At 38.8% G+C, this 109,786-nt stretch overlaps 1 protein-coding gene and 1 pseudogene across 20 annotated transcripts; one reads left to right on the top strand and one right to left on the bottom strand.

Moving 5' to 3' along the window:
• Window positions 1-16,149: 16,149 nt before the first annotated feature.
• KIF20B (kinesin family member 20B) lies at window positions 16,150-78,302 on the top strand. Of its 20 annotated transcripts, none has more exons than XM_014462528.2 (35): window positions 16,150-16,241; window positions 17,841-17,890; window positions 18,259-18,434; window positions 25,310-25,396; window positions 25,489-25,605; window positions 26,332-26,470; window positions 27,028-27,212; window positions 29,336-29,372; window positions 29,817-30,044; window positions 31,451-31,562; window positions 32,408-32,479; window positions 33,087-33,233; window positions 34,098-34,260; window positions 34,812-35,099; window positions 37,185-37,324; window positions 37,612-37,750; window positions 38,977-39,085; window positions 40,606-40,658; window positions 42,371-42,490; window positions 48,488-48,638; window positions 53,354-54,572; window positions 54,914-55,052; window positions 55,786-55,905; window positions 57,878-57,938; window positions 61,886-62,011; window positions 62,633-62,760; window positions 65,292-65,447; window positions 66,509-66,688; window positions 67,907-68,017; window positions 70,049-70,246; window positions 70,846-70,914; window positions 72,721-72,819; window positions 73,424-73,574; window positions 76,457-76,599; window positions 78,062-78,302. In XM_014462528.2, the coding sequence occupies exons 3-35, from the start codon at window positions 18,288-18,290 to the stop codon at window positions 78,137-78,139; spliced, it is 5,412 nt and encodes a 1,803-aa protein (XP_014318014.1). In that variant the 5' UTR covers window positions 16,150-16,241; window positions 17,841-17,890; window positions 18,259-18,287; the 3' UTR covers window positions 78,140-78,302. The 20 variants fall into 20 exon arrangements, with proteins under 20 accessions (XP_014318014.1, XP_014318011.1, XP_023616248.1 ...); XM_014462525.2 differs by having other exon boundaries at window positions 38,857-39,085; XM_023760480.1 differs by having other exon boundaries at window positions 16,150-16,337; window positions 38,857-39,085.
• Window positions 78,303-96,610: 18,308 nt separating this feature from the next.
• Window positions 96,611-97,131, bottom strand: LOC102432126 (annotated as a pseudogene).
• Window positions 97,132-109,786: the final 12,655 nt, after the last annotated feature.

Below are 109,786 nucleotides of genomic sequence, written 5' to 3'. Positions count from 1 at the left end.
AATCAATAAAAATATATTAAAAAACAAAAACCTTACATATGATCCAACCCTGTCTGCTTAATTGGCTTAAGTAGTGACAGGCAGCCCAGACCCATTAGTTGTCTGGTTTCAAGGTCATTATTCTAATTTCATTGTTATTATTAGTTCACCCTTCATTTCAAACAACCGGAGCAAACCATGCTCGCAGCCATATTCATTGTGTGGTGTATTGTGCGTGATGTTCTCCATTATTTGTACTTAACCCATGGAGGCGTCAGAGGCTTCCCTGCATTCAGCAGCAGCCAGATTGGCAATGCCTTCAGCAGAACCTTACCTAAGAAGCAGACATTTAGAACCCACTTGAGCGCTCAGGTCCTGTGGTAGGCAGTTAGACAGGAGCAGAGCAAGGATGACGGGCCAGGTATAGACGGTCACCAAGGTGGAAAGCCCTGGGTGCCTAGCAAAGGACGATTGTAAAGTGGGACCTCACCCCCAGGGTGACCTTTCCTCCCCTAGCAGTTTGGACCCCCTGACCTTTCCTTCCTAGAGATAACATCTAGGCCTCAGTTGTATTTCTGCTCCAGGCCCAGAAAAGCAAAACCAGCCACAGCTGACCTCAGGACCAACTGCTTTGAATAATGACCCCCTGCCCAGATGTCAGCCAGCCAGTCAGTGGAGACCACAACCCTGAAAGGACACACCTGGAAAAAGGATGAATATTCTATCTATTGTCACCTTCTGCTGGAATCTTCCCCAAAATCTCCACCTTTAAAACCTGTAGGACATGGACCATGTAAGCTCTCACTCCCGAGAGCAACCTGAACCTTTTCTGTCCTTGTCCCCTCTCCCCAGGCTCCTTACCATTAGCTTCCTCACTCCCTAGCTCCAAGGGCCCTCCCCTTAACTCTATAACTTGTTTCCTAAGCCTGTTCTAGGAATTACTTTTTCTACTTCTGTGATTTACCAAATAAATGTTTTATAGTTTGGGTCTTGGCTCTGAATTCTTTCCTAGCCGGAACTCAAGTACCGAGGTTGCTGAACCCAGGAATGGTCTGATCCCACTGGGCTACCACCCAATGCTGATCCAGCCTCCTACAACAGTCCACCCACTCTTTCTTTTCAGATAAGGAAACTGAGCCACAGAGAGATGGCTGAGGTTATTAAGAGCAAAGCTAGGGCTAAATCCTAAATCTTCTAATTATCTCTGCTTCCCTGACCTTATCATATTTGAAGACAGAAAAACACCTATGTTATCTTCTTATAGAGTAGTAAGAAGCTAGGAAAATCCAGAACCAGTGGAATGGGGAAACTAAAAAGCAGTTTGCAGCCACCTAGTAAATCCCATCTTCCCTAAAACAAGGACACGCGAGGAAATGGTTTGCACCTCTCCCCAACTAGAGGGTGAATAGCTTAAATCATCCTACTCCGGGAGACAGATAACAGCAATCCAATTAGTGCCATTTGCCCACCACACCCAAGGATGACAAATTAAGAGAATAAATCTCCTTAGGTACATCTGCATAGAGCTGATGAATATTCTGATACTCCCTAAATGCCCAGCCTTTAAAGCCCTGGAAGACAGAGGTCCCCACTCTCCCCTGAGCTCTAAGGGACCCCATAAGGCTTGCAACGGGGGGAGCCAGGGGCTGTGGCAGCTCCTCCCAGGCGAACCCCCTGAACTTTTCTCTGACTCTCCAGGGAGCCAAGGCAGCCTGAGCTCCCTCTACAAAGCAGCCTTTCAGTCCCTTGAATGATTATCTCTTTGCTGTTTCTATCGCTTGAAATTCTCTTCCCCCAGACCTCTTTGCCTACCGGATTCCAACTCAATCCTCGGATCTCCACTTCAGTCTCTTACATTTAGAGAGAACTTCCTGATCCTTAAAACTAGATTCCCTACTTCCTTCACTTTACCTTCCTGACTCTATCAGTTTTAACTCTACAATGGGAATAATAATATAACATTACTGAGTTGTTACAATGATGAAATGAATATATCTGAAAGGGGCCCAGCACATCATAAATACTATGAAAAAGTTAAATATTATTCTTTGATTCTAAGTTTCCTTAATGGTTCCTGTTCTTAATGACTCTTGTTCATCATTGTATCTCTAGGAAGCTCTTGGTAATTATTTGTGATTATTTGTGACTGAATAAATGACAGGTGATATTTCACCCAGGGTGTCTCACTTTCTACTGTAAGATTGCACACACACACACACACACACACACACACACACAAACAAACAAAAACAAACCTTCATTGCTACTCCTAAATATTCAAATATATAGTTTTCAAATTCCTACATAATTTAAGCTGAGTAGTTAAGGTAGCAGTTTACATCACAGATGGAAATAAAAGCTTTAGCAATGCAGAATCTCCAAGGACATAATCTGTCCAGTTTGATTCCCAGACCTGGGGAGGAAGGCCTGAGCCAGGTGGCTCAGCCCCAAGCAGGGCAGAAGTGCTGGTCCTGGGGACAGAACGTTCTCCACCTGCTTCCTTTCTCCTGCCCTTGTCAGGCTGGTGCCCTGGATCAGTTACACCCAACATGTGGTCGGGAGGAAGATGGGTGGCATCTCGCAGGTTTCAAAAGGGGGGAGGGTTTCAGAGGTGTAACTTTGAGGCATGAGCTGTCATGTGCTCCAGAAGGGGCAAGGAACAATAATGTCTGGGAGAGAGTGAGGGAAGAAGAAACCCACAAGCCACTTCTCTCCCTTTGTTCATTCATTCATTTATTTGCCAATTATTTATTAAGTGTATATACTATGCTGCAGACCCTAAAACAGATGCCTTCACTGCCCTCCAGGTCCTTACAATTCTTTGGGAGAGAGGTAAGTCAAGGGTTCTCCAGCATCAGTATACATAAGACTAAACCAGGGAGTTGTTCCTGGCTAACTTTTTGGTAAAAATAATATACACAGAGATATGTACACATATCCTAAGGGTAAAGCTCAATGAATTTTGCACAAATAAACACCCTGTGCAACCTGCACCTGATCAAGAAACAGAACATTACCAGTAACCTAGGAGATTTTTTTTAAAGCAGATTTGGGCTCAGCCAGTGTGGCTCAGTGGTTGAGCATCAACCTATGAACCAGGAGGTCATGGTTCAATTTCTGGTCAGGGCACATGCCTGGCTTGGGGGCTCCATCTCCAGTAGGGGAAGTGCAGAACACAGCCAATCAATGATTCTCTCTCATCACTGATGTTTCTCATTTTTTTCAGTCAACAGAGATGGAAAAATATAGCATCAGTAGCTGCCATTACTAGTAATAACTGTGTGTACATGAATGAACTTGCTTCATGTTCACAAGAACAAACTTCCTATCATTCACTAATACTTTTTGAGCACCTATCCTATATAATAAAAGGCTAATATGCAAATTGTCCCCTCGACAGGGAGTTCTATCAGGGGGCAGGGCTTGCCTACCAACTGCCCTCGGCCCCTCCCCCCCTGCCAGCCCCACCCCATCGGCCCCTATGGGGGTGGGCCAGCCGGACCTAACCTGCCCACAAAGTCTAGTTAATTATGCACCAGGCCTCTAGTTAATTATGACTTTGGGAAGAGGGATGGAGTGTGACTACCCAGATATTTGATAAGATATGATCAGAGTAAGTATTGGGCATAATTTCAGGAATGGAGCTGGGTTTAGCAAAATTATAAATCTTATTATCGAATATTTATTGAGTTGTCATATGCCATGCACTGTACTAAGCACACTCTGTTTTGTTTTGTTTTTTTAAATTGATTTCAGAGAAGAAGGGAGAGAGAGAGAGAGAGAGAGAGAGAGAGAGAGAGAGAGAAACATCAATGATGAGAGAGGTTCATTGATAGGCTGCCTCCTGCACACTTCCTACTGGGGATCGAGCCCACACCCTGGGCATGTGCCCTGACCGGGAATCAAACCATCCAACTGTGACCTCCTGGTTCATAGGTCGATGCTCAACCACTGAGCCATGCCGACTGGGCTCTAAGTGTCTTTTTAATCACAATAGTCATGTGAGTTGAGTACTGTTATTATTCTCATATTCCAAATGAGGCCACTGAAGCTTAGAGAGATTAACTGGCGGAAGTTCACACAGCAAAAAGCATATAATTCACATTTGAACTCACGTCTGTTTGGTTCTAGGACCTGCACAATTCATAACTCAACTGTAGTGCCTCCCTAAAGGTGGTGTTTTCCCCATTACCTGCAGATTTTGCACCATGGTCGCAATCACCTGATATAGTATTCCACTGCCTGCATAGCATTGCCTTTCATAACAATTATTGGGTCCCTTTATTTCTCACTAACTTTTTTTTGCAGTTCTAATATCTTAGATTCTTCCAAAAGAGCTTTTTTCCCCCTTTAAAAAATGTTCTAGGTATAACAATCTCTACTATAGCTATCTGTATTTTGTATATCTATTCAAATATTTTTAAATGATGTTACCATGTGCAAGCTACTATTTCAAGTACTAAGGTTACAGTGATGAGCAAGGCAAAAACATCTCTGCCGACATACACTCTTGGAGGGGTGGGCAGGGGATGACAGAAAATAAGTAAGTAGATGTAAATCAATACAGACTATGTTAAGTGACATGAAAAAATTAAAATGACATGAAAGAGAATAACTAGAAGGGAGGGGGCAGTTGAGGAAGCCACACTGATGCTGGTACTTGACGGTTGAGAAATTGACATGAAAACTGTCATGCAAAGAGATTTGAAAGATCCCTGGCCAGTGTGGCTCAGTTGGTTGGAGCATTATTTCATGCATTATTTCCTGGTCAGGGCACAAGCCTAGTTGTGGGGACTTTCAAAAACAATTCAAAAAATAAATAAAATAAAATGTTGTCTTTGTTTTATATTTCCTTTAATTCTTAACCTTTCTTTTGGTAATAGCTTAATGGAGATATAATTCATATACCATACAATTCACCCATTAAAAGGGTACAATTCAATGCTTTTAGTATATTCACAGATTTGTGCAACCATCACCCAAAAATCAATTTTAGAACGTATTCTTCACTTTTTTTCTATAGATTTGCCTATTCTAGACATTTCCTATAAATGAAATCATACAATATGTGGTCTTTTGTAACTGGCTTCTTTTACTTAACATAATGCTTTCAAGGTTCATCTATATTGTAGAATGCAGCAGTACTTCATTCCTTTTCATGGCTGAATAATATTCCACGGCATGGATATAGCAATTTACTTATCCATTCATCAGTCAATGGACATTTGGGATGTTTCCACTTTTTAACTATTATGACTAGTAGTGTTATGGACATTTGTGTACAAATTTTTGTGTGACTGTATGTTTTCATTTCTCTTGGGTATATATTAACTTTTAAAGTATGAAAGTGCAAAGGGAGCCCGGCAGGCGTGGCTCAGTGGTTGAGTATTGACCTATGAACCAGGTGGTCACAGTTCAATTCCCAGTCAGGGCAATATGCCCAGGTCGTGTGCTTGATCCCCAGTGGGGAGCATGCAGGGGGCAGCCAATCAATGATTCTCTCTGATCATTAATGTTTCTATCTCTCTCTCCCTCTCTGAAATCAATAAAAAATATATTAAAAATAAATAAATAAAAATAAAAAATCAATGGAAAAATATCCTCTGGTGAGGATTAACAAATAAAAGTTGCAAAGGGACCTGAGGGATACTATTGGGGGCAATGATAGATTATATCATGATTGCAGTAGTAGTTACATAGCTCTAAATGTTAGCCAAAACTCATTGAATTGTGCACTTACATTGATGAAATTAATTGTATTTAGGTTATATCTTAGTAAAGCTAACCCCCCAAAAATAAAGGATGGAATTGTAGGGAGATGAATTTGGAGACATATTAATACATATAATGTTTTAACATTATGCAATGCTTTTCTATATACCAATATTTTCGCATAGTCTCACTAAAACAGAGGAAAACTATGATCATTTCAATAAGCCAGCGAGATAAATAAGATACTGTGTCCATGTTAGATATGAGGAAAGGAGACCCGCAGAGGTTGCTTAAGCGATTTGCCCAATAGCATAGAACTGCTAAGTCGCCGAGGCAGAGTTTCTTCCACCTTTCACCTTTGTGATTTTCAAATACTTAAAGTTGCTTACAAAAATTGAAGGAGAAAAAAGCTACACCTGCAGAGATTTCATATTTGAACACGGAATAAAGAAGTTCCCCCACATGCTGGCTCTTCTATGACCTAGAATAAAAATGAAAAAAGTGATAAATCACAATGATGAAAACAGAAGCTCCAAAAAAGCAAGAGAAGTTTTAAAATAGCCCACCTTTGACTGCAATGCTCTTTTAAGTTGCTCTAACACTCGAGCTTTGACTTTATTGAGAATAGAATGTTCTACAGCTCCTCCTGTTTTTACCAGTTTCTGTGATTCCCATTCATATGTGCTCACATCTCCGGCCTGCTGTCCCCTTGCCGTGCTCAGAAGGCCAGAAGGCTGGCTTCTGCATGCTGTCTTTCTCAGGTTCCAGTGTCAGTTGTCTCCCTGCTGGCTTTAGTCCATGGGAGGCACTGGTGAGAGAATGGCAGGGTCTTCCTCTTCTGAGATATGTCTGCCTTGACTCTGTCTTTTACTGGGCGGTCTTATCTCCGGGGCTCCAATTACACCACCTTTTCCCTGTGCACAGTGGTGGCGGCTTCCTGCATTGCCCCACTGTCTTCTGATTACCTCTCTGCTTCTTCCTCTTTCCTGCACCACAGTCCCTCTTTTTGAGCATTCAGGGTGGTTTCTCACCTAGTTGGACCTTGAATGATAGATCAACTGTGATGTTGACTCAGGAACAGATCTAAGACCATCCCTAAAAACAACTTTAAGGCTTTAACCACTTCACTTTGCAACTCTCTCTCTCTTTTAAAATTCTCACCCAAGGTTATTTTTCCATTGATTTTTAGAGAGAGTAAGAGAGAGAAGGAAAGACAGAAATATCGATGTGAGAGAAACACATCAATTGGTTGCCTCCTGCACACGCCCCAACCAGGGCCTGGGCTGGGGAAGAGCCTGCAACCGAGGAATGTGCCCTTGACCGGAATTGAACCCAGGACCCTTCGGTCCACAGGCTGACACTCTATCCACTAAGCCAAACCGGCTAGGGCCACTTTGCATCTCTTTATGTCCCACCCCACAGGCACATTTAGATGTGACATCCATTATTCCATTATGGGTGGGTCAGAAATTTCATTATATTCGTGTCAGAAAAGCAACCCTTAGAAAATTAAAATTTATCAAATCGGCTAGTCTGTGATCATTCCACAGCAGAAATAATATATATTATTAGGTCTGGGATCTCTAAATAAACATTTAGCTACCCATGTTTCATATAACCTTCAGCATGTTAAATTAGTATAGTGGAGATTTAATCAGCATCATTAACACTAGTTTCTGTGATAAATAATTCTAAAAGCTGAGTGACTTAACACATGAAAAGTTTATTTGTGACTCACAAAGAGTTCCGTGTGGACAGCTGGGGCTTTCTGCTCTGTTCAGTCCCTCGGGAATCTAGTCTTGTCCTAGGTGTTGACATCCAGCTAACAAAAGAAAAGAGAGCATAGAGGGTTGTAAGGCATATTTTAGGTAATAAGCCTGGGAACAACATTTATCAACTTGATCTACATCTCATTGGCCAGAGCTCAATCCTGTGGCCCCACCTAACTGCAGGAGAGGCTGACAAATGTAGTTTAACTTAATGCCTAGAAGGAAAAAAGAAAGACCTTGGAAAACACATGGTCAGTCTCTGCCACTGTTTGCCCTTCGGTTGATAAATAAATTTGTTTCACTCTCCCTCCCATATACAAAATGAAGTTCTCCCTTCCCCTCTCTAAAAACGGAAGAGAAGTCCCAAAGAGTGGAACCCGGGGAAAATATGGACAAAATAATTCCTATCACAGAGGAGAAACACAGACCAATTAAGACATTTCCCAAAGCTTCCAGGTCAGGGAAATCTTACCTTTTGAGGATGGACCTGGAGAGTATTATGCTCATGAAATAAGCCGGTAAGAGTAAGACAAATACCATGTGATCTCACTTATATGTGAATGTAATGAACAAATAAACTAACAAACAAAATAGAAACAGACTCATAGGTACAGAGAACAGCCTGACAGCTGTCAGAGGGGAGGAATATTGAGGGGCTGGTGGGAAAGGGGAAGGAATCAAGCAAGAAAACCAACAAAACCAACTCATAGTCACACAACACTATGGTGATTATAAGAGGGAAGGAGGTTGGGGGGAGGTAGCCGAGAGGTAGCAAAGGGTAAAGGTTGGGGGGAATAAATGGTGAAGGAAAGAGACTTGACTTTGGGTGATGAATACACAATACAATATACAGAAGATGTACACTTAAAACATATAATTTTTTAAATTTATTAATTTTAGAGAGGGGAAGGAAGAGAGAGATAGAGATAGAGAGAAATTGAGAGAGAGAGAAAGAGCGAAATATCAATTTGTTGTTTCACTTATTTATGCACTCATTGGTTGATTCTTATATGTGCCCTAACCAGGGAACAAATCAAGACAACACTCTAACCAATGGAGAAAACTGGCCAGGACAAAACCTGCATAACTTTATTAACCAATGTCACCTCAATAAAAATGTTAAACAATCACATGACTCCTGAAATGCACTGAGGAGGCCACAATCTCACTTCCGTCTATTCTTGCCAAAAATGCATAACATAACTTCAATCATGAGGACATCAGACACACCCAACTTGAACATTCAATAAAATAACTGGCCAGTACTCTGCAAAAGTGTCAATGTCATAAAGGGCAAAAAAACATTGAAGAACTATCTTAGATTGAAGGAGACTAAAAAGTCATGAGAACTAAATGCAATGTGTGATCCTGAATTGGACCCAGGACCATAAAAAAACATTAGTGTGACTGTGAAATTTGAGTAAGATTTGTATACTAATTAATAGTATAATATCAAAGTCAATTTCCTGATTTTCATAATTGTAGTATCATTATATAAGTTGTGAACATTCGGGAAGCTGGGCGAAGGATATATGAGAACTGATTTGGGGGTTTTGGTGATTTTTAAAAAATATATTTTTATTGACTTCAGAGAGGAAGGGAGAGGGAGAGAGAGATAGAAATATCAATGATGAGAGAGAATCATTGCTCAGCTGCCATCTGCACGCTCCCCACTGGGGATGGAGCCCACACACAACCCACGCATGTGCCCTGACCGGGAATTGAACGGTGACCTCCTGGTTCATAAGGTCCACACTCAACCACTGAGCCACGCCCAAGGAGGCAGCACTCCTTTCTTATATATACAACCCGAAGATGTAAAACTAAGTATTACAAAAGACCATCACATAGTTCTACTAATGTAGGCTGCATCTATAATTCACAAATATGTCAACAAAATAATTTCTCTGCAACCACATTTCATTTAATTTAAAAAATCCTTTTCTTGCTTTATTTTAAAAATTCATGTACATTTGTAGTTCTATTTCATAATATGCATGGGTTGGGTTTATTTTAGAACAAATGTCCTCTTTCAATTTTGTGAAAAGTTGATGACTCTAAGAAGATATTTATCCTGTGAATATAGAAACACCTGTCACTTGGCCACATACACCAATGCCAGCGTGAGAGGCCAAGTATGGAACCCAGAGGACTGAATTTCCTGGAAAACGATCCCTCTGTGTCTAATAATAGGGAATAGTTAGGTGAATTATAATGTGGTCAAATTACACACTATTAGACATATGAAAATGGCTCATAAAGAGCATTTTAAAAAATGGTGAAAATGCTTATTTTATAATAATAAATAAAAAAGAAAAAAGGGAATGCAAAGGTAACTCTGACTATAAAAGAAACAGGCAATAGTAATAATAGTTGACATTTTAAACATGTATATGAACCCCGCCCCCACCCCCCCCACCCCCCCAAAAAAGAAAAAGATGAACATGTTAACATTTGGGTGGTGGATCATCAGGAGAGTTGTTTTTTTTTTTAAATATATTTTTATTGATTTCAGAGAGGAAGGGAGAGGGAAAGAGAGATAGAAACATCAATGATGAGAGGGAATCATGGATTGGCTGCCTCCTGCACACCCCCTACTGGGGATTGAGCCTGCAACCTGGGCATGTGCCCTTGACCGGAATCAAACCTGGGACCCTTTGGTCTGCAGGCCGACGCTCTATCCACTGAGCCAAACCAGCTAGGGCAGGAGAGTTTTTCTTTGTACTCTCAATTTTCTTGGACTTTTTTTCATAATGTATATGAATGTCTAAAATGGTTAGTAAGGAAAAAGTGAGCTGGGGTAAATACAGGTGGGTCCAAAGGTCTTACTTAAGAAGACCTAAATTGGTATAATCCCTTATTTAGGCTGTTCAGAGGACTCCATCCCTGTTTTTTTTGTTTTTTTTTTTTAATGTGTTTTTGTCATGTGTTTTTGTCAGCTGAGGAGGGGGATGTGCAGACCAGTTGTCTGAGAACAATAAAATCTTGCAATTGTCTTCCAGTCCAGCTTGCTTACAATGAGCTTGTGCTGCTGGCACAAAGGGCTTATTGAACCAATCCGAAAAGATTTCTCTTGTAATGGGCGCTTTCCTGTTTGTATAATAATGCACAGGTAAATTGCAAACACCTTTTAACCATCTTAGATATAGGCTTTTCCCAGTCACTGCCAATTTTATCTTGAGTGTGCCTGTGGCATTTGGACTGCCAAGAACCGTCAACCTTTGCTTTTTATCCTTGAAACCTGTTGGTACTTTCCCTCAGCCATTGTCAAACTCTTTCTAGGAATCTAGCAGCTGTACAGAGCTGTTTCATCAACATTGTAAATTTGTTTAGGGCAAGAACAAGTTGGAGATATTATCTTAGCAAACTTATCAATGTAATTTTCAGCGTTTTCAACAGCCTTTTCACCACAGATTTTAAGATACTTGATCCCATGATGCTTTTTAAATTTCTGCAGCCAGCCCCCTGAATATTCACACTTGCCTTCAATGTTCAGTTCTTCATGGCATAGTCTAGCTCAGTGATGACGAACCTATGACATGCGTGTCAGAGGTGACACGCGAACTCATTTTTTTGGTTGAATTTTCTTTGTTAAATAGCATTTAAACATATAAAATAAATATCAAAAAATAAGTCTTTGTTTTACTATGGTTGCAAATATCAAAAGATTTCTATATGTGACACAGCACCAGAGTTAAGTTAGGGTTTTTCAAAATGCTGACACGCCGAGCTCAAAAGGTTCGCCATCACTGGTCTAACTTGTTTCATGACCAACAAACCAGTCAGTGGAATATCTTTACTTCATTGTTGTTGAATCCATTCAATCAACATGGTCAAGATCATTTTTGGTCCTATGCAATGTTTTTCTATTTTTCATTAGTTCTTGGTTATCGCTGTCACTGTAAAATTTCAACAACTTGTCTTTCTGTTTCTTGAAGTCATACATGGTGGTAGCTCCCACACCATATTCTTCGGTAAGATATCTCAGACATTCCACCATCTAACTTCTGCAATAACTCCACTCTGGGTTATTGATAAAGACAGATGCTTATTTGTCTTATTCTCACTGTTACCCAGAGACATGTCTTTAACTCCTGTGGGTATTTTCACAGTGCAATTGTTAATCCCCAAGTCACAAAATGTCGGCAAGTAGCAAAAGGTGCATGACTTTTGCTCACAGATATGAGGACTGAGACATGTTTGTCCACAGCAGGTTTTGCTGCCAAATAGTCCTGGTACCAAACTTATAAAAAACACTTTTGGTTTCAGAGGGTTTTTGTTTATTTATTCATTTATTTTTATCTTATTTTGGAGTTGCGTAGTAGAGATTGTGGCTATTACTTGTGTTTTCTGCTTCAATTCAGTCTCCTAAAATTTACTTTACTAAACAAAGAAATTTAGGGGAGGGTATTGTCTGCCAAGATGATTTGAGTTGGAATATTTCTAGCAACAGAACCTGATACTCTTGGCTGTTTGACTGACACAGTCGGTAGCTGAGCCCCAGGCTGGATAACATGAAGATGCCTTGGCAAGAGGCTGGAGATGCTAAATTTATAGTCATTGAATATAGATGTTTCTTTTTGTACCAAATTATCTGTTTGGTACTAATCTGTCACGTATTGCCCCACAATGAGCAATCGGAAAAAAAAGAGAAAGAAAACAGTTTATTTCAAACATGTCACACACACTCCCACAAACTTCCCCAAAATATCCACTCATTTGAAAGGTTTTCTATTTGTTTTTATAGCTATTTGTTTTTATAGGTCACCATCACAAATTGCACATCACAACTGTGACTCAGAATTAAAATGTATTTCAGGAATCGTACTAAAATATTTCCTTCAACTTAGAAAGAATTCATTAGAATTTTGAATGACTTTTAAGCTTCTGTGGTTTGGGCCCTATTTTTGGAGAGCCAGCTTTTCCTTCTCATCCTCATCATCCCCATATTTTTCTCTTTTCTTTTCTTTTTAAAATATATTTTATTGATTTTTTTTTACAGAGAGGATGGGAGAGGGATAGAGAGTTAGAAACATCAATGAGAGAGAAACATCGATCAGCTGCCTCCTGCACACCCCCTACTGGGGATGTGCCCACAACCAAGGTACATGCCCTTGACGGGAATCGAACCTGGGACCCTTGAGTCCACAGGCTGACGCTCTATCCACTGAGCCAAATCGGTTAGGGCTTATATTATTTTTCTACATTGGACTCTCATGTTACATTGTAATAGTAACTAGCATTTATTGGGTATCATCTGTACCTAAGAAAAATGGGCACTTCAGAAGCATCAGGTTCAGAAAGGTCCATTGACCTTGCCCAATGTCCTAAACTTCTAAAGTGGCAGAGCCAGGAATCCACCCGTCCATTTGTCTACGTAGCCTTACTTATTCCCCCACCCCCATTACTTCAACATATGTTTTCCTTTGCCTTGAGCAAACATTCTGTGCTCCCACCTCTCCCTTCATTATAGTCCATTCGCTTACTTTCTAAAAGAAAGGCATACCCTCACTTATCTGGAATCTTCTATGGTGCATTGTCTCACGGAGTAAAATATGACTGACCGTCAAAGGGACAATTCAAATGATTGGTTTTGGGGAAGCCCCCTTGAATAATTAGTCAAAGCACATAAAAACCTGCCTACCACTTGTTTTTCTTATACATATTTCTATTAATGGCAAGGTGTTGCTTTAGAACCAGGGTATTTTGGCCAGTGTTGAGATATTCTGAATTAAATTTAGAATGGGCAGTGAGGGTGACCATACCTCTACCTCCGTTAGACAACTATCAAAAAATGCAATGCACTTAAAAAAATATTTTTTTATTGATTTCAGAGAGGAAAAGAGAGGAAAACATAGAAACATCAATGATTAGAGAGTTTTTGATTGGCTGCCTCCTGCACACTTCACACTGGGGGTCGTGCCTGAAACCCGGGCCTGTGCCCTGACTGGAATTGAACCGTGACCTCCTGGTTCATAGGTTGATGCTCAACCACTAGCAACACCGGCCGGGCAGTTATTTGTATTTTTTTTAACTTGATTACCTCTCCCATTAGAATATAAGCTCCTTGAGGGTAGTGTCTGTTTTTCTCACTCTCCTCCACTGTTTCCCTAACTCCTACCCTCGTGTTTTATAGGAGGTTTTCAATAAATATTTCAAATGATAAATAAATGCAGGATCTGGAGGGTTAGAGATCTGGGAATTAGTTAACAGCTAGTAAAAGCAATAAAGGCATTATATGAGGTATGAAAGGAAGTGTGGATTTAGGGTAGACTTGCCTGAGGAGCAATGGAGACTGATGTTGAGCCCACTGAAGACTTGAGTTCCAGCCTAAATAGGAAAAGGGCATCTGTGGAGTGAGGGGGGTCCCTCTGGCAGGTGGGGTCCTTTGGCCTGACCTGTGGGGATTGGGCTGAAACTGGCTCTCAGACATCCCCCGAGGGGTCCCGGAGTGCGAGAGGGCACTCTGCAAAGTTGCTGTCATACCGGGTGTGGAATGCAAATGCAAGTGTGCAGTAAACAAGATTCGGGCCAAGTTTTTCCTATTTCCTGCTTTCTTCCCTTTTACAGCTACTTTCTTTTGTTCATTTTTACTCCTGGCCCTGCATCCTCTTCTTTACTCCAAACTGGTTCAACTCAAATATAATTATTTTGTGGGGGAAGAAGGCAAACTGAGTGAGGAGACAATGGTAAGTTAGTGAGGGGAGGGAGAGGGAGATTATGGGAGATATAAATATCTATACAGGCAGTCCTTGGGTTATGTCAGACTCGACATACGTCATTTCGTGGTTACGTCACCATCTCCCATTTATTTATAAAAAAAGAGTTCCATCATTTTGACGTATGTACATATGTGCTTTATGTTTTTTTATTATTTATTTACCACAAGTAAAGGTCAGGAATTGTTATCTTTTTTTAACATTTTTTTTACTGTTTCATTTCATTACTGCTGTGTATGTGCTCCATGTGAGTGCCGTAGGTGCTTATGTAGGTGGGTTCCAACTTACAGCGAAAATCACGTTACATCACACCATAGGAACAGATTTCTGACCTAACCCAAGGACCTACTGCATATATAAAAGGCTAATATGCTAAGTGTCCCTCCCACCATCTATCTGATCAGTCACTATGACACACACTGACCACCAGGGGGCAGATGCTCAATGCAGGAGCTGCTGAGATGCAGTGACTTGGCAGCAGTGGTTCTCAGGTGACGCACCCTGAAACCAGAGAGGAGGGAGCCCGATTCCTTGCAGGGCCCCCGTGATTCCACCTTTGGCTGTGGGTTATGTTGTTGCTGGCCCGAATCTTGTTTACTGCACACTTGCATTTGCATTCCACACCCTGTATGACAGCAACTTTGCAGAGTGCCCTCTCTCACTTCGGGACCCCTCGGGGGATGTCGGAAAGCCAGTTTCAGCCCAATCCCCGCAGGCCAGGCCGAAGGACCCTACCTGCCAGAGGGACCCCACTCACTCCACAGATGCCCTTTGAGCCATGATGCCACCCCACGTGCGGCTGGCTGGGCCGGGGAGGGGTCCCGGGAGGTTGGCTTCAGGGCATGTCTGGTCTGTCTCGCCCACTCCTGCCCCGCCAGCCACCTTCTAATTAATTTCCTTTCAATGTGCACTAATCCATGCGCCAGGTCACTAGTAGAATGACAAGGAAAAGAAGACAGTAAGTTCATTAAGCTATTTATTCTACTAACCAAGTAAAATAGTTGAAAATAAGACCACATGTAGGAGAGTGGGTCTTAGAGTCAATCAGCTGAGTTTAAAGTCCAGCTCCACCCATAATACTCTTATACCTTTGAGCACATTACTTAACCAAAGGACCTCAGTTTCCTCTGAACCCGTCAGTACCTACCTCAAAGGGTTGTTCTCAGCATTAGTAAGACAATGCATTTTATAAGCCTAGCACCATGACTACAAGGTAAATGAATGTTCAGTTAACGTTAGCAGTTGTTTTTCTTTAAAATGAAGTACAGCAAGCAGGGGGAGACGACCTAAGTAGTAAATCCTTGTCATATGGCTGTAGTAACACCACACTCGAAAGAAGAGGATCCCTTTAAAGGAAGCAGAGAAGGATGTCCTGGCACTGAATTCTGGGCTCTGCAAGACCTTGCCTGTGCATTGAACTCAGATTGTCACCGTACAGCGCCTCACAGCGGTGGCTCTTTATATTTTAAAAAGAAAGTAAAGAGAAAATGCTTTTAGACATCTTTTCTGGGAAAATTTTATTTCGTTCATTAGGGCCGCTCTAGATGACAGGTAGGGTCCTGCACCGAGAGAAGTGACCCTCAGGGTGCGGGCGGCGCTCCTCATAAGCGCCTCTCGAGACGCGGGTCCAGTTCTGCTGCACTGGGACCCCGCCATTCCGGGACCCGTCCTAGGGGAGTCGCGGGGCTGTCCGGTGGCAGCGGCCTCACGTCCGGGCCCCGGCCAGGTCTTCAGTGTCTCCAGGACCGTATCCCAGACCGGCGCCCCCACAGCGCGCCCAGCCCCGCGGGAAGCTCCGCCCTCCGCTGGCCGGCCCCCACCAGCTCCTCCGCCCATTGGTCGCCCGGCGTTCGGAGGCCCGCCCCCAGATTTGAAAGCGTCTTCCGGGGGCGGGTGGAAGACTGCGGCGCGTCCCGGCGTCATTCTAAGAGCCCCGCCCACTCCCAGCATTCAGTGCGGCGCCCTGGCCGCCATCGTTTGAATTTGAAAACACATTTCGCCGTGGTGCTCGCAGGTCGAGGGGGCCAGGCCGCGCTTCCTCGCCGGTGAGGCGCTGGCCCAGGTGAGGGTGCGAAGAAGGAGGGGGTCGCCTGCGCACACGCCAGGCCCGAGGCGGAGGAACGGCTCTGGCGATCTGAGCACCCGCTTAGGAGGCTCGGTACGCCCCTGAGCGGACGCTCGGGAACTGGGTGCGCGATGGAGGGTTGCGCCTGAGTATCAGGGTTTAAATTTCTTCCCCCCCTCTTGTTAGCTGAATGACGCAGGGGAACGTATTTAATCTTTCTGGGCTTCTGTCTCCTTATTGTTAAGTGGGGGTAATAATAACAGTACCCACTCTTCAGGTTCTTGTGAAGGTAAAGTGACATAGGTGAAGTTGTTAGAAACAGGGCCGGTATACAGTAGGCACCAAGTGTTTGCAGGCATTAATATTTTCATTGTCGCCGCTGTTGTCGAGGCGTGGGCCTCTATTGCCAAACCCTTTTTCCTGGATCAGCGAGGTGAGCACTTTGCGTGGCATGGGACGTGCCCTCTTTGCCGGGAGGTGGGGGGGCCCTGTCGCGGTCCCCTCTGCACTTGTTTTCAGGCCATTGTGGGTGCCTGGGGCTTGTCCTTTCGGGCTTTGCGGTGCCGAGCGGAAGGGGGTGTGTGCGGCGAGTTGCAGTGATTGCTGCCTGTCATCCGCCAGGTTAGAAAGTTTCGGTTTCCCCCATCACATTCCACCTCCTGCCCCCGAGATTCCTGCCTGTCATAATTCTCTAATATTCCTTGCCGAAGGACTAGTTAACGGAGTTCCTGGCCTGAAGTTGTCCTTGCTTCAGGTGATCACATTCAGGTTTGTTTTTGTTTATAAAACAAGGCAGCGCCCCGGTGGTGTGGTTGAGCGTCGACCTGTGAGCCGGAGGTCGCAGTTCGATTCCGGGTCAGGGCACATGGGATGCGCAAAGCAGTTAGGCTCTCATGGCTAGAAATAAGCGTATGGAGCTATGTAAAAAGAAGATGGATGGGTAGAAGTTTTGAGGCTGGCACCTCATTGGGTTTTTGCACTAACGTGCCTGGCCTGCTATATGGATCAGTGGACAGGGACCATATTTGATTCATTGATATATCACCTCTGGGTGCCCAGGACTGTTTTCCTGAGCCGGAACCATAGTTTGGGAGTCCCTGACCTGGATATTTCATAATGTTGTCAAAAGAACAGCAGGGAGCTCTCTTTTTACTCTTGCACCCAGTAGATTCTCGGTAAATGCTTGAATGATAATATTTTTTTCAGTTAAGGTTATCCCTGATTTATAAGTTTAGTGACTTGATGTTTCATTTAGTTGTAATAGTTTACTGACACATGGAATGATGCATTGACTGATGTGTCCGGTACTCTTTTGAATATGTCCACATACTTTATTTCCATTTTCGTTTACATTATTTGGAAGAATTCAGTTGAAACGAATTGTCCAGGTAACTAAGTTGAACGCCTAAATGCCAAAACGTTACAAAGTCTGTAAGTAACGTTCTTTAGAAGACACTAAATAACTAAAATAACTCAAGGTTCTAATTTACGCCACCCTTACTCTTTGATTTCTGAGAGGATTTTAGGCAGAAATAGAAATGTTTTATATTGTCTGACCTTTACTAATGAAATCTCCTTGGATGAATTTATCCATAGGTGGATCATATGAATAATAGTTGAAGGCTGTTGTATTTGATTCAGAATCTGTAAGTAATTTGGTCTTTTGTCTTTTCCATGGGTCTTCATGTTATAGAGCAGGGGTGGGAAACCTTTTTCTGCCAAAGGCCATTTGGATATTTACAATATCATTGGAGGGCCATCCAAAATTATCAGCTTAAAAATAAGCCTGCTATATTTGGTCAAACACTTAATTAACTCACCCCTAGTACCTTGGCAGAGCCAGACCAAATGATTTCAGGGGCCTTATATGGCCTGCAGGCTGGACGATCCCCACCCCTGTTATAGATGAAGCAGTTTAATGTTTTCCTTCTCTGGAAATGTAGTTATATGGGGGAAGTATGGGCTGGACTCAGACTTTTTAAACTCCATAGTCTTAAATGGTGCTTTATTACAGATGCCTAAAGAAGTTGTTATTCTTGCAAAATGGAATCTAATGTAAATAAGGATGGGGTGCCTAGACCATCTTATGTTTTTAGTGCTGACCCAATTGCAAGGCCTTCGGAAATAAATGTTGAAAGCATTAAGCTGGATCTCTCTCGTGAATTTTCCTTAGTTGCTTCAAGCACTGAGGTAAGTACAAGAAAAATATTATGTTATCATAATTGAGTGGAAATATATGTGGTGCACACAAACTTGCAAACAGGTACGACTAGAGCAGACGTTGTGGTTTAGGGCAACCTTCTAACGAGGACCAAAGTTTTGCCATCTTAAGATGAGCCTTTTGGAATATTGATTTTAAGTTGGTTATTAAAAAACAATGACTCAGAAAGAATCTTGAACCTCCCCCTTTCTTGCCTAAGGTAATTTGGATGGAAAGCCTGCTTCAGGAGGGGAATCTTAGCCAGTTTACCTTAAGGATTTTCACCTTAGCCTAATTTGAATTAAGTATGGTGGATAGGAAAGATCCAAGCTAGACCCTTCCATGTTTCTGGGTTACTTGGCAGGTATTTGTTTGCTTGATTCCCCTTCAAAATCCCCGCCCCCCACCCCTTTCTTCTTTTTCCATGATGGCATATAAGCTTGAATTGCCCAGTGCCTCTTTGGGGTTTTCATATTATTATGGACCTTCAAATGTATATACGTATAATAGGCTTTGGACAGTTTCACCTGTCAGTCTGTCTCTGTTAATTTGATTTTTAGCCCAGCTAGCTGGGAAGAAAATTATTTTTTTCAGCCCTCACACTTCTTATCTCAGTAATTTTTTCACAATGCCTTAAATATAAAACAGTTACTTTTTTTAGTAATAGGTCCACTATGCCCCTAGGAATTGCAGGCCTTACTTTAAAAAAAAATTACAGGTTTTTAAAAGTTAAAATAATTCAGTAGTGTTTAAAAAATAAAAGTCCTACTTACTACCACTGTAATGTTTGGTTTGTGTCTTTATAGACTTTTTGAGTCAGTCCATTTATATTCTATTTGTTACCTTTCAGACTGTTAATTTTGATGCTTTAGAGAGATGTACTAACCCGTTCTGGGTGGTATGGGTATAGACTATCAAGAATGATGGAAGGGAAAGGGGCATATAGGAACATAGATAAATGAACAATGCTTATTTAATACTATCATATGTCAGGTTCTTTCACTTTGACTCATCCTATATAATAAAAGGCTAATGTGCAAATCGACCGAAGGACAGAATGACTGGTCGCTATGACTCACACTGACCACCAAGGGGCAGACGCTCAATGCAGGAGTTGCCCCCTGGTGGTCAGTGAGCTCCCACAGGGGGAGCCCCGCTCAGCCAGAAGGATGTCTGACTGCCAGCTTAGGCCCAACATCCCCTGAGGGCTCCCGGACTTGGAGAGGGCGCAGGCCAGGCTGACCCCCCCCCCCTGCCTGAATTTTGTGCACCGTGCCTCTAGTTTAATCATAAAGAAAGAAAGGAGAAAAGGTAAGAAGGGACATGTGTTTCTTGGTTTATAATGAAGTCATACATTATGTAGTCTTTTGTGTGGCCTTTTACTTAACACAAGGGTCAATAAATAATGGCCTTTTCTTGTGTGTGTATTGCCTGTATTTGTAGTACTCACAAGCTAAGGATGGTTTTTACACTTTTAAATGGTTGAAGAAAAATCACAAAAAGAATGTTTTCTGATGTGAAAATTATGTGAAATTTAAACTTCACTGTCTATAAATAAATAGCCATACTCATTTATTTATTTATTTTCTAGGTCTGTTTTGCACTATAGTAGCAGAGTCGAGTAGTTGTGGCCATCATAATAGGGCCTGTAGAGCCTAAAATATTAACTATCTGGCTCATTACAGAAAAAAATTTGCTGACCCCTCACTTAGCATGGTGTGTTTGGGACTCATTATGCATCATGTATCAGTAGCTTGTTAGTTTTTATTGCTAAGTAGTAGTCCATTGTGCAGATATGCCACATATCTTTCCATTTACAATTCGATGCACTTTGGATGGTTTCCAGTTGGGGCCCTTACAAATAATGCTGTTGTGAACATTCATGTGGAAGCCTTTCTGTGAACTTATGCTTTCTTTTCTTTTGGTTAAATACTTAGGAATATAAGTACATATTTAACTTCATAAGAAAGTGCTAAATTGTTTTCCAAAGTGGCTCTACCAGTAGCAGCAGTACAGGTTTCAGCTTCTCCAACTTCTTTGCCATCGCTTGGTAATTTAAAAAAAAAATACATTTTTATTGATTTCAGAGAGGGAGAGAGATATAAACATCAATAATGAGAACCATTGATTGGCTGCCTCCTGCAAGTCCCCTACTGGAGATGGAGCCTGCAACCTGGGCATGTGCCCCGATCAGGAATCGAACTGTGAACTCCTGGTTCATAGGTCGATGCTCAACCACTGAGCTGCACCAGCAGGGCAACGCTTGGTAATTTTGTGAGTGTGTAATAGTACTTTATTATGGTTCTATTTTGCATTTCCCTAATGAGCACTTTTCAAGTATTTGTTGGTCATCTCTGTACCTTCTTTTGCAAAATGTTTCTTCAAGTCATTTCCACATTTAAAAATTAGGTTGTTTGTCTTATATCTGAGAGAATTTTATATATATATTGTGTATACATATCCTTTGTCAGATTAATGGTGTCTTCATTAGCAGAGGTTTATTTTCATCTAATAATGGTTCTAAATTTTTTTTATTTTATTTTATTTTATTTTATTTTTTTTTATTGTTCAAATCTTTATTGTTCAGATTATTACATTTGTACATTTGTTCCTCTTTTTTCCCCCCATAACTCCCCTTCTTCCAGCTCCCACCCCACCCTCCGCCCTCACTCCCCACCCACTGTGTTCATCCATAGGTGCATGATTTTTGTCCAGTCTCTTCCCGCATCTCCCACACCCCTTTTCCCCTCAAGAGTAGTCAGTCCATTCCCTTTCTATGTCCCTGATTCTATTATAATCACCAGTTCATTCTGTACATCAGGTTATTTATTCACTTGATTCTTAGATTCATTTGTTGATAGATGCATATTTGTTGTTCATAATTTGTATCTTTACCTTTTTCTTCTTCTTCCTCTTCTTAAAGGATACCTTTCAGCATTTCATATAATACTGGTTTGGTGGTGATGAACTCCTTTAACTTTTCCTTATCTGTGAAGCTCTTTATCTGACCTTCAATTCTGAATGATAGCTTTGCTGGATAAAGTAATCTTGGTTGTAGGTTCTTGGTATTCAGCACTTTGAATATTTCTTGCCATTCCCTTCTGGCCTGCAAAGTTTCTGTTGAGAAATCAGCTGACAGTCGTATGGGTATTCCCTTGTAGGTAATTGAGTCTCTTTCTCTTGCTGCTTTTAAGATTTTCTCTTTGTCTTTTGCTCTTGGCATTTTAATGATGATGTGTCTTGGTGTGGTCCTCTTTGGATTCCTTTTGTTTGGGGTTCTCTGCGCTTCTTGGACCTGTAAGTCCATTTCTTTCACCAGGTGGGGGAAGTTTTCTGCCATTATTTCTTGAAATAGGTTTTCAATATCTTGCTGTCTCTCATCTTCTGGCACCCCAATAATTCTGATATTAGACCGCTTGAAGCTGTCCCAGAGGCTCCTTACACTATCTTCACACTTTCGGATTCTTTTTTCATTTTGCTTTTCCAGTTGGGTGTTTTTTGTCGAATCTTTGGTTTGATTCTTGTGCTCCTCTGGTCTGCTAATGGGTATAATATTCTTTATTTCAGTCCGTGTATGCTTACTTTCTAATTTCTTTATCGTAGCATCGAGGGTCTCATTAGTTTTCGTGAGGCTCTGCTCAAATTTATAGCAAGCCCTCAAAATTGCGATTCTTAGCTCCATATCCTCCATTTCTGTCATGTTTTTTTGTCTCCGCATCTTTTATGCTTTCTTGGTGCACCCCCTTGTGGTCTTTGTGTGCAGTCTTGTTCTAGCCAAGCCTTAATTGTTGTAGTTAACACTAGAGGGATTTGACCACCAGGCCGACTGGCTGTAGGAATCAGCTGTGTGGAAAACGTCTGTCTTCTGGGGAGGCGCTAATCCAGCCTTTGCCTGAGGCGATCGGCAAATGGCTCTGCGCAGGGCTTGGGCGGGGCGGGATCCACAGGGTGGGGGGAGGGAGCAGTTATGGCCGCTCTCAGTCCGTCCCCAGGGGCTCTGCCTCTCTGTCCCAGCAACCGCTGCAAACCTCGGAGGGGCCGTAGCCAGACAGTCCCGCTTCTCCCGTTTGAGTCTGGGTCCCTAGAGACTCGCCCGGATCTGTTGCCCAGAGTCTGGGACTCCCTCCTGATTGAAAACGACAACCGCGCCCTCAGCCACCAGCCCGCTTTGCGCGCGCACCACCGCACCACCGTACCTTTAAATTTTCCACACTGCACCTCCTCTGAGCCTGGGAATGCTGTTGTTTTTCCTTCTAGTTGAAGAGTCTCTCCTCAGCTAGCCTTCCTGTGGTTCTGGTTGATGTCCGTTCCGTCTTTTAGTTATATTTTTGAAGTGGTTGTTTACGGCGGCAGTCTCCGGTGTTTACCTATGCCGCCATCTTCGATTCTCTCTAAATTTTGTTTTAATTGTTATATTTTGTTATCTATCTAGTTTTTTTTTATGATAGCACTTTTTATTTTATTTTTGATTTTTTTGTTAATCCTCACCTGAGGACACCTTTCCATTGATATTTAGAGAGTGGAAAGGAGGATGGAGAGACAGAGAAAGAGAAAGAGAGAGAGACAGAGAGAGAGAGAAAGAGAAACATTGATGTGAGAGAGACACATAAATTGGTTGCCTCCTGCATGTGCCCCAACCAGGGATGGTGATCAAGCCTGCAACCGGGTTCTAGGCCCTTGCCTGGAATTGAATCCAGGACCCTTCAGTTTTCAGGCCTACACTCTATCCACTGAGCCAAACCAGCTAGGGCTTGAACTAGTTTTTGTGTATAGTTGATATAGAGGTTCAGGCTGGATTATTTATTTATTTTAACTTCCATTTATTTAATTATTTCAGCATTATTTTTTCCTGTTAATTGTTTTAAGTGCCTTTATTGACAATCAAATGACTATGTGTGGATCTATTTTTGGATTATTCTCTTCAATTGACCTATTTGTCTATCCTTACAGCTATACTTCACTATCTATTTTTGTAGTTTTATAATAATTCTTTTTTTTTAAATCCTTACCTGAGGAGTGAGGATATTTTTTTCCATTGATTTTTAGAGAGTGGAAGGGAGTGGATTGAGGGAGAGGGAGAGAGAGAGAGATAGGGGAGAGAGAGAGAAAAACATCAACTGGTTATGTTGGGATTGAACCTGCAACTGAGGTATGTGCCCTTGACCAGGAATTGAACCCACAACCCTATGGTCTATAAGCCGAGGCTCTAACCACTGAGCAACCCAGTGCAAGTGTGTGTGTGTGTGTGTGTGTGTGTGTGTGTGTGTGTGTGTTTTATTGATTTCAGAGAGAAAGGGAGAGGGAGAGAGAAATAGAAACATCAATGATGAGAGAGAATCACTGATCTGCTGCCTCCCTCATGACCCCCACTGGTGATGGAGCCTGCAACCAGGGCATGTGCCTCTGACCAGAATTGAACCAGGGACCTTTTAGTCCACAGGCTGAGGCTCTAACCATTGAGAAAAACCATCTAGGGCAGTGGTTCTCAACCTTCTGGCCCTTTAAATACAGTTCCTCATGTTGTGACCCAACCATAAAATTATTTTCGTTGCTACTTCATAACTGTAATGTTGCTACTGTTATGAATCGTAATGTAAATATCTGATATGCAGTATGGTCTTAGGCGACCCCTGTGAAAGGGTCGTTCGACCGCCAAAGGGGTCGCGACCCACAGGTTGAGAACCGCTGATCTAGGGCATTTTTTACATATGCATATATTCATAAGACCATCACTACAATCAAGTAGTGAATATTTCTATTACCCCTAAAAGTTTTCTTGCACTTCCTTCAAATTCCTTCCTCATACCACACATCCAAGTTACTACTGATTAGTGTTCTGTCTACATCAGCGATTCTCAACCTGTGGGTCACGACCCCTTGGGGGTCGAATGACCCTTTCACAGGGGTCGCCTAAGACCATCGGAAAACACATAAATAATTAATATTGTTTTTGTGATTAATCACTATGCTTTAATTATGTTCAATTTGTAACAATGAAAATACATCCTGCATATCAGATATTTACATTACGATTCATAACAGTAGCAAAATTACAGTTATGAAGTAGCAACGAAAATAATTTTATGGTTGGGGGTCACCACAACATGAGGAACTGTATTAAAGGGTCGAGGCATTAGGAAGGTTGAGAACCACTGGTCTACATATTAGTTTGTGCTTTCTAGAATTTTATATAAATGGAATCAAAGTTATGTGCTCTTTTATTTTTTGGTTGGGTTCTGGTTTCATTCTCTTAGCATAATTATTTTGAGTTTCATGCATATTGTGTGTAAAAGAAAGTGTCCATGGTATGGATATTCCACAATTTGTTTATCCATTCACTTGCTGTTTACGTTGTTTGGCTGTTATGAACAAAGCTCCTGTGTACTTTTGTGTACAAACCTTTGTATGGACATAATAATTGCATTTTAAAAATGAGGTAGGCTCATTTCTTCCCTGAAGGAAACAGTAGAGAGGATGCTATATAGCAGAAATATTCTAAATTCATGATGGAATTGAGCATTTGGTTTGATAGGGGATTCTGGTTATTTGTGATTTATTCTAGAGTTCTGTGTTTTAGTGCTTTAAACTCTGTTATTAGTAAGAAAGGTTAGGATTTTATGGAAAAAATGGCTTATTGTAAACTTCAAGCGTAAATATAGAAGGTAGAGGAAGTTTTGCAGTATTTTTTTTTTAAGATTTGGTTTTTGTATATATAAAATGGTCAAAAATGAGAATCATTGTCTGCTTAGAGATTTTGTATAATCTCAGATTGATTGTTATATAACAGCCACTTGAAAGAAGGATAATCTCTGAAGAGTCACGTTTTGTATTTTTTAAATACAATTATTTTGTTCTTCATTTATAGGCAAACAGTTTGGAATCCAAAGATTATCTTCAGGTTTGTCTTCGAATAAGACCATTCACACAGTCAGAAAAAGAACATGAGTCTGAGGTTTGTGTTGCATTATATCTTCAAAATGGGCAAAATATAATTGTTTTTATTATTGTTTTTATTGTGGGATTATTTTTATTTGTTTGTTCTAGGGCTGTGTGTATATGCTGGACTCACAGACTGTTCTGCTGAAAGATCCTCAAAGTATCCTTGCTCGGTTAAGTGAGAAAAGCTCTGGGCAGGTGGCACAGAAATTCAGTTTTTCTAAGGTAAATACTCATATGAATCTGAAGATTTTTCTTTTTCTTTTTTAAAAATATTTTTATTGATTTCAGAGGGAGAGAGAGATAGAAACATCAATGATGAGAGAGAATCATGAATTGGCTGCCTGGGAATCAAACCCGGGACCCTTCAGTCTGCAGGCTGATGCTCTATCCACTGAGCCAAACCGGCAAGGGCTGAAGGCAAAGATACTTGTCTTAGGTTAAATTGCTACATATTTGTATATAATTAGCTATATTTATCTTGTTTATGGAACTTAGATCTTAGGCACTAGTATTTTTTTCTCAAGGGTAGGACTCAAATTCCAGGTCTGTAAATTTATATGTGAATAAATCACAGTTTAGTTCTTATAATAAATTTTTCTTAAAAAAAATCCCCCCCCCCCCCCCCCCCAAATTCAGATGAAAACTTGTTCGGTTGGGTCAGAATTCTATCTTAAAAACTTCATCAGAGTAGGTAAACTATCAAGTTTACTTGTGAGAGTTAGGGATATGGCACCTATTTTAAGGATGAATCATAAAATGATTTAACATTTTTAAACATGAGAGATTAATTTACAAAAAGAAATAAATTTAAACATTTATCTCTCTCTTTTTTGGGGGGTTCTATTTCTCCTCTTCAGGATTTTCATATACACGGAGGTAGAGTAGAACTCATTGTGAATATTAACTTGAATTTTCTAAAAAGATTTGTTTTTAAAAATGCTTATTTAGGTTTTTGGTCCAGAAACTACACAGAAGGAATTCTTCCAGGGTTGCATTATGGAGCCAGTAAAAGACTTTTTGAAAGGACAAAGTCGGCTGATTTTTACTTATGGGCTAACTAATTCAGGAAAAACATATACATTTCAAGGTAAATTGCTTTGTTGCTTTTTTTTGTTGTTAGAAAAAATGAAGTACTAATATCCACTCATATAATACTTGCATGTAATTATGTTTCCATTACCTAGTACATTTGCTCCATTTTTAATAGTAATGAATAATTGAATGTGTACTGCTAATGGCTTTTAATTCACATTGAGTTAAGTCATTTATGAAACTACTTTACCCATATGATAGAGAATTAGATGATAAAAATACAGAAAAAACGATTGATGTGACATAGTGAATTGAGCATGGATAACCAGGGAACGACTTTGTTTCATTTTACTGTTATACTTTGTGATTATGGGTGATTGCAAATCTATGGCATAATCTGAATGTGTTCAGGTTTTGCATCAAAATAGTAATTGATAAAATGTCTATTATACAGTGAACCAAAGTGATAAACTGAGTAATTCTTCACCTTCTCTCACATTTGTCTTAGCTGTTTACTTTTGTCTATGGTGGTATAAAAGGAGCATTGGTAGTCCAGGGACGTTCATGCTTTCTTAACTCTGAGGGAGTATAAAACAAAAATTCTTTTCACAGGCACAGAAGAAAATACTGGCATTCTGCCTCGAGCTTTGAGTGTATTATTTGATAGTCTTCAGGGAAGACTATATACAAAAATGAACCTTAAACCACATAGATCCAGAGAATATTTACGGTTATCACCAGACCAAGAGAAAAAAGAAATTGCTAGTAAAAGTGCATTGCTTCGGCAAGTGAAAGAGGTATGGAAGTATTTTAGTATGTAAATATATCAAAACCATGACCTATTATAAGCCCTTTAGTTTGTTTCAGCCTATATTGGAATATTTATGGTGGTGGTAGTTGTCTTGTCTTTTTGAGAAAAGTACTAAAAGCTTGTTTGAAGACATCTCTTCTTTTTCTATTTTGTACATACAGCAGAAATGTTTAAACAAAACAAATGTAAATGGTTCTGAAATCTTTCTTGGTTGTTGTAGAAACACATTGTACTTACTATGCAATGATTTAAAAAATGTTTTATTTGTAAAAGTAATATATATATGTGTATATATATATATATATATATACACACACAAAATCTAAAAGGAATATGAAAAAAAGTGAAAATTTCTTGTAATTTCATTTTTGAAGAAAAAAACTACCATTAACAGATTGGAAAGTATCCTTTATGATCTTTTTCTCTCTATTACAAAAATCTATAAACAGCTTTCTATACAGGGATGGGCAAAAGTAGGTTTACTGTTGGGAGTATGCGAAACAGAGTTTATTCTTGTATTAATTATTTTATTTTTTATTTGTATTACAATGTTAAACTTACTTTGCCTATATATATATATATATATATATATATATATATATATTTATATATATACACACAAAAAGTCATATATATGGTTGCATATATCTTTACAGGTAGGAGGATATAGTCTTGTGTAAACAAAAATGAGATTTTACTATACATACTTTCTATAACTTGCTCATTTAATACATTTTAAGTCTCTTACTATCTTAATTCATGTATCTCTTACCTATTAGGTTATTGTTTTGATCTCTTTTATTTTTTGTCTATTTCACCTCTGCCTTCTGAATTTTATGTTTTCAGAAATTTATCTTATTACGATTATTAAAAATTGCTGACAGCTTGTATAAATATTATCAAAATATGGTGGGGATTTTCTTTTTTAAGATATTTAGAAATCAGGGTGTCAAGGTAGTAAAAAGTTGTTGATTAGTGGAGTTCAGAGTTCATGATGATGGTCTGTGAAAGTTAAATAGTATATTAACAGAAATCATGAAGATGGTTAGAAAATTTCATAGATAATAGAGAAAATTAGTCATTCATAGTGAAAAAAATTTTCCTAAGTTATTTCTATTTAAAACAAAATAGGATTTTGCCTATAAAATTAAAAATGTTAGAAAATGAGTTATTTTCATATACTGATTATAAAGTGTGTTTCTAGAAAGCAATTTGGCAATACTGTTAAGAGTGAGAACTTAAATTTTTTTTATTACTTCTACCAATTAAGACTTAGGTATATACCTAAGGAAATGATTAGCATAAAGAAGGAAAAAAATTAAGATGTCTTGTTACTTTTAATGACAAAGCTTTGTAAGTAGTCTAAATGTTCAATAATAGAATAATTAAGTCATAAAACATTCAGTTATGTGGCCACCAAATGTTTACAAATAAATGTAATTATAGAGATAAAAAACACAATGTAATAAGTATGGAGAAAAGAATAGATGGGAATATATTGAAATATTAAGAATAATTGCCTCTGAGTGGCAGGGATTATATATGATGATGTCTTTTTTAATACTCGTATATAGTTTCCCAGATTTCTTTTGTGAGAATGTATTATTTAACTAGAAAAAAAGTACCTGGCCATCATGGCTCAGTGGTTGAGTGTTGACCTTTGAACCAGGAGGTCACGGTTCAATTCCTGGTCAGGGCACATGGGTTGTGGGCTCAATCCTCAGTGTGGGGCGTGCAGGAGGCAGCTGATCAGTGATTCTCTCTCATCATTGATGTTTCTATCTCTCTCCCTCTCCCTTCTCTGAAGTCAATAAAAATATATTTTAAAAAACCGAAAAAACTAGGAAAAAAGTTAATAGGCGGTTGGAGTGTTGTCCTGATATGCCAAGGTTTCGGGTGTGATCTCTGGTTAAGGTACATACAAGAAGCAACCAATGAATACATAAATTTCTCTTTCTCTCAAATCAATAAAAAATATTAATAGACAGAGGTCATTGAGTAGATGAAAGGTGTTTGGTTGTTGACTTATTTGGATAGGTAATTAATATATTGGTTATTTAATCTTAGCTAAAATGTTTTTTAACTTCTAAAAATATCTTTCTTTTTTAGGTTGTTATGCAAAATGACAGTTATGATACTCTTTATGGTAAGGTTTCTTTTGTCACCTTTAAAATGATTATATTACAAAGCTTTTAATTTTTGAAAAGCTTGTTATTTAATTCTTCAGTGACATAATAATACTTGGAAAATGGTACATAGCTATATGAAATGTCATTTACTATAAAGTTTATTTGGATTTAATATCACAGATACCCATTTCACTGGTTGTGACTTTCATGTTGAATTTAAATGTCCTTTACATTTACTTTCAGTTTAGACATTGGTATATTTTCAAAAAGAAAAGGGGAATCCAAACTTTGGTTAATACAAATATTAGTTACATCTGCTTTGATCCAAAACTTATTTAACATTGCTGGTCAAAAGATTTAAGGTACTTAGTTTTTGAAGTGTAGGATTCTTGATCTCTTCTGTTGTCTCATTTTTCAGTCAATTGCTTAATTTTGTGATTATTCTTTTTTATTTTTTGTAGGAAGTTTAACAAACTCTTTGAATATTCCTGAGTTTGAAGAATCTATGAAAGATTGTGAACAAGCTAGCTTCAATATGGATAATAACATAAAATTTTCTCTGTGGGTTTCTTTCTTTGAGATTTATAATGAGTATATTTATGACTTGTTTGTTCCTGTGTCATCCAAGTTTCAGAAGAGAAAGATGCTACGCCTTTCCCAAGATGTAAAGGGCTATTCTTTTATAAAAGGTATACTAATGGGTACTTATTATTTTATTGTTCTGAAGTAGCTTTTTAGGGTTTGTTATTACCTATATGAAAGCAAACTGGAAATTGAAAAATTTATTACCAATTATTAACATCAAGATAATAAGGGAAGTTTATGCTCTGCAAATATGTTTTAGTATGCTAATTAAACCTGAATACAAAGGGGTTTATTTTAGTAAGTATTGTGTTTATTTGAGTATCATTGATTGAATTTTGAAAAATGGGAAAAGCTATTGATATTCACATTATTCTGTTGCTTTGTAGTAGTGTCCAAACTTTGGGGATTCGGAAATGTTTTTGTTCTTCTACAGTGATATCTTTCCAACCTTTTAAACCACTACTCACAGTAGGAGATGCATACATATTAATAATATATGTATACAATATATTTACAACTCAGAAGTTTTATTATACTTACCCTTACTACAAGGAATGCACTTTGATGTTTTCTATATCCTACTTCCATTTTTATAAAATGCTATTTATGAATATAAATAAATTTGATTTTATGATTCATTAATGAGTTCTAACACAGCTAGGTAGTCTTGTAGGTTTAATATGTACTGTGTTTTGTTTTTCTTTTTTCTTTTCCCTGGATGTCTAATTCTAAGGAATCTTACCCATTTTATTTATTTATTTTTTACTTTTTATTTTTTATATATATTTTTATTGATTTCAGAGAGGAAGGGAGAAGGGAGAGAGAGATAGAAATACACGATGAGAGAGAATCATTGATCGACTGCCTCCTGCATGCCCTGCACTGGGGATCGAGCTAGCAACTGGGGCATGTGCCCTGACTGGGAATCAAACTGTGACCTCCTGATTTCTAGGTCAACGCTCAACCACTGAGCCAGGCTGGCCTGGCTCTTACTCGATTTTAATTTTCCCTTTGGGTGACTTTGTAAAATAAGATTTACTTTGCATGTCTGTATAACTTAAATACTGGAAAGTTATTTAAATGTCCTTTCTTTATATACCTCTTTTCTAATGGAATATGGAATAGCTGAGTTGACTCCACCTAGGGCATGTTATTAAAAGAAAGATTTCATTATATGCCTTTGGGAAAAGAGATTACAAATCCTCAATGAGATTACATTGTACAACAAATACTGGGTTTTTTAATTGACTAGAGGCCCAGTGCACGAAATTCATACATGGGTAGGGTCCCTAGGCCTGGCCGGCGATCAGGGCCGATTGGGGCCTTCCAGCTGCTGGCTGCTGGCTGCTGGCTGCTGGCTGGGGCCTTCCTTCATTCCACGCCGCCCCCTGGTGGTCAGCATATGTCATAGCGAGCAATCGGTCTCCCAGTTGAACTCCCAGGGGGACAATTTGCATATTAGGCTTTTACATATATAGATATAGATATGTGTCCTATTTATTTTTTAAAGATCTACAATGGATTCAAGTCTCTGATTCCAAAGAAGCATATAGACTTTTAAAACTAGGAATAAAGCACCAGAGTGTTGCCTTCACAAAAATGAACAATGCTTCTAGTAGGAGGTAAGGAGTAAATCCTATGGTGTAAGCCTGAGGCACCCAGGTTATGCTAATGTAAATGCAACTAACTTAAGTTTAAGTGGGCAGTAGGTTTTCTGATATGTTAAATGAGTTCATAGGCATAAAAACTGTAAAGAGTGCTAAACACATAAGATTATCAGGACTATTTCTTATTTTGACAAAGCATTTACTATATTTTTACTCTTTCTTTATATGATTAAGCTTAATATGTGAAGAGCTGCGTATAATGGAGGACTTTGTGTCTTTTCCAGTTAACCCATGAACACAAACATACTGTTAAGAGAGAATCTCAAGGCATTAAAAATATGATATTTTGTTTGAAGGAATTGGAGGGTGAGAGACAAAAGGAAATACTTTAAGTAATGACATTTAAAACATGTCTTTTCTTAAGTGTAAAAGAGCCTTGACCCCTTAGATAAGCCCTTATTTTGGCCAAATATATGCTTTGCTTTAGGTATATACTTAAAGAAGATTAGCTGTACATAATACTACTTTAACTAATAATATGATCTTTGTAAGCAAATTGAGACTTTATTATAAATGATTTACATTAGTAGAAGTTGGAATGTTAAGAGGAGCAGGTTCAAGGGATTTGGAGCTAAATGGAAGGTAAGATATTTGGTTTTAGACACACAGGTATATAAGTGGCATATAAGTGGCAGTGGAACACTGAATTAAAATACCTGCAAGCTAGTTGGGAAATGCAATGCTAAAGGTATGGCTAGTATTGGGGTATAAGTAGATGTTGATTAAGATGCTTGTTTCTCAATTCAGAAAGCAGAAATTAAAATGGAATATAACACTTGATCTTTGTATATTTCTTTTAGTCACAGCATATTCACTATTAGAATATTGCAGATTGAAGATTCTGAAACGCCTCGTGTATTGCGAGTCAGTGAGTAAGTTGAGCATTTTTGAAATTGTAATTATATATATACTAGAGGCCCAGCGCACGATTAAATAGTGCGCGTGTAGGGTCCCCTAGGCCTAGCCTGCTATCAGGGCCATGTCCACCGCCTGCCTCGCCTGCACGCTCTGCGGATGCTGCTGGCACACCCTGATCCTCCACTGATGCTGCCGGTGCCCCAGGGGGAGGAGGGGAGGTGGTAGCGGGGAGGGCCTGAGAGGTGCTCCAGCACCTCCTGGTGACCGGTTATTTGGTTGTTATGGCGTCACTACCACAGGCCTTTTATGCTATAGATGTATATACATATATATATATTTAAATATATATTTAAGGTATTTTTTTATTGATTTCATGGAGGAAGGGAGAGGGAGAAAGAGGTAGAAACATCAATGATGAGAATCATTGATTGGCTGCCTTCTGCATGGCCCCACTAAGGATCAAGCCCGCAACCCCAGCATGTGCCCTTCACCAGAATCGAACTTGGAACCCTTCAGTCCAAAGGCTGACACTCTATCCACTGAGCCAAATCAGCTAGGGCTGTAATTATTTTTAATTGTTTTGAAGAACTTTTAAAGTTTGTTTTGTTTGTGTTTATTCAGATTGTCTTTATGTGATCTTGCTGGTTCAGAACGAAGTATGAAGACCCAGAATGAAGGTGAAAGGTTGAGAGAGACTGGGAACATCAACACGTCTTTATTGACTCTGGGAAAATGTATTAATGTTTTGAAGAACAGTGAAAAGTCAAAGTAAGTGTTGCTGAAAGTGTTATTAGCATATTAAGTGTTATATTTAAACTTTCAACTTCAGTAGTTTTAGAAAGTTGTTGTTAACCTGTATGACTACATATAGATTATGATTAAAATACTCAGAGATTGCCCTGGCCTGTGTGGCTCCATTGGTGGGAGCATTGTCCTGTGCACTAAAGGGTGGTGGGTCGGATCGCTGTCCCGGCATATGCCCAGATTGTGGGTTCGATAGCTGGTTGAGGTGTGTGCGGGAGATGGCTGGCCAATGTTTCTCTCTCACATCATTTCTCTCCTCCTCTCTAATATAAAAAATAAAATACTTGAAGATCTTGGGCTAAAAAAATTATAGAAATAAAAAAGCATCAATTCATGCAGTGACTCCTCAAGTAACCACAATTTTTTTCATACTAAATATGTATCAATAGACATTTTGCACAGTACGCTTCTCTAAAATCATTTTATTCTTACTAGTGCATTGTATTATTCTAGATGTGATAGGTTTCTGTATTAATTAATCTTTTAGGCTGAGTAACTTCTAAATCAGCATCATTATTTTGATCTAATCAAGGTGTTTCATGGCATATATTTATAATTGCTCTATATTAAAGAACACAATGCAGTTTTGTGTGGTTTTTTGTTTTGTATTTTAACATTTTACCCTAATGGGTTGTTTTTATGAGTAGTATTATTATTAATACTAATTTAAAGAAAACAACATAAACAGAAAATGTTACACATAAAACTAATCACTAGCCTAGAATTAAGTCCATTATAGTTAGGTTATCTATTTCTCTGTAAAATTTATCAGCATCCTGATTTAATGGGATTTGCTTTAACTTAAAATTATTTGAATTTTTTCCGTAGGTTTCAGCAGCATGTGCCTTTTCGGGAAAGTAAACTGACCCACTATTTTCAAAGTTTTTTTCATGGTAAAGGGAAAATATGTATGATTGTCAACATCAGCCAGTGTTGTTTTGCCTATGATGAAACACTCAATGTGTTGAAGTTCTCAGCCATTGCACAAAAAGTAAATATATTCATACTTCTATAGAATCTATTAAACCTTTTATTAGAATATTAATGATTTTTTTTCTTAGGCTAGGTAATTATTTTGCACTTATAACTGTAAACCTAAGCAATAATTGAAAATTAAAAATGTAAATGTTTGACCAAGTACGAGGATGTGGGTGAAAATAAAAAAGTAACTCCTGCTAGGATTAAAATGACCTCAATAGTAAGTGTTAACTTAATCATAGGCACCTTTTACAAAATATGAGCACTGTTCTTGGAATGAATTGTCGGCTTTTCCATTCTGTTTCATTTAGTGACTAATTGGGTAGCTTCCTGCTAGAAATAGTACTAACAACCTAGTAAATTTACTTATAGTGTACATGTATAATTAGCTTTTTTGTTATCAGAATGTTCATTTAAGGATGCTAATTCCTTCTTGAATATTTGTTTGTGTAGGTCTTATTTTAAACACTCTAGTTGTCATTTTACTTAATATTTATAAAATTATTTTTTAGTGGTCGGTTCTTGCCTTTTCTGTTTTAAATGTCACATTGGATATTTTAACAGGTTTGTGTTCCAGACACTTTAAATTCCTCTCAAGAGAAATCACTTGGACCTCTCAAATCTTCTCAAGATATGCCATCAGACAATAATTCAGATAATAAAATATTAAATGTAAAAAGATCTACGATTTCTTGGGAAAGTAGTCTGGAAGATCTGGTGGAAGATGAAGATTTGGTTGAGGATCTAGAAGTAGCTGAAGGAAACAAAAATGTGGAGACTGAACTTACTGATGAAGAGCTAGATAAAACGTTAGAGGAAGACAAGGCTTCCATTAGCCATGAGGAGAAGAGAGTATGTATTAAGAACTTAAACTTCTAAGCTTGGCTTATTATTACTCTGAAGTTAGAGTCAATAATACTTAAGGCTCACTCCTAATTTTTTCCAGTAGCACACTAAATTTTTGTATCTCAACTTTATATTTTGAAAAATATCAAAACTACAAGAAGACTAGTACAATGACTATCCATTTACACTTCACCTGGATTTGCCATTTGTTAACATTTTACTATATTTACTTTAATTCTTTTTCTAAGAGTATTTGAATGCACATTTTTTTCTCTGTAGCATTTGAAAGCAAGATTCAGACATAATGATACCTTATATGTACTTCAGCATATATTTCTTAAGAACATGGATATTTTTCTTATGATGCGAGACCATTTTCATACCTAAGCAATTTAATACTGCTATAATAGTATAATCAATCTATTATATTGTCCACATTGAGATTTCTCCAGCGGTTCCCATATGTCTTTTATAGCTACTTTGTATTTTTAATTATTCAAATATAATATAGCATAGATATTTTTAAAAAGTTGAGCTCAATTTAGAATACCCCCAATCTGGATTTGTCTGATTATTTCCTCATGATCCGGTTTGATACTTTGGGCAAATCTATTATATAGGTGCAGTTGTGAAATTTCCATTGCATCGCATCAGGAGACATGTGATGTTTGATTTCCTCATTCTTGGTGATGCTAATTTTTTTAGTACATTTTATTTGATTTCAGAGAGGAAGGGAGAGGGAGAAAGAGAGAGAAACATCAATGATGAGGGAGAATCATTGATCAGCTGCCTACTGCACGTCCCCTATTCGGGATCGAACCCACATCCCCGGCATGTGTCCTTGACCAGAATCGAACCTGGGACCCTTCAGTCAGCAGGCCGACACTAGCCACTTAACCAAACCACCTAGGGCAGTGATGGTGAACCTATGACACGCGTGTCAGAAGTGACATACGAACTCATTTTTTTGGTTGATTTTTCTTTGTTAAATGGCATTTAAATATATAAAATAAATAAAAAATATAAGTCTTTGTTTTACTATGGTTGCAAATATCAAAAAATTTCTATATGTGACACGGCACCAGAGTTAAGTTAGGGTTTTTCAAAATGCTGACACGCCGAGCTCAAAAGGTTCACCATCACTGACCTAGGGCGTGATACTAAGTTTTGCTCACTTGGTTAAGGTACCGTGTTTCAGATCTCTTCATTGTAGAAGCATGTCATCTGTGACATGCACACTTTGAGACCGTGTGCATATCTTATTCCCCAGTATCTTTTTACGCAATGATTTTAGCGTACTCCTTCCAACTTCTACTTTGTAGTCTTAAGTACAGATGCTCAAAATGTCTACCTAGTATCAATTATTCTATTCAAAAACCTGAATTACTTGATTCTCTTATATTTATGGTAAATAAGGTTTAGGTTTAATAGCCTTTGTCCAAATACAGTAACCTGTGTTCATGGGTGTGCTTTAATGGTGTTAACACATCTCACATCATAGTACTTTTTTGGGCTGTAGAAGTCCAAGTAGATGGACAATATAATGTGTTAAATACTCGTTTTAATAATTTACTTCAGTGTCCTTGAAAGTCATCCTTGCATCTATTTTGGAATTGAGAATGAAGACTGCAGATGCTACTGGTTCCAGTTTTTCTGGTCACTATGTGATTGGACCTCACTTGTCTTGAGTTTCTGTAATGTAGTATTTCCCTGTGATAAAAGAAGCCATTAATAGTCTTATTTTAGTTTGTAGTAATTTATTATTATTGTTATTATTATTATTATTTTCAGAGAGAGAAAGGAGAGAAGAGATAGAAACATCAATGATGAGAATCATTGATTGGCCTCCTCCTGCATGCCCTCTATTGGGGATTGAGCCCGCAACCCAGGCACGTTCCTAATATTTGAAGCATCCCACTTGATTTTTCAAGTACTGAATCTGCAAAGAAATAATTTCCAGTGTGAATATGATTACTGCTAAAAGGATGCATAATCATAATTGACTACATGAAAAGAGTTTTATTTTAAACACTTGGACAATATTTCTCTTGGGATATATTTTATTAGAATTTTAATATTTATATGTTTTAGAAACTGTTGGACTTAATAGAAGACTTGAAAACAAAGCTAATAAATGAAAAGAAAGAAAAATTAACATTGGAATTTAGAATTCGTGAAGAAGTTACACAGGAGTTTACTCAATATTTGGCTCAACGGGAAGCTGACTTTAAGTAAGTTATTTCTTCCATGTCCTGGTAAAAATTGAGAATTTTATTCACTTGTTTAATTTTTTATTTTTATTTTTTTTTTACTAATTTTATATTAGGTGGCTTCTGAATTCTCACCTTTATAGTTTTGAAAAATAGCTGTTACTAAACTCCATGATGATTCTGAATTACACATGAATAATTACTTAAATCTGCTTTTAATTTATAATGTCTTTAATATTAGAAATTTAAAACAAAAACACAAAGTAGGGCTTTTTGGTTTTTCAATGGAATTCATTTGTGTTATGCAGGGAAACACTCCTTCAGGAACGAGAGATATCAGAAGAAAATGCCGAATGTCGTTTGGCTATCTTCAAGGATTTGGTTGGTAAAACTCACACTCAAGAAGAACCAATAAATCAAGATTGTGCCATGAAAGTTGAAGCCAAAGTATGTTAACTGAAATATTAAAGTATTGAGGATTTTGGTACCAGGATTTAGTGTACCACATCAGTGATGTGAAACATTAGTATAGTTTAGAATTAAAAACTTACTGTATAGCTTTTTAAAATGAAATATTCTTTGTTAGAAATATAAGGACACATCGTTTAACTATAGCTGTTGGAGTTGAAAAATTTGTATATCTGTTATATCTCATTTTGGTGTTGCTTATAGGTAGGTAGGTTCCTTTTTGTCTGATTATGGGGTACCCCTCAGATTTGTCTTAAACTGAAAGAATTTTAAAGTTATACAGAGCCTAATGGTTCATTTACTTACTGCTCTGATTAAAACAAAAACATTTATGTATAAAAAGGATTGCTCTTGCTAGCCAGACAACCATTCCCTACTATTTGAAGAAAACATTATTCTTTTCTGCTGTTTCCACTGAAGCTGAAATTGATCACATCCATTTGGGGTTTTTGTTGTTGTTGTTATTTTATTTTTTATTGATGATTTTAGAGACAGGAAGGAGGAGAGAGAGAAAAACATCGATCTGAGAGAGAAACATTGATCGGCTGCCTCATGCACCTGAGCTGAAATTGAACCCACCATCTTTTGGTGTACGGGACGATGTTCCAACTGAGCCACCCAGCTAGGACTTGTTTTATTTAATTACTCAATCTGGGGGCTTGTGTTCATGATGTCCAGGCTTTTGCTGTCAAAGCAGCATTATGTCTCCCTGACATGGTTTGGGTCTTGGTCTAAGCTGGGAAAATGGAGCTTTGTGTTCTCAGTTGTCCCACAAAACCTTTAAGACTCATTGTGTAACTGAAAGTACACCTGACCTAGATAATCATAATTGTTCTGTAATGACTTACCACAGTTTGCAACATTGTTTGAATGGGGATCTGTGTCTCATATTCCATAAGACAGAAAATGAATAATAGAATACAACTTTTTCATAATTGGAGATACTTGATATAATTTATTTAAAAAAATTTCAAGTTGTTAATTCTTTTGTTATATTTTTTAAACTGTCTAATAAATCAGATGGTATCTCACTGTAAGAGTGAAAGCCACTGTTAACATAGGCATGTGGTTTTTGCTATTTTTAGGAAGCACATACTTACTTAGGAATTGAAGATATTATTGATTCTCTTCAAGATGATGTCACTGATATTAAGAAACAGGCTGAAATAGCTCACTTATATATTACATCTCTTGCTGACCCCCAGGAAGCTATTGCTTGTTTAGAAATAAAGTATAATCAAGTTAAAGCTGAATTAGCTAAAACTAAAGAAGAATTAATCAAAACCCAGGAAGAGTTAAAAAAGAGAGAAAATGGTAAGTAGATGTATTTTACTCTTAATTTGGATAAATGCATAAAAAGACAACTGGTTAATATAACAGATTTTTTTGTTTTTAAATCCTTACTGGATGACATGTTTATTGATTTTAGAGAGAGAAGAAGAGAAAGAGAGAGAAACAAAAACATCAATGTGAGAGAGAAACATTGATCAGTTGCCTTCCATATGCGCCCCAACCAGGATCGAACTTGAAGTCTAGGTATTGCCTGGACCAGAAACTGAACCCACAGCCTTTTTGGTGTGTGGATGACGTTCCAACCAACCAAGCCACCCAGCCGGGACAGTATAAGAGATTTAGGCAACTTATTTACCATTGTGACCAGAAAATTATGTGATTTGGGGTCATAGTTAATATTTTAACTTTTTTATGGCTTTATAATAATTTACTATTAAATTTATTTTTGCTTTTATTTGCTTTTAGACTAATATTAGAAAATAGACTTCTTAAAATAAAAGAACTAAGTATTAGCTTCATCAGCAAATTAAGAAATCTCATGGCAAGTTGTAAAGTTGTAAATTTGTTCTTTATTCTTTATGAATTCTTTGTATTTTTATTTTTTTATTGATTTCAGAGAGGAACGGAGAGGGAGAGAGTGATAGAAACATCAATGATGAGAGAGAATCATTGATCAGCTGCCTCCTACATGCCCCACATTGGGGACTGAGCCTAAAACCCTGGGCTGACCGGAATCGAACCTGGGACCTTTCTGTCCACAGGCTGACGCTCTATCCACTGAGCAAAACGAGCCAGGGCAACTCTTCTGTATTCTTAATGAACTCATACAGTAGTAGATTCTACTCTTGGCTTGCAAGTTTGGGATAGAGTGACTCCTCTGAATGGTCTTAAGAAGTCTATGTGATGCTTCATTCTAGTTCTGATGATCATATCTGGGTTTTAAGAGCATTAGTTAGATGAAATACTCTGCTCTTTCCCCGAAACAAGATTGTAGAAAATAGCAGGTAAGCCCAGCCAGTGTGGTTCAGTTGGTTGAGTGCTGTCCCATGAACCATGAGGTTGTGGGTTTGATTCCTGGTCAGGGCATATGCCTGGGTTTTGGGCTTGAAGCAGCTGATCCAGGTTTCTCTCTCATATATGTTTCTGTCTCTCCCTTTTCCTTCCTCTCTCTGAAATCAATAAAAACATTTAAAAAAAAAATGAAAGAATGGAAATAGCAGGTAAGTTGTGCTTCTACATTATAAAGCAGTCCAGAAAGGAACTAGCTTCTTGTCTTCTCTGAAGTTATGCCAGAAATTTTTTACTATTTAGCATATGTCATTCTTTTTTATTCTGAGTGTTTAAAGTAGCTTTTTCAGAAACATTATCCTCTGGTGATAGAATTAATAGCTGAATGCTGTGCTTCTGGTGCTTTCAAAATCCTTTTTTCTAAATATAACACTAGTTGAAGTGTCTACTGTAGCAGCTTCTGTTTTGTGATTATTCAGTGATAATTTTTTTTAGGTGCTTAATTGTTTGTTCAATAATTTTATTTTTTACAGAATCAGAAATTAACTTGAATTCATTGGTTCAAGAGCTTGAGAAATCTAATGAGGTAATACCTTAAGCTTTATTTTTATCTTGATAAGAAACTTGATAAGTAATTGAAGGGACATGAATTATAACAAGGTACATTTATTTTAAACATAAAATAATAAATTATTGATTGAAGAAATTGAAAAATATGTGTCTTCACCCTCATACCCCTTTTCAGCGATGGCCACTGGGAAGCTTCTTCAGGCCTTCCAGAAAATATTTACTTATCTATATAGAACACATACACACGTACATACACCTGTTAAAAAGTTTATACTAAAGGGATTGTCGTTCCGTGTCTTCCCTTAAAAGTTGTCTTGGACATATCTGTGTCATTTTTTTTAAGCTAGGTGCATGGTGATGATTTAAACTGTGTTTATTTTGTCTGAAATTACTGAGTGTTTTAAATTATGGGATATGGCGCAGGTGGTGTGGCTCAGTGGTTGAGCAACCTATGAATCAGGAGATCTCAGTTCAATTCCCAGTCAGGGAACATGCCTGGGTTGTGGGCTCGATCTCCAGTTTGGGGCATGCGGGAGGCAGCCAATCAATGCTTCTTTCTAATCATTGATGTTTCTATTGCTCTCTTCCTCTCCCTTCCTCTCTGAAATCAATAAAAGTATATTTAAAAAAACAACAACTATAGGATATGGCCTGAGCAGTGTGCAGCATTGGAATTCTGAAGATCTCTGGCACCTTTAGATCAGATAACCATTCCAAATGGTTGTGTATATTTTTGACATTGATAGATCTAAATATGAAATTACAAGTATACATGGAGGTGAAGTTAATTTAGAGCTCTAAAGTTACTATGTTTCCTGACCTTCTCTGGCATGAGTCTTCTTATTTTAACTTACATTCATCCTATTGAAGAACTAAATATTTTAGGATATGACCAGATATAGATAACTCAGGGTCTTCGTATCTAATATCTATATTTAAAGAAGTAACCACAATAATGTAGCAGAAGACATTATAGCTACTGTTTAGACAACTCCTAAACTTTTATTTTTCTAGCTATAAAAATAATAGATGCTAGTTGTAAAAATTTAGTTATATTAAACTATGCAAGATAGAAAATAAAAAAGGTCCCCCGTAATCTTTCTCCTAAATTACAAAAAAGAGAGAATACCAATAAGTTCGTTGGTATCTCTTTTAGACTTGTGCTTTACATATATTCATTTAAATCTCAAAAGAACTTTATGATATAGATACTATTATTTTTTATTTTTACAGAGACATTAAATAACTTACCCAGGGTCCCCCCACTAGAAGGTAGAGAAACTAGGATACAAACCCAGAGTCTGATTACAGATTCCTCTTACCTAGTAGGCTATATTCTTTCCTTTGTTTTTATAAACACTTTATTTTCATTTATTTATTTATCTTTAGAGAGAGAGGAAGGGAGAGAAAGAAACATTGATATGAGAGAGATATATCAATTGGTTGCCTCCCATACACACAGCTTGGGATTGAACCCACAACCTAGATATGTGCTCTGACTGAGAATCGAACCTATGACTGGTGCATGGAATACACCTCCAACTAACTGAGCCATATGGGCCAAGGCTAAACGTATTATGTTTGAAACAAAAATAAGGTCATGCTGTACATAGTGTGTGGTCTTTGGTATTTTTGCTCAGTCTTTAAATTTGAAGGAATTCTAAAACTGCATTGTATTTTATCCTAAAATATATTTGCTAACCATTGCTATTTTTCTTCTTTTCAAAGAAAATAATTATTCAGAATCAAAGAATTCAAGAATTGCAAGATTTAGTTAATCAAAAAGAGGATACTATTAACAACTTTGAGAACCTAAAATTTCATGTGGAAGACACATTTAAAAGCAGTGTAAGAATTTTACTTTATTCTTCTTCATTATAGATTACATTAAGAAGTATGTTTTGGTTGAGACTAAAATAATTTAAAATAGCTTAAATAAGCTAATTTTCTAAGAATGTTTAATTGTTTATTCTGGTTTTGAATTCAATTTACTATTGTGAAAATCTTAATTTTTTGAGTACTTCAAAGAGGGCATTTGGCCTCTTTGAACATAAGTAGAAGAAAATGAGATGAGAAGAATTTGTAGCCCTTGCAGGTCTAAGCCTCAGCTAGTTAGAAGGGGCCTTTGGGGTAATAGGAACTTTGATATGCTTAGATATCAGAGAGCATAAAGATCCCGATCTCTTTTCTATAACCTATCTGTATCTATATATGGAACCATACATGAAATGGTTTGGTTATTTACCACATACTTTTGCTCTAATCACTTGATTTGAATTTTAAGTCTACTGTTTGTTTTGGTGAAGAAAACAAGAAAAAGAAAAGCCAGAAATATCATTTTGGTGACTACAACTTCAAAGAAAATTGTTGGAAATTTAACAAGGAATAACGTTTATTTATTTATTTATTTATTTTTTAATTAAATCTTTACTGTTCAGGTTATTACAGTTGTTCCTCTTTTACCCCCATAGCTCCCCTCCACCCAGTTCCCACCCCAAACTCCGCCCTCACCGCCCCCCCACCCCACTGTCCTCATCCATAGGTGGACGATTTTTGTTCAATCTCTTCCCGCATCCCCCACACCCCTTTCCCCCCAAGAATAGTCAGTCCACTCCCTTTCTATGCCCCTGATTCTATTATAATCACCAGTTTATTCTGTTCATCAGATTATTTATTCACTTGATTTTTAGATTCACTTGTTGATAGATGTGTATTTGTTGGTCATAATTTGTATCTTTACCTTTTTCTTCTTCTTCTTCTTCTTAAAGGATACCTTTCAGCATTTCATATAATACTGGTTTAGTGGTGATGAACTCCTTTAGCTTTTTCTTATCTGTGAAGCTCTTTATTTGACCTTCAATTCTGAATGATATCTTTGCTGGATAAAGTAATCTTGGTTGTAGGTAATCTTGGTATTCATCACTTTGAATATTTCTTGCCACTCCCTTCTGGCCTGCAAAGTTTCTGTTGAGAAATCAGCTGACAGTCGTATGGGTACTCCCTTGTAGGTAACTTACTGTCTTTCTCTTGCTGCTTTTAAGATTCTCTCTTTGTCTTTTGCTGTTGGCATTTTAATGATGATGTGTCTTGGTGTGGTCCTCTTTGGATTCCTTTTGTTTGGGGTTCTCTGTGCTTCCTGGACTTGTAAGTCTATTTCTTTCACTAGGTAGGGGAAGTTTTCTGTCATTATTTCTTCAAATAGGTTTTCAATATCTTGCTCTCTCTCTTCTTCTGGCACCCCTATAATTCGGATGTTGGTACGCTTGAAGCTGTCCCAGAGGCTTCTTACACTATCTTCGTATTTTTGGATTCTTCTTTCATTTTGCTTTTCCGGTTGGGTGTTTGTTGCTTCTTCGTATTTCAAATCTTTGACTTGATTCATGCGATCCTCTAGTCTGCTGTTGGGAGTTTGTATAATATTCTTTATTTCAGTCAGTGTATGCTTAATTTCTAGTTGGTCCTGTATCACAACCTCGAGGGTCTCACTAGATTTCTTGAGGGTCTCATTAAGTTTATCGGCGGTTTCTAGAAAATTCTTGAAAAACCTTAAAAGTGTGGTTTTGAACTCTATATCCAGTAGTTTGCTTTCCTCTATTTCTGTCATTTGTGTCCTGTTTCTTTGTCTACGCATTTTTTTATGCTTCGCTGTGTCGATAGAGTGGCTTTGTGTGCTAGGTGTCCTATAGGGCCCAGTGGCTCAGCTTCCCCAATTACCTGAGGTAGACACTCTTGGTGCACCCCCTTGTGGGCTTTGTGCACAGTCTTGTTGTAGTTAAGCCTTGATTGTTGTAGGTAACACTGGGAGGAATTGACCTCCAGGCCAAATTGGCTGTGAGAATCAGCTGTGTCTGCAGTGGGAGGACTTCTGTGCTGTAGACACCCCTCCGGGGAAAGACTTGCTTCAATGGGGCTTTGGTGCTCACTGAGTCTGCCCCCTGAGTGTGTCCTTTATGGATCCGAGGAGCTGCAATCTGGATGGCCCCACTCTGACCACTGGGTACACTGGCTCCTGGATCTCTAAGGAGGTGCTAATCTAGCCTCTGCCTGAGGCTATCCAGCAGGAGCCAGCTGTGAAGCAATGCAAGTTGCCCTGGGGCCTTGGGCCAGCTGCAGTTTGTTAGGTAATTATCAGATTGCAAAGCGCCAGGCCTTTCATATGCAAAAGCCTCTGTGGGCGGCTTGGGCGGGGCTGGGTCCCAGGGGATCAACAGGGCGGGGCAAGCAGCTATGGCTGCTCTCAGTCTTGCCCTCAGAGGCCCCGCTTCTCAGTGTCCTGGCAATCGCTGCAAGCACCTCCAAGAGAAAGCTGCCCTCGAGTTCTGACTGATGCCAGACAGTCCAGTTTCTCCCGTATGAGTCTAGGTCCCCAGAGACTCGCCCGGAACTGGAGCTCAGAGCTTGAGACTCCCTCCTGATTGAAAAAGACAACCGTATCCTCAGCCGCCAGCCCTCTTCAGCATGCACCTCTGTACCTCTGTATTTTACTTCCACACCGCACCTCCTCTGAGTCTCGGTATGCTTTTCTTTTTCCTTCTAGTTGTAGAATTTCCACTCAGCCAGCCTTCCTGTGGTTCTGGATGATGTCCGTTCCGTCTTTTAGGTGTATTTTTGAAGTGGTTGTGCGAGGCAGCAATCTCCGGTGTTTACCTATGCTGCCATCTTGGTTTCTCTAACGTTTATTTCTGTAGGTTGTTTGCATACCACAGTGTGTTAGTAATGTTTAAGTAACAGTAAAAAAGCAATATAAAATAAGCAGAATTCCTAATTTAGTAGCCCTTGCCTATAAATACACTTTTTAGATAGGCTCTAGATTAGTGATGGCGAACCTATGACACGCGTGTCACCTCTAGATCCTGTTATCTATTAACTTATAACGGTGCTAAATTGCTCACATAAATACATAAATAAACAAGTGCGAAGTAACCTGGCTGTGTGCTCATTAACTGTTAATCTAGGGCAGTGATGGCGAACCTTTTGAGCTCGGCGTGTCAGCATTTTGAAAAACCCTAACTTAACTCTGGTGCCGTGTCACATATAGAAATTTTTTGATATTTGCAACCATAGTAAAACAAAGACTTATATTTTTGATATTTATTTTATATATCAAAATGCCATTTAACAAAGAAAAATCAACCAAAAAAATGAGTTCGAGTGTCACCTCTGACACGCGTGTCATAGGTTTGCCATCACTGCTTTAGATATTGGAAGAGGACACTCCTTCAAATAACTGAGCTGTGGAGGTTAGATTTGTTTTTGTGTGTGTGGGGGTGATGATTGTATAATTTTTTTTTTAAATATATTTTATTGATTTTTTACAGAGAGGAAGGGAGAGGGATAGAGAGTTAGAAACATCGATGAGAGAGAAACATCGATCAGCTGCCTCCTGCACATCTCCCACTGGGGATGTGCCCGCAACCCAGGTACATGCCCTCGACCGGAATCGAACCTGGGACCTTTCAGTCCGCAGGCCGACGCTCTATCCACTGAGCCCAACCGGTTCCGGCATGATTGTATAATTTGAAGGGGAAAAGAAAATCAGGCCATTGTGATAGGTCTCAGAGTGGGGGAAGGAGACAACTGACCCTGTCATGTAGTCAAAACTCTCTAGCTCTGTCAGAGCTGTGATCATCTATCCCAGGGTTTTGTCATTTGTCAGTGATGCCAAGATGCTAATTGTGAGAAAGTATGGAGTTTGTTCTTCATGATATTCTTTGTTTAAGGATAGCTCAAAAAATGTTGCTTTTATTTTTTTCAATAATCCATCACTATGACTTAAAAGTCATTTTATTTATATCTCTTAAGAATAGTGTTTGCTAATTTTATTTATTTTTTAAAATATATTTTTATTTCAGAGAGGAAGTGAGAGGGAGAGAGAGATAGAAACATCAATGATGAGAGAGAATTGATTGGCTGCCTCCTGCACGCCTCCTACTAGGGATTGAGCCTGCAACCCAGGCATGTGCCCTTGACTGGACCTGAACCCAAGACCCTTCAGTGCACAGGCCGACACTCTATCCACTGAGTTAAACCCCTAGGGCAGTGGTCGGCAAACTCATTAGTCAACAGAGCCAAATATCAACAGTACAACGATTGAAATTTCATTTGTGAGCCAAATTTTTTAAACTTAAACTATATAGGTAGGTACATTGTTATTTACTTAATTAGGGTACTCCTAAGGCTTAGGAAGAGCCACACTCAAGGGGCCAAAAAGCCGCATGTGGCTCGCGAGCCGCAGTTTGCCGACCATGGCCCTAGGGCTATTTGCTGATTTTATAATGTAAACAAGGTCCCAGTGCACGAATTCGTGCACCTTGAAAGGAACTGTGGACCACGAGCCTGCGGTAGGCACAGGGGCGGGTCTCGGCCCATCCTCTGCACCCCCGTCCGGCCCCTCACGCCGTGGTCCCTGGTCCTCTGTCTACTGGCAGCCCTGCTCCTGCTGCCTCTGCTCCCACGCGTTGACAGCACTGGCCCTGCTTGCACCCACTGACGGCGCGGAGTGATTGGGGCCGGCACCACAGTGGGTGCGAGCAGGGCTGGCACCGTCCCTGATCACCCCTCAGGAGCAGGGGGAGGTGGAGAAGCCCTCAGGGCCATCAGGGCCTACAGCTGCCACTTGCACCGAGTGATCGGGGACCGGCGCCGGTCACTGGCAGCAGGTGTGAGTGGTGGCTCCAGCACTGGCTCCAGGGTCGGCTGCAGGTGCGAGTGGGGCCGGTGCCAGCAGTGGGTGCAAGTGGGGCTGGCACTGGCAGCAAGTGCAAGTGCCGGGCAGGACCATGGTGCATGGGAGCAAAGAATTTTCAGTAACCACCAGAGGCTTGCTGCGATGACAGCGAGCCTTGGTCTGGCACCCCCGCTCACTTGCTCCACCATCCCACTGTGTCCGACACCCGCCATGTTCTGTGCACGCACCCTGGTGGCCAGTGCACATCATACTGACCGGTTGTTTGGTTGTTTTGGTTGTTCCGCCGTTAGGTATATTTGTATATTAGCCTTCTATTATATAGGATGAAATTTTTTCTCCATAGTTTTTTTCAAAACGGATTGCTACCAGTATATAGGGTTTTAAGTAATTTGTACATTAAAAAAAAAAATCCTTGCTTTTACCATACCTTTGATTACTATAGACTTGCACTTAACTGCTGAGTTTTATCCTTCCTCTTTCTGGATAACCTGTATTGTACCTCCTTTCTGCTAGCCTTTTAGGGAGGCATAGTATTTGCCTTAAAAAAATAAAAATCTCAAAGATTTTTATCATTTAGACAAACTAAGAACTCAAATTTAAAGTCTGTATATCTTTGACTATACAAGGCTAGAGACTAAGGTCAAAACTTTTTCTGGGAGTTCTAAAAGTGAGACAATACTGCTTATCTTTGAGCAGCTTTGGTTACAAAACATAACTATTGAATTTCTAGAGTGGGGCCTCAAGATTTTAAGTAAAAGTATAAAGAAACAATTTTATCTTAGTGTTTTCGTGTTTTTCTTTTCAAACCACATTAAAAATGTGACTAAGGGGTAGGTGTTTTAGGGTTCTATAGTTATCCCAAAACAAGTCTATAATGTACCATCTAAAGATGAATTAGTTTTTATATATCAGGTGAAACTACATGCTTAACTGATTTTAAGACAACGTTTTCTTGTCCTTTTCTCGTCCTTAGTGAGTGTACACATTATTTAATATTACTCAGTTATCTTAGGGTGAGATATAAGAAATAACTTAGAAAAGTGTTTCAACAAATTTGAAAATAAAACTTTTATGATGCACTATCAAACAGTTTATATAGTTTTTACATTTATTGTAGCTTTCTATATGTGAACTAATCTGAATTTATTTTATTTTAGGACAAGGCTGGTACATCTGTAATAATAAACAATAAATTGGCTTATAATGAACCAGTTGAAATGCCTAAGGACAACAAAAGTAAAACTTATTCGGGAAGAAAAAGATTAAACGAAAATGAATTTCAGCAAGATGAGCCACCAGCTAAGAAAGGTACTGCTTCATTTGCCAGCAAGAGGCCTTTAAGAAAGCTAATTCCTAAACCAGTAAGCAGAACAGATGCAAATGGAGGAAATTTACTTGTCTAGGGAAAAAACCCTGAAGAAATCTAAATGTCACTAATATTTATGCTAACATGTTATGAACCTGAGGATGGGTGTATTGAAAGCTCTTTTATTATAATAAATATATTTTTAGATATTGTGCTTTTATCACTTTTGCATGCCTGTAATTCTTTTACTTCTCTGCTTATAATAGTTAAAACATATCACTTTCATTTTCATAATGATAGTACCTTTTTTTCACCCAAATCTTTCCACATTGCTTTCTACCTTTGCATTTTTTTATTCATTTGGAGAAAAGGAAATCTGACAGGAAGACTTTGAACTAAATACTACTAAAGACAAATGTGCTCGAGAATGAATTCTGTTACTATAGAAATTTATTAAAAAAAAAAGTGGGTACATGCTTACTCTCTACCTGTATATGTGGAAGAACATACCAGCATTTACATTCTTTGTAAACTGTTCATTATTTCTTTTGGAAAACTTTTGTAGTATGATACTTGGGGGTAGGGCTTTCTCAGAGAAAGTACATTAGCTTTAGAAACCTGGCTAGCTGCTTCACCTTGAGAAAAATGGGTGAGTTAAGTCTTAACTTTGGACATTAGTTAAATAAAATATACAGTACTTGCCTCCTGAGGTTGTCAAGGATGAAAACAGGTGGGTAATACACCAACATACTAAACACCTCACAGAACCTCAGTAAAATGAATGTTTTCAAAAGTAGGTGCCTTAAGGATAATACAGCATTAGGTAAATGTTTTGTAGGATATATTATGGTTGTGTGAGCTAATAGATTGAGACAAATATGCATATGCCTTCTGTCATCCATTGAAGGAGGTGTGCTTTGCTACTGGGAGGATAACCTTGCTGTGATTTCCATTGCATTCTTCCTCTCTTTCATTCATCTTTGTCAGTGTCATAGACTAGTTGAGAATGTAGATAACTAGGAATTGGCCAGGAGCCAGTGTTATACACAGATGATAGTCCTAAAGATAACTCATTCATGAAGAAGATTATTTAAGAACTATAGCTAAATAATTTGGATGTGAGTAGATTTGAGTAAGTTTAGCTAACATAACAAATTTTTATTACTTCTTAAAATCACAACCACTTTGGCTATTTCTCCATTACTTATGTTATTAAAAAGTATAGGGATCACATAAAAACTACATAAAAACTATAGATATAACCACCCTCTTTCCTCTCACCTGCTACTAAAAGATATCCAGAACAAATATGTGACTACTAGGCTAGAAGGAGGTTGATAGTTCCATGGGAAGCATGTTTTCTGTTCTTAAAAGGAAATGCAGAGAAGATTTGACTTTGGGTGATGTGCAATATACAGATCTTGTAACATAGAAACCCACACCTGAAACTTATATGTTCATGTTGACCAATGTCACCCCAATTAATTTAATAAGTGTGTGTGGTTTTTTTTTTTAAAGGGAATACAAAGCCTTTTCTCTATGAAAGTGAATTTACTTTTTGAGATCACTGTATCCATACTTGGGGGAAATTGGTAACCAAACAGTCCAAAAAATAATTTTCAGATAGTGATAAAGGAGACAAACCAGAGATATGATACAGTCTATTTAGGATTTTTCAATCAAAACTAACTTTTTACAACGAAAAGAAGTAATCCGTGTGAATATAGGTTGCATGTAGTGTAAATATTGAATTAAAGTGTTAACTGTATTCCTTTCTTTTTGTTTACTTTTTAAAAGTAAACTAGATACAGTAGAGTTTTTCCTATCTTTATTGCTGGATTGATTTTAATTTCTACCTCACAAGGCTGTCCTGAATATGTTCTATAAATCTTTTGACATACTAGTAAAACTTTTTATTTTTTTTTTATTTTATTTTATTTTATTTAATCTTTTGACTTACTAGTAAAACTTTTTAAATTTTTTGAAAAAATAGTACAAATACCTAAAAAAAATCAGATAAAAATATTTTGGTTTGATTTACCTTGTATTTTGTATTATATTTTGGTTCTTTTTTAATTAAATTTTTTTGCCATTTCAGTTGACATATAATTATTATATTAGTTTCAGGTGTACAACATAGTGGTTGGACATTTATATAACTTAGGAAGTGATCACACTATGTATCCTGGTTCTTGAAATATAGGGAAATTATAGGAACAATATTACTTGATAACAGGAGCTTTCTGTATTCACTTCAGGGTATAGGGACTACATGTATATAGTATGCATGACTCAAATCTCTTCCATCAGGATAGTCAGGATGTATTTGTGAGCTCGGGATTTCTGTTTGTTGTCATTTTTAAGTTGCTTAGATCCTATCTCCATTCCTAATAAGAGTTCAGACATTTTTATATCTTGTCTTTTTAAAGGGTAAGAGGATTTTTTTAAAAAACATGTCTATTATGAGAAAAAAAGTCATCCAGGACTCTTAACATCATCATTTGGTTTTCTCAATTAGTTATTTCCATTGATGAATTCATAGGTATGAAAATATTATCAAATAGAGAATAAGGTTGCATGGAAAGTAGAACAGAGTGAACCAGTGGAGAAGACCAGGTTATTTCACTTTGGGATGACTTGCCACAGCTTTATAAGATGCTGGGAGATCTAATGAAAAATAATACATTGGTTCAAGATTATTAAAAATCTATTAGATTTAGTGGGCAGCTTTGTTGTAAAAGTAAATAAGGCCAAATCTTGAAGATTTCAGAGTAGCTGGAATTCTTAGAATAAACCGAGAATCCAAGGAAGTGAGGCTATACAACAGGGGTAATTCCATGTTTCTGCTGTTCTCTCTGTGGCAGGAGACAGCCATGTAAATTATTGATAATAAAATTTTGTCCAATGAACTTTTTAAAAAAAATATATTTTATTGATTTTTTTACAGAGAGGAAGGGAGAGAGAGAGTTAGAAACATCGATGAGAGAGAAACATCGATCAGCTGCCTCCTGCACACCTCCCACTGGGGATGTGCCCGCAACCAAGGTACATGCCCTTGACCGGAATCGAACCCGGGACCCCTTAGTCCGCAGGCCGACGCTCTATCCACTGAGCCAAACCGGTTATGGCTGTCCAATGAACTTTTACAATCAGCCTGTATTTAAGAAAAGAGATCCTGGGATCCCATAAATGGGATCACACAATTACAGCTGCCCCAAAGCATTTAGACAGTTGGTGAAGGAAAAGAATATGGGTTGTATTTGTAAAGTAAAAACACCAGCCAGGGCTAAAATATACTTTTTTTATTCATTGCACTGAAAGTAATAGGTTTTTTAACGAGTAGGATTTCAAGCCAATCCCCCACCCCCCAAAAACTGTCTTGCTTTTTTGGAATAGTATTGCTTGTATTTCATATTATATCTGGGACCTTTAAGCCTGAGGAATATGAATCTTACATGCTTAGTGAGGACATTAAATAAAAACAGGTGAAATCAACAGTGAATAAAGGTCAAAAGGACATATGTAGTTGATTATATCAGAGCAATGTTGTGTAGAAAGTTTAAACATCAAACCATGAAGTCAAACAGAAAAGGAAAAAATAAAATTGGAACCACAGAGTCAGATTCTTACATGTTTTGAAGTAATTTCCTAGGATTTGAGATAACCACCAGACCCTGATTATAGTAATGGAAGTTGTATGAAAACATATAAAGATAAATTTGTGGCCCTGGCTGGGTGGATCAGTTGGTGGAGCAATGTCCCATACACCAAAAGGTTGCAGGTCTGATTACCCATGAGGGCACATGCGTAGGTTGCAGATTTGATCCTCAGTTGGGGCACGTATGGGAGGTAACCTATCGATGTTTTTATTTCACATCAATGTCTGTCTGTCTGTCTGTCTCTCTCTCTCTCTCTCTCTCTCTCTCTTTCTCTCTCTTTCTCTCTCTTCCTTGCTTTCCCTCGCCTCAGGGGAAGAAAAAAAAAGAAAATGGCCTCCGGTGAGGATTAAAATAAATGAAGGAAGGAAGGGAGGAAGGAAGGAAGGAATGAATAAATAAATGAATAAATAAATAAATAAATAAATAAATAAATAAAATAAATATTGGATATATACATATATAAATTTATGTATCTAGAGGACTGCGAATTATGTTTCAAGATTTAATCTTACAATCTATGAGAAAAACTTGAACGTAATTTTTACTTGACAGTTGTATGAATGAGGTGAATTAACTTGTCAAAATGAACATTAAAAGTAACTTTTAGCCCTAACCGGTTTGGCTCAGTGGATAGAGCGTCGGCCTGCGGACTGAAGGGTCCCAGGTTCGATTCCAGTCAAGGGCATATGCCCAGTTGTGGGTTTGATCCTCAGTAGGGGATGTGCAAGAGGCAGCCAATCAGTGATTCTCTCTCATTATTGATGTTTCTATCTCTCTCTCCCTCTCCTTTCCTCTCTGAAATTAATAAAAGATATATTTAAAAAAAAGATTTGTGGTGGGAAATTTAAATAATACTGAAAGTTATAAAATATGCTAACTCTTTCCATTATCTTACAGAACTGTAGTTTTTACATAAATGGGCTTAGTTTTTTCACGCAGTAGTTTGTGTTTTTCATTAAAAGTTTGCTTTCATGTTTCCTATGTTTGAATATTGGCTTATCTGTTTACTTTTTAGTTTAAGGTTTGCCAGATTAATAGCAATTTTCCTATTTTTAAAGGACCTGTACACATTAGTCCAACTGTCACTGAAGACCAAAAGAAAAGTGAAGAAATGCAAGAGAGCATTTCAGAAAATGAGGAAAACATTCGAGTTGTACAAGAAAATAATGATAATGAAGAGCTGAAAGCAAGATTACTCACTGTTGAGAATGAACTTAGAAATGAAAAGGAAGAAAAAGCAGAATTAAGTAAACAGATTGTTGCTTTGCAGCAGGAGCTTTCTTTTTCTAAGAAGGAGAGCTTTTCTTTAAGTATAGATGTCCAACAAATTCAGTCAACTTATGACAATGCAATTTCTGAACTACAGATACAGAGAGGTATAAATCAAGAACAGGAGGAAAAGATCATGAAGTTGTCAGAGGAGATAGAAGTCGCTAGAAGAACCATCACTCATAATGTTTCACAAATAAAATTAATGCAAGCAAAAATAGATGAACTACGAACCCTTGATTCATTTTCTCAGATCTCAAACATAGATTTACTCAATCTCCAGGATCTCTCACGTGGTTCTCAGGAGGATGATTTGCCAAATACAAAGTTACACCCTTTGGATAATGATTATTTGGTAAGTAAGCAGGTTAAACCTAATAGGGAAAGTTCTTTCCACTCTAGTATTGATGCCATTTGGGTAGAATGTAAGGAGATTGTAAAGGCCTCCTCCAAAAAAAGTCATCAGATCCAGGAACTGGAACAACAAATTGAAAAATTACAAGCAGAATTAAAATGCTATGAGGATGATAACAAGAGACTAAAAACAGAAAATAAAAATCAAGATGACCTACTAAAAGGAAAAGAAAGTCTTATACAGCAGCTGAAAGAAGAATTGCAAGAAAAAAATGTTAGTCTCAATGTTCAAGTACAGCAAGTAGTTGAGGGAAAAAGAGCACTTTCAGAACTCACACAAGAGGTTGCCTGCTATAAAGTGAAAATAAATGAACTTGAAGCCATGTTAGGAACTCAGAAAGTTGAATGTAGTCATTCAACCAAGTTAGAACAAGAAATTTTGGAAAAAACATCTATCATCTTGGAACTAGAAAAAAATCTAAAGGAATTTCAAGCAGATCATCAGGATTGTATCAAAAACATCAAAGATTTAAACGAAAGGGAAGTCAAGTTGAAAGAAGAAATCACACGGTTAACAAATAATTGGGAAGATGCAAAGCATTCCCTTCAATTAAAGGAAGAAGAAAAAGAAACCAACTGGCAAGAGATGGAAAAGTAAGCTAAATGTTATTCAAATATTTATAATATGCAAAGCATTCATTGTATTGATTTTGTTATGTAGCTTTTAAGTAATTTAGGTGGCCATAACTTAATCTGGTGCAGTATAGCATTTGAGATGAGTGAAGACTTGGACTTTGTTTATATAAATCTTTGGAGCCAAGTTATATGCAAAGATCTTTTTATAGAATCTGAAATTTTCTCTAAAGGACTCATTCATGGTTTGGACATTCTAAATTTGTGAAAAGATGTAATTTTGTAGATTGTTACTGTCTCACAAGTATGATACAAAGTGATTAATGGTGTGTCACTATAGGAAAGTGGTTTGTGTTTTATAGATTGAAAGAGGAGCTCTCGGCAAGCTCTGCCCTTACCCAGAATCTGAAAGCAGATCTTCAGAGGAAGGAAGAAGATAATGCTGAGCTGAAAGAGAAACTGGCTGATGCCAAAAAACAGATTAAGCAAGTACAGAAAGAGGTAGGCTCTTTGAAAGCTGTGCATTCAATTTAAATGGTAAAGATGGTTTTCCTTATATATCAATAAACCTTGGAAATGTGAGCCAATAATTTCTCCCTGGAATGTCTTTGTTGACTTTTCCATGATAATGATTTTGCTGTTGCATGCAAGATGCTATGTTGATTCTTTTTTGAGAACACTTACAAGTGTTTGAAATTCTTAAAATGTAAGAAGAAAATTATTTCTTCATATGCATTCTCCTTTAGAGTATTAGGAAATATCCTGATAATTTGAAGCCATATCTTATAGTATGTTAGAATCTAATTTGTTAATGTTTTTAAAAATTTATCTTTATCGCCCTAACCGGTTTGGCTCAGTGGATAGAGCGTTTGCCTGCGGACTCAAGGGTTCCAAGTTCCGGTCAAGGGCATGTACCTTGGTTGTGAACTAGAAAAAAGTGGGGAGTGTGCAGGAGGCAGCTGATCGATGTTTCTCTCTCATCGATGTTTCTAACTCTCTATCCCTCTCCCTTCCTCTCTGTAAAAAATTAATAAAATATATTTTTTTAAAAATCAATAAAAAATATTTTTTAAAGAAATTTATCTTTATTGTTGAAAGTATTACAGATAAATCCCCCTTTCCCCCCAGTGGCCGCTTTAATGAGTTTTTAAGGACATGAATCTTTGAATCAGTGGCCATTAATTTTAAACAAAAAGCATTTAAAAAAATTGGTTTTATAATCATTACTTTGTAGGTATCTCTAATGCGTGATGAGGAAAAATTACTGAGGATTAAAATGAATGAACTGGAGAAAAAGAAAAACCAGTGTTCTCAGGAAATGGATATGAAACAGCGAACCATTCAGCAACTCAAGGTATCAGTTTTTTTAAAGGGTGGTTTAATTAGAGTCCACGTATTTTAGTGTCTAAAAAAATCAGTTTTTTATAACAAATTCTCTTTTAGCCTTTTCTGTAATTGAAAAATTGGTTAAAATCAAATAAGGTCATAGTAATTTGCTTCTAATGACTAGAGTATGGGAAGGAAAAAATAGTAATTTTACAGTAAGGAAACCTGGCAGACAACACCTTAACTTTAACCAAGTGTTTAAGAATATAATCACCACTAGTAAGCCATATTGGTAACATGTATTTCCTGATTTGATGTGACCAAAAGGGCACATCTTTTCTGTGGTATTCTTCCTCCAAATCCTTTAACTTAGTCTGATTGTGAGAAGACATCAGACAAGCCCAAACTGTACCCGACCAGTAAAAAGTGGCAAAGTCATTAAAGTATTATTGAGACACTTATCACAGATGGGATACTAGTGAGACATGATGACTAAATGTGGCATTGTATCATGATTGGATTCTAGAACATTGTTGGAGAAACATGAAATCCAAATAAAGTCTTCAGTTTTGATAGTATTATACCAATGCTAATTTTTTTCCCCATAGAAAAATAATTGTTTCCATTTTCGAGACTAAACTTCTCATTTGTTTGTGTCCAATGTTAGTTAATTTCTTGATTTTAAAATAATATACCATGGTAATAGAAGATGTTGAAATTAGGGGAAGCTAAGTGGAGGTTATACAGGAAATTTCTGGTATCTTTGCAATTCTTTTATAAAATCTAAAGTTATTTCAAAATCAAAAGTGAAAAGAAAAAGCTCAGGACCTGTAAAAAAAAATTTTTTAAGAGGACACTTAAGCATTTATAAATGGTTTTATATATATATATATATATATATATATATATATATATATATATATTTTTTTTTTTTTTTTTTTTTTTCAGATGATCAGCATAGTTGGGTTCTCTTTTTATTCTCCTGTTTCCTAAATGGTTATATTTTACTTAACATCAATTAATTGGATAAAGCAGCAATAAAGAAAGGTTATTGTAGTCTTTACACATTTGCTTTTAAATGAAGCAAACTAATGAATATTCATATATAAACATGTGATTTAAATTTTTAACTGAATACCGTTTTAATAAAGCAATCTATACTTTCATAATACAATTCAGAGATATTTAGGTTCTGTAATGATTTATTCTAAGACTTATAACCTAAGAAGGTAGTGCTGAAGTTAGATGAGATAAGGAATGGGTTGGATTACTTAACAAGTTAAAACTGGAATTGGCCCGGCTGCGGTGGCTCAGTGGTTGAGCATTGACCTATGAATCAGGTGGTTACAGCTCAATTCCCGGTCAGGGCACATGCCTGGGTTGTGGGCTGGATCCCCAGTGTGGGGCGTACAGGAGGCAGCCACTCAATTATTTTCTCTCATCATTGATGTTTCCATCTCTCTCCCTCTTATTCTACCAATAAAAAAATATTAAAATAAAACAAAACTGTAATTGGAGGATTTTTAGTGCTAATAATTTAATCTTTGCCCTTAAGGCTTTGGTTATTCAAACCTTCCATCTACTTTCTACATAGAGGGGGTTGGAGGGTCCTATTTTTCTGCATTTTGAATTTACTGATATGGAACTTTTTAGTGGTTTTTCTTATTCCTCCTTTGGTAACTACATCGTGAACCTCCATTTCCCTGTTTTTGCTTTTTGTGGTGCATAAGAGAACACAATAACGTAAAATGTTAAGTAAAATGGGCAGTAACTTTGAGGTAGATTAAAGGTATAAAATTTTTACTTCTATTTTTTTCTTTTTCACTCTCACTCTGCCCTTTCCTCCAAGGTGTAAGAAACTTGGAAGCTCAAGACTAGTAGTCAGCTTTATAGGAGACAGATTTCAAACCTAATATTGAACCTTGTTTTCAGGCCCCACTATTAAATATTTTTGTGTGTTTATTATATTTGCATTTCATCCATATTCTTTCATTTTGCAGGAGCAGTTAAGTAACCAGAAAGTGGAAGAAACTATACAGCAGTATGAGAGAGTGTGCAAAGGTCAGGAACAAACCTCTGCTTCTAATACTAAAATGATTGACAAAATAGTTGCAATAGCAGTTTGTTTAAACATTTTCCTTTGAAAATTCTAAAGTAAACTAAGGGCAACATAGGCTGTAACACTGTCAAAAGAAAGCATTGATTGATTCTAATGAGTAACTTATCAGTATAAAGTTTATTCTTGAAAATTAAAACATTAAGAAATATTCAGTCAAAGGCACATTGATCTCTAGGAAATGGCCAGCATTTTGTGAAAAATAAAGTTTCATAGGTCACAATGAATGGAATAGATTTCTAGACAAAATCATGTAAACAATATACTTTAAGTAAAACAGCTTTAAAATTAAAAAAAATTTATAAAGTTTAAAAGGAACATTTACAATTTTAGGTTCAAATTGTATGTGCTGAATTTTGCTTTTTTCAAACTCAAATTGTATTGATTTTTTTTATTTAGAATGTTTTAAAAATTTCTTTGTTGATAATTACATACAGTAGGTTTACATGTTTGTATGGGGAAAGACATGCAGGGTATGATTATTATAATAGTTTTATTAACTCAAAAGAATGTCACAGGGCACAGTGCACTTAGGTACAGTCTCTTATGTGTTCAAATAGCTGGCCTTCATTATTTACACATTTTTTGTAGTCTACTTGCTGTATTCATGCACATTTTGGCACAGAGTTCTTACCCACTTTTGTCCATCCCTTAATTTCTGTATGTAAAATTATGCAGATTCCTTTCTTCCCCATCACTTACTCATCTCTTAATAAAAAATTGCATTTTCAGCCTGGTAAGTGGTTGAGCATCGACCTGTGAACCAGGAGGTCATGGTTCGATTCCTGGTAAGGGCACATGCTCAGGTTGTGAGCTCAATCCCCAGTAGGGGGTATGCAGGAGGCAGCCAATCAGTGACTCTCTCTCTGGTCATTAATGCTTCTATCTCTCTCTCCCTCTTCCTTCCTCTCTGAAATCAACAAAATTAAAAAAAATTTTGCATTTTCAGTTCTTGAGGCTTTTCCTGACTTCTACATTTTTATTTAAATACTGAATGCCATTCACTTAGCTATCTTAATAAATTTGTTTAAAAATTTTTTGAGATATAATATATAGTATAACATAAAATTTACCCTTTAAAAGTGAACATTTGGCCCTGACCGGTTTGGCTCGGTGGATAGAGCATCGGCCTGCGGACTCAAGGGTCCCAGGTTTGATTCTGGTCAAGGGCATGTACCTTGGTTGCGGGCACATCCCCAGTGGTAGGTGTGTGGGAGGCGGCTGATCAATGTTTCTCTCTCATCGATGTTTCTAACTCTCTATTCCTCTCTGTAAAAAATTAATAAAATATATTTTTTAAAAAAGTGAACATTTGTGTGGGTTTAGTATATTCACAAGGTTGTACAATCACTGACACTCTGAATTCCATAATATTTTCATCACCCCCCCATAAGAAACCCTTCCTTAGCCAGTCCCCGTCAAATCACTAATCTACTGTCTGTCTGTATTGGACTTGCCTGCTGTAGACAGTCACTTATATGAATTCTTGTAAATTGAGTCGTATAAGGTGTGGCCTTTTGGGTATGACTTCTTTCACTTAGCATGTTCTTAAGTTTTATCCATATTGTAGTATGTACCAGTACTTCATTCTTATTTATGGCCAACTAATATTACATTTTATTTATGTATCAGTTGATAGGCATTTGGATTGTTTCCACTTCTTGGCTTTTATGAATATTTGTGTACAAATGTTTGGGTGAATATATATTTTCAATTCTCTTAGGAATATATATCCAGGAGTGGAACTACTGGATCATGGTAACTGTATGATTAACTCTTTGAGGAACTGTCAAAATTAACCACAGTGACTGTATTTTTTTTTTTTTGACTGTATTATTCTGTGTTCCTACCAGTAGTGGATGAGGGCTCCAGTTTCTTTATGATGTTGCTAATACTAGTTATTTTTCATTTTTAAAGTTATAGCTATCTTTCTTAGTTCCCTAGGACTGCTGTAACAAAGTATCACAAACTGGGTAACTTAAAGTAACAAAAAACTTATTCTCCTACAGTCCTGAGAACTAGAAATCCAAAATAAAGATATTGAAATGCTTCTTCTGAAGGTTCTAGGAAAGAATCTTTTTTAGTTTCTGGTGGGTAATGGCAATCCTTTGTATTTCTTGGTTTGTGTCATTTTAACTCCAGTCTGCCTTTGTTTTAACATGGTATGTCTGTATCGGTGTCTTCTTATTAGTGTTGTACAGATTTCCCTCTTCATATAAGTACACTGGTCATACTAGGTTTTGGGCCCATCCTAATCCAGAATTACTTTTATTCTTAATTTGATTACATCTGCAAATTCCCTGTTTCCAAATAAGGTTATATCCATAGTGGGTGGACATGAATATTTTGGGAACACTATTTAACCTAACATTCTGATGAGTGTCAAGTAGTATGCCATTGTTATTGATTTGTATTTCCCTAATGACTAAATACTGAGAATCTAGTTTTCAGCTGTTGGCCATTTGTATATCTTATTTGGACAATTTTTTGTTAAGTCCTTTGCTCATTTTAAAATTGGGTTACTTGTCTTTCTTCTTATGGAATTGTAAGAATTCTTTATATATTCTGGATACTAGGCCCTTATCAGATAAATGATTTGCAAATGTTTTCTCTAATTCTTTGGGCTGTTCTTCAATTACTTGATAGTGTCCTTTGATGCATACAAGTTTTTCATTTTGGTGGAAGTTCAGTTTACCTATTTTGTTTTGATAGCTTGTTATGTCTAAGAAACTGTTGCCCATTCAAAGTTATGTAGATTTTCTAAGAGTTATAGTTTTAGTTCTTTTATTTTTAGATCTTTGATCCATTTTAAGCTCATCCATTTGAGCATAACTTTGTGTATTGTTTGAGATAAGTATCTTTTGCTTATGGAGCTCTAACTGTCCAAGCACTATTTGTGGCAAAGACTGTTCTTTCCTTCATTGCATTGTCTTTAAATCAGTTGACTATCAATATAAGGGTTTATTTTTGTACTCGCAATTTTGTTTTATTGATCTGTATGTCTGTCCTTACGCTGGTATCACACTGTATTGTTACTGTATGTTAGTTTTGAAATGGGAAGTGTGAATGCTCTCACTTTTGTTCTTTTGCAAGATTGTTTTGGCTTGGGTTCCTTGGATTTGTACCTGAATTTTAGTATCACCTTGTCATTTTCTGCAAAAGAGCCAGTTAGAATTTTGATGGTGATTTTGTCAAATCTGAGGGTCTATTTGGGGAAATTGCCAATCTAACAGTATTAGTCATGAATGTGGGATATCATTTCATTTAGTTAGACCTTCTGGAATTCCTTTCAATGATGTTTTTTAGTTTTCAGTGTATAAGTTTTGCGCATTTTTGTTAATTTATTTCTATGTATTTTATTCTTTATAATGCCTTTGAAAATGGAATTATTTTCTTAATGCCATTTTTGGATTGTTCATTGCTAGTGTATAAAAAGAAAATCAATTTGATTATATTGATTTTGTATCCTGCAATTTTGCTGAACTAGTTTATGAGCTCTAATAAAGTTTTCTTTATTTTTCTTCCTTTTTGGGGATTCCTTAAGATTTTCTATATGTAAGATCATGTCTTCTGCATATAGAGATAGTTTTACTTTTCCCTTTCCACTCACTCTGTTTGCCTCTACTTCTCATTCTTGCCATCTATCCATTCATTCTTGCAATCATCCAAGCATCCATCTGCACATTAGATATTTATTTGGTGCTTCATATATGCCAGTGCTGTTCTAGACATATAGGGTACAGCAGAGAACAAGACAGTTTCTGTTTATATGGAACTCATATTCTATTATAGTTAGTAAAAGTGTATTTTAGTTTTTAGAAGAACTCAAGAAAAATTGGATATCTAGATGGAGATGTTAGTAATTTCTAAAATGTTCACTCACTATTTTTAGATCTAAGTGTTAAAGAAAAAATAATTGAAGACATGCGAATGACACTAGAAGAACAAGAACAAACTCAGGTAGAACAAGATCAAGTGCTTGAAGCTAAATTAGAGGAAGCTGAAAGGCTTGCTACAGGTAAAACAATATTGCTTAAATATCTCAAGACATACTCTTGCATTTTCTTTATTTCCCTAGATTTCTTTCCTTTTAAAGTATTATAGTACTTGTAATAATTCATAATGAAAATGTATTTGGTATGTCTTTGGAATGTCCTGTCACCTGCCATTTTCCAATGTGATGAAAATTATTTTATCTAAGTAAAATTGTGTATAGTAAAGAAGGACTGAGGACATGCTCTTGCAATGTTCCCCAGATGTTAAGAATAAACTTTCAACTAAGTTTTACCTTTTTCTAGCTCTTAGTATTATCTCTGTATAAATACTCTGATTTCATCCCTGAGAATACCATCACAGTTTAATTTCTGAGAATTACCTGAAGTTTCCTATATAATTAAGACTGACATGCATTTAATTTATATCGTATAAATTTGAACACTATTCAGTGGGTGCCCATGAGGTCCCTGTAGTTCCTCTTCTCTAAGAATTTGGTAAGAACTCTTAAAAGTGAGGCTCTTAGTGTAGTTCTAGTTCTGTCTTAATCTGTGTTCTTTTTTCTTATTTGTATCCCATGCCACATGTATCTCTAAATGGTATCACTTCTGCTTGCTTTTAAAAATAATTTTATGTTTTCAAACAGAATTGGAAAAATTGAAAGAAAAATGCAAAGATCTGGAAACCAAAAGTAATCAAAGTTCAAATGAAGAACTTGAGGGTAACACAGATGTGCTTAGTAAAAAGCTCAATAAACTTCAAGATGAGTTACAGGTAGGATTTTATTTATCTATGTGTGTGTGTGTGTGTGTGTGTGTGACTAATTTGTGCTGAGTGGCCAGATTATTATGACCACCCCATCAGTACTTCATTGACACTTCCAAAAATACTGAATATTGAAAACTTCCTAAGCAAATACTCTCAAGGTTTTATTATTATTATTATTTGCATAACTGATTCACTTCATTGTACTGAATATATATACACTGAGTGAATACGTACTCAGTGAATATATATACACTGAGTAGTCAGATTATTATGACCACCCATCAGTACAATAATATATATATTTATGTGTTCATTATATTTCTGATGAGAGGAGAATTCAGTAAATATTTTATGGTTGCTTCATGTACGGGTAAAATAATTCCTAGGAGTAACTAATATATTGATATAATTTTTTCAGTATACATTGAAATGACACGGGGAGGAAATTCCCAAGATACAAACTAATTGCAAATGAAAATACAGTGGTTGGGTCTTCAGTTTTATATTCTACATATTTAATACTTAAGTCACCATATCTTACCTATTTTTCTACTCTTGAATTTCTTACTCATCAAATACTGCTATGGGAAAGGTGACTTTTAGGAAAATTATTTTGATTATTATAAATATGTAATTATTTACATATGTAATTATTGAGTTGGAAAAGAACAGTGTTAAATATCTGGACACTGGGATATATTTGAAACCATACTATATAGAAGATATTTTGTTTGATGTTTATATTTTTTTCCATGTTCAACTCAAACATACTATGTATGGAATATAACATATAGGAGAAATATGTTCTTAATGGGATTTACCAAACACTGCTTAAAATTTTGTAAATTAGGAGCTGCATTCATAACTATATTCGAGATTAAAGAAAACATAATGTTTTGAAAAGTTGACTAAATCTAAATTATTTTCTTAAGTGCAGGCTGTATGTAATTGGGTACTGAACAAATACAAAAAAATTGCTACTTTCTTTTGTAAGGGTTAATTATATATTCTAGAATTTACCCTTTCTATTGTGAAAACCCCAAGTAAATATACTGTTAATTATGAAAAAAAAATGCATGAACTATATTGAGAATGTTTATATTTAGGAGTATTGGTATGTTTGCATTGCTCTCAAATGATGTAATCACATATCTTAGATTATAAGCTTTATAATCTTGGAATGGACTACTATAGTTCTAAAAACAGTGGGATATATATTTTAAAGTGGTGTTATTGTTCTTGTTTACTTGGGTTTTGAATGTATAAATTAGATGCCTTTGAACCCAGTTTGAAAATTACTGGTCATTTGTATTCTTGGTCCAGATGTTCTCAATGATCCTTAAACTAATAAATGTTTGTCCTATTGCACATGTTATTTTTTATTTGGCATCTTATATACCCAGGAATATTTTATTTTTAGACCCATACAATTAGAAATGACCATCACATGTAAAGCAAGGACCTACAACCAAAATTACCTAGCAAAGCTACCATTTATTTTAATTTTAATTTTTTTGTTAATTCTCACCTGAGAATTTTTTTATTTTTTTTTTAGTGCTGAAACCCGGGATGAGAATATTTTTTACCATTGATTTTTTTAGAGTGAGGGGGTGGAGAGAGAGAGAGAGAGAGAGAGAGAGAGAGAGAGAGAGAGAGAGAAAACAGAAACAGAAACATAGATGTGAGAGAGAAACAGTGACTGGTTGTCTGTCACACATGCCCCAACCGGGACTGGGGAAAGAACTTGCAACCAAGGTACATGCCCTTGACCAGGAATTGAACCTGAGATCCTCCGGTTTGTGGGCTGACACTCTAACCACTGAGCACGCCAGCCAAGGCACAAAGCTATCATTAAGAATGGAAGGTCAGATAAAGAGCTCCCCAGACAAGAAAAAGCTAAAGGACTTCATCACCACTAAACAGTATTGCATGAAATATAATGAGTGAACAAGCAGAACAGAACCATACTCATAGATACAGAGAACATTTTGAAGGTTGCCAGATGGGAGGCAGGTTGGAGGGATGGCTAAAAAAGGTGAAGGGATTTAGAAGCACAAATTAGTCATAGCCCATGGACACAGACAATTGACAGGTGAAGGCCTAGGATTGGGTAGAGGGAGGGAAAGGGGGGGAAATGGGGCCATCTGTAATACTCTCAACAATAAAATAAAATAAAAAATAAAAAAGGAAAGACCATCACACACAAAGTCTTTTTTTTTTTTTTTTTCCTGTCATTTAGGAAGACGTGTGTCTAACTTTTTCAGGAATTTAAATTGTTTTATTTCTTCTTATGCTCACTGACTTAAGTCTTTAAATAATGAACTTCATAGCAAAGTAAAGTTTATAAGGGAAATAGTGTTTAGGAAAGCAAACCAGCAATGTTTATTTTATAATCTGAAATAAACTGATCTTGTCATTGTTGAAAGACAAGCACTTTTAAGGTTTTAAAAAGTGATGGGTTTTATGAAAATGGTATAAAAATAGATTTTTTGACTACTTAAGCATCTGATAGTTATTTGTACTGTTTTTATATATAGAAATCTGAACAGAAATATAACTCTGATAGAAAGAAATGGTTAGATGAGAAAATGATACTAATCACTCAAGCTAAAGAATCTGAGAGTCTACGAAACAAAGAGATGAAAAAATATGCTGAAGACAGAGAGCGTGGTTTAAAGCAACAAAACGAAGTGGTTGGTAGCAATTATACTTTCTCTTTGGTGTATTTCACCTGCTTTCTTGGGCTTGTTAAGTTTATCTCTGGGATTCTTATCTGTCTGTGCATGGTTTGTTGTTTTCCTTCTTTTTTTTTTAAAGGCACCTTTTCTATTTTTATTGTGAATAAAAAAGGGCTGTAGAATAAACCTGACAAGTTGGGGTAGGGGTTGGAGGAGCACATGGCAGGCCTGACAAGCTCAGTGACTAAGAGTGACCGCACAGTATGCCCTGATCACAAATTCCTAATTGGACAGGCCATGGTAGGTAGTCGAGTCACAGGCCCAGAGCTTCCTTAGCAAAAGTCAATCTCTAAGTGAGTGAGTTCTGTCCATTGTTCTTATGCATCTTTTTCTAGACCCTTGAAGGCACAACTGCAGGCACCAGAGCACAAGACCACCATAGCAAGAGACCACAGAACCCCTCATTGTTATCATGTTCCCTGTTTGCTATCTCTGTAAATGTTAACTATTAACACTCCTGTACCTGCCACTGTAAAAGAAGTGTTTCTCCATTTTGCCTTTGATTTAATCCTAGAAATGTCCCTGCTTTGCTTTCTCCTGCCTCCTTAATTGGCCATAATAGATTTCATGTAACCTTCCTTATGTTTTCTCCTTTGGCTAATGCATAAAAGGAACCGCAAAACTGCTATTCTTCTGAGCATTTTCTCAATCCATTGAGATCTTGCTTCTGGGCATGCCCTCAACAGTCTGGCTCAAATAAATCCTTACAAAACTTTTCTATAGGTTTGGATGACAGTAAGATGACTCTTCTGTCCCATTTTATCTTGAAGTTCACATATGTTCTTTTTTTTTTTTTCCAGTTTATTTAGCAATTTGGAAAATACCTAATTACATTTCTGTCTTGATATAGAACTTAAAATTTTCTTCCTTTTGACTGCCACAGGGCTATCCCTACTGTATTGTGAAACTTGTTTTGCATTTTGAACTGTACATTCTACTAGCATGGTGTGTATGTTTTATCTCATATACAACTTTTATCAATATATACTTTAACATTTTCTCTAATTTCTGGTTAGGAAACACTGACAGCACAGCTGGCAGAGAAAGATAGCAACCTTCAAAAGTGGCGAGATGAACGGGATCAACTGGTTGAAGCTTTAGAAAAGCAGCTGAAAGCACTGATATCCAGTAACTCTCAAAAAGATAATGAAATTGAACAATTGAAAAAAAGGATCACACCAGAGGCTTCTAAAACAGTCAGTAAAATCTTGTCCTTTCTATGCCTTTTAAAAAAATATTAAAGAAAAATTTCAAAATTGTTTAAATCTTTAAAGGTTAAAAAAGTAAGTTTCCAATAGATCAGAGGAGAATCAGAGTTTGAAAAATTCTTTGGATATTTTTCATGAATTTTGAGTTTTTAGTTCAGAGATAATATTGTCTTAATAGAGTTGTGAAACTTGAGAGCATTTGTAAAAGACAATTAGCACAGTTCAGTTTTTACCTCAGTGAAAGTACATGCTATTATCCCCACATTTTATTCAACAGAATCTTATTTAACAGTTATGGGTAGTTGACATGGAGATGTATTTGACTTTTGATTTTCTTTAAATGTTCTATTTCTTTAATACTCACCCAAGGCTATTTTTTCCATTAATAAATAGAGAGTGGGAGGGAGAGAGAGAGAGAAAGAGAGAAAGATCAGCTTGAGATAGAGACACATTGATTGGTTGCCTTCTGCCTGCACCCCTGCTTGGACTGGGGAACCTGTAACTGAGATATGTGCCCTTGACTGGGAATGGAACATGAGGCCTTTTGGTCTGCAGGTCACCACTCTAACCACTGAGAAAAACTGGCCAGGGCTGACTTGATTTTGATGGTAGTGATGAGAAGGCCCAGGTCGAAATTTATCAAGTTTAAAAATGTAATCTAATACTTCTTTGTAGATCCTTAAGTAGATTTAGGAATAGAACATAACCTATGACTCAGAAAGTGGGATGAACAGTGTGCAACAAGAAAAGGTTTAGTTATCAATATGGTCTTTTCTACTGTAATGCTATAGTTTCATTTCCAAAACTCTAGTTTTTAAAAATTGTGTTATCAAAGTTCAGATCCTAACTTAGTACAGACCTTGGCCATATCATATTCTATTTCCTCATCTGGAAAGTAGGAATGATTCTTGACAAATTAATTCAAGAGTTACAATGAAAGTAAAATGAGATAATATATGTAAAACACCTTGGAAGTTGGAAGTAATCTTTCAAATTCTCTTTATATCAAACTCAGAAGAGGTTGGAATATTGTCCAGCCTTTCCTGAGGATGAAAGAGAGGAGAAAGGAGAGTTACGTGGTCATTGAAGAAGTCTTTGATTGCTTCCCCTATTTTATCTGCCCGAGTCTTGATTTTATATTCTTTAGTTGAAGTGTTTTAATTTATTTTTGGTTACAATGGCTTGTTGCTTTAATATTTACTTTAGGAAAAAGAAACCGTGGATATCAAGCCCATACATATGAATTCAACAGATCTTGGTGGAGTTGAAACTGAACCTCAGTCTACAGGTTTTGAAATTTCCAGCAATGAAGTAGAGGTGGGCATTTGGTAACACAGTCCACTTTTTTTACCCTCTTTACTTACCAGTGACCATTAATAACCAAATAACACTTGCAAGTATAATTTAATCAACCATTGTAGTTATCTTGCTGTATAATTAGCTATATATGCTCCCCGCTGTGGGGAAAAAAGGTAAAGGTTTTTGAGGAGACGTGAAATTCTTTTGAGAGATTAGATCTCCAAATAATACCCTCTCAAAGTGATATTGATCTCAAATAACAGATCTGTTAATATAAACAAATTTGTTGACCAGAAATAGGAAATCCCACAAAAGATAGGGTATGGATGCTTATTGGCCCTTCTAAGAGATCCTTTAATTAGCATTTTGAAATCAGACCCATTTAATAACTTGATCAACAATCTTACTAACTCACAATGAAATTTCATAATTTGTAGTGAGTTTAGGATTCTATGAATCACTTTGGATAATACAGATTCTCAGATTATATATGAAATAGATAAAACTTCTGTGCACTTAAAGTTTGAAGATAAAATTACTTAAAAAAATTTTTTTAACATATTTATTGGGAGCATTTAGTGTTGGGAACCTTGCGAAATACTGAGAATACAAACATAAATAAGCTATGATTGCCACCCTCAAGGAGGAAAAAATCTGGTAAGACAGATACATAAATGACCACCTTGTTTGACCTTACCTTTTGGGCTAAGTGTAATGTATGAACAGAGTACTAAGAAACACTGACTGAGAAGGTTATGATGAATTTTGCCTCAGTGGTTGAGGATGTGGATTAGCGAAGGTAAATAACATCATAACATCATCCAGGGTTGACTAGAATTTTACCAAGCAGAGAACAGGAAGAGAAGGGCATTTTAATCTAGGGAAATACTCTGAGCCATTCCCTTTCAGCTTATTAGTATTGACCTTAGAGACTACTATAGATCATAACGTTCGTATAAAAGATTGAAGTTGAGCCCTAACTGGTTTGGCTCAGTGGATAGAGCATCGGCCTGCGTACTGAAAGGTCCCAGGTTCGATTCCGGTCAAAGGCATGTACCTTGGTTGCGGGCACATTCCCAGTAGGAGGTGGCCAGGAGGCAGCTGATGGATATCGATGTTTCTACCTCTCTATCCCTCTCCCTTCCTCTCTGTAAAAAAATCAATAAAATATATTTGGAAAAAAAAAAGATTGAAGTTGATCCACAAACAAGATTTCTTTCTCTATAAATTTGTGTATGTTCTCCTAAACCTCCTGATTCCAACTTCCTACTAAGAACTCCAGCAGTTATTGTGTACTTGACAGTTTTGGAGAATGGTATTGTTAGGCTGTTTTGCATACTTTTCCTGCCTTTATGAAATTAATATGCTCAACTGGGCTAAAATTCTAAAATTCCAAAATGATTCATTCACAGAGCTGATTTGGGAAGTCAGATGGACCTATATAGAACCTCTCCCTATGGCTTGGGCTAGATTCTGAAGTGGGGCATTTTGAGGAGAGGGGTGTGTCCTGTAGGTTAGTGTTCTGACAATGCAGAGTGGAAGTTAGAAGGTTTCTTATGATTGAGCCTCAGAAGAACATCCTGTTGGTCATGGGAGTCACTAGGGCCAGCCCAGATTCTAGGAAAGAGAATGAAACTCCATCTCTCAGTGGGAAGAGTAGCAGAGGAGCAAAGAATTTGCAGCAAACCTTAATCTACTGTAAACTGGGTGCTTATTAAAAATTCTAGGCTCACCTTGGAGAGTTCTGATTTAGTAGGTTTGTGGTGTGGTTCCACGAATCTTTTAAACAAATTCTCTAGATAATTCTTAGGATCATACTGGGAAATACTAATTTCTAAGTTTCCCTCGATGTTAACATACCTAGTGTAAGCTTGAAGAGGGTAGATGATAATTCAGTCTCTGTCCTTGCTCTATTGAATTTGACCCCAGCACAATTTTTATCTTTTCTAACTCCTTTGTCTTTAGTAGGTATTCGAGAGTTAATTCTTTGTGATTTATAAATTTATATTCTTCAAATAAGGTTTGTTTTCATTTTTAATCCTGTTATAGGATGAATTTGTAGTTCTTGACTCTTGTGAAGTGTCAACAGAAAATAATCAAACTACTCGATTTCCAAAACCTGAGTTAGAGATTCAGTTTACACCTTTACAGCCAAACAAAATGGCAGTGAAACACCCTGGTTGTGCCTTACCAGTAACGGTTAAGATTTCCAAGGCTCGGAAGAGGAAGAGCAACGAAATGGAACAGGTAAATACTTAACTGATGAGTAAATTTAACAAGCAAGCATTATTGTTGTTGAGCTCATTTACAATATATACTTAAACTCTGCTACACTTCCCTCCGATTCATAAGCACTGCTGTTAGAGACCAAAATCATGAATTATGGCATATTCTAGAATATCACTGTAAATAGTCATCAAACAAAAAGCTTATAGATATTAAGATTATAGTTTATCCGTATCTTAGGTCTCTATTGTCATAACTCTATGGTCTCTTTTAGAAGAGAAATTCTTTTTCTAACAGCCAGTATATTAAAATTTGGACCTCTATTTAGTGGAAGGCTAAAAAAAAATCTGTTTATTTATTCTTATTGCAGCTTTTTCTTTTTCGACTGCAGCTTTTTGATTGTAGGGTTATCCAATCCTCTATCATGTCACACAAACTTTCTGACCCCCCTGTTTCCTCCTTTTGGGAATAAAAGAGTAGATGTAGTATGTTTAAAATGCTTCGTTTGTATTTCACATGTCATAGATAGGTAAATAATTTGTTTTAAGTTTAAAACTAATTATAAGCTCTTCAGCACAATAACTATCTTCAACAATTTTTTTTTTTTTACTCTTTTAAAGAGTACTATATTTTCAAGCTGGTGGAAGAGCAGAAGTAGTACTAACTATACTCCTGAGGCTCTCCGTCAGGTAATAAATTTACTAAATAAATATTATTTAGACTATTTCCTTCTACACCTAAAACACCTTTAGAGGTTGTTTTCTATAGCCTTTGTTAACTTTTATTCTATATTTAATTTATACCTAATACATTTTAGATACCATTAAAATACTAAGTATTTTATCATCTATGTTTATTTCCTTGATTTATTTTTTCAAGGGAAAAGGAAAATTTTTTGTGTATGCAGTATTAAAATACAATTATTCGTTTTACTATTGGTCTATAATCTCCTTTAGCTCCATGTGTATTTCAGAATAGATATACAGATTGTTGTAGGCAAATCATGTAAAACCTAAAAGTTTTAATTGATTTTACTAGCTCTTAACTGCTATAATAAACTGAGGCTCTCATGAAAATCATATATACAGTGTTATATTCTATTCCAGTGAAGACTCCAAAGTGCTCTTTATTGAACACTACAAGTGTGATGGAGTTAAAATCTGTCCTGTTTGTTTGCTTCCCATGATGCCATCTGCCTTCCCCTTTAAGAAAGTCTGCTTCTGCCCTAACCGGGTTGGCTCACTGGATAGAGCGTCGGCCTGCGGACTGAAAGGTCCCAGGTTCGATTCCGGTCAAGGGCATGTACCTTGGTTGCGGGCACATCCCCAGTAGGGGGTGTGCAGGAGGCAGCTGATCGATGTTTCTCTCTCATCGATGTTTCTCACTCTCTATCCCTCTCCCTTCCTCTCTGTAAAAAATCAATAAAATATATATTTAAAAAAAGGAAAAAAAAAAAAAGAAAGTCTGCTTCTTTTGACCCTTAATGGCTTTCACTTGGTGACTTGAATTCTGAGGTTCAGTCATGATCCTTTATCTGCTTCTGTTCTGGCGCCTCCCCCCCCCTCCCCACTTTTATGCTTATAATCTTTGGTATAACTAGGATTTGTGCCAGTTCAGTTCAGTTAACAATACTACAAAAGCTTTTCCTAAGATGTCATGTCTATTTAGAAGGGAAGACAGAATATGTTTTCACATTTTACCTGTGTTTATACTGAAGATTTTTATTTTATTTTGTTTTCAGTGCTGTCAAATTTCAGTTAGAGGTCGTAGACATAGATGCTTTGCAGAATTTGGGAGTTGAGGAAAGGGAAGGTATATTGTTGTACTGTGTGGGTTCAAATGAAAGATGTTCTCCCTTCTCATCTTTTTCATTTAGCTCATAATTTCATTATATATGGTGTGTGGAAAATTCATACCTTTAATCATTTTGCAAATGTATTAAATCATCATATTGTACACCTTAAACTTCTTATGTTATATGTTAATATTTCAATAAAATTGGGAAAAATTTATACTTTTGATCAGGGTTTCTCAACTTCAGCACTATTGACATTTGGGACAAGATATCTCTTTCTTTAGGAAAGTTGTCCTGAGCATCATAGGGGTATTAAGCAGCATTATGGCCTCTACCCACTGGATGCCAATAAAATTCCATTTTCCCCAGTAATGACAGCTAAATTTATCTCCAGACATTGGCAATGTTCCCCAGGGTCAAAAATCACCCCTGGTTAAGAACTATTAATTCCTTTTCTTTCTTTTGTTCCTCTTCCTCTTCCTCTTCCTCTTCCTCTTCCTCTTCCTCTTTCTCTTTCTCTTTCTCTTCTTCTCTCTTTCCTCTCCTCTCCTCCCCTCCCCCCCTCTCCTCCCTTCCCTTCCTCTCCCCTCCCCTCCTCTCTCTCTCTCTCTCTCTCTCTCTCTCTCTCTCTCTCTCTCTCCTCCAGAGAAAGAAAATATTTTCAAGAAATTAACCAGTGCTTAAATATATTATTTTTTAGGAGTTGGTGAAATGTGAGAATAAGAATACTACACCCAGAACTAATTTGAAGTCCCCTATTTCCGAGCATAAAAATTCTCCTGTCAAAAAGGAACAAAAGGTTTGTCTTTTAATTTGTCCAAAATTGACCACTTCAATTCTTTATAAAGTAGAAGGCAAAAATAAAGATGTCACATTTGATTAGTAATTTTTCAGTTTTGTCTAATTATAACTCATTTATCTTTTATTTCTATTCATCTGATTCAGCTTAGAATGTAAGCTTTAGCATATGGCCAGTAGCAGGCACTTCTTGTTCACTTCTCACTTACCACTCTGCCTATCACACTCAGTTTGCCATTCTCCGGTCCATACATCCTTCATATATATATATATATAAAAGATGTATATATATTTTAATCCTCACCTGAGGATATGTCCATTGATTTTAGAGAGAGAGAGAGGAAGCGGGGGTGGGAGAGAGAGAGACATCGATCAGCTGCCTTCCACATATACCCTGATCAGGAATCAAACCCGCAACATGTTGGAGCATAGGACAGTGCTCCAACTAACTTAGCCACCCGGCCAGGGCTCTCCTTATATTCTTAATTGGTAATTCCCTGTCTAAGAATTCATAACCTGTGTCTGGCCTCTTTAATTCAACGGTGGCTATAATATTTCCTTCTAACAGTCCTCATCAACAATAACAAAAAATGTTTGTTTATTAGGTTTCCTCACGGTCATCATCTCATAAAGCATATTCTTTACGGAGTCAGGCATCTGCAGTTAATGTAAACTTGACCGCTAAGAAAAAAGAAGGAACACTACAGAAATTTGGAGACTTCATACAACGTTCTCCAACAATTCTTCAATCAAAAGGTTTGCAGAAAATTAATTAAATGCCCTTCAATGTTAGGTATTAGGGTATTTCCTAATATCTGATTGGTATATAAACTCATCACAGTGATGATTATATTTCAAGTATTCACTGTCCTATGTTAGGTACTGTGGGAGGAAACATGAAAAGGCCTAGGAGCTCACTATGTGGTGAAGAAAGACCTATATTTAGGTAATTGATCCAGAGCAGGCTGCTCTGTAGTTATAGAGATACAAGTAGGGTGCTGTGGTAGTATTGAAGGGAAATGAGCTGTTCTAATTACGGACTATGGGAAGATTTTACAGAAGAATTTAGCCTAGTAATGAAATGTTGGCAGAATTACATCTGCTAGAGATAAACACTGTTAGTATAATTGTATATTTCTTTTAGTGTTTTTTTCTATGTACAGATAAACATTACCTATTCATATATATAAAAAACATATACTTCTATAAATGTCCATTGAGTTTAGTTGCTGAATGCTTTTTTCTTAGCCACATTAATACCTGTGTATTAATATATGCTCAGATGTACACTTTATGTACATGTATACATAAACAAAAACATACATATATATGCGTACACACACAGATACGCACTTACCAGAGGAACAGTTTTGACATAGGTAGAGTACCAGGAAAGTATAGGGAATATGCAGGCTATTCCAGGTTGTAATATTCGTCTGGCATGTAGAATGTGGGGAGATTATTGGGGGGAGACGACAGGTAGAGGAGTGGGATTTCATGAGATTACCTGAGTGGTAGCAATAGGATAAATTGGAGAGTAGAGGTGAGGAGAGTAGGGAGGGATAGGGACTATGAAGGCAGGGGACAGTTGAATTGATTCAGATAGATTGTGTAAAAGTACTTTTCTGTAAAAACTTACACAGAGGTTCCCAAACGTTTCTTGGTTCATAGTGCCCTCAATAACTCAGTGATTTTTTTATTGTGCTTCTGCACCCAAAGAAACACCTCCATTTAGCACGTAAGGCCAAACAACCACTGAACATCCAGCTATAATTACAATACATATCTGTTGTTGATCAGTTGGAAATATAGAGAAAAAAGAAGAAAATTGAGATTAATTCTTAAAATTCTGCTGCTCTGATAACCACTGTTAATTCCTTATTTGGTATCACTGGTCTTCTAACTTTTACTTCTTGCCTATCTCCTATCCATTCAATACCCAGCAGACAGTGTTCTTTTCAAAGTGCAAATTGAATTAAGCTATAATTTTTTGTTTTCTTTTGCACTAGAATAAAAGTGCCACAAGTGCAAAATGTCTGTCAGGCTCACATCCCCAGCTCTTAGTATAGTGGCTGGGGCTTAGTAGTAGCAGTCTGGTGCCTCAAGGCCAAAATCCTGTGTGTGGTTTTGTTTTTAAGGCTGACCATGAACAATTACAGAGGCTTTACTTGTTAGGCCTCATGGGGAGAGCTGCCCTCCCCACACCAAACTTAGTGCACACACAGTGCATTGCAGTCTCTGAAGGGAGTTATAGTCGAGGGCTCAGGTCTGGTCCAGCCATGCGTGTACGAAACTGGATTCCTAGCCTAAGTGCCTTCATTTGGAGCCTCTTTGGGGCCTTCAGCAGAGAACTTCCTCAGGTGCCTCTGCTGAATACCTTATGACAGGAATGGGGAGGCAACCTTGAAGACACCTTTCTCCCTTCAAACTCTATTTTTTCACACCTAGCCCCTCGGCCTGGCCTCCAGCCGCAAGGCCTATAAAACTGCAAGTGCATGAGTCTTTTGTTCTGGGTTCCCTTGGTAATGAGATGGCCCTCAGTTTGATGCTGATCCTTCTGACCTAGACCACACTGTTCTATGGGAAAATATGGAAAAGGAGTGGGCAGGAGCTGTGATTTCTCAGGTTTAGCTTCTTACTCTGTTCTCAACCTTCCTAATGCCGCGACCCTTTAATACAGTTCCTCATGTTGTGGTGACCCCCTACCATAAAATTATTTTTGTTGCTACTTCATAACTGTAATTTTGCTACTGTTATGAATCGTAATGTAAATATCTGATATGCAGGATGTATTTTCAGGGGTCGCAACCCACAGGTTGAGAACCGCTGGAAAGGCTTGAGTGTTACTTTCATTTGGCTTATCTTAATTGTGTACTCTGACATCTGGCAGCCCAGCTTTCTCAAGCTCAGCTCAGCCCTTTATAAGTGCACCCTCATTTTAGCATATTTCCTTAAATGTTTTACTATTTTAAAAAATATATAGTTTATCCTGTGTGTATGGATTTATTTTATCCAGGAGTTTTCCCAGATGGAAAAATACTATTAAAACCAACATGTGTCTTTTAAAAAATAAAACAAATGTGCAAAGTAAGACATTTAAAAATTCCTTTTTCTCTTCCCAGAAGCAATTAATTGTTAACAATTTACTTTCTCTTACGCTGTGTATGTGTGTGTATGTATATGTGAGTGCATGTGTTAACTATAAGTAAAGGTCTCACAATAATAAACTACCTTTACTTAATATTCCTGTGGACATCTTTACATGTGACTACTGAAATAGATCTGCGTCCTTACTTTTAATGCTGCATGGTCCACTATGTATGCATCCTGTTTCTTTGCTTTGCATAGCATAAACCTCTTTCAAATCATTAACGACTCCTGCATTTTACTGGTGGTACTATAATTTACTAGTCAAATGATATTTTACTTACTTATTTTTGCTCTTAATCATTATTTCATGTGTTTATTAGGCATTTCATTTTTTTGTTGTTAATTGTCTATCATGTCCTTTCACCATTTATAAATTACAGTGGTTTTCTTTTTTGCTTGGTATGTTTTTTTCTTTATTAAGAATTTTAAACCTTTGCAGTTAGAAAATTTTTTGTTTCAGGATTTAACTAATCTATAATTTTTCATAGCAAAGAAATTAATTGAAACGATGAGCTCTTCAAAGCTCTCGAATGTAGAAGTAAGTAAAGAAAATGTATCTCGACCAAAACGGGCCAAACGGAAATTATACACAAATGAAATTTCATCTCCTATTGATATATCCGGCCAAGTGGTAAGCTACTACTTCAGTTTTCTTAAAAGTAAACCTGTTTGTGCTATTTTAAATTCTGAAGTATTCATAACAATTTGAATTTTACAATAGTTTGAATTTTTATTCTTTAGATCATATTTCTACAACATGCTTTAAATATTATGCTTTTGATATCAAATGTGTTAAACTTGTAGTAATTAAATATAAATGCGGCATTAATGCATACATTTATGAACTAACCGGAGGAATTTTAATTCCATCAGAATTATCACTGTTCAGTAATTTATTTTCTTCTAGCATCTATTTTTGTTATCTTTATCACTGTTGTACAAATCTGGGCCTCAGTGTGCCCGGTAAGAATCTGGAGTTGACATTCAGTCATTTCCTCCCACCTTCCCTCTGAGCCTCCCAGGTTCTATTGAGGAAAGACTGCAGTTTGTCACCATGACTCTGTGACTCATTCTCTTCATTCAGAACAGGCTGTGCTGTTACAGGAAAAGTTCTGATTTTTTATCATGCTTACATTTGCCTAGTGGATGAAAGTGAAAATAGAAAAGTAATTAAAGGAAAAGCCTTCAGCAGGAAATGGCCAAGAAAAATCAGGGGAGAGAGTCTTTTTGCAACAGCAGCTATCAGATATGAGATAGACACTTAAAAGCAAGTGGCATAGAATTGGCGTCAGTTAAGACATGCTGTCAAAAGTACTATTCTCTTCATCACTTTTCACCATCTGTTTGATTAGTACATAATTTCCTCCCTTGGCTGAAATTATTATTTCTTTACTTGCAATACAATGCTCTTTCAACTTTCTCAGTTATATAGTTGTTACTGAGAAAGATAATTTCTTAAAAGTTATTTGAGCCTAGCCGGTGTGGAGCGTCGAACTATGAACCAGGAGATCACGGTTCGATTCCCGGTCAGGCCATATGCCCAGGTTGCAGGCTCTATATTAAAAAAAGAAGAAAAAAAGTTATTTGAGCCTGGCTGGTGTGGCTCAGTGATTGAGCTGGAACCCATGAACCAGGAGGTCATGATTCAATTCATGGTCGGGGCACATGCCTGGATTTCGGGCTTGATCCCCCATTAGGGGGTGTGGAGGAGGGAGCCGATAAATGATTCTCTATCACCATTGATGTTTCTATCTCTCTCTCCCTCTCCTTTCCCCTCTCTGAAATCAATAAAAATATATTTTTAAAAATTTATTTGAGTTACATGTCTCCAAACATTTTAGTAATTATTTCAAGCTGTGTATACCTGAATACAGAATGTAGATTATTTTAATTCTAGAATTATGAAGTGTTGAAATAATCTTTTACAAAATCTGTTACTTTAGGCATGCTTTTTTGTAGAAGATAGTATACCTGTAAGTCCAAGAAGACAAAAAATATAATGTACCTATTATGTCTAATAAGCACATGAACATATTTTACTAGTTAAAATAAGCTTTTATTTTTATTTAAAATTGTGTAATTGTTCATTTCAGATTTTGATGGATCATAAAGTGAAGGAAAGTGATCATCAGATTCTCAAACGACGACTTCGAACTAAAACAGCCAAATAAACCACTATGGAGAAGGTTTTAATATAAATTTTATATGCATAATCATTGTAACTTGCATCCTGACTTTAAAGATAGTTGTATATATTATGACATTAAATCCTTCTGTATATACATCACTTTTATATATAGTGTAATTTTAATTCAATAAAGAAAATAAGTCAAGGCTTTTTTCTTTTTTTCTTTTTTTAATTTTAATATATTTTTATTGATTTCAGAGAGGGAGGGAGTGGGAGAGAGATAGAAATACCAATGATGAGAGAGAATCATTGACCGGCTGCCTTCTGCATGCCCCCCACTGGGGATCGAGCCCACAACCCAGACATGTGCTCTTGACCGGAATCAAACTTGGGACCCTTCAGTCTGCAGACCAACGCTCTATCCACTGAGCCAAACTGGCTAAGGCTTTTTAAAACTTACCTTTATTGTTGAAGGTAGTACAGATGTCCCTCTTTTTTCCCCATTGACCCCGTCTAGCCCACTCGCCCCTACCTTGGTTTATTTTTATTTATTTATTTAAATTTTTAAATTTATTGTTGAAAGTATTACAAATGCTCACCCTCCTTTCCCCTCCCCCATTGTCTAATGATTTTTTATAATAGCTTCATTTCAACTGTATGTATTGTTTTCGCAGGCATGGGATCAGTGAGGATCCTAGGAAAGATAGTATTATTTTTTTTTTAGCCATAGATGCCACAGGTCAGGTATTTGGTTTATTAATATTTAACAGTGTCTTTTTACTCTGTTAGGAAATACAACTGATTTTACATATCTGTTTGGATTATACCTAAGATCCAGGGAGTAAGTGTGTAGAGATCTCCTGTTACCAAAATATGTATAGTTGTTCACCCTCCTTATCCATAGTTTTGCTTTTCTTGGTTTCAGTTACCTGGGTCAATTGTGGTTGAAAAATATTAAATGGAAAGTTTCAGAAATAAGCAATTCCTAAGTTTTAAAATTGTGTACCATTCTGATATTGTCATGAAATCACACCATCCCATTTCATCCTACGTGGATGTGACTCATCCCTTTGTCCAGCGTATTCACGCTGTATACCCTCCTCCCATTAGTCACTTAGTAGCCATCTTGGTTATCAGATTGACTCTTGGTATCACAGTGCTTGTGTTCAGTAACTCTTCTTTTACTTAATAATGGCCCCAAAGTGCAAGAGTAATGATGCTGGCAATTGAGATATGCCAAAGAGAAGCTGTAAAGTGCTTTTTTTAAGTAAAAAGGTGAAACTTTCAACTTAATAAAGGAAGAAGAAAACTGTATGCTGAGGTAGCTAAGATCTACAGCAGTGGTTCCCAAACTTATTTGGCCTACCGCCCCCTTTCCAGAAAAAATATTACTCAGCGCCCCCTGGAAATTAATTTTTTTAAAATTTTAATAGCAATTAAACAGAAAGATATATGCCCCCAAATGCACCTGTGGCCATCACCGCCCCCCCTGGATCGCTGCAGCGCCCACCAGGGGGCGGTAGCGCCCACTTTGGGAATCACTGATCTACAGTAAGAATGAATCTATTACTGAAGTTATGAAGTGTGCCGCGCCAACACGGCCAAGGGTGGACCTGAGGAGGGGTGGTGAAGGATTGAAGAGAATACAGCTGGGGCTCGGTGGATCTCCCATGCCTGGATGAGGACACAAAAGACCCAGCCTGCAAGCCAATGCTTTATTTTATAGTCTCATTAAAACAAGGGTAGATTAACATGTATACAAATGTTCTTTGGCAACACTTGCTGCACCTCCTACAGCCCATTAGCTACTTAGGAAGAAATTAGGGAGGGCTACAAGGTCAGGCTTAATTATGCTAGGAGAGCTTTGCCCTCCAGGCTGGGACTTGTTTGTGGCTCTGCCACAGGTCAGCCCAAGGCTTGACCCTAGAGCTGCTTCCTACAATGAAGAAGGAAAAAGAAATTGCGAATTTTGCTGTCATACCTCAAACTGCAGAAGTTTTGGCCACAGTGTGTGATAAGTGCATAGTTAATATGGAAAAGTCATAAAGTTTGTGCGTGGAAGACATGAACAGAAAATGTGTTCCGATTGACAGCAACCTTTGCACCTGAAAACACTGAGCCTATACGAGGACTTCAGCAAGGCATCTCCTGAAATAGTGACCACAGTCACATAACTTTCATTACAGTACATTGTTGTAGTTGTTCTAGTTTGTTCCTAATCTATTACTGTGCTTAGTTTATCAATTAAACTTTATCGTATGTATGTAGAGGAAAAAACAGTATATATTGGGTTTGGTACTCTCCCTGGTTTCATGCATCAACTGGGGTCTTAGATCATATTCTCTGCAGACAAGGGGGACTACAGTATATACATAATTTAGAAAAAAATCCCAAGTCTTTAATTAGAATACCCTGTTTATATATATAAAAGCCTAAGTGACCGTCCAACTGTCCGACCAGTAGCTATGATGCGCACTGACCACCAGGGAGCAGACGCTCAATGCAGGAGCTGCCAAGCTGCGGTGACTTGGCAGCTGCAGTTCTCGGGTGATGTACTTGAAACCAGAGAAGTAGGAGCCTGATTCTGGGGGGTGTCACCCGAGAACCACCCTCTTGCAACCTGGGATCCCTCAGGGGATGTCGGAGAGCTGGTTTTGGCCTGATCCCCGCAGGCCAGGCTGAGGGAACCCACCGGTGCACGAATGCACTGGGCCTCTAGTCTTTTATAATATAATAGAATTGTCTTTCCTATTTTTCCAAGGCATAGGAGATCAAAAGCAGGAAGCTAAAAAAGGAGATAGCATCTGGAGGCCAAAAAACATTGATAGCTAGAAAAGAGAATTTTAGACCCGCAGGGACCTTAGGGATGCATTGCCTTCATTTCATAGATGAGAAAACAGACCTATACAATTTATTTCCTCTAGATTATACAGCTAACATAAATTGAGCTTTGGCTTTAGAAAGAAAACAACCAATAAGAGACAAAAAGCAAAGAGGCCTCAAGAATTGTTGCCAAATACAGCTTTCTAATCTAAGAACAAACATATATCTAAAACCTTAAAAGCTTCATGGGATTTTAACATTATTTATTAAATGATGAACCTAAGTCAGGAAGAAAAATTATCTTTGGTGTCTTGTTTAGGGGATAATACTATGTTTAGGGAAAAGATCCATCAAAATAGTTAATTACATGATCTCTTTAAGCACTGAAATATTTTTTAAAAAATATTTTTATTGATTTCAGAGAGGAAAGGAGAGGGAGAGAGAGAGAATAGAAACATCAATGATGAGAGAGAATCATTGATCAGCTGCCTCTTGCACGCCCCCTACTGGGGATTGAGCCCACGACCCAGGCATGTGCCCTTGACTGGAATCGAACCTGGAATGCTCTATCCACTGAGCCAAACCAGCTAGGGCGCACTGAAATATTTTTATTATGCTACCTGGTTTTATTATACTGAAAATATATGCATAGTCAATTCTCATTATTCAGAGAGTCCATATTTATAACTTTCTTACTTGTTAAATTTATTTGTAATCCCCAAGTCAGCACTCTAGGCACTATTGTAGTCATTCTTAGACATGCAATGTGGCAAAACATTTGAGTTGCCCAACATGCATGTTCTCAGCTAAGGTTGAACAAGGTGAACAACTGCTTTTTGTTTCAGCTCTGACTAAACAGATGTCCACATCCCTGCATATAGACTGAAATCACACCTCAACAAGATCTGCAAGAGAGACAGTTTGCCAATTAGAAGGGCATTAGAAACACCTTGGGCTTTCCACAGATTTATACTAACAAAGCATACCTAAATTGAAGGTAGTATTCAAATTGCCCACTGGAATAAAAACACTCTACAGAGGAAGATACAATACAAATTCTCTATAACATTTGTTTTATAATGTGTGACATGAAGTAAAAAATCAGTACATAAGGAAAGAAACAGCAAATGAGTTCCATGGTAAACAACAACAAAAAAACCAGTCTATGCTGCCATCTTGATTCTCCAAAAATTAATTTTTTAGAGGGAATTTTAAAAATTCTCACCCAAGGACACATTTTGTTTGTTTGCTTTAATTTATTCTAGAGAAAAATAGCAATGTGCCTCCTGTACAAGCCCTGACTGGGGATTGAACCTGAAACCTGGGTACCTGCCTGACTGGGATTTGAACCCACGACTGTTCAGTGCATGAGATGATGCCCTAACCAACTGAGCCACATTGGCCAGAATCAAAATTATTTCTTTTTGGCCATAGTTAGTAAAAGTTTGGTCAGTTTAGTTTTAATTTTCTCCAGTTAATACCTTTCATGTATATCAAAATTATAGATCCACTAGAGGCCCAGTGCATGAAATTTGCACGGGTAGGGTCCCTAGGCCTGGCCAGTGATCAGGGCCTATCAGGTTCTCTGCCTCCCCACCTCCTCTTTCCCTCACTCCCTCAGTGCCCCACCCCCCACCGTTGGTTTCCTGCCATGTTCTCTGCCGCCCCTGGTGGTCAGCGCATGGCATAGCAAGCAATTGAACTCCCAGTCGAATTCCCAAGGGGACATTTTGTATATTAGCCTTTTATATATACACACACACACACACACACACACACACACACATAATAGCAAACGGGCCTCATGGTATGGACTTGGTATGGGTAGGTTCTATATACAATTTAAACTTAGATACATAATTTTTTGCAGTGTGGACACCAACTTAGCAATATGATGAGCGATGGCTGCTAGTCCTGAGAAACTGTAGTGTAGTTAGGCCAGTGATATAGCGAACATGTGGTTCAGAACACAATTTATATACTAACACTTAGCTCCCCTGTGGTGTCACTCCATGTATCATTTCTTTTGGCACTCTCCTTATCCTTATATGGCCATTTTAAAACTTATTTGGCAATAAATCACCAAAAACCTGTTTACAACATCAAAAGCCATTGAGATAAAATATGTACATGGATTATTGGTCAAAGTTAAAACTAATATTTGGGGGGAAAAATTTTTTTGTTACTCCTCACTGGAGGATGTTTTTTCCATTGCTTTTTAGAGAGAGAGGGGAAGGATGGGGGGGGGGGGGAGAAAGAAACATTAATGTAAGAGAGAGACATCAATTGGTTGCTTCCCGCATGCTACCCAACCAACCAGGGGTTGGGGAGCGAATCCACAACCCAGGTATGTGCCCTAGACCAGGAATTGAACCAAAGACCCTTCAGTGCATGGGCTGATGTTCTAATCACTGAGCTCACTGGCCAGGACTAATTTTTAATAGAAAACAAATGAGACAAAATGTGTTCTCAAATAACACATTATGTCGAAATTTTAAGACACGATACATATCATTGATGCAGTAGACGGGGTCTGTTTATTAGACCATAGTCATCCCCTTTAGTTATGAATTATCCGAAGTTGCATTCGTGCTATAACAACAGAGTTGTTGCAAAGCCTAAAATATTAACCATCTGGCCCTATACAGGAAAACGCTTGTCAGCTCTTGTAATAGACAATCCAACATAGATATGCCAGCAGGACTGTTTTTAAAAATATATATATTTTTATTGATTTCAGAGAGGAAGGGAGAGGGAGAGAGAGATAGAAACATCTGCCTCCTGCACACCCCCTATTGGGGATCCAACCCGCAACTCAGGCTTGTGCCCTGACTGGGAATTGAACCATGACCTCCTGGTTCATAGGTTGATGCCGGCTGGACTGGACTGGTCTTTTTAATACAAAATTTTATACCAATAATGTATGTATCATGATGAAAACTGAGCTGTGATCAGTAGGAATTAGTTTGAGAAGCTTTTTGAAAAGGCAGTTACCAGCCTGAACCTATTTATCTTCATTTGAATGTCCTCTAGGATATGTAAAAAGTAATGAATGTATCTCCCATGCTACATGTATAATCAAAGCTTGTATAACTGTATATGTGCTTTGGATGCATTTTGCTCTCAAGATTATCAACTGTGTTTGACAAATGTATATTAAATAAGCCTAATCAGTTAAAAAAAAATAGCAAGCTGAGAAAGAAGCAGATCTTGGCAAAGTTTTAAAAAATATTTTTAAAAACTACCTTTTTATTTGTAAATAACTTCAAGATTACAGAAAATTTGCAAGAATAAGGATATTACATAGAATACTCATATAGTCTTTACCCTGATTCTCATATTCTTTTTATAGCTTTATTGAGGCTTGACAAAATTACATGATATTTAAAGTGTACAAAGTGCCCTGGCTGGTTTGACTCAGAGGATAGAGTGTTGGCCTGTGGACTGAAGGGTCATAGGTTCCATTCCTGGTTAGGGCACATGCCTGGGTTGCAGGTTCGGTCTCCAGTGGGGGGTGTGCAAGAGGCAGCCAATCAATGATTCTCTCTCATCACTGATGTTTCTCTCTCTTCCTCTCCCTTCCTCTCTGAAATCAATAAAAATATACTAAAAAAAATAAAGTGTACAAAGTGATCATTTGATCAATGTGAAAGGTTCCCCACACCCCATCGTTAACTAACACTTCACTTCACATATCCTTGTGTGTGTGAGAGAGAAAATTTGGCAAATTTCAATTATACAATATGGTGTCATTCAGCCAAGTTTAAAGCAGGGTCTGTGTGGGCACCTAAGTTCCCCTAGGGCTCTTACTTAGGTTGACACTCATGGGAAGAAGGAACACCCACCATCATACGTTCTTGAGAGAATTAAATGGGAAAATGTGTAACAAAGTTGCCCATAAACACAAATGTACCCAACTCAGATTGAAACTACTTAACAGTTTTGCCCAGGGACCGGTCAGATTGTGTGTTTTTCCGCACATTCTACCTCATCATAGGGAGAGTCACACAGGAAGTCATTTAGATGTAGATTTGTTATATTCTTAGCAGCTCCTTGACATTTTCCCCTCTGGAAGTTGTAAAAGAGCCTCTGTCAGATTTCAGAGCTTTCCCATTTAGCTCTTTTTCCTTTTGGCAGTTTTGGAGGAATGATTGTCCAGTAGGTCTCACCAATTTAGAGTTTCTTCTAATTCAGTGGTTCTTAACCCTAATTGCACATTAAAATTACCTAAAGATCTTTTTTAAAATACTGATTCCTGGTTCTCTCCCAGACCTGGCTGAATTAGTCTGGAGAGGGGCCTGGGTATTGGGATTGTTTGCAAACACCACAGGTGATTCTCAAGTGCAGCCAGGTGTGGGAATCACTGCTGATGGTGCAAAGATAAGGTTGTCCACCAGATGGAGACAAAGCACTTCTCCCTGAAAAGGCTCCACATAAAACCCATTCTGTGACTTCACAGCTGCAGCCACTCCAGTTTATACCAAGCAGGGTAAGATAGGGAAAATTATCTTTGGTACTGTTGCTTGCCAATCAAAGATATTATAATATATATATATATATTTTTTTAATGATTTTTAAAATAAGGTTTAATATTAGTGGTGTGGGCTGAACATGGCATTTGCCAAATGCTATAACTGAGTCAGACCAGGGACTTTTTATTTTTTATTTTTATTTTTTTATTTTATTTTTTTTATTGCTTAAAGTATTACAAAGGGTATTACATATGTGTCCTTTTTTTTTTCCCCCGCCCTTGACAATCCCCTGGCCTCCCCTACCCCACAGTGTCTTATGTCCATTGCTTATGCTTATATGCATGCATACAAGTCCTTCGGTTGATCTCTTACCCCCCTCCCTCCTGCCCCCCAACCCTCCCTGGCCTTCCCGCTGCAGTTTGACAGTCTGTTTGAGGCAACTCTGCCTCTGTATCTATTATTGTTCATAAGTTTATAATGGTCTTTATTATCCATGAATGAGTGAGATCATGTGGTATTTTTCCTTCATTGACTGGCTTATTTCACTTAGCATAATGCTTTCCAGTTCCATCCATGCTGTTGCATATGGTAAGAGTTCCTTCTTTTTAACAGCAGCATAGTATTCCATCGTGTAGCTGTACCACAGTTTTCTAATCCATTCATCTACTGATGGGCACTTAGGCTGTTTCCAGATCTTAGCTATGGTGAATTGTGCTGCTATGAACATATGGGTGCATATATCCTTTCTGATTGGTGTTTCTGGTTTCTTGGGATATATTCCTAGAAGTGGGATCACAGGGTCAAATGGGAGTTCCATTTTTAGTTTTTTGAGGAAACTCCATACTGTCTTCTATTATATTTTTAAATCCTCATCCGAGGTCATACTTAGAGAAAGGAAGAGAGAGAGAGAGAGTGAGAGAAAGAGAGAGCGAGAGAAACATTGATGTAAGAGAGAAACATGGATCGGTTGCCCTTGCGATGCTCCCAGACAGGGATCAAACCTGAAACCCAGGCATGTGCCCTGACTGAAGTCGAACCAGCAACCTTTCGGTGCATGGGACAATGCTCAACCACTGAGCCACTCTGGCCAGGCTACCAAAGATATTCTTTTCAAAACTGGGTAGACTTCCAGGAACTAACTTTAAAAATATGTGGATAGCCCTGACCAGTTTGGCTCAGTGGATAGAGCGTTGGCCTGTGGACTGAAAGGTCCCAGGTTCAATTCCAGTCAAGGGCATGTACCTTGGTTGCGGGCATATCCCCAGTGGGAGGTGTGCAGGAGGCAGCTGATCAATGTTTCTCTCTCATCGATGTTTCTGACTCTCTATCCCTCTCCCTTCCTCCTTTATTTTTTAAATAAAATATATTTTAAAAAATATGTGGATAAAAAGATGTCTTATTCACCCAATTAACTGAACTAGCATCTAGAAATATTTTCAATCCTTTTCCTACCTCACTTTGATAAAATAGGACATATAAAAGAGGTTGGTGTTACTGTTTATGTAGAGTGGAAGATTTTGACATAAGATTGCCTCAAGTATTGTGCAAATAGAAATCAACATCAGCATGAATAAATCAGCTTAAGCTATGCTCACAGATATTTTAGGAAATATGCAGATGTGATAACGTAACTTAGACTTATTTTTAAGTCTGAACTACTTGATTGGCAGCTTCCAACATTCATTGCTCCCATCTTTGCCAAGCTCTCTCAGACACCGTGAAAGCTACAGGCTTGATCTCTGTCCCCTTGTAGCTGGAGATGGCCAGTGAGATGGAGGTAAGCACCAGCGGGGATGGCTTTCTTTCCAGAATAAAATGACAAAACATTCTTTCCTTTCCCTCAGCCCTCTTTTCCCATCTTCTTGGGGACACAAAACTTGCAAGTGGAGCAACCATCATTGTCCAGGAGGTGACCAGTGTGAGGACAAAGCCAGTATAATTAAGGATGGCAGAGAGGATAAGCAGGGGGATCCTGGGTCTCCATGGGTCCTGCAGGGCAGCTACTGTGCCAGTAGAGGATTGCCTGTATCTTAACTTGCTATGGGGGTGGGGGCGAGGCTCCCTGTGATTGGCAGGTACAATTATTCCTAATTGAGCCATCACTAAAAACGTGTTATGTTGGCACACAGACATAAATATATTTCTTCTATTGACCTTAGACCTTATCTTTTCTAGTTACTATTTTTTTCTTTTATTTTTTTATTTCTAGTTGTTTTTTTAACCTTTCTAGTTAAAGAAATCCTGTGGGCTTTAGACAAAACTAGGAGTTTAGAAATTCAACTTTGCCGGTTTGTAAATGCCAGGCCATCTACCAAAGATTCCTGCCCTCACCACATTTTTCAAACCAAAAAGCATCATCTGACATATCACCTGGTTATCTGGTGACTATTTTCAACAGAACGGAGCTAGAAAAGCCAGGCTCTCCCGTCACCCTCCTGACAGCCTGTGATTCCCCAGGGCACACACCAGGTCAGAGCACATAGACCCTGCCAGGGCCAGGCACCCAGATAACAGAATAGGAACAGCACACCAAATAGCATGGACAACAGTATTATAGCAACACAGGCCGCGTTTGTCTCGAGGGCAGATGGCACACAAAGGTATCTGATTGCAGGAAGATGGGAAAGAGCAAGATTCCTACATTCTGATAAGCACAGAGGCGATTTGGGATGCAAAGGCCCGGGTACTCAAGATCATTGCTGGTCTATCGTCCAGCCCAGCGAGGGAGGACTTCATGGGAGAGGATTTCACAGAATTCAGGGGCTGCTCAAAGAACTCAGAACTGAGCTGGCAAAATGTGGGGAAAGATATGATCGGCATAGGGTGTCTCCTGGGAAAGGTCACGAAGGCCTAGTGGGCCCTCCCTTGAGCACAGCCCAGACAGGTGTCGCGGGCGTGTGCTGTGCGCCAGGGCTGAGGGTGGACTTCTAGAGGCAGAGGTGGGAGGAAGGACGTCCCCTCCAGTGTCAAGCTCCCCTGGGGCTGCTCCTGATGCTCTCCTCACATTGCCGCTGTTAGCACATGCTGGTAGCTCTCCAGCCTTTATCTCCAAACCTCAAATCCCCCGAGTTTCAGACTCACTGCCAGCTGCCTCCTGCTTATCCACACCTGGATGTTTTCACAGTCATTGCAAACTCACCGCGTCCAAGAAGGAACTCTTTAGTGTCTTTTCTTCCTGTATATTGCCTTTGTCATTCTGCACATTTGGGCAACTATGCACGTATTTATTCAGCTTTATTAAGGTATAATTGACAAATAAAATGGTAAGATATTTGAAGTGTACAGTGTTGGTGATTTGATGTACATGTACATTATGAAAGGATTCCTCCCGTCAGGTTAATTAAAACGTCATCACCTCGCATATTTACCTTTTTTTTTTTTTTTGGTGAGAACATTTAAGTTCTATTTTCTTAGCAAGTTTCAGTATTATCAACTCCAGTCACCACGTTATACATTAGATCCGCAGACCTTGTTTATCATGTCACCTAAGGTTCATGCACTTTTCCTAACTTCTCCCCATCTCCCTATTTCTCTCACCCCCGCACCCGGCAACCACTTTTCTATTCTCACTTTCTTCCTTGGAGTTCTGTTCGCAGTATTTGGTGTTTGTCCTTCTCTCTGACAACTGTTTCTTGATGCTGACTCTGTGCTGCCCCCTGTGCCGGTGCTGGTGCAGGTGAGAGGATGTGCCAACCCAGACGAGGGGCGGGTGCCCTAAACAGGCAAGCGCACCAGTGATGACATACTTCAGCCTGCGAGGATGCAGGATGGACACGGGCTGAGAGTCAGCAGGGACGCTTTCATGCCTAAGTAGGCAGAGTGTTACCCCCCTGGTCAGCCAACCCAGGAAAACCAATGTCCTCTTTGCCTTACCCTTTCGTACCATTGAAGGGAACCAAAGTTTTGCCACTCTGAAGCTGCCTTTTGGGATATTGATTTTAAGTTGTTTATTAAGAAACAAGACTCAGCCCTAGCCGGTTTTGCTCAGTGGATAGGTTGTCGGCCTGCGGACCGAAGGGTCCCGGGTTCGATTCTGATCAAGGGCACGTACCTAGGTTGCAGGCTCCTCCCTGGCCCAGGCCCCGGTTGGGGTGCGTGCAGGAGGCAACCAATCGATGTATTTCTTTCACATCGGTGTTTCTCTCTGTCTTTCCTTCTCTCTTCCACTCTCTCTAAAAATCAATGGAAAAATATCCTCGGGTGAGGATTAAAAAAATAAAAAAGAAAAGAAACAAGGCTCAGAAAGAACCTTTGACCCTCCCCCTTCCTACGTAAGAGATTCCGATGGAAAGGCCTGCTCCAGGAAGGGAGTCCTAGGAGGCCCCTCTTAGCCTAAGTTATCAGTATGATAACAAGAGGATACCCTCACTGCCCCACTGTTCCTGAGTCATCCAGCCAGAATTTGCCCGCCAAACCCCCCCCAAACAAACAAAAACAAAAAACGAAAACAAAAAACCACCAACAAAAAGACAAAAAGTATTTGCCTGCCATGTGTGTCCCCCGTTCCTCAACTACCTGTAAATCGCTCATTCTCACTTCTGAAATCTAAGACACCATTCCCCACCTTTTCTCCTTTGTCCAAAATGTCTTATATAACTAATGTTGCCTTACGGCCCTGCCATGGGAATGTTCATGCCTATGTGAATTCCCCATGTGCATGTATTAAAATTCGATTTTCTCCTGTTAATTTGTCTCTGTTAATTTATTAGCCCAGCTAGAAAAACTTACAAGATAGGAGGAAAAGTATTAATTTTTTTTCTCGTACCCACGAGAAAAAATATACAACCAACCACCACATCTTGCCTATTTGACTTCTTCAGTATTTCTCAGGCTCATCTCCTCTTTCCCTTCCTCATTAGCCCACCTGAGACCATCTTCTTCTTCTATGGGGACTCTTTGATGCCAGGATTTTTACACTTTCCCCCTTGCCCTGCACTCCACCCTACATCCCTTCCCATGCTGCCTCCAGACAGCTTCATCCAAAACCTGCATCTGACCATGTCACTTTCTTGCCTGAAGCTTTTCTGGTAGTTTTTCATTTTATGTTGTAAAGTTAGATTTTTAACCTCATTGTCATTTTTTTATTCCCCTGAGTTTTTACTTGAGCAACACTGTACTGTTGGCGGTGGAAGTGGGGTTCTTGGGGTACCACTGGAATAAGCATTTCCGCAGGCCCCCATGGGAGGATGAGCTATAGTAGGAAGCTTTATTTCCATAGTCAAATTCCTGAGTTTCCAAGATTTCATTTCCCTCAGTACTCCCAAGGGAGAAGTCCCATGTTGCCTTTAGCAGGGCTAAGATCAGAGCCAGTGTCCTTTCCACATGGAGCGACCCAATACAGCATTAGGCTAGCTTAGTTCCTGCTCCTGTGCAGCCTATCAGTTCACTGCATGTGGTGTCCGCAGGGCACGTGGCTATGGAGGAAACACGGGCAAAAGAGCCCCGGGAGCCAAGAGTCAAGCGTAACAAGAGAGCAAACTCCTTTGTTCAGGGGATTATGTATTCCCAAATGTTTGTGTGCTTGCAGTGACCACACCCATTCTGGCCAATAATCTCTGTTCCCAGGTGTGCCTGACAGACACCTTTCCTGGTCACCCCAACTTCACTGTGTATGCCGGAGGGAAATGGGAGACAGGAGCATGTGGGGAATGGGCAGTGGTTCCCTGGGGAGTCCAAAGTTGCAACTTCCTGGTGAAGCTGCCCAGATGGCCATGCTTATAATGTCAGGCCTTCCCTTTGCTCCTTTTCTATTATTAATAAGTAGCTAATTAGAGTGGTACCATACTAGTCATAGTCCCTTGAACACATGACGGCATTTCATGCCTCTGAACCTTTGATCATGCTTTCTTGACCTCTCATCTTTGTCTAACTGTTAATTTGCTTCTGTCTCATCTGACCCTCCTGTGTTTTTAGTGGTTCATACTTATTTACCCTCATTACAGCACTCAGCATACTCTGTTCTATTTGCATATTTCACATTTGCCTCCCTTTCCAGAATATGGGCACATCAAAGAGGGGGCCTCACTTTACCCATTTCTGTGTCCAGCAGTATTCTTGGCAAAGGCAAATTGTAATGGAGCTCATTAGAAAATGGAACCAAAGTAAGAGATATTAGTTTACTTGGGAGGAAATGTAACTTGAAGCCTAAGACACAGAAGCAATTAATGATTTATGGTTTACTTATTTATTTTCTACTTTTTAATCTTCACCTGAGGATATTTTTTTCCATTGATTTTTAGAGATATTCATGTAAAGAAAATGCTTTGGGAGAGATCAACCAAAGGCTTATATGTATGCATATAAGCCTAACCAATGGACACAGACACCAGGGGGTGAGGGCATAAGTGGGGGTCCGGGGGGCAATGGGGGGATAAGGACACATATGTAATACCTTAATCAATAAATTAAAGAAAATACCTTTGACCCTCCCCCCCTTTCCTACCCAAGAGATTCAGACAGAAAATCTGCTTCAGGAAGGAAATTTTAGGATGCTCCACTTAGCCTAACTTGAATTAAGTATGGTACATAGGAGGGGTTCAAGCAGTGGTCTGTTAGCGAGATACCCCTGTGCCCCATTGTTTCTGAGTTGCCTAGAAAGAACTTGCCTGCCATGTGCGTCCCAGCTTCCTCAAGGACCTGCACATTTCTCATTCTCACTTTTGAAATGTAAGACCCTGTTGCCTCCCTTTTCTCCTTTGTCCAAAAGGACACATATACCCAATGTTGCCTCACTGTGTTTGGAATTTTCATAGTTGTGTGAATTCCCCATGCGCATGGACTACAAATTTTATTTTCTGCTGTAAGTTTGTCTGTTAATAATTTAATTATTAACCCAGCTAGAAGAACTTTGAAGGTGAGAGGAAAAGTAGTAATTTTTTAGCCTCCACATGCTGCAGTGACTTCTAAGATGGAGCATTTATGGGTCTTGGTACCTGGACGGCTGGACAAGCTGTATTTGAAACATACTTATATTAATTTTGCTGTTTTTAATCTGATATTCCAATTTAATGCATGTCAGGTGTTTTATCTGGTAATTCTACATCAGCAGTTCTCAACCTGTGGGTCGCGACCCCTTTGGGGGGTCAAACGACCCTTTCACAGGGGTCGCCTAAGACCATCGGAAAACACATATATAATTACATATTGTTTTTGTGATTAATCACTATGCTTTAATTATGTTCAATTTGTAACAATGAAATTGGGGGTCACCACAACACGAGGAACTGTATTAAAGGGTCGCGGCATTAGGAAGGCTGAGAACCACTGTTCTACATAGAAGTGGCTTGAAAAAACATACCCCAACTCAGCGCTGCTTGACCTGGGGCAATAACCAGGTACTCAGAGCTCCTCCTGGAAATGCCATTTGCATTCTGCCTCAGGTTTCAGGGAAAGAGGCACAGGGGACAGCTGATGTATTAAAAAGCTGGCGTGAGGGCAGAGAAAAGGAATGAGTTTTCCAGGGAACTTGTCTGCAGAACAGGAGTCACCAAAATCACACGGAGTGTTTATTAAACAGTTTCCTGGACTTTGCCCCACATTTATTAGGAGTAAAACCTGGGAATCTGTTATTTTAATAAGCACTTGGGGGGATTCTAATGTGATATGAGGTTTGGGGATCATTTGATCTGGGGTAGTGATGTTCTAACATTTTTGACCACTCACCCTTAGTAGTGAAAGAAAAAAGTAAAATATGCATTTATTTCTCAAGTTCTCACACACTTTCTCTCTATCACTCCTACTCATCTCTTAAGTTTTACCTCTTGAGGAATGGCTAAATCGGCTTGGTTTATGTTCTTAATGTGCCTGGAATCTTTCTTTTCAGAACACACTTCAGTCTGCTAGACTTGAGTTTCATAAGGGCAAAGGACTATCTATTTCAGCGGTTCTCAACCTGTGAGTCGCGGCCCCTTTGGCGGTCGAATGACCCTTTCACAGGGTCACCTAAGACCATCCTGCATATCAGATATTTACATTACGATTCATAACAGTAGCAACATTACAGTTATGAAGTAGCAACGAAAATAATTTTATGGTTGGGTCACAAGATGAGGAACTGTATTTAAAGGGCCAGAAGGGCCCTAACTGGTTTGGCTCAGTGGATAGAGCGTCGGCCTGCGGACTCAAGGGTCCCAGGTTCGATTCCAGTCAAGGGCATGTACCTTGGTTGCGGGCACATCCCCAATGGGGAGTGTGCAGGAGGCGGCTGATCGATGTTTCTCTCATCGATGTTTCTAGCTCTCTATCCCTCTCCCTTCCTCTCTGTAAAAAAATCAATAAAATATATTTAAAAATAAAATAAAATAAAGGGCCAGAAGGTTGAGAACCACTGATCTATTTCATTCACCTTTACTCTTGCAGCAGCACCAGGTTTGGCCCATAGTAGGCATTCAATAAAATACAGGTTTGAGTTGAATCGGGGACGACCCTTTAAAAGGGAGAGATAGCTTGTCCGTGGAACAGTGCTGGTTAATGCTAACTTTGTATGTCCAAACTGCTTCATGTTTCCATGGAAACAGAACCAGTAGTTCATGTAGGCACCTCTACCTGTCAGTGCCAGGTACCCAAAGAGAATTTAAAATCCCATTTCCTGGTCTCCAGCTGGGCTTCTCTTGAAGTGGCAGAACTCCAGCAGCAGGAGAAAGGCCCCGCCATTGAAAGAGCAGCGGGGAACACCGGTAAGAGGCTTCAATCCAGACAAGTAAGGAGGAAGGCAGTGGAGCAGCTTCATTCCACAAACAATCCCTCCCCTCAGGTGGCATGACTCAGGGGGAAGCCTCCTTGGACAAGGAGGCCAGAGAACAAACCCACTTCCCTCTCTTGGGGGCCCTTATTGTTGAGTCTCAGTGATTGCTAACATCAATTATGCCATCACTACTTAATAACCCCTTTGAAAATAGGGGTTGCTGGCTTTGGAAAAACCTACTCAGCTTCTTCACTAGTATCTGCAATTGATGGGAAAGATCAACACCAAAACGAAGATTGCGTGGTTATATAACTGCCTCCCGGCCTGGGGAGCAGATGCTCCGCACATTCCGGATAAATTGTAAAATTGTGGAAGGTTGCAGCTGGGGAAACCTCCGAGTTCCCGACCTTCAGGCTGCATCATCGCTGAGGTAGGTGCCGTAAACTAACTTGCTCAGGGAACAAATGAGGTTCTTTTGGGCAAATGAAAGTATGTTGTTCTGAATAATTAGGAGCTGCTGAGGGTTCTATACTCCTACCACAACTTTCTACTAGATTATGGCAAAAGCAAGTTTTAAACCAAATCCTGCCACAAATGCTCCATTGAGTAGCAAGGAGGCCTCCAAATGATCAGATCTGATCGTCGAGGTCTTCCGACCATTGTTACAGAAAAAGAATTGTTTATGACACTTGTTAACATAGGAAGGCAGGCTTTCTTCAGGACTCTCAAGGTCAGGATAGGAAGTAGTGCGATGGGGTTTTGCTGTCAGGGGGAGAGATTGGGCTCAACTCCTAATACAAGGAATAGTTGGAATTTACAGCCAAGAAAGAGTGTGTGGGGAAGGGCATCGTGGTGGGGAATTGGTAGATGGAAAACTATTAAGAGGAAACATCAAGGGTAAGGGAGGCATTGTGTCTAAACTGACCTTATAGGATTCTTGCTGAAGGCAGGGTAGGATGACCAGATAACCCCTGGATGATCGGGGAGGATGAAGAGCTTGACAAGACAGCGAAATGTGGAGGATGGGGGTTTCTGGCTAATCTGATTTAGAATTCTTGGTGAAATTTTTGGGCTCCTTAGGATGTGCCCAAGGATGAGGCCTAGTTGAAAAAGAACTCAGAGGCGCCTGATTAGAGCTTGGTCAAGAAGAGAATCTTTGTCATCATCCCTCCATGAGAAGAAAGTGGGGCACTATTCTGGAAGATAGATTCGGCTAACTTTAAAGTTGAATGCCAATCGTAAGAATCCCAATTAGTTCAATTAGGTCTGGAATCAGCAGATGTTCTGTCCAGAATTGAGCCTGGGATATATTTCAAAGGATTCAGACGACTGCACTTGCCAGATGTGTCTACCCTACTTGTGTAAGAGCAGCAAGAACCTTTAAAATACATTTAGCCACATCGTTTGAAGAGCATCACACTAGAGAAAAGCCCGAGTTCATTATCACTGCCTGGAGCTAATGTACAGACAGCTGAAACTGCTGTAGGAGCCACCTCTGAGAGTGGCTTTCTGTCACCGTCTTTCAAACACTAACTACAACCTGTGGATTGGTGTTTCCATAGGACAATGGGCCACACCAGGGGTGTAACTTGGACAGCAGGCAATCAATGCCAAGAATGCAATGTAAATTACAGACTGGCAGGAGAGTGGTTCTCAGAATGGAAATAAAATCTATAACTATAACCTGAGTAAAACAGGGCAGTCTTGTGTTTCTTTCTTGTGCAGTGCACTGGTTGTGCATAGGGATGATTTTAAGGAGAAAACATATCAATAACGAAGGAGTAATTTAAAAAACTTTACTCAGTCTAATGAGGTGGCAAAGAACATTGCTAATGTACAGAACAGCAAAACTTAAAACATTTGTTCCAATCATTACCCCTCATATTCCTCATGGACAGAAAGCTCCAAGAAACTCTCATTTTCTCTCAAGTCCCAATTCTGAATATTCTTCCAAACCCTTCTCTCTCTCTTTCTCCCCTCTTTTCTTTTCTCTCATAATGATTCTTTCCCTTTCTTGTGGTAATCTAGGCTGTCCTGCCTATTCTTCTGCACTCTTCTATCTGCATAACAAAGCACAGAAATGGGAGTTGATGGGGATTTAGGGGAGAATGCCTGCCGATTTCAGAATCCTTGGAGGGGAGAGAGTGTGAATATTCATCCCTCCTTATGTAATTTACTCAAACTTCAGGTTCCTGTGTGAGTTGGCCATGGACAGTGGAGGTTTGCACTAAGCACACCGCCGACTGTAGGACAACGTCCATGCACCCTGGAGCACAGGGCCCTTCCGGTTACTAGTTCCAATGGCTAGAAGGATGTTCTTTTCTTCCCTTTCTCTTCCTTGGTGTCTAGAATTAAATTCAGGCTGACTTTCTTTGATATATTTTTTTTGCTTTATTGTTTCATTTGGTCCAATGCATGGGAGAGGTCTCCAGGGTGGTTAAAAGTATAACTAGCAGTTTGGGGAAGAGGCTCAGGTAAATGCCAGACACCAGGGGATGCAGAGGGGCCCTTAAAGGCCTCTGGGCTCCAAAGGCTCCTAGTCGTGCTGGAGGGTGAGCCTTTCCAAGGATACTGGCCCAGCCCAGCCTGGGGGCTGGCAGCCTGCGGAGGGGAGCCAGGTGTCACCCATTTTCTTGATGAGCTTCACCTCCTCGCCCAGGAAGTGGTTCTCCCGGAAGTCACAGAGCTGAGGGGCTGCGCGGGTAGAACCAGGGCCTGCAGCTCCCACAGGCCTGGTTCAGGTTCCTCTCCAAGGCCCAGGCGGCTTCCCTGGCGGCTTCCTTGGCCCTGAGTTTCACCCACTCATCTTGGGGAGGCTCAGCGTGTCCTGGAGAGAATGCGGCCACCACGCTGGTTTTGCAACTTTAAGAGCCTCTCAGCACCCTCGCGCTTCTTCTCCACCAACTCATGGAGGAAATGGCCCGCGCCTTGGAGAGCCACATCGTCGTGGTCGAAAAAGAAGCCCAGAGAGGTAGGTGGGAGCCTGCAGATGCAGGCCAGGCGGTTGACGGCAGCCTCCCATTCGGTGGAATAATTCTGACAGGTTTGGGAGCTCATGATTGTTCTGCAAGAAGGAGTTCAGGTAGAAAAACACCTGGTGTGTTGGCTGGTCTCGGAGGTGGCTCTGAAGGTGGTGACAGGATAAGATGCTGGAAGGTGGTCGGAGGCTGGAAGGAGGGGTGTCCCTGGGTCTGTTCTGTCCAAACACTGTTAAAGCAAGAGACAGATCCGAGACCGCCAAGGGCACTCTCTTTGAGATTTTTTGAAATCCTCAAGGTGGAGCTAAGGGTTAAGGATTGAGAGACCCTACCAGTGGTCGGCAAACTCATTAGTCAACAGAGCCAAATATCAACAGTACTTCTTCAAAAATAGACTCGCCCAGGCCGAAAACTGACTTCTGCGCATGAGCCACGAAGTTTCAATCGCACTGTACGTGTGCGCCTGCATGTGGTATTTTGTGGAAGAGCCACACTCAAGGGGCCAAAAAGCCGCGTGTGGCTCGGGAGCCGCAGTTTGCCGACTACGGCCCTAGGCTTTCTAGATAAGGGTCAAGATAACTAAGGACAGAAAGAAAATAAATGGCTGCCTTTTAACTTGGGCCTTTCAATTGGAATTGCTTTTAGAGCAAAGAAACCTACCAGACATACACAGAACAGCCTGCCCTATAGCTGCAGAATATACATTCTTCTCAAGTGCACATGGAACATTCTCTAGGATAAATCAACTGCATCAAATCATCACATTGTACATCTTAAACTTGTACAATGTCATATATCTCAGTAAAGTTGGAAGAGAAAAGGTCACTCTTGCTACTCTGTTCAGAGAACTTTAAGGAGGTATGAGTGATGGGCTGAGGAAGAAGCACAGAGAGCAGTTAGTAGGCTGTGCGAGAGGTCGTGGAGGTCATGGAGGTCATGGAGGCTTGGCAACAGTGAGATGATAGGAAGCGATCAGATTCTGGATACATCCTACAGACTGAGCCACCAGAATTTCCTAAGGATTGGATGTGAAGTATATGAAAAAGAGAGGACTCACTCATATGTGGAATCTAATAAACAAAATAAACTGTTGAACAAAATAGATCCAGAGACATAGAAGTGTGGAACAGACTGTGGAATCTCAAAGGGAAGGCAAAGGAGGGTGGGTGGGAGTGAAGAGATCAACCAAAGAAGTTGTAAGCATATATGCATAACCCGTGGACACAGACAATAGGGTGGTGAAGGCCTGTGGCGGGTGGCAGGGGCATGTTAGAAGGGGGTTAATGTGGGGGGGGGGGTAGGGAAGGGGACGTATGTAACACTTTAACAATAAAGATTGAAAAGAAAGAGTAGTTGAGGAAAACTTCAAAAATGGAGAAGTCTGTGGAAGAACAGTATTTCCTTTTCTTGGGGAGAGGAGTGAATGTGAGGAGCCGGAGGTAAAGTCAGAAGTTTGGCTTTGGACATGTTGTGTCTGAGATGTCCAGTAAACATCTGAGGGGAGAGGTGTGCCTAAGGTGTATCCTTGGCTTATGCTTCACCTTCTTTGTGTCTTTATTTGGATATCACTTGGTGTCTTTAGTAGAGAAAGAGACACCAGGGATGTGTACACACAGAGAAAAGGCCACGTGAGGACACAGTGAGAGGGTGGCCATTTGCAAGCCAAGAAGAGAGGCCTCAGGAGAAACGAACTTGGCAACACCCTGATCTTGAATCTCTGGCCTCCAAAACCGTGAGAAATAATTTTCTATTGTTGAAGTCACCCAATCTGTGGTGATCTGTTATGACACCTGTGGGCATTTGGCATGAGACCCTTCGCTCCTATCTTGGGCAGCACCATCAGGGCAAAAGGGAAGTGACTTGGGCAGGAAAATGGGGCTGGGAACTTAGTCAGGTGCTAATTTGGATGTTTGCCTGGGTCTGTGCTCTCTCCACTCTGCAGAAGAGAAGCATGCTGAGTACTTGAGTACTTCCTTAATGAACCTTGCTCCCATTCCAAGTGAAGTGTTTATGCTGGGGATGCGGAGTGCTGGGTTGTTTGTTCTATTCTTCTTTCACTCATTCATCACATATGTGGTAGGTACCTACTATGTGCTAGGTTCCCGTGATATAGAGGCGAATACAATGTGATCCCCACCCTAAAGGCCATGAACAGGAGTATCTCTCGAGTACTCCTTGGTGAATCCTGAAGAGTTAGCAAAAGCCAAATTGAGCCAAAGAGAATAAGTTCGGATCATGTGTATTTAGAGTCTTATGTTCACATAGCGCCCTCCAAGATTTCCATAAAACATTGCACAAAGCCTCACTCCTAAGGATGCCACATTCCTAAAGGCACGCATCTTCATGCTGAAGTTGTTATAATTCTGAAACCTCATGGACTAGATAAATGCTCTTGATGAAATTTGGGCTTCAAATGTTCTATTGCACCGCAGCAGATAGTACACATATTTGGCTGCACTATGCGCAAATATGTGTAAATCTGCTGGCCATCTGTCGTGCCTGAATTTCTATGGGGACAGCATTTAACCTCCGGGTTAAATGGTTCTTAAGTGGCACAGCGAGGGGGATAATGTTATATCAGCACATTAAAAATTGCCTCTATCTCTCCAGTGGCATTTTGTGCTTTGTGAGACCCCAAAGTACAATTTAATGGGAATTGTTTTTGTCATGGAATGCTAAGGGTACTTTGTCTCAGATTCAGTACTGGCTTAGAAACAGGAGACAAAATGAATAGGTAGAAATGCACATTTGTTTGGAAAGAAAAAGGAAAAGGGAGATAGCAGGGCTTCTCAAGTGTTGGTCTGGGCCAGTCTTATTTAATACCTTTATAAATGGTCCAGAGAAGGGTTTGCACAGTGAAATCTCCAAATCTGCAGCCAAAGCTGAACTATTCTGAACAAGGAAAAGCCAAGCTGTGAGGAACAACTGCCTGGAAATCTTAGGAGGTTGTGCGAATGGGTAGGAAAATGGTCAGGGAGCTGAAGTGTGCGCATGGACAATGTAATGCATTTAGGCCAAAAAAGTTCAAAATATCTCAAAAGGATGGTTCTAAAATATGACACAAGAAAAAGACTCTTGAGTCACCGTAAATTCTTGCCTAATGACATGAGCCCACATGATTCTGCAGCCAAATATGTGCATTATCAGGAGGGTAAACAGGGACAGTTATTATAATCAGCATGGCATTCGATTTTCTAACACTTGGGGGCATTCATTTAATTTATGTGTTTATGGAGCACCAACTGTGTGAGTCATGTTGGGCAGTGCGCTGGATAGGGACAGGTCTCTGATAAGTAGGCAAGCGGGAGTGATGGGGGAAGACCAATGAGGGCCCTTTAGGTTGCCAGGAGCCTGGCGGGCAGCCTGGAGTGAGAAACAGCCAAGGACCTCAGGCATTACTGGGAACAGCTGTGGATGAGGAAACCTCTAGTGATGGGGTCCTTTAAAGTTTTGCTTTTACTCTTCTGTTTATTCTAGACAACAATTGTTGTCACTTAGAAGTGCCTACTCCGAGCTCTTAGTCTCTGTGCTAAATGCTTTACATACTTTATTTTGACGTTGAGAAATTTCCCCCTCTTTTGTGTTCTGGGAAATGGTTGAGTGTAAGGGACCACCTGCCCTCTCAAATGCCAAGACAGGACCGTCTCCATCTTTCCTCGTGACTCCCATAAAACCTGAGGATGACATTCTTGTGTACTCAGACCCCTTTCCTTTTGATAAAATGAACCTTTTCCCTATTACAGTAACCTAAAACAAATCATCTCTTTAGTTGTCTGGTACATTTTGCATTTTGTCTTTCATAATTTGAAGTAATCCATTACAATCAAATATTTACTGGATCACCTATGCTCTGTACATTTGCTCATCAGGCACTGTGCTGGGCTCCAGATGTGTAGCACTAAGCAAGGCAGACCTGGTTCCCTTAGGAACTTCCAATTCTCATTCTAGGAGCATCAGATGATTAAACAAGGATTTATAATAAAGTGTGATGAGTGTTGAGATAGGTGAAGTGAATGATTGTTACAAAGAAAAGGATTTAACCCAGCATTGAACAATACAGTGTTTGCATTCCCATTAATTGCTTCTTTAACTTACATCTTAACATCTGGACACTGTTATTGTTGAGAAGAAATAGTTGAAAGAGTTCTGGCCATGCCCCTGTCCTGGCTGTTCTTGGGCCTCCCAGAATGGGTACATAATGGCTGGATGCATTGCCTTTGTTCCTTGATGCTGGGGTGGACTTCACAAGCAGTCCATCAAATCTCAGCTCTGCCACAGTCCCCAGACACAAGTTTGAAGGTGGAGGAGATTAAGGTGGGTTTTCTCATGTGATGCATAAACCTGAGTTGGCCTGGGTTTTTGATGTTTGGATAAAAGCACCAGGAAATTGTTAATGATTCATTTGAAATCATGAAGACCCTTGAACCAAGGCTTCTTAACAAGAAAGCATTAGAGATATTTCCTTTGGTACCATTTTATTTGGTGGATTGCCATGGCAAGGTCTTGGGAGGAGACAATCAATTCTACTTACAAATATTTTTGTGTCTGAAAACTTCACTCAGAACTGGATTTGATCTAGGACTGCCTGACTCCCATAGTGTGTGGAACGAAATGTTTCAATATTTTATAAGAGTCTGGTGCCTAATTATTTTCTAAAATATTGCCAGCTGGTGTGGCTCAGTGGTTGAGCGTTGACCTATGAATCAGGAGGTCACGGTTCAATTCCCAGTGGAGGGCATGCAGGAGGCAGCCAATCAATGATTCTCTCTAATCATTGATATTTCTCCCTTCCTCTCTGAAATCAATAAAAATATATTAAAAAATAAAATAAAATATTAAAAGTTATACCAGGACCTTGAAAGGACCCTAAAAACATAGATCCTGGTTACTATAAAAAGCTATATATATAAAAGCCTAATATGCAAAGTGTCCCCTCGGGAGTTTGACTGGGAGTGCGATTGCTCGCTATTACATGCGATGACCAACAGGGGTGGTGCGGAACAAAGGAAGGCCCCGGCCGGTAGCCAGTGGCTGGCAGCCAGGGAAGGGAGGCCCCAGAAGGCAGCCAGCAGCTGCTAGGGATCCTCCCCATGCACGAATTTTGTGCACTGGGTCTCTAGTTTTATAATAATAAAAATCATTGTTTGTTATTATGATTACTCTAAAAGTGATTACTATGAAAGTGATCAATTGTAAAAATGCAGAGAAAATGACAAGAATGAAATAGTATTTAATATTTTCTCATTTTACACATGAATCTATATGAATGTATATATATAAAAGCCCAGCGATCGAACAGCGGAACGGACAGAACAACCAGTCAACCAATTGCTATGATGTTCACTGACCACCAGTGGGCAGATGCTCAATGCAGGAGCTGCCCCCTGGTGGTCAGTGTGCTCCTACAGTGGGAGCACCGCTTGGCTGACCAGGATGAGTGGTGCTCCCACAGTGGGCTGAACCCCACAGGCCATGTCTCCCACTAGTGCACGAATCCATGCACCGGGCCTCTAGTACACTAATAAACTTAAGGTTGAAAACTTAGGTCTGTCTGCTGCAAAGCTCACACTCTGCTGCTATACTGTTTCAAATTCTTTTTGTTTTTTTGTTTGTTTCAAATTCCTAAGGTTGTCATGTGAATTCCTCATGGCCATTATCTTTAAACACTGATTCCTTTAATAGAGAAGTTGCCCCAAAGCTGATGTAGGAAGGAATATTTTCACATGATAAAATTTGCAACCTCCTTTCTGGGAATAAATGAACATTCCTGATAAATTGCTTAAGTAATTTTCTGGTAAACATTAATGGAGCAAAGTCTTATTCTGGGAAACCAGTCACCTATCCACCCTGCTGACTGAGGCTCAACAATCTAGTGACTTTTAACAAGCATTCTTTTCTTTTTGTATTTTTCCTATCAAAATGCATTTTGATCATCTTACTAGAGGCTTTTCCCCTTGCAGCAAGATGGTAATAAACTTCGACAATGCTTATAACTAAGGAAGCCTCTGAAGGGTTTCATGAATACCCTAGATTCAAGTATCTCTGTGGCATCTAGCTTTGTTATAAACCCAACGGATGAGGATCCTCTCAACTGCCTACAGTTTACCAACCTCCTTCCTGCTTCTCCATCATTTCCTCCATCCCTCAATGATTTTTGTTCCTAATTGATCTGGACTGGAGATACTAAGATGGCTTAGTCCTTACCTCTATTGGAGCCTTGTCTTGTAGCATCTTTTTCCTGAAATGATTACGAGCCACATCTTAAATACCAAGTGCAGTTTTTCAGGAAAGATGTCATGGGAGTGATGCTTCATGAAGATAAACCTACTTGACCAAGATCTTGCCTGGAAAGATGAGAGGGGAGATAAACTCCAGGCTAATCGATGGGGTCAATAGTCTGATCTGGATACCAAAAGGGATTGTTTCACCAAATAATCCTGAACAAAAGAGAGGGCAGCCTTCTTTGAAGCTTAAGTGAGCTATGCTTAGGATAAATAAAAGGAGATTCTACCTTGTGTGGTAGATAGTAAGCCAAGGGACATATGAGATTTAAAATGTTTTGATATATTCACAGATAAAAGAGCCATGATTAAAGAACCATAAAATGCTTGGAAAATGTTGTTCCTGTCAAGATTGTAACCAGGGGAAACTTCCATTCCAAATCTATTGTTGAAGATGCTGTTGGGCTAAATGGACCATTGATCCAATCCAGAAAAGTTATCATTTCTTGTTTTTGTTTTGGCTGGAAGGCTTTGTTTTTTATTATTTTGATAAAAATTACAGAGAAAGAGGCATATTGTTACTTATACAACACCCTGCTAAATTTCCCTATGACAAAGGGAAGTGGGGTAGGTTGGCCACAAAGAGGGGTCAAATAGTGTTATATACCATTCACTAAGGTCTTCATCGTTAAGAAGGCTGGAGAGCACAATGGCTCAGAGTTCAGACTTCAGAGTCTGAATCCCACCAGGCTCTGCCAAGTACCAGGTAGGAATTTTTCAGCGAGTCTCTTAGACTTGCCCAGCCTGTTTCCTTTTGTATAAAACTAGAGGCCCAGTGCACGGATTTGTGCACCGGTGGGGTCCCTCAGCTTGGCTTGTGGGGATCAGGCTGAAACCGGCTCTCCGACATCCTCTGAGGGTTCCTGGATTGCAGGAGGGCACAGGCAAGGCCAAGGGACCCCACCTGTGCACAATCGGGGCTGGGGAAGGACCGCAGGAGGGCTCCAGGGTGTGTCAGGGCCATCTTGCCAAGTCCCAATCAGCCAGACCCCAGCAGCAAGCTAACCTACCAGTCAGAGCATCTGCCTCCTGGTGGTCAGTGTGTGTCATAGTGACCAGTCATTCCCAGTGGTTCTGCTGTTAGGGTCAATTTGCATATTACCCTTTTATTATATAGGATAGAGGCCTCGTGCACGGGTGGGAGCCGGCTGGTTTGCCCTGAAGGGTGTCCCGGATCAGGGTGGGGGTCCCGCTGGGGTGCCTGGACAGCTTGGGTGAGGGGCTGAGGGCTGTTTTCAGGCTGGCCACACCCCCTTCATGGTGGGGGCCCCCACTGGGGTGCCTGGCCAGCCTGGGTGAGGGGCTGATGGCTGTTTGAAGGCTGGCCAAGCCCCCCAGCGGGGACCCTCACCCCATGGGGGTTTGGCCAACCTGGGTGAGGGGCTGATGGCCGTTTTCAGGCTGGTCACACCCCCTTCAGGGTGGGGGTCCCTACTGGGGTGCCTGGCCAGCCTGGGTGAGGGGCTGAGGGCCGTTTTCAGGCTGGTCACACCCCCTTCAGGATGGGGGTCCCTACTGGGGTGCCTGGCCAGCCTGGGTGAGGGGCTGAGGGCCGTTTTCAGGCTGGCCATGGCCCCGGGCTGGAAGCAGGTATCTGGGGTTTATTTATCTTCTATAATTGAAACTTTGTAGCCTTGAGCGGAGCTCAGGGCTGGCCAGGGCAGGCGGGAAGCTTGGCTTCCTCCATTGCTGGGGGCAACCTAAACCTCCTGCTCGCTCCAGCTCCATGGCCGCTGCCATCTTAGTTGGGTTAATTTGCATATTTGCTCCTGATGGGCTCACGGGCGTGGCTTGTGGGTGTAGAAGAGCTACAGTCAATTTGCATGTTTCTCTTTTATTAGATTAGATGGGACTACCTTCTCTACAGTATTTCTGAAATTACCTGCTCCCGTTTTTTTTTTTCAATTTTATTTTTATTTTTATTTTTATTTATTTATTTTATTGCTTAAAGCATTACAAAGGGTATTACATATGTGTCCTTTTTTTCCCCCGCCCTTGACAATACCCCGGCTTCCCCTACCCCCCAGTGTCTTATGTCCATTGGTTATGCTCATATGCATGCATACAAGTCCTTCAGTTGATCTCTTACCCCCCTCCCTCCTGCCCCGCAACCCTCCCCGGCCTTCCCGCTGCAGTTTGACAATCTGTGTGAGGCAGCTCTGCCTCTGTATCTATTATTGTTCACCTGCTCCTGTTTTGTTTTTGTTTTCCTTTGCATCATTTTCTTTTTCCTTTAGGTAATAACCTCTTCTTATCTTGATTCCAAGAATTCAAGTGAAATTGATTTCACATACCAGCTCAAAGGGTCAGCAGGTGACTCAGAGAAACCTCCATAGTGATTAGTGTAGTGCTGGGCATGTGACCCCACACAGGCTGATCAGAATCAATTCTGGGACTTTTGCTGAGGTTGTTGGGTTGTGTATTAGTCAGCTGGGCTGCTATAACAAAATGCTACCAGCTGGGTGGCTTAAACACTTGAAATTTATTCCTCACAGTTCCTGAGACTGAGAAGTCCAAGATCAAGGTGCCGGTAGAGTCAGTTTCTGGTAAGGACTCATCCTAGCTTGTAAGTGGCTTCCTCCTCTCTGTGTCCCTACCTGGTGAAGAGAGAGAGCTCCCTAGTGTCTTTTTCTCCTCTTGTAAGGACACCAATTCTATCAGGCCAGTACCCCACTCTTACACCCTCACTTAATCTTAATTACCTCCTAAAGGCTCTATCTCCAAATACAGTCACATTGGAGGTTAGGGCTTCAGTGTATGGATTTGGGGGTGGTCACAAGTCAGTCCATTGCAGGTTGTTGTGTTGATAGAATGTAAGCATGGGGCTAATGGCATTCATTTTATAAGAACATAGAGATAAACTGAGAACATAGCAATGCAGTAGGAAGGAGAGCTGAGAGGAAAGTAGTGTCACCATGACATTGTTGAGGCTGTGGACCCACCCATGTCCTAACCTAGGCCAACTGTGTTCCAAGACCTCCAGGGACCTGAGGCTATTCTTTTTCTTTTACTTAAAAACTTTTGAGCTGGATTTTTGCCCTTTTGCAACCAAAAAAATTCTTGACTAAGAGTGAGTTATTGGGAAGATAAAATGAAATTGCACACATAAAATGCTTAACACGGCACCTGGAGGAGAGTAAGTGCTCAATAAATACTAGCTGTTATTATTATCAGTGATTGCATCAATGACAGAGTCAAATGGTTTTGGATTTCCTGAGACAACTCATGAAACATGGAACAACTTATCATCTGAAAACCATGGTGAGGGTAATTTAGAGAACTTGGAATTTTGTGGAAACTCATTTTTGAAGGGCACAGCGTTGTTGGACAGATTGCTCTCAGCAAAAAAGAAACAGCCACAGCAGCACACAACTCATAACTTTTAGACAATGTGATTTGTCTTTCCAATGAGTTGGAGAAAGGGCCAGTGGAGATATTTTAAAACGGAGAGCTTAAGTTACAGAAAGTGATTGCTTTTGGTCTTCAAATCAATTCAACAAAGTATGATGAGTACAAGGGAGAGGATGAAAAATAGGGAAATATATAATGTTGCACCAAACCATTTAGCTATTTTATTTAAATAAACATAGAACAAAACTAATGGTCTGATGTTTTGGTTTTCATACTTGATGAGATAGTATACTGATGGGAAAAAAACAACTGTCATGACATCAGTTCTGTCCAATTTATGATTGACTTTCATTAACATCACGGGATTTATTTTGGTTTAATGGCAGAAAATACATATTCTTACTGTTTTAGTTATGGGAATCTTTCCCATTTAGATTTATTTATTTATTTATTTATTTATTTATTTTTTATTAAATTTTATTGGGGTGACATTGGTCAGCATGAACATATAGGTTTCATGTGTGGATTTCTAAGTTACAAAATCTGTATATAGCACCATGTGCCCACTACCCAAAGTCAAATCTTCTCCTGTCCCCTCATATTAGGATCCTCTTCTCCCCCCAGCCCTCTCCCTCTGGCAACCACCACACTTTTTGTGTTCATAAGTTTCAGTTTTATATCCCATATATTAGTGACAGTGGGGGTGTACAGGAGGCAGCCGATCAGTGATTGTCTCTCATCATTGATGTTTCTTTCTCTTTCTCCATCTCCCTTCCTCTCTGAAAGATCATTTTTTAAAAAAAATATTTTTATTGATTTCAGAGAGAAAGGGAGAGGGAAAGGGAGAGAGAAACATCAATGATGAGAGAGAATCATTCATCTTCCGCCTCCTGCACGTCTCCTACTGTGGATCGAGCCCTCAACCCGGGCATGTGCCCTTGACTGGAATCTAACTGCAGACCCTTCAATCTGGAGGCTGACGCTCTATCCACTGAGCAAAATGGGCCAGGGCTGAACAGTACATTTTTAGTTTAAACCTATTTCTCTTTCCTTTTCTCTCTTCTTACAGGGGAACATTATAAATAGGATTCTAATATTTTTATCTAGAGTTTAGATAACTTTGAAGTACTTAGAGATATTAATAAGAATGCAGTCTTTACCAAGTGAAGAAACCCTACTCAAATAAGTGTGTGTGTGTTAAGGTAGAATAAGAAATTTTCAAAGCAATAAAAATGTCTAATGATGTGTAGGGGTGGAGAACCTGGAATTTAATTTTCAGAAGTGACTCAGCTTCAACGCTCTGTCAAAATATAGAAGGCTCAGGGCTTTAGAAGAGTATCTGGGTTTCATAACCTCAAAAATAAGAAAATAAACACAAATCCTGAAACTTTTGCCATTTCAAGAGATAAGGAAATATAAAACATAAAAATAAGCTCTCTGGACAGTCCAGGGACATGTTGTTTTGTATTTTCATTTTAAAATTACTGACATAAGCAAACATTTCTGTTTTGTACTAAGCACTGTGTTTGATGTGATAAGAATTTTTAGCAATGTGATCTGGATTTATTTTTTGTGTTGCCATTAGTAAAGACAGACTATAGAAAAATACACTGTAGAGCATGTTGAGTTAATGAGTGAGCCAGTGGGGAATTGGGGTCACTGACATCAAGGTGCCTAACTCCTCGATGGCAGAACTAGAATGGCCTGGATGAAATGTTTTTGTATCTTTCTCACAACCTTCACAAGTATAAGGATATGATTTTACTTTCTATTTAGTCCATTAGTAGAAAAGGTGAAGGTTTGCGTTAATGTTCAGAATCGTGTGCTAAATTTTTCAGAATTTGGTGTGTCGTAATTACTGAGTGGATGCTTTCCCACATTTATCTCTCTAGAATATATGATATTAAAAAGAAATAAAGGAAGAACAAGTATTGGTAATGATGGCAAGGTCAGTTCACTCATTGCTTTCAGTCAGTGGACAAGTATTTCTACAGCACCTTCATATGTCACAAGTATGTTAAGGTAGAGGGCATGGAATGGTGTGGAAGGCAGGCATCTGTCTTACCCTATTGGAGCTTCTAGTTTAGCAGGGAAACAGGCCGAAGATCCAAAGGCCGATAGAATCCTTTATCTAAGTTGGTGAAATCACATGAATTGGTGGAATGCATCTGTAGTCACTTTAGGTGGATCAACACACCATCTGAGGCCCCTACATTAAAGGAATAATTGCACAAATGATTGTGTTAGTGGAAATGAGATAAGGACTAGAAAGAAGAGTGCAAGATACCCTGAGGAAGTGGCTCCTCACTATAATTCCTGAGGAAGTAGCACTTTTTTTTTTCAAGTAGAAAGACACAACTCTTTTTTATATATATTTTTATATTTTTTCTTTATTGATTAAGGTATTACATATGTGTCCTTTTCCCCCCATGGCCCTCCTCCCCAATTCCTGCCCTCTCCCCGCTGGTGTCTGTGTCCATTGGTTATGCTTATATGCATGCATACAAGTCCTTTGGTTGATCTCTCCCCCTTCCCTCTGAGGTTTGATGGTCTGATCGATGCTTCTTTGTCTCTGGATCTGTTTTTATTCATCAGTTTATGTTGTTCATTTATATTCCACAAATGAGTGAGATCATGTGATATTTATCTTTCTCTGACTGGCTTATTTCACTTAGCATAATGCTCTCCAGTTCCATCCATGCTGTTGCAAATGGTAGGAGTTCCTTCTTTTTTACAGCAGCATAGTATTCCATCGTGTAGATGTACCACAGTTTTTTAATCCACTCATCTGCTGATGGGCACTTAGCTGTTTTCAAATCTAAGCTATTGTAAATTGTGCTGCTAGGAACATAGGGGTGCATAAATCCTTTCTGATTGGTGTTTCTTTTTTCTTGGGATATATTCCTAGAAGTGGGATCACGGGGTCAAACTTTTTTTGACCCAGCTGTCCATCGCTCCTGACAACAGCAGCCACAAGCAGAGCTGAATCTTGGTGATTCAGGAGAAACTGGAAGCTACAATTCAACAGAAACATTAGTAGGAGTTTGTTAGACCCTGGGGATTGATGAGAAAAGATTTAAGCTGATTGTAACAGTAGAGGGA

Source organism: Myotis lucifugus, unplaced genomic scaffold (genome assembly GCF_000147115.1).
Source record: "Myotis lucifugus unplaced genomic scaffold, Myoluc2.0 scaffold_184, whole genome shotgun sequence".
In the NCBI taxonomy this organism is placed as follows: Eukaryota; Metazoa; Chordata; class Mammalia; order Chiroptera; family Vespertilionidae; genus Myotis; species Myotis lucifugus.
This window is presented reverse-complemented; position numbering and strand designations above follow the sequence as displayed.

What these genes read in the sequence shown, in the direction of transcription:
- KIF20B (XM_014462525.2), top strand. Translation starts at nt 18,288, where the DNA reads ATGGAATCTAATGTAAATAAGGATGGGGTGCCTAGACCATCTTATGTT. An exon ending in GTTAAAAAAGAGAGAAAATG is followed by an intron (nt 39,086 to 40,605) that starts GTAAGTAGATGT and finishes TATTTTTTACAG; the next exon opens with AATCAGAAATTAACTTGAAT. An exon ending in TGAGCCACCAGCTAAGAAAG is followed by an intron (nt 48,639 to 53,353) that starts GTACTGCTTCAT and finishes CTATTTTTAAAG; the next exon opens with GACCTGTACACATTAGTCCA.